Source organism: Cottoperca gobio, chromosome 6 (genome assembly GCF_900634415.1).
Source record: "Cottoperca gobio chromosome 6, fCotGob3.1, whole genome shotgun sequence".
In the NCBI taxonomy this organism is placed as follows: Eukaryota; Metazoa; Chordata; class Actinopteri; order Perciformes; family Bovichtidae; genus Cottoperca; species Cottoperca gobio.
In genome coordinates this window covers 8,428,437-8,572,615 of record NC_041360.1, presented here as the reverse complement: position 1 = coordinate 8,572,615, position 144,179 = coordinate 8,428,437, and the positions used below count along the sequence as shown (strand labels likewise).

Below are 144,179 nucleotides of genomic sequence, written 5' to 3'. Positions count from 1 at the left end.
AGATGATATTTTTTCTTGCTGGAGCAGTCGTCCAAATTACAACTTAAAACATCTGCATGTTGCGATTGTGTAAAAGGCCTTGAGCAGTGTTAAAAATACAAAACACCAGATTAAAGAAACAGGCAGGAAGAGTTTGTACCATCCTACACACACTCCTCTTTTCCAAAAACCTCTGGAGCATTTTCATATTTTAAACTAGTCGTGTTTGCACAACTTTACCTAATTCCACACATCAATCCTCATCTAATCCTTCATGTTCAGAGCAACAAGAATCATAATCAAACTCATTGTTTTGGGATTATTGGTGCTATAGGTGTAGTCGTAATGTATCACTCTACAAATATCTTATTCTGTTTGCAGCCTGTGAACACATACAGTCTCCCTGTACCTTCAAATGTCCATTTGTCTTGAATGTACTGTGATATTAATTTACTGCAGAAGATGAAATGAAGACAGGAGAATCCTTGCTAAAGAGCATTAGTTCATTTTCCACAGGTTACTTCAGAAACAAGTAATTATCTACAAAATCTCTAATGTTGGATACATGCATATCAATCATCATCTCACTGTGGCTGTTTCAGGGAAACCTTAGATATACTAGCTGTACATTAAAACGAGTGCCTCTGCATTGCAATTTATTGCTGGTTTTACGATCGCAAGTCACTAATGCCGTTATTGATTATTTCCTCAATTTTTAAATAAATAAGAACAATACAGGAGCATAAGAAACCGAGCAACATGAACGAAGAAAAATGTGACATTTTTATCTCCCTAGATTGTCTACGCTGTCTGTATGTTTGGGAAGTGCACATGTTAATTTAAATTGCTTGTGAATAACATTTACCAATTTTAAATCCAGTTAAAAGAAATTATGGGAACTATTTTTATTATTAAAAGGGATATTTTATTTAGTTAATTACCACAGTGTTTTTATTTTTGTTCGATATAAAATATGTCCATTTGAGGGAATGCCATTTGCTGAAACACTGGAGGATACAGTTAAATTCACAAATGTATTTTTGGATTTATTGGGCCATTACTTAGTGAATTCTATCATTCCCATTTCTTGTGGAAACACGTCTCACTCAAAAGTTATTATTAAGCAGTGAATGAAGATTAAAAGGAGAGGAGCACAGAGAATTTGAAGTGACATAATGTTGCCTTTAAAAACATATTTTCCTTGTGACATATTTCTTTGACAAATATTAGATATGTTCTGAGATGCAACAGAATTCAACAGTACGCTGATTAGTTTTGCACAAATGAACATCAGGAGCTGTGGTAATCCAAGCAACAAACAGTAAAAAGGGCAAAGTGACACCGTCATTCACTTTTACACAATGCAGATAAATCTTTTTTTTAAGCACTGATGTATATATTTCCCGTGCTATTTCATTACAAAATATAATTTCATTTCACAATATAAAAATAATTAAAATCATTGGTGATTACTAAAAGATTGTGTTTAAAAAAAATGCTATCTGAAGATGATTTCTGAATGAAAGTAATAGGCTTTGAATATTGCTTTTAAGCAAAAGTATGTAGGTTGTGAATGTGTGGATATTGCTTGGGTTCTGGGGTCAAAGGTCCTCCCCTATTCAAACAGTTCAAGGTCTATGGCACTTGACAACTTGTTTCTCCAAACTCTAATCTCTGTACAGTAAAGACAAAAAAAAGAGATTTGAGAAAACTGCTCCAAAGTGATGAGTAAAAAGCATGATAAAACATTTGTATAGACACAAAAGGGCAAGTGTGGTCTTCTCCAATGTAAAAACTGACAGATGTTGAAACCCCTGCAAAACAAACATCATCTCACTGCCATGAGATTGCATTGCCATGCAACAGTGTTGGTGGTAACTGTTTGGTAGAGCATGGTAACTCAGTTCCAGTGCACAAATGGGAGGTAAGTGTTCTGACTGCTGTGGGAAATAAGCTGTTTTTGAATCAGGTGGTAATGGTTGAGATGGACCTGTAGCACCTTCCAGAGGGGAGAAGCTGGAAAAGGCAGTGGGCTGGGTGTCGTTATTTCAGTTGCCCGGTTAAAGGTACGCTTTGTGTACAGAGAGTCCACTGAGGCAAGGTCACAGCCAGAGATGTAGGAGGATTGAGTGACAATCCGCTAAAGTTTCTTCTTGGTGAGACTGTCTGAGCTCCCGTAGATTGATCCTTGTTGCATATTGGGGGGAGAAAACAGAGTAGCACACTGTCAGATATGGGTACGATACATTTGAATATTTAACACCTTTAAATCAAGATAAATATGCAAATAAAATACAGACATGTAAACAAATCTCAAAATAATCATAATTGATCGTTGAAAGACATTTTGTTTGTATAGGATGTACATTCTAAAACTGAGATTTTCCATTTGTTGCTTTAAGGCACGGGTGTGAAACTCAAGGCGGATTAGTGCGCAGGATGCGGGAAGAAGATGCAGCTGACGGTGTATCACTGCATCATACACCAGGAAACTCTGTGTTGTAAAGCTCTGGAAATGGAACATGTAATAAGCACCGTAACACAGACAGTAAACTTTATAAGAGTCAACTTAAGTCTTTTATGAACATGGCGGTGCGATGACTGAGTCGAGGGAAAGTGCTGCATAGATTTTTCGAGTTGCGTGAGGAAATCTGCTAGTTTTTGGATAGCAAAGGGAAAGACACCACAGATCTCTGGGACAATGTGAGCTGGACTGTTTGTGTGACATAACGAAGCATCTCACTGTTAAACCTCCAGCTTCAGGGCTGTGTGATCACGGACATGTATGATGCAGTAAGAGCTTTCCAAGCCAAGCTGGCTGTGGGAGACTCGGATGCAGAAGGAGACTTTGGCCACTGCGTGTTTCCAAACACTGACAAACCATCGCCACCGCTGTGTTTCCGACTGCGCATTCTGCTGATAAACTGAGCGACTTTGGAGACTTTGCAGCTCAGAAATTAAAATTGAACTTCTTCATAAAATTGAACTTCTCCGCTCAGATGCTTTGCATGTTTAGAAGCACACATCTGTGTGAGCAGCTTTTCTCTGTGATGAAGATGAACAAAAACCCACACAGGAATCGTCCTGTGTTTTAGGATAAATTGTCTGAAATTGTCAAGCCTAACTAAGATTTGTTTTCGCTGTCTAACCTCAGAAGAGACCAGAATAAAACTACATCTCAATTCTTCATGTAGTGTAAGGTCGTAGTTCAAACTCAACCCAGGAATACAACCTTCCTAAGCAATGGTGAAGTGGAATTATAAACTTTTCACATAGAAAGAGCTAGATTTCCTTTTTCTGTTAGCTACTGTAAGCTTTTGCTGTGCATGTATTGCTTTTTGGATATACAGTATATGTCATGCAGCAGTTTTACAGAGCTTCTAATTGTTTGCAAATTGTTTGCAAATGTTCAGTATGGTAGAAATGTAGAGAAGAAAAGCTAAACAAAAAAGAAAGGTTGGCGGTACAGTTTGTTAACCTGGTCTCACCTCATGAAATCAATTATCCATCTGCTACCAACTCTTATGTAAAAGTATGTTTCTAACCATTTCCCACTCGTTCCTGGTTCATTGCCCAGTCATATGTGGAAAGGTGATGGTTTTGGCCCAGAAAGTAAGATGACATCAGAGGTTTTCTTTTGTAAAACGGAAATCTGACAGGTCCACCCACATTTGTCTATTAGTTCTGGTGACTGATAAAATAAAACAGGCAGTAGGTAAATAAGTGAAATGAAACATGCTCTGGCAGAACTAGCTGGCAAAGCATCACATTTTATAACTTAATCTTAGCACAATGTTGTCATAAAGCAATTAAACACCCTTTTTGCAATGTACACCGATAATTACATTAATGTGTTTCCGTTAGTAAAACTGAATTATATGTTTCGCACCATTTTAACACCCACTTACTTCTTATCAACCTTTGACCTCTTGGAATGGCGGCCCTCCCAAGTGTCTCCTAAACTTTTCAAACATCAGTGTTATACAGAGCAATATGCAAGGTGGTACATATTATGTAAAAATACATTTTCCATCTCCAACATATTCTTTACAGTCCTGACCATAAAAACATGATTGATTTATGAAGGTGGCAGCCAGCCAGCTGAAATACTCCACTTGTCTCAGTGCTCTGTTGACTTTACACTTGATTGGCCTTGGTTGCTTCAATATAATATAAATGATCTTGAGATCTATCACATACAAATAGTCAAAGATGTTGATAGGGTCGTGAGGATGACCAGATCAAAATCACATTGCTGACAGCTAAAGTATATGTCAAAAGGGAAAGACTTTAAGAGGTGAATAGGATGAAGTCAAGTGCATGTCAATATAGCATGCAGAGTATACCTCAGACTGCACTGCACATCTTGAAATGGTTGTGAAGTTCCCTGATAGTCAGCAGTGTGTCAGATGTGTCTGTGTGCAGCAGCACGTTATTTGGTACAAAACTACCCAGGATGTGACAGCCCTCTCTTTAAAATAGAGTGTTTGTGAGTACAGTGTTAAAAAATCTGTCATTTTTCTGTGTTCAAGAAAGAAAAATGAAAGTTCTGTGTACGTCCAAGTGTTATAATATGAATTGCTTGGCAACTTTTAGCCAAGATTAATAGTTTATAAGCTGCTCCAGCAATAAAAGAACACATTTAGTCAGCAGGCATCATCTCAATGTTGCTGTAAGAGCATAAACACTTTTGCAGGAATTAATGACAAACAAGGTAAATTATACAAAGACGTAAAATGAGAAAGAATTAAAGAGGACATGTCGTGGATGGTAATAATCTGTAAAATGTTGACTTCAGTTTGCAACCATTTGATGCTATTTAATGATATTAAAGCAGTTATAATCAATAATGTTATATACATATATAGTGAGGTTTTCTTTACAGCCTTTAACTTTTGGTGTGGTCTCTCCACTCTCATCAGAGTTGTTTTGGGCCGCAGCAGGCAGCTGTTTCCAGCAAACAGCAGACAGCAGACAGAAAACGTTAGCAATGGTAGCAAGAACGTTGAGCATTAAGCCGCTAAAGAGCCAGATTCTTTCATCATGAGTTCATGGATGTGTAGATGGGCATCTGTTTGATAACACGTTAGCCATAACAAATTATAAGATGTTTCCGCTTCCCCCAGGTTCCCAACAAAAAAATATTTAGAACATGTTGGGCCCTTTTCTCTACTTTCTATCCCCCTTCCTCTGGCACCCTTGCTCGGAACCACTTACATACTGAGACTTCATTTTGGTGTCGCGGCTGCTGTGATCCCGTCGTTTCTCTTTATATGTAATTTAAGATGAAATGACTGGAGGAATTAATGCAGTGGTAAAGTTGGACAAACAGTTATGGGCTTTATATTTGTGTTACATTTTGTTGACATGGAAGTATATGTTTTCCTACTTTTGAGAAGCCACATTAAATACTTCCTACCTTGTACAGATTATTAAAGAATCTTTTATTTCTCTTGGTTTACTTTGAGCAGAGAATGTGCAATTGGATTGCTCACTTACAAATAATGTCACATCACAATATGAGTTTCTGGAAGCGAATTTCCTTTCGTCTAGTTGTTTGTTGTAATAGCTGTATAGAAACATCACATTTACTTTCTCCTGTGAAAAATGCCATAATGTAACTGGTTTCAAAGCTCTCTAAATAAGTCAAATATCACTCTGAAGCTCCGCAGAATAAGAGTGTGGTAAGAACGGTATCCTTCTCAAGGGATCTGGGGGCTTCAGTTTAGAGCCACAGCTTCTTTTCCATAACTAGTCTCCAACTGATACTTTCCACCGTGGCCCTTCGTCAGCACTCATGCCAAAACGCAATCTCTTTCACATAACTAGAGTCTGTAAACCCGATAGCGCAGCATTCATAGCTTAGCAGCCTCGGAGTCTTTCAGGCACGACTTCTATTTGGTGGGGGATAGGCTTTAGGGTGAGTTATTGAGTGGATAGGTCATGTATTATGGTTACACCTGATCTGAGGACTGAGTGCCATATGCATTTTAACATTGAGCCATCAGGAAATATATCTTTAGACACTGTTGGATAAGACATGCAATGAGAGAGACACTGGACCTCCCACTGATAATCACTGTGATGAATGGCCACTGCCTTCTGACTGGGTGGCACGTCCTGTAAATGTCTGCTCCGACCAGAAGGTAAATACCACAGAAGTACCCGCCACGTGTTTGACCAAGCCCTCTGAAGGCCCTGGCATCAGTCAGACAGATGGGCAGGCCAGAGAAAGAAAGTTCCACACCCTGTGGGAGGGTTAAATACTTGAATTTCTGAGTGAAGGATGACTTTCATTGGTCTGTCAGATGTGAAGTAACACAAGAATCAAACTGTAATTTAGTAAATTTTGATGAAATGGTCTCTTCCAAATTGTAATTCATGGATCTGATTCTAACTATAGTAGAAATAGAGTTGGATTTCATTGACGTTGTCCATTATTGTATATGTCTCATTCCCGCCCTAGATTTGATAGATTTCCCGCCTCATATATCTATCATACATCGCAGAACGGCATTCTATGAAGTCAGTCTATTTTCCAGAGCTCTTCTTTTCATGATTTAGGATAGTGTCCTTTGGTCCAACGGAGAACCTTAAGGATAATTTAAAACAATTGGATTTATTAACTTTTGGCTAAGGGTGATAACTGTAAATGTCAACCAGTGAGCCATAACTCAGACTTTTCTGGATGAGCTTAGCAGTAGTGGTATGTTCAGTATTTTATAGATGAGAGAGCATTGCTATTAATCCTGGTTAATGTGTCTGCTTTCTTTTTTTTGTCGCTATCTGAAGCCCTGAAGTGGTGTTGTTCATGTCATGTTGAATCTTTAGTGAGTCAGTCTCCTTCAAACTCCACAGAATATTACCAAGGGGCATTTAGGAGTGGCAGACTACTCATCAGGTTTAAGTGGGTCACTGATTTTGCTTGGATCACAGGATGGATATGATTAAAACACTTTAATGAAGTTATGGGAATTTAATCTTTTACTTCATATTTCTAATCACAACTATTGGGCAAGTTAGTTGTCAATTACTAACTGAAAAAGTAAAACACAGCAAGCAAGTAATGAGATAAGTAAGGGATAATACGCAACAAGTTGTACGCTCGATAACTACTCGACAAACCTTCATGTTGGGTGGTTCCTAGCCACTTCAGTCACAACTTATCACACTTGACATGAGTAAACTGACTATGAACAGCTAACGTAACATTAGCTCTGGCGACTAGATGCAGCTCCAGTTCCAGAACGTTTTTGCAACAGTCTCTCTACTGAACGCAGAGGGACCAAACTGATATCAACCATCTGACAAACTACAAGAAGACAGCAAACAAGCTGACCTCCAACTGTATTCCAATTAGTACATTTCTAATTGTAATAGCTACCTTACACGACTCGTTACTGAAAAGAGTAACCAATTTACTGTAATGTGTTACTAAGTTCTGCCTTATGTTGCATTCAAATGGAACTCGTGAGCTAATGGTTACAAAAGGAGAAGTCATGTAGACGATATGCTTGCCGTTCAAGTGGTTGAGTTGTGAGAACAACATGGATGCCAAAACATCTAAAAATAAACCAATAGTAACGTTGTTGTAACGAGCAGCTTTTGAAGTTTGGGGTCATTACTTATAGCTAAAAAACACATTAGCTAATATTAACATTACTGTCTGCGTCTAGAAGCGTCTAGAAGCCACAGAGTCTCAAGCTAGCAATCAGGTAACTTAATACAGGATAAGCAAAGGCATAATTTAATTGGGAATATCAACATTTTACTCAGATATAAACAATCACAAAGAAAAACTCTATAGGACTAAAACTACTATCCATTGAAGAATGTACTTCCATGGCCTGGTCATTTCTGAAAACATCAACAAACACGTTACAACTTGTGAATCAGCTTTAAGAACATTTCCACTTCCAAGGTCGTAAATACCACAAGAAAGGGCCGTTGTTATGGTCTCTTCCCGTAAACACGGTAAACACATCCCCATTTGATGGCAGCATTAGACTTCTGCCATCTCACAGTAACATCTGGCCTTCTCCATTAATGTAATTAGAAGCAGTGTAAATATCTTTTACACCCTTGACAGCCGGATAGCTAGCTAGCTACATTGACTAAATGTCAAGGATCCTTTCTGGAGGTGCTGAAAAGTTGCTGTTGGCTTTGAAGGCCGGTGGTTGGCAGGACAAATATTTTGAGAATAAAAATGTCTACATTTATGCCATGAAAGCCTTATCCAAGTACTGCTGCAGTGAGGGATTTAGTGCTCCATGAGTGGCTTGTTTACTTCAGTTAAAGCAATTTTCAAAACATAACACTTATATGGTTTGACCTTTCAGCCTCAGGGGGTCTGGACCGTCTCAGAGTGTTATGTTCAATGCCAAAAGGGATACATGGTGAACGATATAGAGCTTGGTCAACATTCTACAGTAAATTCCGAGTCCTACTAAAGCTGAATGTTTGATGTGTTTTATGCCTGTCAAAGTGTGAAGTGTAATGGGAGCTGTCACAACTCTCTATCTCAAGCCCAAGCCACTTAGCTGCAATTCCAGTGTGCCCTGAAATAAATCTAACTATAGTGCCTTTCTCTAGCCCACATCCTGGAGCTGTTGCAGATGTTCCTATGAATAGAACGCGTGTGAAGTATCCTGGTACTTGTTATGGATTATTTGAATAGATTACCATGTAGAAATCCACACGGATTAAACAAGTTCACTTCGCTCATGTGAAAGTCAATTTAAAACGATGTTTTGTGAATCATGATTGTTAACTCATTTGTTTTACAGGGAAATAGACTCTGAGGTGTTCTGTGCACAAGTACTGAGCCATTCCCAAAACAATAACAAAGAACCCCATGACCATGATTTAGTATCAAGAGAATTGCACCCACTTTCCAATTAATGAACCTTTCAGTTGTTTGTTCTCCTTTGTTTTACAAGGTGCAATGTGAATATTATCTAATGCCATGAGCCATGTAAGCAATAGAAACAATAATTAGTAAGGGTTTTGCATTACAAATGTGTATATCACTGATATTGAATCCTCTAAAAGGTTGTAGTGCTAAACAATGTGCAAAGAATGGGTTTTGATTTAATGTAACTTCTAGTGACTCCCTGATATAAACAACTAATATTCTACACTCAAAATAATGAATGTCCAGCTATAGTCATTGCTAATAACCCAAATTAAAGCTTATGAAGGTAACATTGGATGAACCCGCAAGATTTTTTAATTATCCAACTGAAAAACTTAGCCCAGTGTTGACAACTCTTTTCCAATGAAAGTAGCTCGCAGCACTAGCTCCATAAATTGCTAAATCTAGCGAGAAAGTCGCCAAGTTGGCAACACTGACAGCCCGTCCCTTCAGGCCTCCCTCCAAAGCCACTTTCCCAAAATTATCATTATGAACATAAACATATTATATTGAAGGTAAGCAATGAATATTTTGCGCAGCCAGAAAGGTAGACAGGACTTATTGCCGTCATACGACTGCCACAGATACCAGACTTTTTCCTTCTTTTCTTTTCAGAGCATTTGTTTTATTGATTGCTGTAAGGATGTAATGAAAATTTCACCAAATATAGCAACAATTATTTAAAAAAAACATTACCCACCGTAGCTTTAACTTCCGTGCTGCATGATGAAATTGTTACATTAAATGATTGTATAACTGTATAACAGAAATCACCTGTTGTTGATTTGACGTTCATGATTTTCCATGCTTAAGTTTCACCCTCTGAAACGTGCTACATTCCTTAACTCATACTTTCATACTCGTCTAACATATCAAATGATATATTCTGAACATACTGTACATCTGATCTTGAAAACAATTGAAATGAATGCAGGGGGAGAAATATATACAGTTATGCAGAGCACATAGACACAACACCCTTCTTAGTAATCACCTAAAATGAAATCCATGATGGATGACATGTTCTTGACTTCACTTTCTGCTCCTTAAGTTTTGTTAATGGCAGAGTTGTGCTGGCCCCTCTCAAGCATATTAATCATTTGTGAGTGTTGCTAGTATAGGGACCACTTTAAATCTGGTTTTAAACAAGCTCTAGTTCTGGCAGAGGAAGTGCAAATGCTGTGAGGAAATAAACGGCGTGGATGGTGGAGGAGTCGGATTTGTCTTCAGCCAGCAGAAATCTTCTATTTGACTGGAATCTGTCAAAGATAAATCTATACACACAACTAAAAACTAAAATCTGAGCATCCACCGTGATTCCTCCCCAGCAAATCCAGATTTGCAGATGTCTCTATGGGAACATGGTGGTGAACATGTTTGTTGTACATTTCCACTAGTCCATTCTGCTCTGGACTATTTCGTACTATTGCATAACGTGATTGGTCCATTGGTCTAACTCACTTCTTTCTCTTTTTTTCCTCCAACAGCCAACATATGGTCCTATAAACACATACAGACAATGGAAAAATAAACAAAGTAGTTTGAGCTATATTTCCTCTTTTCATGCACATCTTCCACAATGCAGCGCTGATAATCGTCAATCCCCCTTGACATCCACATTCATGATATACTTATACTTATAATACTTACTTACAATAATAGTAAAAATAATCTCCTAATAAAATTTGATTATTCCACTTTTTTCTACTGTTTCTTCGGTTTAAGACCGTTTTAGTTCATCATATGCCTTATTTTTTGTCATGATTCTAACCTCCCGAAACATAACAAATACAGAAGTGGGGAATTGATTATTGGTACAAATGTTACATGAATTAACTTAATTGCCTCCATGCCGGTTAAAAGCCGTGACCGGAGGCATTATGTTTTTGGGTTGTCTGTCCATCGTATTCTCATGATCTTCAAATAGGGAATTTTTTCAAACCTTTCTTCAAACCTCTCCTTGGACTCAAATTGATTCGATTTTGAGGGTCAAAGGTCAAGGTCACTGGCCATAACTCAAGAATTTATACGCTAATTATCGCAATTTCAAACAAATGTCTATTAAGATAAAATGATGAAGTGAGGACACTTTGGACAGACGTGGATGTAAACTTCTACTTGACTGGTTGGCGAAGGCACACAACCGTGTCGCTGTAATTCTAGCTAACCATAAGGCTAAATTACCTGGATGATTTTGGATGATTTTTGTTTCTTATTTTGAAGAATAATTACAGCATAAACTGTCTCATTGACTTTTATAAGTTATTATACATTCAGATACATTATGGTGATTGAGAAAGTGGAGCCATTACTACATTAAGTGTACTGTATACTGTACAGATGATCCGAGGGCCTCAGGCGATTGCAAATTCAAAGTTGTTTTCACCTAACTGGGACAAAATAAATTACTAATCAAATGTAACTTTTAGGCTTTGAAACAAATTCTTCCATCAATCACTTTATGACCACTACGGCTTTAGCTGTAGATTACCTCATTCTCTTCACCTCAACATACACTGAACACACTGATTCAATAAATAAATTAAGAAGGCCTTTGAAAACAAATTCACTTTTGTGGCTGAACATGGAGAGTGCAGCAGGTCATTTTGGTTTCGTTCCAATCTCGCCATATGTTTCCAGTTTTGATTGTTTTGCTTTTGAAACGCAAAGACTGCTGTCAGAAAGAAGATAAGAGCCATCAAGCTGAGCAAGAAACCATGAATCAAACTTCTTCTTTTCCAGCGTACGTTGAAGTTTTGTTTGAATGTGCACGCCACATGGTCGATAAATTCTCAGGCTGTACCTGGATGAGAAGGTTTGTCTGTATTCTCAATGCAATCCCTGGTTCTGTCTGGATGGAGAGGGGTCAGTGTGATGAGGATGCAGAATAAGAGTTGTTGCACTAATACCTTGCAAACAACAACAAATAAAGACATTCCTTAACGCTTGCACAATCATTTAATGGGTAATTCTTTTTGTTTTACGGCACATAAAGTAGTGTTTGGTGATTTGTTCCAGGCCCACTATTGTTTTATAGATCTAACATGTCCTCTGTTCAGTTTCTTTTCTTAGTTGGGGATGTGTTGTGAACATGGGTCACTGTTCTAAAAGAACATAGATTGCATCATGGGAACTAATTATCCCCTGAGGATATTCCAATGTAAGGAAAGCCAGTATTCGATTAGATTCTGTATCCCAGTAAAACAAAGTATAAATATCTGCTATTGCAGTCTGTTTATTGCATAAACAAATCCTGAAGTAGTGCCAGATTAAAAACATCAATATGGAAATCATTGCAGTGGGGAAATGATGTACAGTATCCAGAATCTAAATGACCTAAATGTTTTTAAAAAAGGTTTTTGTTAGTCCATGCAGTGAAGTGTATTTGATCACTTGTGTTTGCTTGGCAGAAACAGTTACTGCAACACTAGCTCAATGTTACACAATCGATTTGATTCCTTCCTTGCCAACCATCCTTAAGGACACATAATTAAAGGTATTAAACTTCGGTTTGTGGGAACTTAGAATAAAGGGAAATGTTCAAAAAGACTTTTCACTGCTCTAATAAACGCTTCAACTCTTATTTTGGGAACATACTCTTAAAAAAACCTTTGTAAATCTTTTCTTACCAAAGCGAGATATTGTGTTGCAGCTACCAGGCATGAGTTGATCATTAAAACAAAAAGTTTTGGGGTCTTTTAAGATGTCAGTCAATGTAAGCAAACCCTCTGTCAGTTTGAAGCCAATTACTTTCAGATGGTAACAGTAAGACAGTGTGGATTTTCATGAGGTCCCCGGAGAAGGTGATGTTTTGGCTTGCTGTGAAGCTCGTGTGGGCTCACCATACATGTGACAAGCAGTTGTTGTCTTACTCGAGGTTGTCATTGCTCTCTGAGGGGATCACTTTAAATGTGAACTTACTTTGTTATGCCAGACTATGAATGTGTATGATCCCTGCTGCACACATGGAGATTAGAAAGAGCTTGTTCTTTAGAAATTCAAATGCTGTTGCATAAATCCATGAAGATAATTTGAATAGTGAGAACATCTGATCAACATGCAAATTTAATGTGTAATGTTTAATGTATTTGGTTTTTTGTTACTCAGAATGCCGAAATAAGAAGAGATTGGATGAATATCATGATGGTTGTTAGAACCTGACAGATGTTTGTCATTGTCACTGTGACATATGGCCATCACTTCATTTTGAAAAGTGTAATCAATACACTGTCTGACAAACCAAGATCTTTAGGGTGTATTTAACTTTGAGAAACGCTGTGGTTGCAGGGTGTCCTCACATCTATGTGAGGCTTTAAACACTTTGCAACCAGTGCTTTGCTTGAGATTAGATCAAAGAAAAAACACATTTCCGTAATGAAATGTGTTATTACTGAAAACATACATTACAATGAGTAATCTTTCTTGACTTATTATTAACGTACTTAGTTTACGTCACGTACCTCACGTACTCATGCTTTACAGGTAATTGTGAAAATCATGCATTTTAAGTGGATTTGTAGATGTGAGTTGCATATTTAATAATTTTATAAATAAATGTTTTGACTTATTTAACGTACTTACGTAGATTAATTTACTCAGCGTGCTAAACTTACGTGTGAAAGGTTTTTGTGAAAATAATGCATTTTAAGATTTGTTAGTTACTCCTTTTAATTGTAATGTTTAAATGTCCTGCTACAGGGATGAGGGTGGAACGCATCAGTATCAAAGCAAAGGGGAAAATATTGTTTTCTTTCAAGTTTCCGTTGTCTGTCATCTGTTTCGAAATTCAAAGCCAAAGTCCAGCGTAATAATGGATCACATGTGAACAATTTCTCTATGTTTTATGGCCAAAGTTTATGATAAAAGGACTGTTACGTGTGCACACCAAGATGAATGATGAGAGTAGTTGACATTTGTTACATCTGGGTGTGTAGTAAAATATTACTTGACTCAGGAGAAGCTCATCTGATGAATCCTCAGACAAACAGACATACGGGGTGAGAAGGTGAATCATGTCTGCTTTGCTTTTCAAATAATGTACATGAATACAGTGAATATATGCCTCACAATGGAGCTTTACTTCAAATATACCCTAGCTAAATCGTCCCAAAGGTTTTCTTGGGTTTTATTTTATTTTTTCGTTGACATTATTCTTAGATTATTATTCTTCCTGGACGCTCAACATAAAAATGGTGTGTTTGTAAGCTGTTCTGTGCCTTCAGCTAATCTTTGTACCCAAAAGGCTGTATAGGAAAAAGAGAAGAAACATACATAGAAACAACATAAACCCCCAAGGCTGTTACTTTGTAAATGTTTAGTGTGAAATTAAATGATGCCAAACACAGGAAATTGCACCATTCGAGCTAGATTAAATATATACACACTTCTACTTGTGATGTATTGCACATACAGTTAATGAGCGAGGGGGCTACTGATTATGAGTCATTGCTTTCTTTCTGCATGTGCAATCCTCTAAACTCTGATCTGTTTGTCAGACACAGAGCGCCCGGCCTCCTAGATTTTATTATTATACCAAGTATTATGTGGCTGCACAAAGCATCTTCTACTGTACAGGGTTTTGATTAAAAACATTTTGTTGTATAACCCTGATGTGTATTTATTACCTACTGCACGCTATTATGAATGTACTACAATCAGTTAAACCTATGATAAAAGTTCAAACAGATATTGTCTTATTATTGCAGTTGTTGCACTATTAAAACATAAGATATATCCTTGGTAGTTCAGACTTTAGTAATGTTTGAATTGGTCTGTCCAATTAAAAACAATCATTGTGTAAACAGTGTAACTAGCTGTAACATGCCTAAAGGTTAAGGGCCTGCCAATCCTTTGTAAATGTAGGTGTAACTTTGTTTTATTCATATATGCGTACATGGAGAAATATTTGTTTTTAAGACTTTGTGGCATTCATGCAATTTAGAGTGAGTGGGAAATATCTCACTAAACATTAGCTAAGGTAGCTAACGGCATTTAGTCAGTCATTTCTTCTAATGACATTGTCGTAACATTTTGTAATGTGTCTGTTATAATTTAACATTTTTCAAGATTACCTAATTTTCAAATAGCATTTTATAAAGAGTCAGGCCAAATGTGTCGTCCACTTTCAAAACAGACTTTTCAAAATAAGCCCACCTTTTTGAGCCTTCTTCATGAAAAAAACTTTTCTTTTCAGGGCACTCGTTGTTCTTGGGAGGATATTCTCCAAAAAAGAAGTGTTATTTCTTAAAAATCTTCAGACTTCTAAGTTTGACACACTGAGTGCTCAGAGTTGTGAGCCAGTGCTGGGATGACTCATATGTGTTGTTGGTGGTTGAAAACTTCTGTAAGTTTTTTTCATGCTGAGGTTGAAAGGGATTTATCTATATCCCGTCCAGACCTTCCTGCCAGAACGGATCGACACTGACATCCTCTTTCTATATATAATAGCACTTTAGACATGTGGTTCATCTACAACATGTCACTGTCAAGTTAAGGCTCCTCAAAACAATTGCTTTTGAAACGCAAAGCAGTTCTGCTCGTACCGCTCACTGATGCACACTGCTGGCAGCAGTTAAATGATTTTGTTGTTCTTTGCATCGCTCGCTCACATTGTTGTGTGGTCAGACTGTTAAAGGAGTGCATTTATGATGTTATGACATCAAAATAACTGGCTTTAAAGCAGACATCTATCCATCAAAAAAAGCCTGGACTGTCCTCGGTCCTGTGGATCAGCTTCACTCTCCCTTACTTTTATTTTCATTTCAGCTTGTAGATAATTGCAAAGTTTCTCATTATTTCTTTAAGAGTCCAGCCTGGACATTCCCATACAACAAAACTGCATTGTCAATAACCTTTTCAGGGAAACTTATTTTCTCCCGGATTATGTTTCTTTTTGAGGAATATCAAAGACTATCAGGACTTTCACCCAGGAGACTGGTTTGTGTACTATGAGAAAAATAAGTCACCATCGTACATACATTTACATTACGTCACGTTCTTAACTCACATTTCAATGTAATGTACTTAACTCACGCACGTAACTCATGAGGGTTACCTCTACTCTTCTTATACAATCTAAACGGGTCACATTTAGCAAGCTAACGTTGGTTTCGTTAGCTACGCAACAGTTAAACCCTTGCACTTACAGGTGGAAATTACAAATCACCCTGGAAAGCCACTACGGTCTCTGGTCGTTCCTGTAACTCCACACCCAGTGTATCGTGGTTGATGAGTGTACAGGGAGCTGTGAGAGAGGGCTGTGGGAGCACACTATAATCCACTTGTCAAACGAGTGAGTGAAGAGAGCAGGTCCTCAAATTTGCTCTGTATGGGGAGAATATGGTGCGAGTAGTTTTGAAACAGTCTTTCTGGGATGTTATTTCACTGCCGATCGTTAATTAAACTGATGTACTGGCCTTGTGCATGACATTAACAGACCCCAGACAGCAAAAGTAGCAATCTTTCTTTTTATCGTGGGAGATAAATTGTAATTAAGGAGCTCGGGACAAATTGTCTTTGCATCCAAGCAAATTAAATCAGAAACACGTGAGCCCCACATCGTAGAAGTCTTTGGGTAATTTAGCTTGTTTAGCAGAGGATGGTGCGGGGCTCCGGTAGTACTCCACCAGATGTTGTTCTTTGATTCCATGAAGTGATTATTAAAACATACTTTTCCACCAGGGTTTGGTGGCTGCTGTCAAAAATGTGTCTAATGAAACTGGGTATCTGGGTTGTGCTATTATTATTTATGTCTTGAGGTTTATGTTTTCCACAGAGAATACATGATTATCTGCACCAACAGTTCTGAGGTATTGTAGCCGAGGGAAAGGAAATTTTCATTTATGCACCTTAAGAGTTATTTAATGTTCCCAATTAACATCAATTGCAGTTCAGCAGATTGGAAATATTCATCACTAGTATTTAGTCTTTATCCTTGCATGGCGCATTTCAATTCTTTATTCCTCAAAGCCCTATAAAATGTGTTGCTGTTGAAATATTTTTATGAGGAGCTGCTATGATTTTACACTTTTGGGTGACAATTGGTTTTCACTTATCCAGTGAAATATCTCAACATATACTTGATGGATTAGCAACAAATTGACATTCATGGTTCCCAGAATAATGAATCTTGATGACTTTGGTGATCCCTGACTTTCATTCATCGCCACCATAAACTTCACATTTATAGTTTTGAGTGAAATGTCTTAGCATCTATTGGATGGATTGTTATAAAATTTGGTTCAGGCAATAATGTCTCCCTCAGGTTGTATCATAATAACTTGTGATATCTTAACTTTTCACCTACAGCCGTCATCAGTTCTAAGTTTTGAATTATTATCCATACCTACAAAAAACCTAGTATTTTCCCATCTAACTCAACTGTACTTTATTTATTGCTAATTAACTAATGTAAACACAACACACTGATCGTAGCGATTTAACAATATTCCTGCTAATCTGCTGTTTTATAAAGTACGTATAGCAGGGGTCCCCAACCACCGGGCAATCATTTGGTACCCGGCCACACAGAAAGAATATTTATTTTATTTTGTGTTGGTAATATTTATTGTAAACATTTCATTTACATTAGTTTTGAAAAATAACCACTTTAACCTAACCCTAATCCTAACTGTAACCCACAAGCTAACAACAATTATGTATTATATATATTACAATGTAATAATAATATAAATAAAGGGCATAATTACATTTACAATATATATGTAATAATTAAATTGTATGTTTTGCACTGTATTGTGTGTTTTGTTATGCCTGCCCCCCCCGGTCCGTAGAAAAATAGTCTTGCATGAAACAGGTCCGTGGTGCAAAAAGGTTGGCGACCGCTGATGTATAGGATAATTATGATGTACTGGATTTCGGACCCCAGGACTAGCTGGTGCAACTGGCATCAGATAATGGGGATCCTCTTGAATAAATAAATAATGTCAGCATGTCAGCATCAACATTGTGAGTTTGTTAGCATGGGGAGCCATGTTCCCGGCTTTATATCCTCTTTATATGACACATTAAGGAGATCTTTGAAAGGGTTTTAAGTTCTCAGCAATGTCTTTTTATCTAGGTCAAATGATAAAATTTCCCTGGGTCAGTTATGTTGAAATCACCCACATACAGCCTACTGAAGTTATAGCCTACTCATTGAAACTTACGTCTTCACTGTGGCTGGATGGATTGCTACCATTCAAACAGCAATTTAAACGCCAATCTCCCTTCGTTCTTTTGTAATTTCGACTAGATGGCCTTTACCAATCTCTTACAATGAGGACCCTGGGAACTTAGGGATGAACCCTTAGCATGCTGACATCTCAAAACACTACTGTGCCTAAGTGCAGCCTCACAGAGCCGCGAGCCTGGCTGTAGACGCTTACTAGGACTCTACAATAAAAGCGAGTAGTGAGCAGCGCGTAAACACTACCGAAGCGTTTTGTCTGCTCAATCCACATCAATTGCTGCCTCCATTCGTAACTCCATAAAGTTTATGTTAATAAGTTCACAACATATAAACAGCTGTATGTGGAGATTACTATTCACTAAGAGAAAAAAATAGACCCAGAGCATTGAAAGAAACAGACAGTGTCCTGCGGTAACATGCATCCCGCAAGCATGTCTGGGAGTCAGTGTGGATTGATACATTGATACAATGGATTTGTATCTATTCCATAAGACATCAAAACACTATTATCAGTACACAGTCGCTCACTCTTATCACGCTTTAAACCTTTTTCATGTGGATCAGCATTAAAGCCTTTAATGTTTCTTGTTTAGGTATAGTACATTCAGACCAGACTGCATTTTTGTAGCTCGTCTGATAGTCTCATGGATTTCATTGACAGGAATTTCCAGTAAATGCATCAAAGATTGCTAAGCTGCAACAAATCAACTCCACGGCTGAAACTTTAATAGCCATAATTTTTTCATGTTACAAGTAATATTTAGGTTGAACCATGATTCATCAAATTTTTTTACGACCTTTTATATCCCAATAAGGCAAAATATTCATATGGAAGAGATATATTGATGATTCATGGTAGTGAAAAAAGCCACCTGCCAGTTTTCAACGCTTTTCTTGACTACAGCCCAAATCTCAGGGAAACAGCAGACTTCACAAGTGACCCGTTACGGTTTAAAGCTGCTCTGGAGTCCACTAGATGACAGTGCTTCTGACACAAAGGAAATTCTCTTTGTCACATAATTACTTCATGAACAGTCCACGGCAGGCGCTTTGGTGTCCCCAAAGCTGATGGGAGAAAAGTTGAGCGTCCTCCTGTGTATCCATGAAGTTCATACATTATCTCATGCTCTCTGAGAAAGTCTGCTGTGTGGGAGTATGAGTAGTGAGTTATGGATATGATCCAATGCCATAGAGAGGGGATGGCTTCCACATGGCCTCTGATTTAAATTCCCTGCTCAGTATGCTGCATTGTTTGCATGTCAAATAATCCTCTTCCTCAGGATTGCGGTCTTGGCTACGAGCACGAGGTTGCTCCGAATGAACATTGGGTGTTATGTTGACTTCATCCCCTTGAGACTTGAATATTGTGAGAATGAGTTTATCACAAATATTGATAACAAAGCTGTTATTGATTTTTAGGGTGCACGGGTTCTCTGTGGATGGATGTAACAATACCATGATACTAATAGGTTCATTACTACACATGTTTCATTCTCTAGCAGCAACAAAGCCTGACAGAAAGGAACCTGCACTGTGCAGCCAACCTTTCAAACACAGCTGGATTACAGATGCATTTGTGTTTTATTTTGCACTGTTTTTCCACATATCTATTTAACCGTGTCCTGTGAGCACAACAATAATGGTGGAAAAAGTATATTTACTCAATAATGTACTTATTGCTGTGCTTAGTATCGCTCCTTTATAGTTCTACTCCACTACATTTCTACGTTTTACTTTTTGTCTTATGACATCTCACAACAAAGCCGTGTGAAGTTGGGTCTCTTGTCACATTTCAAGTGTCTGAGAGATGTCAGCCGTTCCATCAAAGATTTATGTTCTAAAGATCTTATTTAGATAACCGTTCAAAGCCCAAAGGGGTAAAATTATCCAATGTTTCCTAAATCATGGTAGAAATGCTACTACTAATTTGTGCAGCTGAACTAGTTTTTTCTTCCATTAATCATCTTATGACCCCTCAGATGTATCGTGTGGCCCTTAGTAAGGGGCTCCCCCCCTAGGTTGGGAACCACTGGACTACCTAGCTGTATACTGTATAAGGAAGTTAAAACTAGGTACACCATGACCAGCTACAACAATAACCTCACTACTTACCTTACACAGCTGAATAATGTCATACTTATATATCACTATAGTACTTTTACTAAAACAGAGCTGTAAGGCGAGTGAAATGCTTGTTAGGCCCTCAGCGTAATGGACATAGAATAGAGTGGAACAGAACTCACCAGGACCCAACCTAGTTGAACCAAACTGATTTTTAAACCGGTTTGGAGTATAACAGTAGAGTTAAGTAGCCAGGATTTTTCCAGAATTGCTCGGCGCCAGTGGGACTGTTGATTTACCCAAATTCATAAACACACACATACACAAACTCAGACATAATGGAAGGCAATCCATCATTCAGTATAACATTTACAGTAATTACAGAACCCATTGCAAAGGCTTAATTACTGGACTGACGACATTCATCTTTGTGTGTCTTTTAAATGTCAGCGTGTCTGTGAGATATAACCTTGTACCTGAAATGCATGGATAAATGAATCGGCCCAAGTGGCTTTCACCTACAACATTTCACTGGAAGAGACACGTAACGACCAGAAACAGATGCAAAATGACCACAAAGAAACAGAAATCGACTACAAAAAGACACAAATAACTACAAAAAGGGACAAAACAACCACAAAGAGACACAAAACTACCACGCATAGAATTACCAGGAAGAGACAAATAAACAACATAAAGATGTGTAACTATTACAAATAGACACAAAAAGTGGCCAAACATCACAAGCTCTGTGTCTTACTGGAGGAGCAAGACACAGAGCTCATAATCCGTCCATGCTGAAGTACTTAATCCTGATGGTTTTGTTCCAAAGGCACACCAACTCACTCCCGGATCCCATTAGCATATAATTTAAATACATTTAGTCATCGTCCCATGGGTATTATTGATCAAGAGCTCTCTAATGATAATAATAATAATAATAATAATATTGTTTACATGAAATAGAAAAGGTGCACCTGTCTATCAAATGTGTCACGTCAGCTGCTGCTTTCCTTTTATGAATGACATTAACATGCTGTCATTGTTTAATGTTGCTGTTACTCTGTTGGCCTTGCTGTTAAAATGAAATATTTCTTGGATAGAAAGTAGTTCCAATGAAGCTGTTTGGATTTCAGTTTTTTCTTCTCATTTGGATGAACTTCTGCTTTAAAATGTGGGTTACCATACATGAAGCTGTTTAACAGACAGATACACTTCTCAAAATGGACTGTTTGACTTGCATTTGACCTTTTTATATATAAAAAAAAGTTATATATAAAGGAAATTGCACTGATTCCTAAATATTTGTCACTTTGTACGTGTTAATTGTACACTTAAACCTCTTTTAAGACAGTTTCCTCAAAATGTTTTGTTGTTGAATAATACTTGTTATAATAGTTCTGTAAATAAATAGCTTGACTTCACTTGACTTTGTTTGCAAATGAATGGAGGTAACTTTTACATTCAGGTAGAAACAATACCCAGTTTCTCCAGATGCTCAGTTTCACTATGGAGACCATCAATGTTTACGATCTTAGACTAAAAGGCCAGTTGTAAGTGACTATGTAATGTTTTGTCCATCACTCAACACTGCAAACACATCATGAAGCACCTTTCCGATGCCAGCTCCATCATTTCCACATCCATTTGTTACACAGTGGGCACCATCTGTTGTTCATGTGTTAACCCAGCTCTGATTTCACAAGAGCTCCCGCCTCTGATACTTGTTTTATTTATATGACACTTCAGAGGCTTTATTTTGTGCAACAGTCCAACATTCCTGCATGTGTTCTGTCCTGGTGTACCACCAGGACCTGCACCTGTTTGCTTTTCTTGAAAATATAAAACATTGAACTGCGAAACCGTCAAAGTGAAATGTAGCTCGCTAGCAGGAGACCTTGAAACGGAGGTAAGCGAATAGCTGACCCAACAGCCAGTGTGGAACTGAGTTTACGAAGCCAAGCTTTTCTTTGAGGTGTGGAAATGCAATGCTTGGCTTTGCAGAACTTTCCACTCATAAGTCATCTCTCTGTTTGCTGCACGGCCGCCTCTCCTCTGGTTCACTGTCAGCAGGATGTGTGCATGCATGTGTGCGTTGTACTTGTATTAAATATTGTAGAATGTCCTTGTACAATGCTTGTTTGTACAATTAGAAAAAACGGAGTGATATCATGCTTGTGCGAGTGAGGTCAATGCCTGTGAGAGGAGTTTGTGTGTCAGAGTGTGAAGATGGGCTCCAGATGGCTGGACGGTGGGGATTTATGGCTGAACAGTGGCTTTGTAATGTGAGTGTGTGGGATGGGAGAGAGATCTGGGACCTCAGTGCTGCTGCTTCCACACTGCGACGACCTCGTCTCCAGGTTTCCTCTGCCCGGGACTCCTTTTGATCGCCTGTCCCTACGCTTTTCTCAGGAGCAGGAAAAGAAACACTTCTGGCAGTGATTATGAATCCAGTGAGAAATAAATCCTCCATATTCTACAGCCTCACTTCAGTTTTTTGGGTGTGAATTTTACTGCGGTGCACTTCTTCTCTGCAGGCCTAATTCATCCGTCCAAAACACGACACCTGCATTGACTCTCATTTTTCTTTTTCCTTACTCGATCCCTCCTGCAGGAGGTGCTGTTTTCCTAGCTTCAAGAACATCTCTGCTCTGTTCCCTACCGTGTGGACAAACCCCTGGTCCTTATCATCAAAAGGATTAAGCCGGAGGCTAATTGGTTTCTCACAGGCCTCGGTCCACACTTTCTGGGATGCCGCATATGGGTGGAGTGTGTTCAGGCCCGCCACTTCTAAAGGAGAGCGGCAGCATGAAGAGAAAAAAAAGAAAGAAGCCTTGATGAGATTAAGCACTTCAAGATGTTCATATGTTGGTTTAAAGCCAAGGGAGAAAGAAAAAGGGCCACTTGGGGCATTGCATTGTCACATCCTGGGGATTGTAATGGTGTGCGCCTCTCCCACCCGCTCATACTCACGCAAAGCATGCAGATATACAATGGCAGCACTGTCCTTGTGCGTCTGGCAGTAGTAAACAAACTCCATCATTGCCTCCAGTCATATAAATAAAAGAAAAAGTCAGACTATCGTAAGAGAGATGCACTTGACAACTTTTGTTGGAACCAACAAAATAATTAGTCTTTTTGGGAAGTGGAAACATTATTGCACAAATAGAGTGGAAAATGAGTCCTACTGGCTGCCAGAGGTCTTCTTCAACATCTTACACACATTAGTTACCTGCTCCAAAGGCAAAAAAGGTTTCCGTGTATTATTAGTACATGGCAGGAGCTTCACATTCATTCATGCTTTCAAAGCCACGAGTCATCACCCAAAACTAATGTGGCTGGGCTAGTTCATTTAAGGCACGCAAAGCAGCAAACTGCACACATACTGAAACAGCCTCAGGCAGGTCCTAGTGTCCTGCTTACTGAGCTGCCAAAGATTTCTAAAATAGCGTGCATTTTGTTACTGTAGAAAATGCTCCAGTAGAGAAGGGGAACCCAGTTAGAATGGCTTTTTATGTGCTTGGCTCATGTGGCGCTATTGCATGCTGAGAGTGAAAATGACCAGTGTTTAGAGCATAGAACTCAGACACACACACTCACAGACTGTGAGTTGCAAGTCCAGGACAACCACAGCTAACAGAAAGATGGAATTAGCAGTGATGAGAGGACTGGGGAGGAAAAATAAAGTCCAGGGAGAAGCACAGGTCTAAAGGAAGAATCTGCCTCCTTTTATGCGGATGTCCATGTAGTTGATTTAAGGAATAAATTCCTCAGTGGGCGCTATATTGACCAAGTTTGCAAATGCAAAATGTGTTGTTGTTCCTGCATCCAGCAGCATCATTTGACGTGGCAGTGATGTATTTGGATGCAAGGAAGAACTACAGGCTATCTCAGATTACATTTCTAGTCTCAGCCTCTGGGTTGCCGTAGCTGCACCACTGGATTTCTTCAACACAAACATCTGCACAATTCCCCTACTGTATATAGTAAGTAATGAACAAAGATGTATATAATGTTTTCATTCTTATTATCTTATTTAAATATTTTAGGATTGAGGGGCCTAGCCCAAACCATTAAAAGACAAAAAAAGCCCCAATGCAGGAGTGTCCACATACTTTTGACCATATGCTGCATGTGTGATTCAAGGAGAGTGTACACAGTAAATAATGTCTATTTTGACTTTGCGTAGAAGTTTTCATTAAAGTTTATCTATTATTCTTCCTCCCATGAAAACAATTTGTTAATCTGAACTTTGTGTAACCTGCTCTAAATGATTGCAGCAAGGACGGAAAATTGCTTGGATGATTTGTTGTATAATTATCAATGAAATATTCAAGGCTGATCCACCCACTGATCATCATCATCATCATCATCATCATCATCATCATCATCATCATCATCATCATCATAATCATCATCATTAACCTGATAATACTTCCACTCATGCAACGTCTGGAAAGCACAGCCTGCTATTAGTATTCACAGCAACAATCCCAGTGATGAATTAGTGACACCGTACCAAGCCAAGCCAATTCAAATAGAAAATCATTTACAATCTATCTTTAAAGGATTCAGTGAGAGACAAGCGCCTATCATAACGCAGGAGGATAGGAGTGGATGCCATAACTCAAACTCAGTGTTGAATTCAACTGTTTCTCATCAGTCTCCTATATGAAATATGTTCAGTAAACACTTTACATCTGTTGTTTGCATGGTTTCCAACATTAAGGACAATTGTGGCAAAGTCATAAAAGATGTCCTTTCTTTCATTCTTAAGTGAATATGTTGAGGGGAGTTGCTAAAGTCAAGCCTCCGTAGGACCAATGATACAGAAGAGATGCTGTAAACAGTTTGAAGCTCGCAACTACAACATTTATTCATCAACCAAGGGGCAACGTCTGGGTCTGAAATGTTAAGCCAATGCGTAACTGCTTTAAAAATGCATTCTTTGTCAAAGACAGCAAGGGTCGATTCCACCGGTTGCAAAAAGAAATCAGATTGTATAGAAGTCTATGAGAAAATACTAATTCTTACGTGATTTATTATATACTTTTGTAAACGTTTTCCCAATGAGCCTATGTATTTCTCAAAGAGTGGTCCAGTGGCCCGTGAGCGACCGCTAGTGGGCCGAGAGTATATTGGTAAAATGTCACATTTGAAATGAATATATTATAAGTTTAAAGTGTTTCTCAAACTGTTTAAAAATAACTAGTATAGCCTCGAGTGCAGCATAGCTACGCTACGTAGGTTAATTTTATAAATGATCTGCGCGGTCAGTTTGAGTCGAGGTCATCTGACAAGATGGATCGATGGCTGTAGACAGGGTCAGTTAAAAGAAAATTAAATCAAAGATTTGAAGTGACAGTGAAGGTGCATCGTCCTGATGCAGGTGATTTAGCAGCTACAAGTGGTTCAGCCGCAGCGACAACAAGTGGTTTTGTGTGCATTACTGAGTCTCAGGAGAGCGGTTCACCGTCCAGCCTCCACCCGGCTGAAAGCTGTGAAACTCGGCTTGAAGTACGGAAAGTCCATTAAAAAGAATTTGGACTGGAGATGAAGAGGATCCCAATCAACACTGTGTTTTGTGTTACGAGTCGTTGGTGAACGAGGCTAGGAAACCTGCCAAGCTCAAGCGACATGTTGAGAGTAAACACAAGGATTACTTTGGGAAACCTTCAGGATCTTTTGAGAGCAAACTTGATGAACTTAAGAAACACATGACGAAGGCGCCGTCACAGTTTGTATTTTGCGTATCTCTCAGTAGAAAATGATCTTGCTGTGGATAAGTTGCAGCTCTGTACGGACATAAACTCAGTAATAAATGTAGTCTACGTTTCATATGATGTGTAAAATATATCAGCATTCATCGTTTAAATCGCATATGAACGAAATGCTTGTAGAATCCGTAGTTGTATTTGTATTGTTGATTTAATGTGTGAACGAGCGATACAGAGAAGCTCACATGAAGCTCATTATTAGTCATTTGTAATACTGTATATTGTTGGAGTGGTGAGCAGGCCTATAGTTTTTGGATATTTGGGGAGTTAGGTGGTCCCTGAGTGTTTTTTTATTTTATTATTATTATTATTATTATTATTATTATTAAGTGGTCCTTGGTCTGAAAAGGTTTGAGAAACATTGGTTTATGGTATTAATGACTAGTTTAAAGTCTTCTTCACACTGCATGATGTTCGTTTAGTAAATTATTGTCTCATTTAGAGTGAAATAGACGTTAAAGCAGGGTCTACCTTGGGTGGGGCTATCCTTTTGTCTGGTTTGGGTGTTGTCGTGTTTTCATCTTAGAACTTTACCACTTCCACAGTTAAAAATGTCTTCTTTAGTGTTCAGTTGTGCCTGTGCCTTATTGTCTATAAGGGGTTGAATGTAAGATCAAAAACTTTATAATAAGAATAAAATCCACGGGACATAGCGGTGAAAAGGGTAGGTTGGGTTCTTCTGAGTGGCAGGGAAATTCCCCAATATAACCTCAGTGGGCAATTCACTTATACTGTAGGTAAAATGTCACGTTATGCACATTCAGGCTGCAAATTATTATCTTTAAAAGAGAGTTGTAGAGTAATGTGTGAACAATTTACACTTTATTGAACAGGTCAAAACATCAAATTGAACAAAAGGAACTGAAAAAAAACGGATCTCAGTACATACAAAGTTAAAATTCTTCCTTGAATCACTTCCAGATGTCAAGGACGAAAATAAACTCAAACAAACACATAGACCTGCACAAAACAATCTCCTTCAAAATTGAAATGTTGCAGAAAAACGTCCAAACATTATCAAGCCAGTGTTTATCACCAGTCAAAATATTTTTCTCGACATCCTCTACATCTGTCCCCACCCATGTGTGCCGCGCCTGGCTGCGCTGTTGAAAGGATGTGCAGATTAAAGGGCCCATTAGAGCCTCAGTGACACTGTATCCTATATCACAGGGGAGTGTGGTGGAATTTCAGAGCAAAGGGCCTGTGTAATCCCAGTTGACGATATAAACAGTTTGAAATATCACGGCACCCAAAGCGAGGACAAAAGACATCATTATGCGTGTGGAGGAATTTCACTCATGGTCATTATTTGTGATATGAGGCTGCAGAGCTGCAGTATCAGAGCACTCTCTGTCATTTCACATGGGGAGTTGGAAGCATTTTGTCTTGGTTTATTATCTCTCAGGCTCTGGCGATGAAGGAGTCTGTATACGCTTTTAAATACGCTCTCTCTTTTACAATGTTGCTGCCTGTCACTGATTCCGTCCTGATGAACAATAATGGTCAACTGCACTTATCACATCAGTATGCTGGAAGTAGACCACAGTACCGTCTAATATCTGCTCTCGGGGCACATGCAGAGCTGATTTTAATTTTTAAACATTGGGCTTCGAGGTGGACAGCTTGCCAGCTTTGGGCAGTGGGACTAATGGCAATCAGTGGCAAACAACTGCACCCAATTCTTTTCCCCTGAAAACTAGAAATTATGATGGTGGAAAATAGCCTGCCGTAACATTCAGTTAGAGCTCTGTGATACGCCAAAATAACCTTTGACTGAATGGAAAAAACTATTTTTAATTTTTTTAGCTCACATGAACTCGTCTCACAGTCTGAGAGCATGTACGTCGAGCCTGGCAAACGTTCTTATGTAGTGTATATGCAACATTTAAATCCAATTCCATTACATTTGACGGAAAATATGTAGAGGCTGCTTGTGGTATTGTGGTATTCTGAGCACTCAGCCTTTGTTTGGTATCTGTCATCTTTTCGCATCGCATTGCGTGAGCTGGCAAACATGACTGCCCATGTGCTGTTGTCCTCAGCTTGTTTTACAAAATGCAGCGTGGAACTCGAGACTTGTCAGATAAGATTTGCTTGTTTTGCGCTGAAGACGTCTTTAATGAACCCAAAAGCCCTGGTTATATCTTGTTATATCAATATCAATTTTTCAGGCTTGATCTCATTTTCAGTCTCTCATGTTGCGGAGGTCACATTTTCTCATTTATGTAAGCTGCAGAGCCCAGCACAACTCAACTGTGACTGAGATCTGTACTCAAGGTCCACGATAGCTCAGTTCTGATGGATCACACTGTCATATGTCACTTTTGAATGTGTCACTGCTTCTTCCTTTGATCTTGGAACAACAAATATTTTATGTTTGATCACGGCTCTGAGTAGTGTGTATTACATACATAATGTGCATTCATGCCAACAAGGAAAGGACAAAATTATTGCAGTATGTCACTGAATCCCAGAATTAAAGCACACATGCAACTTATTAAGTTTTTAGTAGGAAACAGCTGATTCTTTTTACATTTTCAGCTTTATCCTTCTTGTTTGTCTGATGACTGTTCTTTTACATGTTATGACATTATTACCCATGAAAAATATGTTGGTTATTTGGACTGCAGAGTGCAGTTCTAAAAGTTTGCTGTGTGTCTCCTCCATATCAATTCAGTCTGAAATCCTGGTGTGTGGCTCCACTTCAACACTGAGGCACCATGTGAATATCTGGCTCTGAACTCTACTGGAGCTGAGAGGAAAAGAAAGCAGAAGGAGAACAAAGGAAAACTTTGGAGCCACTTGCTTTTCCTTGCTCGCGTGTTGTCTTCACCACGGAAACTATTCCACTGTGTAGAAAGCATGCGTGTTGTCTCCCAAGAGAGAGCAGGAAAGTAAGTCGGAGCAACAGCAAGAGCAAGAGAGCGGGCGCAAAAATGAAAAAGCGAAGACGATAGAAAGAAAAATAGTGCGAGAAGTGTGTTGGCAAAGGCCAGAGAGGGAAGACATTTGTATGCAAGGCTTAACTTTGCCACATTAGCATTCAGTGACTAGTCACTCTCCAGTATGTGCTCACCCCACTATAAATCAAACGGCATGTTTACAGCGTAGGAGTGCACCCACGGAGGAGTTATTGCTGATGCAAGGCACACCATGAGTCCACTCTGAGTGCTTCACATATGATTTTGATTTTATGTGCGAAGCCTGCAGTCTAAGCTGGTTTTCTATGATAATGACATTCATGAGAACATCTTGATAAAATTGATTTGACTGAAAATTGGTCACCGACAAACAATAAAACCTCTTTTGCCAGGAACCTCTTACAGTCATTCATGCAATTCAATCAACTTTCTGAGAAGTCCCCTCTAATACCATCTATGGCTGCTCTTAGCTAATGTCAACTCATTCACAAGTTTAACAGGATCCTACTGATCTTCATGCAGAGATTAGGGAAGGCTCCCAGTCTGTCCCACAGTCCCTCCAGTCCACTGAATGCATTTTGACAAACCAGTGGAGAGTTATTGGTCATAGTTGGAAAGCATTATTCGAAGTACAGTAACATTAGCTGGCCTTAGGTGTGATGCTACTGAAGTGGATCCATCCATCCATCGTCTACCGCCTATCCGGGGTCGGGTCGCGGGGGTAGCAGCTCCAGTAAGGAACCCCAAACTACCCTTCTCCGGGCTACATCCGCCAGCTCCGACTGGGGAATCCTGAGGCGTTCCCAGGCCAGTGAGGAGATATATATATATTCCCAGCCTTCATGATCATAGGTGAGGGTAGGAACGAAGATCGACCAGTAGAGCAAGAGCTTCGCCTTCTGGCTCAGCTCTCTTTTCGCCACAGCGGTGCGGTAAAGCTGAAGTGGATGTCTGATCTAAATAACATTTGATACGTAAGCCTTCAATACCTGGTCACTGTAAACAATACTGACATTTTAAGTTGTTATGGCAAACGTGTTAGCAGACAGCTGCCTATTTACCCATCCACCAGACTTTAGTAATTTAGCATTCAGTAGAAGTAGTGTTTCTGTTCTAATATTCACTCTCAACCTAGATCTGTTTTTGCTCTCCACCAACTCTTACCAACTCTAAATACATGGCTCTGTAGCTGCTCCACCATGTTTACAAGTTAGACCCTAACTGTGTCTGTCTGCTGATTGGTGTAATCTCTATAATCAGATATCTGCACATGAATGCCGAATCAGTAGGTAACGGGACGGGGTTTGGATATCGGAACTGACTGTTTATAGTCCAAGTATTGACCAATCACGTTTGAGCGGGCTTTGGTTGCATGCAGGTAAACAGTCCGTGTGAAGAGCTAAAAAAAAAATTGCAATCTCGGAAACCCATTGCTATCACCTGAAGAGGATTTTGTTTTTATTAGCTTTTTTATTTACTCTGTTTATAGAGATTAGCCGTAGACGTCATCTCTCAACTACAACTAATTTCTTGCGTCTCAAGTTGCTAATCGGACTGTAAACAATATCGAGCGCACGAAAGAAGAAGTCTTGGCGTGGATATCTGAATCCCTGAAATATTGGCCATTGCCTCCAGACAATACATTGTGCTGAGCATATAATGTACAGTGGGTTTTTAGATTTTTACATTGAAGACAGCTGCCAGCTGCGATCAAAAACAACGTTGAAGGAGCCGTGAGAGTGAACCAAAACAGTGAAGTTGAGGGCCGGGAAATCAAAACAATGAGCTGAAAGACACTGTAACATTCTGTAGAGCTGTGGTAAACCCACACAACTCTTCTTCTCAGAACCTCGTGGGCATATAGAGACTATATCATTATCTTTGGTAGGCTACATTGTTATTGGTTCATTTAGTGACTTCAACATGATCAGCCAAAGTCATTGAAAACACCGGTGTGCATAACATGTGCAGGAACATAAATACGATTTTTTCTTTCTCACGGAATACATATTAATATGTCACAGTAAGAAAAGCACAGGTGTTAATGATACAATTAATTATGGTTGAATTCCTTGTAGCTGCATTAGTTTCAGGGTGTTGGTTCTGTGCATGCTGGCTCACTGACACACTGTCTTACTGGGATACACTGTTAGTGTTATTAGTAACACCTGTGCTGTTCCTGCTTCAAGTCAAAATGTCTGAGGTTAAAAAAAGGCTTCGTATAGGAAAAAATAAAAAGCAGTTATTTTTTTTTCTTGGTGATAATTTTACTAACTTGTAATTCATGACCATGTTCCCTTATTTCCTTTAGAAAATGCCGCTCCTTCAAACATCTGCCATACTGCAGCCGAGCCAAGACACTCATGACCGGCGACCATGTAATTCTGTCTAACTCTGTCTCGAGACATGACATCAAAAAATACACAATTCCTTAACATCAACAAGACCTTTATTCATAGTTAGCCCTCCTCTGGTGTGCACTTACCAGAGGAGTGGAGGCTGAGAGCCAGGAGGAGCAGGCAGAGGAGACCTGAGCTGACGTTTAAAGGCTCCCTCGACTCTGTTCTCCTCTCCAATCCTCTGCAGAACACATTAACTCCAGATCAGCTGCGCTTCTCATCAGAGGAAGGCTGAGCACCAAATGTTACACATCAAAAAAACGACTGGGATGGATGTATAAACACACACTCTCATAAACAGACTCACTGGTTTATGTGTGTGTGCAAAACATCCAGACACACACAACCTCTCTTTCTGGCACATGCTGGACTGTATCCTAGTTTTTAACACACACACACACACACACACACACACACACACACACACACACACACACACACACACACACACACACACACACACAGCTCTGGGATTCACAGCCTGCTCAGGTTGCTGGGACAGATTTAGGGAACTGCGTGTTCATTAAAATGTCTGTAAACATACTCTCATTGAACATATTTATGGGGTTTGAGAGAGATGCACTAGCTAAGGGTCTATTGGGTCTCATTAAAGTGATCATTTATATTGCAGGTTGTTACTACAGATACTACAGTTTTACAGATAATCATCAAATAAGGATGGGCCGATAGAGGATTGTATCGGGGATGGCAATAAGTTGAATTTACTTTTATAATAATTGGGAATATACACTTATATGAGTGACTTGAAGAAGCCTGTCTAGCTCGTTATCATGGTGGAGAGGTGAAAAATAGAGCCTAATTTAAAAAATACAGGAATTATCATGTAAGAAAGTAAGACTCACACGCTGTTGCTTTTAAAAATATGTATATATCGTTTATTTATGCAGGATGGGCTTATGATTTATGACTACTTTATTTAAAATAGTTTGTTTTTCAATAAAAAAGCATTTTCACTTTCAAAAAGGATGTGTCCTATCTGTGATGCAATAAATATATTGTGTATGTATATAGTATTGCGTAACATATAATGTATATTTTAGCGCTATTTTAAGAGTTTTATCGGGATAATATCTGGAATCGCAATTATTTTAGCCAAAATAATCGTGACATGAAATGTTCATATTGTTTTATGCCTGTCATCAACTACTTGCATTTTCTGTATAACATGAAATATTCCTTTATTACTTTATTTAATTATATGTTTTTAACAATCTCTGTGTTTTATTTCCCTTTTTTAATAGACCGAATCAGGGTTTCATTGATTCTTTGTAGCGGGATAGAATGGAAAGTCTACTTCCAAGAAAATCATCATATCTCGCTGCATTCAGTATCTGCAGGATATTCTGTAGCAAAAACAAAGCTTACTGCAGCAGAAGGTCATTTTGCTCTGTAGAAAGGCAGGCAGATAAACGTCCTTTGTCCAAGATGTGTCCTTCTTGTTGCTTCTAAAGGTTACATTATGACTCCACACAGCTCTGATGTGCAGTGGAGTTTGCAACCTTCCAGTGGTGAGTGTGGGATATAAGAGGCAGAGTTTAAGAATAACAGAGGTTTCAGAGATTGTCTCTGGAGTGGAGACTTTGATTCATCCGTGGAAAGACCTTGCTCCGGGTAATTTCATTATGCAGATGAGTTTGAGTGCTCCTGTGTCTGTGACTGTGTTGAAAAGGACAGGACAAGTATGGGCTGGCAGGGTTATCCATACACTTGGGGGATGCACGCCACCATCAGTTGCAGTTATCCACTTTCCTTGGTTCAACAGGAAAAAATGGCACTCTGAAAAAAAGCCACAGCATTCCTCTGACAATGCCTATGCCTGTATAGCATAAACAGATGGGAGTTCTTGGCGATGCCGAGCAATAGCTTAACTTTACTTGAAGATCTATTGTTTTTATTTATAGCAGGCTGAGGCTGTGTTGGCAATTTCATCCTGTGGAGAATTTGGTGCTTAATCGAAAGAGAATTGGAAGTTACTGAACCCTCCATTGCTAATGATAACAAAAATTAGAGTGGACATTTAATATAACAGGTTTCATACGATGTGTTGAAATGCAATGTGGAAACTGTTCATTTTTGTGGATTACTCGTTGGTTTTCTGTTCTTGCAGGCAGTTTTTTTTTTGTTCTCCTTCCTTTCTGTGTGTGTGCCATAAATACATACCATCTTCCCTCTTGCTGGCTATCAACATTGTTTTGCTGCTGTGAAATATATGCACTAATCCTTCCGAGCTTCACGTTACATGTGAATGGTTAACAGTGCAAATATAGGCTGAATTCTCTCCCTACTTATCAGTAGAAGTGGCGAGCGATGTGTGGCTAAAATAAGGTAAAGATCCAAGTCATTCATCTGTGGCTTACACACTCCGGCTTGCTTTCATTTGGGCAAATAACAAGAATCCATCTCAGAACTTATGACTTGAAAGAAAAAAAAGACAGGTTTCCCTTCCTCGCCAAAGATCAAGACTTTCCCTCTCTGCTTAGACATGTAAGAGAGACAGCAGCGTTGCCACCACTGCAGGGGGCATCGGGGTTCAAAGCCTGTGCTGATGGACTCCTAAGATGGTGGTGGTTACTTGAAGAAAAAAAATAAAGTAGTGCAGGTTCAACCTAAAGTTAAAAGCAAGCTGCAGTAGGGTGCATTGATAATACAGTTGATTCTCTGCTGAGAATTTAATTGCTTTTTAAATTGGAAAATGTTGTCCTCCACGCACCATCGCACACTGCGACGTGGTGGAGAGGATGTATGTTATCTCCATGTATATTTAGAGGGACCAGGTTCAATGTAATCTTCCTAACGTCACACAACCAGCCAGTTTGAATCTCCCAAGACCTTTCTCTTGACAACAAAAGGTCCATCAAACTTCCTGCTCCTTCCTGCCCCGTCACAGTTAATGGACCTGCCACATGGATAGAATAGCTAACTCCCTAATGAAAAAGAGACAAACTATATTAATGGAAATGCCACTGTCTGCTGTTCGATGGACACATGCTTCTTCCACCTCCACTCGATCTGTTCGTCAGCATTACGACTGTGTCATTAACTCTGAAGTGAAAAGTAATTTACTGATGATAATGCTGATTCTGCTGAGTAAGCTGCGTCGGGATGAATATTCAGAGCCTCAAACTAATAGTCTCATGTTGTTCCTGATTGCTGAGTCTCTTTTGGAGTCGAGGTTGAAAAGCAGAAGTGTGAGGGGACCCAGATCGCACATCGCATCTTGCTTGAAATTCTGCTGAATGTCAGTCCCTCAAAGACACCCACAAAGTCGATTAAGCCTCTTGGCTTCGTGCAAAGCCATACTTAAGTGAGCCTGCGTTAAGCATCGCTTTCTGTTTTACCACACTTGCGTTTCTTCTTCTTCGGTTTTTTTTTCCATGCAGAAGCGATTTGGCCCTCAGACGTGGGTCTAAACCTGTAATTATCTAACAGCTAGAGCAGTGTCCCTGTAATTCTTTCAAACCGTCCAGGATCCAAAGACATTCAGGGAGGTCTTCCTCTGTCACACACATCAGGAAAAAGTCCCCCCAGCACACACTCTTTTGTCTCCTACACCCACCCACACACACACACACACACACACACACACACACACACACACACACACACACAGACACACACACACACACAGACACACAGACACACACACACAGACACACATAGACACACACACACTCACATAGACACACACACACCCACCCACACACACACACACACACACACACACACACACAGACACACACACACACAGACACACACACACACACACACACACACACACACAGACACACACACACACACACATACACACACACACACACACACACACACACACACACACACATAGACATAGACACACACACACACACACATACACACACACACACACACACACACACACACATACACATGTTTTCACTTTGGCGAACACTTTACATGTGTGAAGCTGAGGACTTACCTTCATAATGCACAGTCACTGTGATTCCCTCACATGTTATTGCCAATACAAACAGTTAACACAAATTATATTTTAACTGCATGGACATAGAAATGGGAAGTAATGTAAACGTGATTCCTTTAATCCATAATTCTTCATTTCAATTACATTTCACTTTAATTACAAATTAGTTACAAAAGAAACCAAGTTGTATTGAAGTGTCAATTAAAATGCTAAATTGACACAAGGATCCGGAGGTCAGTGGTGTAAGAAGAAGTATTTAGATTCTGTATTTAAGTAAAAGAAGCAATAACACAATGTAAACACAATATGTTACAGTTTATAAATACAAGTAAAAATCCTGCATTTAATATCGCACAAAGTAAATGAAAGTATTATCAGAAGAATGCTGGAATTTTACTTGTTATTGAGTATTTTTTATATTGTGCTATAACTACTTTTACTGAAGCATCTTAGAATACCTTCTCCTCCACTGATACTTTATAAACTTATATAATATTTCATATGTAATGACTTAATCTGTAAAGTAATGGGCTACAACTAATGATTATTTTCATTATTAATGAATTAAATATATATATATATATATATATATATATATATATATATATATATATATATATATATATATATATATATATATATATATATATATATATATATATATATATGATATACTATCACACACGTGTTTTGCTTGAAAAATGTATTAATCGATTGCCATTGTAACTAGTAACTATAGCTGGCAAATGGTGGTGTAAAAAGTAAAATATTTATCTCATAAATCGAAGTCGAAGTATAAAGTGGCATCAAATGAAAATACTCCTTCAAAATTGTACTTAAGTGCAATAGTGGGGTAAATGTAGGCCTACTTACCACCTCTGCCAGTGGTGGTTATTACAGCAAATGCAAACAAAACATCCTTTTTGTCATGAAGAAAGTTGTATTCATTGTACTTTGAATCTGATGCGAACATGGGGTTGGATCATTCATGTTTGGATAGTTAATCAGTCCTCAGTGAATTGCAGACCAGAAACAAAAACCTTGTGCCATTTGCTCTGATCAGTCTAATTAATTCCGGAAAGTGTGTTACATCGCAGTGTCCTGCTGCTGTCCCGTGAAAGGCTACATTGAAGTCTGCGCCGACAGATGGGGTCTGTCTATTGAAACAACCCAGAATCAATATGCGGTGGGCCAGGCTACATGCTTTGTGTCTGGAGCACTTTTACCATTATTCTTTTTTTTCTCCTTTCTTTGCTGCTGGTCTCTTACTTCTTTATATTGTGCAATATCCTCAATGGAAGTGAGTCCAAGAACATTTTAACGGTCATGAAGAGTGGAGGACTCTGATTTAATATGCCGTGTATTGTTTTTGGTGATTAAAACATCATTGTTAATGCAGAAATTGATGATCAAGAAAAGCATAATAATAACCAGACATTGATGCTACTCATCATTTTCTTATTTTACTCTAGGATTGTTTTAAGTGCGTCATTGTGGAATATTATAATATTTAGACAATAATTGGATAATAATTGAAACGGTTGTTTTTATTTAAGGACAATGCATTTAGTTGTATAACAGAGATGTGAGTTTGCCCTCTACTGGTCACTGTGGGGCCAGCTATAATGTACACTCATGTTCTAAGACTGATCAGATGTTAAGCAATAGAAAGCAATGACTGGAAGCACACTGACAAAACTTTTAGTAAAACTGTTTGATGAACATGTTACATATACGTCACAATAAAAATAAAATTCCATTTATAATTTAATCAGACAACCATTGTTTTTGATCAAAGTGTCCTTAACTCTGACAGAAGTCCACTTACAAAGCTATGATTTTTTTTGCTAAAAGCAGACTATAAAGTTTTAAAGCTTTAAATAAACAACTTCCCTTTGTGCTAACCTTTTTTTTTTTCCCCCAATAAACAGATGTCAAAGCACATACTGTACTCACATTGTTTCTTTTATAGCTCCTGTTTTCTGCAGCTGTGATCACTTATGTTTAGATTATTTAAGCCAGATCAGAATTATAATAAAAGTTGTTGGATTCACTGAAAATCATGCACAACACACTGGAGGATTTTAAAACAATGCTGTTGTACTTTATATATAGCCTTGGGGTCTAAATTGTATGCATTCCAGTTAAAGAAATACATACGCAATAGCCTATACCATAATGTACTCTATGCTGTAGATGGTAGATCAGGAGAGTGACACTTCTGACTGATATAATATTACATTCATTAAGGTAGTAACCCCTTAGAGAAAGAAATAATAGTCAAATTAAATATTCATGATTATGCTTGGAGAATACAACCTGAATAACTCCTGGATGTCCCTGAAAGTCACTCTGAGGACCACCTCCACATTATGGACTACAGTTAGTGTTAGGAAGTGACCCTTTATAGCGGGTCTCAGCATCACTGTGTGATTTATCCCCATCTCCGGAGGAGGGGCAACACGCATGCGCTCGAGATCTAACCACATGCGTTTGGATCACAATTGCATCAAGTAATCAGAGACACCAATAGCAGGAGCGGAAGTGAAGCATATATATTTCAGTATAAAATAACAAGATTTGTTCCAAATCAAAGGAAAATTGTAGAGAAGCTTTACTATAGATCAACGTATATTAAATAACATTTATTGCATGTAATTCACATTATGTTTGAGGTGAGAATAGCACATATCAAGATGTGAAATATCAAAAATCAGATAATGCAGAAATGCATTATTGGCTGATTAATGGTCAGCAACGTGATATATTCATGGACAAATGGCATAATTATTTGAAAAGTATACACGCAGTCATTGAATACAATGTGTTCTAGTAATTATTATTATTTTCTTTCCTAATAAGGTTCCAGAACATTCGTGTTATACAATTTGTATACAAATAATTATATAATATAATATTATCATTTGTAATATTGACTTGGGCACTCGTAGGATATAAATGTAACGTTCATAAACCCCCTATATTTTGAAAGTTCAACCGGAAGTGGGAGATACAATATGGCTAACTTGAGCGCGGTGTCCTTCCCGACGTTCATCCAGCAGCGGCCGCTGAGCATCAGAGTGCTGATCCTCCTCTGTGTCGGGAAGGCGTGCGGTACGCTGTCACACATTCACTTCAACGCTGCTTGTGTTTTATTTCCTGCCAAACTCCCAGCCAGCAGGATAAAAAGCTCTGCAGCTCAGACCCAACATGGGTTAGAAAGAAAGCGACCTATGGATTATCCACTTTGTGCACTTCACCGAGGATGATGGGGGGAGAAACGGACTTGTTTTCGCAGAGACATCCTGACAAAGACGGGGACTGAGAGGGAATAGAAATCGCTGCTTCTCTCTGTCTCGCTTTGCAGCTTTCTGTTTTGAAAATTATTTTTCCTGTTTTGCTATTTTTATTTTTTCATTTCCCCGCGTGTGTGCGAGAGAGAGAAATGTTTGCAGAATTGCTGTGCGGCGCCGTGGCTCTGGTCCTGTATGTCAACACTCTGGGCGCCGATTTCTGCTACGATGACAGGTACTTGGGTGAATGAATGACACCCGACCCCATGTTACTAACGTCACTGTCTCCACTGTATATCCTCACCTGTACCTTTTTTATCAATTCTGGACATTGGCAAAGGAATAATGATGGGCTTCATTCATTCCGTTACCATAACTCTGATTGAGCTGTATTTCAATGCAGCAGCAACACTGGCAGTTTACTCATGTGCCAATTTATCAATAGAGTTTGGTGTTTTGAAGGGCTGTATAATTATCTAAACGTTCTTACCTATCTGTACTATCTACAGTAAGAAATCACTGTTTCATTCCTACAGACACTGGTGTGTTTTCAGAGTTTTTATGGTACAATATTTTTCACACTTCCAGTGGCATTCCTGTCATAGTCCTGCAAGCATTCTTACAGTACAGCTTTCTTGCATCACTATAGTTTTCCGTAGGATGAACAGTAGTTAGTAGGCAAGTGTGCTTGTATGCCTCAGTGCAAAGTGTTGCAGTCTCCAGAGTCTGGACTTTCTCTATAACTCTTGAGTTGTGCTGAGGAAATAATTGATCTCTGGAGGAGAAACATGTCTCTAAACCCCACAGCAGAAGTTCCTTCCCAATGTGCAGCTTGCTGAAACTTTGAGCAAAGTATTTTATTACTCATTTACTTAAAAATAGGCAGTGAGTTGTCACCCTCCACTGGAAAGCATCAGTTCGAGACGGCAACCGTGGTGCTTTAGTTCAGCGGGGTAATGCATTACTCATAGCTGGCCATTTGATATTTGATGGCTGAATGGCTGTCAGTGCCTCGGGCTCATTTATGCACCATCCATGCCTTGATGTAGGTCAGAGAAGCTGGAATCGGAGAACTTTGACTCCTTTTTCCCCCTTAAATTAAATTACTCAAACTGATTATCACAAGAGTTGGTGATTCATTTAATAGTTGACAATTAATGGATTAATCTTTGCAGAGCTAATTTATACAGGTTGATTAATAATACGTATTACAGCTGTTCTTAATAACAGAGTATTGTGCATTTCATAATCCTCTGTGTGCTTTGCCCCAGCAGTTTCTGTTAGCATAACAGGTGCAGCTTTTAAAACTCACCCAGAGGTTACAGCTTAGTGAACAAACACTACATTTACACTCTCCACAACCGCTGGTTTTTTTCCCTCTACAACTTCACTTTGTACATAGAAGACTTTGTGCTTAACACATCCCTATAGGCCTTTTCTTTTTGCTGAAAAGTAGAGTTGTGGTAGAGTTGCTGTGTCTTTGCTCTTTGTGTTATGGTCAGGAGATTCAGGCTACTCCTGTGTAAGAAAGGTGGTGTTGTGTGTCCATAAAGCTGTCAGGGAGTGGCAGCGCTGTGTGGAGGTGAGAGGCTACCTACCGCTGCTGCAGAGTCAGCTGCTGTGTGTGCTGGGAGAGAGCCTCGAGCCTCCCAAGTTTTTAATGGAAGACAGAAAGCCCAACCCTGATTGTTCTGCGAGGAGCTGTTAACATAATGTTATTTATTACCATGTGAGTTTTGGTCCAAGTTATTACAGATGAATACAGAGTTCTCCAATCCTGGTAGATTTTCTCTGATGTATTCACTCTCTGACATTTTTTTCATGGTGGGCTATCTGTCATCCAGCGTTATCTGTTTTTAACACCATGTGTTTCGTTCAAGGCTTGCAATTAGCAGCCGTCTCCTGTCCCCTTTGGGCTCCACTGGGGGAGGGAGGGAGATAGAGGAAGGGAGGATGTTATGGAGATATATATATATATATATATATATATATATATATATATATATATATATATATATATATATATATATATATATATGTATATGTGTGTGTGTGTGTGTGTGTGTGTGTGTATACATATATATATATATATCATTTTGCTGAGGGAAAAACAGCCCTGGACACACAGACTGATCTAACTTGCTGATTATGTGCTTGTGTAGAAAAAAACACTTAGTGGTGGTAAAGAAGCTGTCATTTTGGAAAATAATAAATATGTTCAGCTCATTGGGAGGATTTATTTGAACTCTGATTCTGACAGTCATTTATGTATCATTTACATAATAGTTTTCAAAAACTCAAAGGACAGCAGCATTACAGAATGTAAGGCCTTGTGCTCAAAAATCTAAGATCAATAGTCCAAAAGTAAAAGTAAACTCTGTGGCTTTCATTGAATGTTTATGATAAATAGTTGCAGAAGAATTAAATATGGATATTTTGTCACAGTGCAACATTGATTCCTCTCTGAGAGAAGACAGATTGTGCTACTTTCTTTTTGCTTCCGGCTGTGAAACCAATGCATTGACTTTACTCGACACGTGATTAAAAGTTAGGATCTAAAATTGTTCTGTGTGTATGGGTGCGTGTGAAATGGCTAGGAGCTACAGAGCTGGCATAAAAGACAACTGAGGATTTGCGATCGATTGGCTGGTAGTCTCGTATGGCAGTGGAATACGTAATGCTGCTTTTGCTCTATGTATTCTTGTCATGGTGAAGGGAGTGTTTGAGAAAAATGAAATGAAAACTCTCTCGGGCACTGTGTGTTTTCAGTCACCTACTCCTTATCACTGGTTACGCATTACTTTGAGTTAACCTTATGCATTCCATACATAGTAACCAAGGCCATCAGGAGGTCATGTTTAAAGGGGGAAAAGACAGTTTACATGTGTTATAAGAAATGTTGTCTTCTAGGCTGTAAAAAAAAAAAGAAAAGAAAAAGAAATCACATGCAATGCAGTTTTTTGACCCAGCAGTCAGTCAGTCACGGCCTCTCTCTCGATAAAAACGACAGCCTGAAAGAGTGGCCCGCCCCCCAGAGGAGCTTTTCCTCTCCCCCCCTGGACACACTCATCATTAACACATACACAGCTTTGACACCTGCACTGGAAAATGGGAATCATACATCATGTAGTTCATACCTCTGCTCCTATAATCTACAGTTAGGGCTGAGTGAAGGAATTGGAGAGCCCAGATAAATGTCAGAGGAGAAATACCGGTGCAATATTGTGTGACTTGCCCTAAGCCTAGAAACGTAACAGCAAAACCTGGTGAAGGCATTAGTGCGTTATTAACTTGATTGCGGGTGGCAAAATATATTTATGTGAATCTAAAAAAAAAGCTTCTCTGGTTCACAGGTTAACCAAGGTGAACATATGAGCAGTGGAGTTAAATAGGCAGCCGCTTTCTCAATTTAACAAATGAAATTATTTCAGCCTACCCACACACACACTGCTTTTATGGATTATTGTTCCCTGTCAGGAATGTGACGGATGTGATGAACTGCACCCACCTCATTTTTCTGTCCTGGTGTGATGCTGTTGCGGGTCACGCTGAAGGACACAGCCTCCCTGGGCATGGGGCGATGATGATTTACAACGCTCAGACAGTTGGTAAAGGCTAGCCGCTGTTCTGCTCCATGCCCCACGAAAGCTTTATTAGAGAAGTCGGGATTGGTGGGCTGAACGGAAGGCTTCACGCTGATGCAGTTTGATGTGATCTTTTAGGTTGATGACGGCAAAGAAGCCACACAGCGCTTTAGGGGGTGACTCATGTTGTTTAATGATCATACCAACCGGGTTATAAGGGGAAAAAAACTGTAGTGAAAATGTGTGTTTTGTCCCTTTTTTTGCTTCATTTCATTCTTTAGCATGTATTACAGGCAGTTTCCTCCAAGATACACAGACGAACACAAAGAAAAGTAGACTGGTTGCTCCACTTCAAGTCTTATGACAATGAGGTGTTTGCACAGTCTTCATAGAGCCTTTGTTAGGGCTCTGTGTGGTCCTTTTGAAGTCTGCTAGTCTGCCAGTCTGTGTTGGCCTACCTGGTCTGACGTGGACTTTGCCGCTGTCTGTGCTCATGGCTGCCTCCTCCTTGGCACAGTGTGTCAGTGCACTGATCTGGAACCCTACTCTCATGGCCCATACTGTAAGATGGGCTGTTTGCGGTTATGTTGAAGGCACAAGGGCTGCAACCCAGCAGTTTGAGTATCTCCGCTTTTTTTCCCCTAGTCAGGCTCTCTCTGTCTGCTCCCTGTAATTACCGTCGTGCCTGTAGAGCAGGACTCACGACATGGTTTGGTAGACGTAGCTGCTCCACTTTCTCTCTCTCTTTCTCTCTCTCTCTCTCTCTCTCTCTCTCTCTCTCTCTCTCTCTCTCTCTCTCTCTCTCTCTCTCTGTCTCTGTCTCTGTCTCTCTCTCTGTCTGCCTTGCCTTCAACAACCCCCCCAAAGCCTTATAGTCCTCCAGCTCCCATCAACCAACGACTGCCTCCAGATGGTCCCGTTTGGTAAGCAGTTTAGGGCTTTTCTAAACTGCAGTTTGGAGGGGAAGGTTTGAAGTGGATTCAAATGGAGGAAGTTGTGTGTTGCTTGTAGTTTCCAGGATGGAGACATCAAAGTGCCCAATGACTAGACCGTGTGTAATAGAGTCAGTGAAGATGGCCTCATGACAAAAGTACATGCAGCCACTTCTATGACTAGTATGAAAGCGATCGCTCATACTGAATTCTAGCATTTTTTTTAGCTAATTGTTTTTGGTTTAAGGTCCAGGAAATGTACTGTTTGGTTCACTCTCACCGCCCTTTTAGCTAGCTTTTCGGCCACAACAAGTATACATGGTGTCCCACTTAGCAGCTAAAAACTCAGATTTTACTTTGAAGAGTTGGTGGAGGCCAAAATAGAGCTAGGAAATGTTGTAATCAGATTCACTAGGCCATGGCCATAGCAGCTTAAAAGGTGATACTGTAAATAATATGTTCACAGTGGCCAATACAATTATAAAGTAATTTCAGGTTTAGATAAATGTAAAATAAAAATACAATCAAATAATGAAAATTGACCAGTGTGGTAGTGGCTATTTTCAATGTGCAATAGATCTTCTGTGAAGGGGAGGAAACGTTAATGTTCTTGCATTTCCTCCCTCAAATCACCAGGGAGTACAATTTGTTGGCAGGAGAGAAATGAGATCTGTGGGAGGCATCCTGCCCAATCTTGTTGGCCCCACACTTTCTCTGATACATTTTCTCAGATCCGGGCAAGACAGTGTTTTTGATTTCTGACCAACGTTTACAAATCATACATAATTACTGTGCGCCAACTTCAGATTGTTCACATTCCAGTCTCAGTAGCTGTTGTCAACAAACTTGTAAAAGTAAAAAGTTGTTTTTGTTCTTTTCATTCTACTTCCTTTCTCAGTTTGTCTCTCAAAGGCTGATATATCACAGAAACAATAACTAATCTCCCACCATCTAGTCATTTCACTGAAATGGATGAATCTCTTATAGAATATGCCACCATTGTGAGCAGTTCAGTGTCTAACCACAGATCGATTGGATCTCCATTTTTCCATGCTCTCATTTTCCAACAGATAGCCAATGAGGGTAGAAATGGTTATTTTCACCCCTGCCACAATTGCAAGATAAGCTATTTGATTCATTTGTTTCTAAAAATATCATTAATGAGAGGTTCTGATATGTTTTGTGAGTTGCTTTCCTTACCTGCAAAACCCTACAGAATTACTTAAAGCATCAGAGTCTTGGATAAAGTAAGTTCATATTTAGGTCAATAGGAAACAGCTGACTAGATATGATGCTCCCTTTTCTCCCCACTGTCATCAGGCCCAGAATGAGACTTCTGCATCTTGGTTATAGAGTTTCACCACTGCATTCCCTGTGGTGAGGACTGAAAGGAAAAATCTGAGATACCTGCATATTTGGAAAATTTGCAATTGCGATTAAATTTGAGAAAGTGTTTTATTGGTGTACTTCCTTACATGTAAACTGTGTGGAAGCGCACGCATTGCGGCAGACCACTGCAATTCTGTTGGACTGTGGACTTTCATTTCCCTACCTTTCCATTCTGGGTCACCAGCTTTCTCAGTGACTATCAAAATAGTTAAATTAGCTCCTCTGACTGCTGTGTGGCCCAGAGTGGGAAGGCAGCTGCCACTGTGTGATCTGTGTATTGGCGGGCGTGACCCTGCCAGGCTTAGGTGAACTTTCTCCTTCCAGCAGCTTTCTTACTGCTGTTCCAATTTAAAAGCTTGAAAAGGTTTTTTTCCACAAGAAACTGAGGAAATATAGTGGTTTGCAATACTTTCAATATAAAGCCAAAATGTCAGCAAATAAATAATTGCAGTATAGAAATGCCAAAGATATGTTTAAATAAACAATACAAAACAGGAGGAAGCCTTATTTGGATCTCATAGTAATGGAACACGGCGCATGTGCCAGGCATAACACTGTCAATAGAAAGGGAATATATTTATACAGACATTCATGATCCCTAGAGGATGGATACTAACTACTTTGACTTTCCATCTAGTGCCATCATCAGGTAAACATTTAACTTTCTCAAATTCTTTAGTTTAGGGCCAAATACCTGCAACACTAATGACATTCCCATAGCTGCTTAACATCAATATGTTCAACAAGTACAGCCTCACAGAGTTACTAACATGGCTGCAGACTCAAATCTGATTAGTGTGTGAACAGTAGCAGGTTGTAGTGCTGAGAATGGTCGCGACACTAAGCTGCAGTCCAAGTTTTTCACTTAGTCACAGTAATCCTGAATGACACTTTACACAGGGAACATGCTCCTTCAACGCCACCGGACACCCATAACCTCCAAGTCCAGATGATGTCTAGACTCTTGAGAAACTTGATACTTAGTCTTAGTCACTGAGTCTTAAATACCTGTGATGGTCTGATGCGGAATTGATCACAGAGCTACCTTTGATTATGGGAGCAAACTGCTATCTGAAACTGAATATGTATGGCAGGGCGCAGGCAGCTGAATCACTCCGGTGATTGCCTGCTTCAGCTGATTGTCATATGTGATACGCTACTGCACTAGGTCACTATTCTCTCTGTGGGATTGAAAGCTGCTCATGAGCAGTCACCAGTGGTCATCCTTTCTTGTAAACCCTCGCTGTGCTCTAGCCCGGACAAGGCACGCTGCTTCAAAGCTGCATTAATCAGGCCCTAATACTTTATAATCACCCGACTGGTATGCAGTAAAATGAGAAATGTAGCCATATGTAGATGTCGGGTTAGATTCCTGGTGGTGGATTGAGGAATTAGAGATTGTCTTCGCTGCAATGCACACAACGTTAACCTTAGTCCTACTTGGGTATTCTCAGTGCTCCTTGCCTGGCAACTTAATTAAAAGCCAACAGATTATCTCTCCTAATACGTCATGTGGATATAGCAACACACACATACAGTATACTGCACACAGACAGACAGGCACGATAATAATCGCCTTACATGGGAATGATGTTTAATACCGGACTGAATCCTCCAATAAGAAAATCCCTCACATGGTCAGTATTGCGTGGCAGACGTTCAACACAGCTACTCAATAATGTGAGAAAGGCATCAAAGCTGCCAAGGAATACACTTAAGTCAAAATGATGGATCAAATATGCTGTTTGACCAATAGAATGAGATTAGTGGGATTTATAATCAAATAACATGATCCATCTGGTGTGTTAGTTCGGTGCATTCCTGAAAACAATGTTTTGAATGTGTGTGGTGATGGGTAAATGCTGGCTATAGATTATGCTCCCATCATTTGGCACGGGTCTCAAATGATTTGACTGTGCCAGGCTAAATTGTTAATGGGTCTAGACAAGGGTTTGGATTTCGAGGGCTAATGCTGGCTGATGGCTCTTAAGCCGTGGCCACTCTCAGGCTCTTGGCCCTCTTCATATTAATGGGATTAACAGGACTGTTGAGGAGAGGGGGCACAACGTGTAAGCAGAGAACCCCAAGCCATTAGAAACAAAAACTCCCCTGTTCCCCCATATCCAACAGGGATGCTATAGTTTGAACTTTTCAGTAAGGAAGAGGAGAAGGATACCTCTCTTTACCGGGCCTCTCCATCTCGGTGGCCTTATTCTCTGACTAGGACCACTGGCTCATTTCGATAAGGTTATGACACAAGTTGGCTGGTTCGGGGGCAATGCCTTTGTCCATTGTGAGAAGAAGGGGCTGTGTGGTCCCTCTGTTCTCCCTAGACCCAATGAAGGAGGCCATTTGTCCCCCAAATAGAGGGGAATTAAGCCCTGGTTGTGTTGGTCTGTTGTTTATGAAGGACAAAGAAGCAAGACCTCAGTGTTCACTGTTTGGACAGAGCAGAAAACTGCTGCAGCTCTGCAGACCAAACCTGTCAGAACCAATTGGGTGAGCTTATTGCGGTCGTACGTGCTCTGGTTAGGGTTGTCAAGTGTTGAGACAGGAAGGAGCGCAGAGGATTCACAGTTTGTGAGCTAACAGGAGCTGCTTTGTGTTATGAATATTCCAGCTCAATTTATCAGTTTTGGGTGGCATGGATGTTTAGCTGGAAAGATGCAACAGTCAATGCACTTGGGCAAATGTGGCCTGTCAAGTTTTAGAGCTGGTTGCCTAGCTGGAAACCCGCCATCAGCTTTTGGTTGCCAAACTGAATGGTTGCCATATTTTAGTCATTTATAATTGAAGTAATTATATAATTATAATTAATTGCTTTTTAATTATAAGTCATATTTATAGCCATGAAAACGGGAAACTTAAGAATGGTTAAACATATTTTACATAACCCAAATGGACTGGTTGATGTTCTCACTGAGGGTTTGGTGTTTTTGAGAATAACCTAATTTGCTGCATTCATATTCTGAAGTATGAATTTGAAGAAGTGTTTTTTTATTTAGCTGTTCACAGCACTGGCTTGAGTTGAATGAGTGCAACAGCAGCACTCATTCACCTCAATGGAAGATTCTCAGCTGAGGACTTAGACGACAAAGCTCCCTAACCTTAACGACATAGTCATTTTAACCCAAACCATGATATTTCCCTAAACTTAACAAAGTCATTGTTGTGTCAAAACCCGACCAAACCTTTAATCACAGCGATGTCACATCATAAAATATATCGATTTTTCATGTTGTCCTGGTGATAGGGGGGTCAGATCAGAAAAGACTTATATGTGTCGTTTTAAAGGGCAGTTACACACAATATATTTTTCATGTCATTGGAGGACTTGTTGGGATGTTTTTAAAACACAGTAGCATTGGCAACCAAAGCAAATACATTTGTTCTAAATCTTGGGGCTCCTGGGACAACCTGGCTAATGCTATCCTTGATTCCAGTGGAAACAAATGACAAACTAACAGCGCTGTACAGCGGGCCATCAGTGAATACAAGACATTGTGCTAAACTTCTATCATCAGTTAGGACTTTCCCCTTTCTTCACAGGTTCAGGTTCACTCCGTGAAGGACAAAAGTGTTGGAATATCTCTGACTTGTGTTATTATTGTGGTTAAAGTGGTTTCCAAGTATGATTACAGTATATGGTGTTTCCTAAGTGTGGTAAGTGTAAAAAGCAGCACAGAAAGACCTGTGGTCTGGCCAGTTTAGCCACTGTGGGTAACCTGTCGCTCCCCTCAGGCTTGTAACACTGGGACACAAGAAAATGTGCCCCATGTGGCCTTTATTCTAGTGCTGCATTCCCAAATCACAGACTTATACACACGAGATGATAGAAAGTGAACAAGGAGGGATTGGTCAGGTGTGTGTTGTAGCTGTACATTTTTCTTTATTTGTTGAGCTTGTGAACAAGCTGACAGAGCAAACTGAAGACAGAATTCTTGTGGACCCCAACAGTCCGAGAAGTAGGATTCACTTCCTCCCTCTCTCTTCCCTCACTTCCTACCTCTGACCAGACCACAGCAATGGAGGAAGCACATCTTTTCACAAGCTGCCTCTAATTGATACTGTTGAGCCCTGAGAACCCAGTGCGTGGTTTTAGAGCTTTGCGAAATGCGTGCAAAGCACAACAGCCTGCAGTGTGCCACCCTCTGGGACACCACAGGTTATTTACAACCAGACGAGCAGTCTGGTCCAGGTCCTCGTATAGATTCATTTAAGTAAGTTTAAAAAAAACAAAACAATACCCACCGCACTTGGATGTGACCCTTGCCAAGCCTTTCATCAAACATCTACACTGAGAGAGGGCAAGAGTTGAATCAAATCCAGACCTGTAATCTCAGCCTTAGGGGGCTTTTCCCTAAATGGCTGTGTGGGTTATGAAAGAATGAAACCAGTTATATATGAAGGTTAAGTCCCTACTCTCTGTGCTGGCTTTATACTACTGTTTCTGTTGAAACATTTGCTTTTCCTAACCATATACACCTGTAGGGTTGTTTAAATAGTTGATTTTATTTCTAATTACTCATGTTAAGTAAGGGCCATATATATTTTTTTATGTTTGGATATAATGTATGTGGCATTACAAAATCCAATCAAATGCGGTGTAAATTGACTACTTCTAATATAGCTTGTCATGGCTTGGTGAGGCAGACGAGTCTGACATCTCTCCAGATGGAGAACAGCTTGTGTTATATTGTATTGCACAGACAGAGCCAACTCTCCCGTTCACTCTCTTTCCCTCTCGCACACTCGCCCTCTCTCTCTGTCATCATGAATAAAATCACACTGGTGACAGATTGATGGAATCATGATGGTTTACAGGGTTGATTTCAGTGGTTTATTTTTGGCAGAGCACTGACCCTCAGTATCTGTGGCCGCGGTGTTTTCTCCTCATCTTTGACCTTTCACATGTGTAACTTTCCCCTCTGGCTATTTTGCCAAGTGAGGTCTTCCTCTTCGGCAGGAGATGGATACACACAATTGGCCAGAGTTTATTTTCAATCCGAGGAGGAAGTTTGGGTTGGGAGAAAGTGTGCGCAACTGTTTTTCCTTTACCAGCCCCTCAGGTTTGAGGATCTGGAAAGAAGCGCTGTCAGCTGCTCTGACAGAATAATGGGACTTCTTAAAGGTTTTCATAAGAAAACATAAATGTATAATCTGAGAGAGAGATTGAGGGTGTGCACAATAAAAAAGAGCAGAGCTGGCAAGAAAGAATGACTGATGGAGCATTATGGTATTAGATGGAAGGCCTGATCCTTGATTGTTTAAGTGTGACTGTGAAGGCCCCGAGGCTGATCTGTTTCAGTCTGTGGTGAACATGTGTTGTCCTGACTTTGAACTCCGGCTGCTTTAGGGTCTTAGAACATTTACCTGATGAGATGTTAAGAGGGCTCAAAACCACACCGGATCCCCCCAAGCTGCTCTTCCAAACGCGTCCAGCCTGTACAGTAGACACTTTTCTCGCCACCACATGGTAGAATCATCTGCGGCTGTTTTAATTAGTACGCAGTTTAAGGGAAATCCATCCACGGCACGGCTGGCTCGCAAGCTTTGTTTTCATTTGTGTGAGTAACTGCCAGGGGTCCACGATGAAGACCCTAACCTTCAAACAAACTCAAACCGTCTTTTTCTACCAAAACAATTTCGACCGTAGCAAGTATTTCAGCCTCATGCTCAGGCTTAATGTTCTTTTTTCTAGATACAAGTGTCGTTATCTCGGGAAAAACAAATTACACTACAAGGAGAATGACACTTATATCAAGAAACTCTTTTGAGGCGAGTCAATTTCTGTGTGGGAAGAGTTGAACTTATCTTACCCCACTGGCAGAGTTCCATCACTTGTCTAAAGAAAAACACATTATAAGCACTAAACACTAGATTAAATGACTTGCTCTGCCTGCCTCTGCTTCTCATTTAGCCCCACTCTGATACATTTTCTAATGCAGTGCGCCCATCACTCCACTTGATTGATTGATCTGATGACTCTGCCTCATGACAGCTGTAAAGCAGGCAGGGCCTAAGGGTACCTGCCATGTGGGATTGTTCGCTCCCTCGAGACTCATCCCTGCTGTTGGGAGACAATAGACCTCGATCGGCACTGTGATTATGTCACCTCTTAAACCGTACGGCCCACAGCTCATATTCTCAGTTTCGTCATGAGCTAGCATCTACCACCGGCAGCTAATTCAGAGGTTATTGATTTTTAGCGATGGAACAATCCACCATCGTTTCCCAGTGAGCAGATGTCTGGCCCTTATTAGGTGAATAAGGATTTCATTAATTTCTTCCGGCAGCCTTTGCAGAGCCCATTCATTCATTAATTTATTAAATTCAAAGTTTAAACCCATAAAGGAAAATTAATTACTTGTCACTTGTTACATGTCACAGCAGCATACATTTGTATGTAAAATATATTCTTTGTGGGTTAAGTTTAGTATCCAGGCATTGTAGCACGAGGAAGTAAAACCCTATAAAAACTTGAGTGTTTTGTATGTGATGTATTGCATGCGGCCGACAAGTACAGTTCAGATTTATGTAGGAGATTAAGGTGTATCTTACACTCTACTGTTGGAGACCTTTGGCTGTAAATCATGTGCATGAATGATGGATATAGGCTGTCACAATGAACAGATGAGTTGGCAGGATGCACGCTGGCACGCTTGCCTGCTCAACGAGCTTTTAATTTGCGGTAACAACTTGACATCAGCAGATGAGGGGTCTTTGAAAATCAGAAAATCCGACATCTGTGGAAGAATGAAAGAGCTGTTTCTAACATATACCTGTTTTTAAGATGCGCTGGACTGGATGGAAGACATCATTAGTTGTTCTTGCCACCCTTTGGGACACCACAGGTTATTTACAACAAGTTTTTAGAAATTAAAGTTTTTTTGGGTGTTTATGGGACTGAACTTTTGTCAGGGAAATTATCTTTTGTTGTGTTCTGCCAGTATTAATAGACCCTTTCACTTATTGAAAGACAATTTACATCCATTTAACATTCATGGCTATTTTATTATTATTTACTATTTGTTTAACAACCAGCATTATGGCTTGTTCTCAGTTTGTCTACGGTTACACTTTAGTTTTTTTCCATTGTAATTGGCTTTTGTTTTCATGGGTACTTTGTGTTTTACACTAAATTACAAACTTGGCTTTCACCCTGTGCAATTACCATTTCCCATCTGAGAGTCATGATTCAGCTATATTTGATCTCCACAATCTGCTGAACACAAGGCAAGGCCTCCTGTTGTAGCTATTCAAAAATCAATATTTGAAATGGAAACAAGAATATTTTATGTGGAAATTTAAAATCATTGTCTTGACAACCATACTGCATATTGCAGAGGCCTAATAGTTTTACAATACAACGTCTGAGTGAGTATATTGGAAAAGAAACATTCATAGCTTTGTCATAATCACATAATCCTCATGAATGATCTCATTGCATTCAGACCATCAAGACCTCTGGCTTTCTTCAAGAAACCAGGTCACGTTAATTCCCAGTATCTGATTGATGTAGATAATATGTGAAATATCGCTTATTCATTCTTGGAAGCCATCAGTGTTCCAACTTTTTTTTTTTATGATATTGCATTTCCTGTGTACAACCTAACCAATTAATCTCCATTCAAATATCTTTAATCATTATGAATAGGAGAATCCTTGGCCTGAGTATGAATGGCTGTGAGCGGCACACTGAAACCTGAGCAGAGCTGAAGAGCCACAGGTCTATTGACTGCTCTTTGTTCCCTGATTTTATATGTGCATCACGGTTCCTATGTTGTCCAGAATAATCAAAAACGGATTCTAACATGCGGTTCTGCAGGTTCCTTTATCTGAACTGCACGGAAAATACTGTTATAATAATAATATTGGCAAAGGTACCTAAAACAATGTAACATTGATGATACTGCATTTTTTTCTCATCGTAACAGCTGCATCCTCAAAATAGATTCAGGATACATTAATTAAATAAAGAGAGGATTCCCCCAAAAGCTTTAATTATTTGCAGATTTGTCTGATTTAGGAGGCTTTCTGCGTAACCGTTGGTGGACTCCCAAGGGGAGACGCCCACAGTGTAAACCAGATTAAGAGTTAAAACCTTTTAGTCCCTAGTGGGTTAAACTTCTCTTAATTTAGATCCATACCTTTCTTGCTACACGCAAAAATATGCAAAAGTTAACTTGATGGTTGCTAGATGATTCTGGACTAAACTGAAAGATTTAAAAAAGAAGAAAAGAAGAACCTTGAAGGCGAGGTGAATTTGATCTGGATCAGAGAATTCTTCAAACAAAATTGATTATTGAGCTCAAAGCGCATCAAAACTGTTAAAACATTTTGAACCTATTTTGAAGTTTTTAAAATAACATTTGATCAAATAATCAACATTATTCCCTGACCCCCAGCTGGAGATAAAACCCAGTTCTTCAATGAGTGAGCGCACAATGTTTTCCCCTCACCGTAGTTACACTTTCTGACGGCTCTAAACCTTGAGGCGGACGTCACTTGCATATTCATAAACCTTGTGCCGTTGCCCTGACTTCTACCTGTACGTTCCGCTCTAAACATTTTCACATGTCTGGGGATTATGTAGTGCGGTTGTTGGCTTGTTAAAATCAAACAGGAACCCCAAGGAAATAAGGGGCAGCTGCCGGCTACATATAAATACATCACGGTGCATTGTCTGCCATAATGGACCTGGAGTTGTTCGTCTCAGCACACTAAGTAAACACTATCCATCAAAACGCTGGATGCAGTATGACAAGGCCTTAATTTTAAAATTTGGAGACAGCTGAGAGCTTTTTAACCTTGTCGATTCAACACAGCCACTATGATGCAAGTTTAGCAGTGTGTGGTGCAACCTTTGGCTGATCTATGAGTCTATCTTCCTCCTGCCAGCTTTTGCAGTAGCCAACATTAGTTTAACTGGAACACTCGCCTTGGCTTATCACAACGTGACTTCAAAAACATTTGATATGTTGAGCTGCCTTCCTCATCTTCCACCTCTATGATTTTTATGGAATACAAATACTCTTTTCTATTTCCCTCATTAGCAAATACTTCAAGTCGACCACACTTTATTAGCATGAAAATGAATTATGAAATCACACATAAAGCCTTATGGTGTTTACTGCAAAGGATTCCGAATAATGAGGTATGTCCAACAATGCAAAAAACAACATGTACGGAATTTTATATAAATCATTCATAGCTGGACCCATTCATAGCTGGACCCACTATGCACAAACATCCTGGCATATCTCCAGTTTCAGACAATTAAATGCCAGAAGTAAACACTATTTCCTCATACAGTATATGTGTGCTAGGATTGGCAGAATGCACTTAAATCCTTTTCAGCAGCATTCGTTTGGGTTATTATTAGCTCAAGTTGCTGATGTGTTTATGGCTGTTTATGGCTGTGTTTATTTGAACAGGATTTAAGGTGGTTTATTTGGGACCAGTTTCTGCAGTACACAGTAGGCACTGTCAGATAATTGTGAGATTTATGAGCTGGATAAAACACCAGCTCAGAAATATTTACTCCACAGTTTTGGTACAGCAAAATCATCTGCTACCTTTACGGAAAACCATGTAATGATTATGCCTGGTTTAGAATAAACAGAAGGTACCTGCTAATTTTCTCTAAATGCTCTCTGATTGTGAGGATTTGCAAGTATACATTATCCTGCAGTTTTTCGTTTACCCTGCTTTTCCTGTAAATAGACTGAAAGTGAACAAAAATATGTGCAATATCATGTATTATTTATAAGTAAAATTGTCCCCTGTTGTATTCTAAGCCTCCAATTTAATGTCATACCTACTTTTTGCATCCGTTGTAGTCATAAACACCTTTTTTTATATTCTGATCCTGTCTCTGGCAGTGTAAGAGTAGTTTAAAGGATAAGGCTGGCATTACTCACGGTTTCTCTGTGGCACTTAGCCCTAAGCCCATTAGTTATTAATGAATACCTAAATCTTAAACAGGTCGCAAATATATCCTTTATTTAATTTTTTAGCGATTCAGTCATTTCGTTAAACAGCTGGGCACCAGGAGTAAATAGAGAACTTGTTGAGGATTGCTTTCAGTTGAAGATTAATACACATATGTGCTGCTGTACTGAGTGTAAACGGCAGCAGAACGGTGTACATGGGATTGAAAATAAAGTAAACTACAGTGCCCACGCTGATGACGAAACAACAATACAGCTCATTGATGTGCTCTTAATATTTGGACAGAAATGGGATTCTATTGCACAGAGAAAAAGGCTATCTCTGGCTACAATATATCTTAGCTGCATATTCCTCTATGAGACTAATATGAACTGTGAAAAGTATTTTGTGAGGAGCTCCATGGGTCTGAATGAATCAAACGCAGAGCAGTATTGGCTGTCATAACATCATTTTTTGCCCCAAAACCAAGGGTCGGTAGTGGCCTTCAATAGAGCTAACCAGCAAGAGACTGGTAATTGATTTGTTAAAGCCCCCCTACTGGCCTGGTGAAATGAGATGACAAGTAGAGTCCTGAGGCGGAGTGGAGGGAGGCATGAGGGGAAAAAAGAGGTCCATGACCCACAGGAAGATCAATACTACATGATGAGGCTGTGGAAATGGTGCTGCACCTCTTTGTTCTCATTCAGGCCTTCACTTTAAACCAACCATTTTGCCACACTACACTTATGATGTTATTAGAAAAAACATTCCTCAGTGACACAGGCCATTTGTTTTTACTGACCATATGGTTGACCATTTGGTTTTCCATACTGAAGGCAGAGAATCTTTTTTTTTTTTTTTTTTTAAATGTATTGCCCATCACTGTAAGTGATATCAAGGACATAAAATGCAATGTGGGTCCCAAACAAAGGCTTCTGGTATACCATGACATGGAGTCCCACTACAAAGGAATGCATACATCACTCACTTACGCTGTGTAGTGTGTTGTTCAAATCCCACATTAGAAGCTGCAAAGATTAATAACTACAATTCTGCTCTACTGGAAAAAGATGAGCTCACATCTTTGGGACGTGGGCTTCTCCGCAGCGTACAATACTGTACCCGGTGTGTGGGACAAATGGTATCCATTCATCCACCAAATACTGGCAATTGCTCAGGGCAAGGCTTAAATAATTTGTTGGTGGAACATGAATAATACAATCGAAGGACACTTCTGCAGAGATGTTATAAGCCTGTTTCTTCCTCATGGGCTTTGGTTCCAACTAACATTTTCATTATCGATTAATCTGCTAATTATTTTTCTAAATTAATTGAATAATCATTTGGTCTATACAATGTCAGAAAATAGTATCACAGTATCTCAAAGTCCAAGGGGATGTCTTTAGATGTCATGTTTCGTCAGTCCAAACCTAAAGATAATCAGTTCAATATGATAACTATACCAGAGAAAGCAGGAAATCTCCATGTATGCAATGCTGAAAAACCCCATTTTCTACATTTTGCATGGAAAATTACTTTAAGGATTAATCTATTACCAAAATTGTTGCCGATTTAATATTTCCACTATTCTTTGCAGCTTTATTTTAAACCAGCTGTAGTGCTTCATTCATCTATTTGCATGAACAGTAAAGAATCCATGCAATGCAGTATTTGACAGCATAGCCTTCCAACTCAGCTTCTCCCTAGCCAAAACAGGGAATAGGTCAATTCTAAGTACATTTTTCAGGTCATAAAAATGCATATATGTGTATTTTTCTTTGGGGTTTAGAGAGAATTCCTCGCCCTCAGGAAAGTCGGCTGAAGGGTTGGTTGGAGGGAATAATAGCTCACTTTGCACCTCATAAAAACCTGTGAGCACACCTCGAATGCTGCTGCTGCTGAAAGCCTCTCGCTGAAGGTCCCTTGCTTGCAGGCCTGAAAGCAGACCCTCAGGATTATAGGAGTGATGAGGAGGGCAGTACAAAGCATGATATCCACCTTCACACCATTGATGTGTGTGTTTAGTCATTGTCCCTCACGATAAACCACCAAGTGTCATACAGGAATGACAAAACATCATGAATACCTTCATTGTTTTTTGTTGATCGGCCTTTTCCTGCTGGCCACAGCTTTCAGTCGACACTCCAAAGTGCTAAAGTGTGTATTTCTTTGCCAGCAGAGTCTGGCCTGAACCCTTGGCTACTGAGCCGGACTAAATGTGTGCACTGTGTGGCGTTTTAACCCAGTTTGCATGACTTGAATTTTTAATATCTGCTAAGCTCCAGGAATGCACTATGTTGCACTGACATAACAGGCATGGTAGAGAGCGGGGGTCTCCATTGCATCCACTGCAAGTGCTTTCATTATTCTACAGCGGTTCACCAACACCCATCAGTACTTTTGGGCGATGATACAGTAGGAGAGTGAGCTAGAACTGAACTTCAGTGGATTAATTATGAAAGGGATAAACTGACAGATGAGTGCTTTGTTTCGTCGTCACTCACTCCCAACATATATGTCCGCTGTATTGGCTGTAGCTGTGTGCTCGGACTCATTTGTTACACTGGCGGAAATAGTTGTCAGAGGACAATAGTTGTATTGATTATCTGAGCTCTGGTGAGCAAAACCAAGTATTGCGTCCCCTCTTATTTGGCTCTTTGTACTGAAACATAAAAGACCAGAATGAGCTCAGATTTAGGAGCTCTGTTGGCAGCATCTTGGTCTCATTGTTTTAAAATAGATTGGCTTTATTGCTGAAAGTATTAGTCAATTAATTGGTTAATTGATTGACAGAAAATGTTGAAAGCAATTTTGCTATTCAACTAAACGTAAAGTAATTTGTCAAGCAACAAGATTAGTCTATAGCCATGCAAGCAATTATGTGAAGCTTAGCAGCAGCACTTTGAGCTAAATGCTAATTTCAGCATGCTAACATGCTCACAGTGACAATGCTTATAATTATATTATTTACCAAGTTCACCTTCATCTCAGTCTAACCCGCTGACATGCTAACATTTGCAGACTAGCACTTAGCACAAAGTCCTGCTGAGGCTGATGGGAATACCTATAGTTTTGCTTGCTTGATGGCACAAGATGAAAAGTCAGGGGAATCACAGAAATCTTACAATTTAACCTCTAGGGACTTTAAATATCTGAAGCAAATGTCCAGTATTTGACACGATATTTCACTAACTACCAATGTTGATATTTGTTGGCGCTTGAGATAAAGTCAGGGGATCATGACAGTCTGTAAGATGTATCCTCTGGGAACAATGCATGCCTGTACAAAATGTAATATAAATCCATTCAGTTGTATTTCAGTCTGGACAAAAGTGACAAGAAACATTGCCATCTATAGAGCAAAACAAAACTGCTGGCGTGGCAAAGAAAAAGCTACTAAAACATTGTAATATTATTAAGATATATGTATTCTGCAGCTGAGTGGGAGAAGGACTAAGGTATGCAGTACGTTGCCAAAAATGTTTGACCTAACTATAATTCTGGATTGTATATGGCTCAATAGGTAGGAGGCTGAAATTAATCCTGACTCCCACTCTTAATTCACTGACTTCTTCTAGGTCAAACAGGCCGGTAAATCTCTCCGTTGAGAAGGCCCGTCCTCCTCTGAACTCTGTTATCAGGGATCTGTCACACTAGCAGGTTCCTATAGTTAAACCCCAATGCTTTGTTCACATCTGCATGCAGCTGTGTCTTGCTTGATCCGTCTCTGTCTCTTTCGCTCCAATACGTTTTGGCCTTCACTGTGTGTCCCTCCTTTCATCATTAAAGATTTGCAGAGCACCTGAGCTAAGTGTAGTGAGCGCAAATAGCCCATAGAGACGTCACAAGCAGGTGTTGTTCTGAAGGAATATTTGTCCCATTTATCTAACAAGGCATTATGACTACTGCATGAAGGAAAAAGCTTTGTTTACCAACAAGGTTATTTTTTTCTGAATTTCATTATTTACCCTTTTTAGTGCTTTGTTAGAATTCACCTGGTGTCTGCACATTCTTTTGCTGACCACATTTATTAAATGTTGTTGGCTTACATCATCATGTTTTATGATATTCCGTATTAAACTCTAATGCACAATAATACCATAAATATGAATTGCTTTGATGCTTTTTACCTCATGGCTCTGTGGATATCCATGTCGGTCGGTCCATCACTTTGGTCCAGACTGAAATATCTCAACAACTCTGGGATGGCTTGCTATGAAATTTGGTAAAGACATTCATTGTCCCCAGAGAATGAAGCCTAATTACTGGGGAGCCTGTAACTTCTCCTCTAGCGCCTTCATCTAGTCTACATTTTAAGATCAAATACTAGCCTAACCCATGCCAGATGGTGAACATGGTAAACATTATACCTGCTGAGCATCAGCGTGTAAGCGTTGTCATTGAGAGCATGTTAGCTGCCAACATTAGCATTTACACTGGCTATAGACTCTTTTTTTAATTAACTTCAGGACTGTAACTAATAATTATTTTATTTATTGACTCATCTGTCAACATGTAATAATACAATTGAATTACTGCATATTAGGGAAAATGCCTCTAACATTTTTACAGAGCTCAAGCTCAATTTTATTGATTTTGGAAAACTAAAGCTCTAAGCAGCTCATCGTGTACATTATGTCGCTGTTCTGGACTATCAGAAGGTGATACATCAGGTGAATGGGGATAGCAGTGTATTCATTCCCACAGTAGTATTTAATATTTCATCACTACTAATCTGCCCCTGTGAGTCAGAGAATCACCAACCAGAGCCAATGTAATTTCTCGCCACCTCACTGTTTCTTTTTATACCAGTAGCAAGAGTAACGTACCTTCTGTCAACATGTTATTTTTGAGATTATGGCTTCCTCACTCCTTCATGAGGAAATTGGGTTGACACAGTGAATTTCTTTCCATTTAAGCAGCCTTAATACTTAATGCTGTTTTGTCTGCCCCTGGGGCCCACTGAGTGCGCTTTGCACTTTTCTGGGCTGGCACAGATTCTCATTACCCGTGGAAAAACTTCCCGTGTTCATGTAAAACAGTGCAACCTGATCCGGAGACTCAAAATAGTTTGCGGGAGACTTAACATCCTCCACAATCTGGTGGAGGCGATGCTGGTTCCCAAGAAGAATCCCATAAATAGAAAATGGCCTAGAAGACGATGTAAAGAAACAGCGTGTGCTCGTTTAACACCTATAAATATCCAAGGTGATAGGAATTAGGATAATCAAAGGAGACAAAGAGACTTGTAAAGTGGTGCTACCTCAGCTATTTTTTATATGGCAATGACCTCTTTCTTGAACTGTGACTTCTGTAATTGAAGTTAAATTGTGTGGGGTAAGGCACGATGTATGGAGGTAGAAAAAATGAGATATTTAGAAGTAATGTCTTTGTTTTACAGATTTAAAACTGTGAACATGTCTTAGAATATACCTTTAGTGAAGAAAAGTGTTTGACAGCAGCAAATCAGATATGTGCCCACAAAGTCGTACATTAAGACGGTGTTGGAAACCAGTAAACGCTGACAGCATATACTCCAATCAGAACAATAGGATTGCGAAATGTTTACAAGACGTCATCTGACATTATCAGCTGAAGGAAGTTATTTCTTACTGCCCGGTGAGATAATCTATTCTCACCAACAACCGGCGCCACCCGAAGAGAAAATCAAATCCCCACCCGCTGGATAATGGGCTTTTGAGTCCTTTACGACTGGTGATAGTGATTGTGTCTGCGTTCATTGGAAAGCAGTTCAAATTCAGCAATGTGTGTTTGTTTGAGCATATTGGGGCTGCGTGTGCGAGCTCGTGTGAGTAAACGCTTGTGTGTGCGCCTTTTTTATGAGCTCGTCTGAGTGATTTCCCAGTGAGAGTGCATTTTACAGCCGGATTCTTCCAGGATGAGTCTGACTGTTTGATAGAACAGCCCCATAGCGGCCTCCCAGTCTCTAGTCTAATGAGCATCAAGTCTAACAGGTGGTCCATCAGAGCACTTAGAAAAAGAGGAATTATGCTGTATGTAAGTTTCTTTTTTCTATACCAGTAGTGCTACTTTTTTCTCCATCCAGAAAGGATATTGAATCATAAACACTATATTTCTTGGACCAGCGATTGGCAGCCTGAGATGCTCTGTGGTTTGTGGTGTAAATTATCAAACAATTTCAGAAAAACCTGGAAGGTAGTCACAGTTTATTGACTGATTTAAGGTTGCTGACGTTTGATACACTGTCTGAATTGTACTGTGAACGAGCTGCTTTCTTTCTTGATCCCACTATGAAGGGGTAATAAAACGGGCACAATTTATACAGCTGGAATGAAAAAAGCTGTAAAAGTGTTAATTGTTCCCAGTTGTACTTCCAGGTTATGTAATGTACACAACGTGAGTTTATTGCATGTTTTGTAAGAATCATTCGTATGGTATGTAATGAACTATTCAGAAACCCAGTAGTCTATAAGCCTAGCATGTACTTTATTGGCAGCTTTCCAATGTTTTCCTTTAAATGCCAAATTACTTACATGCAGAAGGCTGTTTTTACAGGATTCTCACTTGCAAATGTAATGCACTACAACCAGACTATGTTCCCTTATAATAACAAAACTATATTTGTTAAATTCTTAACTGTGGTTACACAGTAATTTTATTTCCCAACGTGGCAATGTTGGTCGGTCGGTCGGTCCATCACTTTGGTCGAGACTGAAATATCTCAACTTTTTGTTGGACTGCAAAGACATCTTCTACAGACGTTTACGGTCCCCAGAGGATGAATCCTAATGACTTTGGTAATCCCTTGACTTTTTTCTTGCACCAGTAGAAGGTTCATATTTGTAGTTGATGTGAATAAAAGGTGCGATCATCAGGTCAACATTTTAATTTGATCGATACACAAAATACTAAAGTAACGACATTCCCATCGACCTCAGCTGTTCTTTGTCTTTAGTGCTATTTAGCAAATGTTAGCATGCTGACACACTAAACTAAGAAGGTGAACATGGTAAGCATTATACCTGCTAAATATCATCACATTAGCATTGCTTTGTGAGCATGCTGATGTTGACACTTAGCTCAAAGCACCACTGTGCCTAAGTACAGCCTCACAAAGCGTGCATTTAGTTGCACCTCAAGTCTTCCATGAGCATTTACTGATCTAACATTCACAGACAGAATAAATAGGATAAATTAAAAGAAAAAAACAAGACAGTCCATTACATGTCCATGACTAAAAGGCGTAAAGTTCTATGAATCACAGGGTAAACATCTTATTAAACATTTTTTTTTTGAGAAATATATTTAGAATTTACACATCTTGAAAGGAGACGAGAAACATGAAAAGAGGCTGTGGCCTTCTCCAAGCTGTAGTTGCTTTGGTAATGTCTGAGTTGTGACTAATAATTTTAGTCTTCATGAGTCTTCACAGTTTACCGATTTTTCTGCGTTATGTGGTACTGCTCTTCTTTTTCTTTTTCTTATCTCAAATTAAACTCCATGACACTAATAATTAATTGGGTTTAGTTAGGTTAATTACTTAAATCATACTTTTATCTAATCATAATAAGATCTATATTTATGCTAATAACTCAGCCAGAAGACAAATGCAGTTGTTAGAAAAAAATAAGATGCCATCTGCCATTAAAAATAATTTTATCTTTTGCTCTTCTGTATCTTTTTGAGCTGCTTACAACTTTTCGGTGTCCTCTATTTATGAATTTATCATTTTTAGCTGTGTTGTAATCCCTCCACTGGATGACCAATATACAGCATGTCGGAAACAAAGCAGTATTGTTTCGCATGAGCAGCAAATGTCTTTTGAATTGGCGTGAGCTCATTAAAGTATGGTGTGTTAGAATGCATGGGCTCAGGGTCGGGGGGGCGGGTTACGTGCCCCCCCCCCCCCCCTTCTCCTGCATTGCTGCTGCAGCTGACTTTTAATGGAATCTGATTTAAAAAGCTAGTGTGAATAATTCCCGTGGGGTTGTGGTTTGTAGGTCATTGTGCCATTATGGTTTGTTCCTGGTCTGTCTGAGGGAAAATGCATGCGTGTATGTGTGTGTGTCTGTGTGTGTGTGTGTGTTGGTGGGGGAGGGGGAGCAAGGCATGGAGGCTTTGCCTGCTTGTCTGGTTGAAGCATCGTAGCTTCTCTCTCCGTGCTGCTGTAGGTGGACACAGAGTGAACCCATCCACCCCCTCAGGCTTGACCCACAAATCCCTTCCTCTGGGCAACAAAGGGATTATGGGAGAAATAGACCAATCGACTTTGGTGAATTTACTTATGTAAAGTGTTTGCCACACAAGCTCTGGCATCAACAAGATCTTACAAAGCAAAAACAAGTCAAATATATGTATATATATTTTTTTTTAATCCACCAAAGCTGCACTTTGTAGTTTATGCTTTCTGTGGGGAGCGTTGCATTTCCAATCTTTTGTTTTCTTTATTTGGGATACTTGAGAAGGAACACTGGGCTTGTAAGGGGCCACCTGCAATAACAAATTACTCCCCAGTGTGTAGGAAACATCCAAAAGCAGCACTCTGGGTGATTGTTTTTGTGTTGATTTATTAATCTTCTGCATATGCCTGAGGGTTGAGCATGAAATATAGCTGGAGGTGTTGCAAGATAAAAAATACACCTTGTGTGATGGGCTTCCCAGCCAGTTCTATTCAGTAGCACATACCAAGAATGACAGTTTGTTACATGGACGACTGCTTGGAGAGCAACTTTCACCTTTTAGAATGGTATTCCTGGCCAGCTCAACTCAAACATCTTTTGATCTCTTCTTTCGTTTTTATATCTGGAAGTCTTGTCTTTATCTGCCGGGGAGGTGGGAGTGGAGTGACGGGGAGTGGAGAAAAGTGAATAAGGATGAACTTATCACCTTGACTTCGGGTGGATGGTTTCACCATAGTTGGCTCTGCTTCTCTTGTTTAAATGTTCCTGTCTTGATGGTGTGATGCAGTGTATCCCAGGCTAATTCAAACAGTCTAGGGAGAAATAAGCCGAGGGATTTTCTGCAGTAAACGTTAGTGCGCTGGAGTGGCTTGAAACAGATAGAGTAAAAGCTTCTTGGCGGTAATCATGATATTATTTCTCCTCAGACATCCCTAGGTGTTTGGAAATTAGCCTACATGTTTGCACGTACTGTACAAATGATTGTTTCCCCTCCACATTTGGCCTGATGATGAAAGATTGTGTGATATTCTTGTCGAGAGATATTTATCTTAGAGGGAAGAGCTTTGATTGTGCACCACAGGAAGAACATGTGGGTAGTCTTTGTGTTGCACAGTGCTGGATTGTGTTTGACTCATTTCCAGACTAGATCCCAGATGCTGGACCTGGGTGGTCACACCCATAGCGATGTTGCACAATGCTTGTTTGCTGCCTCTCGTTAACCAAATATTGTTTCTGTTTCTTCCTGGTTCTACAAAAATCAGTCCCACACATCAGAGGTGTTTAACTAGTTGACCACACACTTTAGCAGACAAAGCCACTAAACAGTCATTGTTATATTTCCTTTCCAGATGTTCTAATGATGGTCTCATCAACTCTCCCCACCTCTGTTTTCACAGTGTGTTCACAATGTGAGCCAGATGGGTTGTTCTCTTCTGAGGGTGGAGCTGGTCCAACAGTATGGATTTGGGAACAGTTTTATCATACTGGCCCGGATATAAGAATTTTTTTTTATCATAAGACATCTTCGCTTTTCCAACGCTTATTCTTGTAAATAGGCTTTTTGACAATAAGAAACTCTTTATCAGACTAGTCCTCTCGGGAAAGTTTCCATGAGATAATGTTAGACTCTCGTAGAACAGGAACTTGAATTACCTCCTTTAAAGCAGAATCCTACATCTTTATGTGTAGGTTTGTCCTTGCAACTTCAGTCTATAAATCAAATTAAATTAAACATTTTTTATCTAGACCAATATCACAAATTACAAATTCGCCTCAGGGGTCTATAATTACCTCTAATTAGGATATACTGAAAAGCTCTAATCCGGTACCATTACTTGAAAATAAACAAATACATTTTTACCTCCGCCAAAGAGGTTATGTTTTCAGTTTGGTTTGTTTGTTTGTCAGCAGGATTATGGAAAAACTACTTTTTTCTAAACTTGCTGGATAGGTGTACCATGGGCCAAGGAAGAACCCATTACATGTTGGAGTGAATCCGAAACACAGGGCAGATACACACATTTATTTTCACTAATAGAAACAGCCTTGGTGAAGGTTTGTGCTCTCTAGTTTTGTATGTTTTTTCAGAAAACTAATCAGAATCTTGTCCATTTCCTACTTGACAGGTAAACTAATTAGTTCTAAATATTACATGGAAATGAGGACAGAAATGCAAATCTATTGGCTGTGAATGGCCATGAAAGGATCAGACATATTTTCTCAGCCTGCAGGCTTGAGTTTCTCTGCTCTGTAAAATAAATGGCCCTCTGGTGACTTGTTGATCTTGTTACTCACAGTGTGAATGCACGGTTAGACTGACTTGTTCATTTTATCCCTCAAATGCTGCCATGAGAGCAGCCTGGAGAAAAAGAAAATGTTGCATTTCCAACTGCGTAATATTAACTAACTAACTATTTCACAACAGAGACATATCACTTTGGGAGCAAAAAGCATCCTCTGTGTTGCAGTATATTTAACCTTATCTGAGCTGATTTCAAACATGGCCTGCTGCATAGAAACGGGAGCACTGCTAAGCCTCTCGAGCACATCCAGGCCACTCCCAGACATCCATCACAGACTGTTACAAGCTGCTGAGTGCTGTTTGAAAAGTGCGTGTTTATGTGCCATACGTGCTTGGCGCTGATGGATATGTAGTGACAGTTGTGAGATATGGCCTGCTGGACATCCAAGACAGGGACTGCAGTGTCTGATGAGCAACATCACCAGCGCGCTGCTCTCTGAACCCCATTCTAATCTGCTGTCAGCAGCAGATAATGCAGCTCTAAAGCCTCTTGTGTAAGAGACCTGATCACCTCAGGAGGGGGACATGGAATGACGTAAGTGTCCTCCCATTCATCCTTCCTGGTCTCTGAGCACTCGGAAGGTCAGCGGAGCAGAGCCACTGACCCTAATTCCTTAAGGAAAGGTTTCCTGAGAAGCCGCCTGCACCCTGCCCCCTTTTGGCAGCTGACCTGGAAACAGCGCAGATTGCAGCTGACGCAAATGGAGGCTGCGTGTGTGTGTACAGGCTCTGACGAGGCACCGAGGGGCCTGAACTGGCTCCCTGGCTTTTTTGATCAGTAGAAGGACACGGCTCCATCTGTTTCCTGCTCCCGAGGGCTGCTGCGATCGCAGTTGGATCGGATGAAGACACATGAATTAACGGAAGGATGAGTCACAGCTTTTTTCTCATGTTATGACAAGTCCTGCTTGAGCATGTGCGGCTAGAAATATTGACATGTTTGTTAAATGACTGAGGGTGGTTGTTTGTCAGGCGTCATAGTGAAGCACAAACAGTAGAAGGTTCCGCTCACAACATTTTGCACAAACTGTTTACTAATTCTACATCGCCACGTTCACTCGGCAGGGTTCCATTGTTTGCTCCGTCAATAAACAAGCCAACTCAAAATGTAGGACATAAATACGTGTTGTGCTCTCCTCAGGAAGCCAGTGTCTCCCCTTCATCCACCTCCACACTCAAACCCATCCATCTCCTTTCTCTCGCTCTGCCCTCTTGTCTGTATTCCTCAAGCACCTGTCAGCTCCATTGTCCTTCTCTGAAGAAGAGTAAACCCATCCAGGCATGCTCCTGCGACCTTTTTCAATGGTTCTCTCCCAAAGGGGCGGGTGCCTTTTGTTCCTGGAGCCTTTCTTACCAGGTATTGGGGCAATCAGCAAGGGGGCATCCGTCGTCCCATTTAGGGAGGCGTAGTGTTCGCTGCTTGCAGGGTGTGATAATGGACCACACATGGTCATGCTCCAGCGGCTCACCAAGACCTGGGGCCTCGGTGCATGGGCACAGGCTTCCTCTCCCTCCAACCAGGCCCATAAAGCGCTCTTTTGCTCAGCCTTTTGTCAGGGCCCTTTCACTTAGCCAGAGCTCAGCCGGGCCCTTTGTCCTCCTATCTGGGGGCCCGGTGCCTCAGCGTCCACTCCCTCAGCTTTGTTCACTCCATCTACAATATGCTACCAACAAGTATTCCAGAAATGCAATGAATGCTCGTCTTTCTGTCAGTGTAAATGTGCCTAAGTAAAGAAGGAGAAAAGGGTTTTTTGATTTCATGTTGCTCAGGAGGTTGTTGCTGACAATTTGGGCAGTATATTGAGCTGAGCTGATGATGTGGAGAAATTCATTGAAGCAGTAAAATAAATCCCTGCGTTCCTTTCCCATACTGTTAAGGAAAATTAAATGAGCTTCTTGCTTTAAGGAGTAAATTAATTAACATTTTTTCCGAAAGAAGGATCATTGTTTACGTGGTTACTCTAAATGAAGTGCAATTGTTGTCAGTGAATTAAAACCTCATGCATGCTTTAATGGCACGATAACTCAGCAACACAGGGCAGACCTCAGTCCCAGGAGTCCCCGGCGGTTGAGTAACCTCCATCACAGACCACATGAATCCTAGAAAAGCCTTTTTTTGATCAAACCTGTAGACATATTTATCATACTTGACTGAATTAAAGCCAAAAAACAGGCGTCATACGTCTGGATACTACACTAAAAACTTAATATATGTCCCTCTGTCTCCACGTCCACTAACATGTCTGACTTTGCGTCAATAAATCTTTATATCCGAGGCTTATTAAGTTTCCTTTTTATCTGTAGAGTGGAGCTTTTTGATGTTTGACACACATGTCAGGGAGGTTTCTTTCTTCTTTCTTTCATTATACTGGAAGGCCTCGCTAATTTAGAAAACTTCTGTCAAGGCCTGTAGCGATGGTACCACCCTGACACTTTATTAACATGAAGCATGTAGGATGGTAATGATGTAAATTTAATGAAATCCCCATCGTTCTTTGACTAGGATTTCATTGTAACCATTTTAAACTATAAAAGGGATGTAATTTTATGTAGCTCATGAAATCATTCAGCAGTTTGCGCTGGTTTACCATATGCATGGCATTGATTTGTTGGTGCTGTTAATGCCGGTCCACTCAAGTAATAAGTCGTCCGCACCACATGGTCCTTTGTTGTTTTGCCGCTAACCAGGAATACAGTATGGGGAAACATCAAAGGGAGCAGCTACCTCTTGGGTAACCTTACCAGAGGCCTTGAAAGAAATCCAGTTTTTTTCCCTGTTTCACTCATTCAGGTCACCAAGCTGCCTGTAGTATTCCACACAGTTTACACAAAGTCCAAGTAAGTTTTTGAGCTATTAGTGGGTTGAAAAGTTTCCATCTACAGAGTTGGGTTAGATTCTTTTCATTATATCTATCTGAGCCATGTAAAATTTTCAACTGTCTTTACTGAGCTACATTTTATTGCCACTAACGCTCTGTAACATCAGATCTCAGTCATGCCAAACTTTTATAACCCCTCATCAAAAAAATAATACGAGCTTCAAAACCTCTGAGGCCGGTGTGCTGCCCATACTTCCACATTTGTAGAAGGATTTTTTTAAACAATGTTTTTCTACTCCCAATGCAGGCATGATTTGAAATGTCGGCGTATTCTCATTTCATCAACACCTGGGACTGTTTCTCGATTTCAACAGAAACAACTCTCCCTGTGGAGTCACATGACCCTGATCATTCACCCGGGCAGTTAGGAACAAGAAAACAAGCAGCTGTCTGTTTAACAATCACTGCCCTAAGGACAGAGAAACTATAGATTGCTGCTGTGTGATACCTGCTCTCAGAAGAGGAGAGTCGACCAAACACATCGATTACCGCCCACTTTATCCAATTAATTCTCTTCACGTCATCCCACAGTAATTTAAAGCTAATGACCTCGTTGTGTACAGTATATCTGAATTTTTTTATTTAATATTCTATTTTCTGTTGTATTTAATGTACAATTTGGTATTTTTTAAGCCCAAGATTGGGTGTGTCAAACAAATGGTTTTAGAAAATCCAATAGTGCTGCTGTTGCATTGTATGTTGTGTCTTAGTTTGGAATTCAATTTGGCTTGACAATGGGAAGTGAAGAAAATTGCCTCTGAATGTTATTGGCTCAGAGACAGAGATTAGCTGGGGAAAGTCTTTTGTGGTGCAGTGACATGAGTGACAATACAATAGAGAGAAGACAAGACACAGAAGGAAACATTACTGTTAATAGAAGAGGCTTTCAATTTTTACCCATTTCAGAGCACAAAGACTTATTATTAGATGCATTTGTGTTGCATTTGTACCAGTAAAATGTCTGATTCGAATGCTTTTTTCAGATTGGTGTTGTAATAGTTACTTTCCTTTGTGATTAGTTGATTTGGTTGAAAAGTTGAATAGTCTGTACATTCTGCATATGTGACAGCTACATTGTAAATTTTTGCATTTGTCTGAAATGGATGGCAATTGCAAGCCTTAAAAGAGGAGATCAGTGTGAATAAAGCGAGCACTTAAAAAGTTCTTCAGTGATGATTTTACGTAGGCGGTGCGGTTTGTGTGATTTGGTAGCCATAACATTTCATTTGCTCCTTTGCAAAAATGCAAATTGACACCATGTGGAAGACAATGCATTTAAAAACACGTCATAGGCTATTTGGGTTCTTCTTGGACATGTTTAAAGGTTTATGAGACAGTGTCTCACGCAATGTCAAGTGGTGCTGAATATATTTAGGATCATTTTTCATTTATAGCAGGCTGGACCTAATATAAAGTGTTGCTTTCCTCGTTGTTTCTCTTCTTTTTTTTATTTATCTGTTGAGCGTTCACCTCTTTCAGTTTCACAGTTAAACACTGTTTACCAAGTGGTAGCCTACATGATCTTTAATCTCATTTTTAGTGTAAACCCCCTAAAGCCTAGTTTTCCGTTTCCAATTTAAAATGGAATAAATACCAGATTAGCAATGCACCTTGGCTTGATTTTCCCCTGTTTACCAGTTCACATTGGCCCTGACTATCTGAGATCAAGCAAAAGGTAATGAGGCGGCAACGTCAGCTATCAATGTCACAGAAAGACCTCGCTGATCCCCGAAAGAGCACCCATCCCCCCCCCCCCCCCCCCTCCCCGTTCTCCACTTTAGCACTGACAGCATCCGTGGTTGTCGATGTGGGCTCTCAATTTCTAAGTGAGCAGGCTACATGTGTCTTCAATTAGGGCCTGAAATTGGTGTCCGAATGGGAGAGTAAGGCAGTGTGAGAACACTGGCCTGTTGTGATAATGAGATCACTCAGAGCTGCATCCTTGAACGCTGCCATTCATTAATGTAATGATTCTTTGTGTATGTGCGTGTGCACCAATTCACCAAGTAAGCTTTGTAAGTAATGCTGTGTTGTGGTTGCTGCCTTGTGGTGAGTAGAGAGAGGCCACAATAATTAAAGGTTTATATAAAGCTAATGACGGTATGAGTCAGCAAAGAGCAAAGTAATCAATTGCTCTCCTACTCCTGGTCTCCATCTGCCTACTTTCTCTGAGGCTGTTAGTGCCTTTAGCTGATTGGTTCTATTATATTTGTTTGCGTTTGATTGATTGTACAGGGCTTCTAGAAAATAGCCACTAATCGCAATGCCTGCAGGAACACGAGCTCCCGGAGTCCTCCTGCACTCGGACAGCATCTTCATATTTTAACAGAAGAGCCTCATAGCTGTGAGGAGAACTGGGACGAGACACAGCTGTTTCAAATGCTGCAGATATAAGATGGGCACTAAAGATGTCTTCTCCTTTCTGCTCCACTGGCCTTCTCAAAGGCTCTTCCTGCACTTAAGCCCCCATGCAATAAACATCAGTGAGCGGAGGCCTCTGCGTTGATGTGCTATGATTCAGGCTCATCCTCCAGGGCTGCTGTGCCTCGTAAAGCCCCTCCATTCAAAAAAGGTTTGGGAACAAGGATGGCGAAATGCTGGACAGGTGATCCGTTCACTCATTTGTTGAGCTCTGGCTTGCACACAATTTTTCCATCTCACTCTGCTGGTGCTGGTCTCACTGATCCCGTCCATCGGTCAACATCCCCCGTGCCCAAATCAGAATGCTTAAATGGTCCAGTGGCAGGTCAGGCCGGATGGGTCTTGCACGCTACACGGCCAGGGAAGAGTTACCTCCCCTGCATTGATCTCCTGCTGCATGTGGAGGAGAAGCACTCTAAACAGGAGAGGAGGAACAAATCAAACACATTTATTACCACATGGCCGAAAAGGTCAGAGCATAACAAAAGCCCTCCTGTTGTGAGGAGGAGTGCTGTGGAGTGGCCCCCTCCGAACAGAGCCTGGGTGACTGCCGCAGCATTAGACATGGGTCAGGCAGAGGCGAGACATGGAGGTCAAACTAGTTTGAGAACAAAGACTTTGTTCTTGATTCTTGTTGGGCTGTGACGTTTATTTAATAACAAACCTGTTTTGCACTTTGAGTGAATAAAACAGCCTAACGAGACACTGAGAAATTACATCTTTCAATTTAGTGACCGTTGTGTGACCATTATAAGAAGTGCGACAAATTATAGACGGTCAAGTTAATTAGAAAGTTAAAGTTCATAAGAAATAGTGTTACGTTATAGTGATATAGCGTTCTCGAGTGACTAGTTTTTCTGTTCGGCAGATACTAATTTAATAGCAGTTTTGGCTTTTATGCTAGGAATTATCAAATGGGGATTGTGCAGCTTGTTCTGTTTGTTATTTGTCCTCAGATACTGTGTTTGTTGGCTGCACTAGCATGGCTCTCGAGATGGCAATGTCCGTCAGTGGTCCCAGAGGTCCCGACTGAAATATCTCAAAATATATTGGATGAATTGTTCTGAGAGCATACAGGTGCTTTTGTGGAAGTACAGGCTTCCGATTGAATTTCTCTTAACTCTTATGAACACCATCTGGTGGAAAGTTCTTACTTCTGACTACCAAGGCAGCCTGTTGAGAACAGAAGTAGTGACACATACAAAGCAACAGTTTCTGTTTGGACAGAAGAAAAGAGAAGAGTTAGTGCCTGAGAAAGAAAGGGGTGTGAGCGTGTGTGAGAGAGAGAGAGGCCTACAGGGGTGACCCAGCAGCCCTGCACATGCATGCTGACAGATTTATTGGATACAATAATCAGAGTGTATATCACCCTGCTGTGCTCTGCACATGCAGCTCCTGTAATTGGCTCTTACACCTGGAATGGACTATAAACATCAGACATTTTGACTTTACACTTTGACATTCAGGTGATTTGCTTCTGGTTTGGACAGGGAACAACATGCTTTTCTAAATGTTTACTTTAACATTGTTTTGGATTCTTTAGCCCTACAAAGTGTTGGTAAGTGTCTAGTTGGTCAGAAAGTAATAGAGACAGACTTCCAGACAGCTACATCAAACAGGACAGTGGCCCTAAGGCCTCTGCTGGACATCGGAGGTTTGAGCAGGACTCATACGTGCCCCTGGCAACTTCACACCATACGGATTCAATGCCGGGCTGCCAGAATTCCTGCTCTGCCAGCCTGGTTGGCTGGATAGAAGTGTGGCTCACTGGTTGGTTGGTTTGCTGGCCGGCTGGTTAGCTCTGGGGGATCAGCATTCAGGTTGTGCCCTACTGTGCCCATCGGGTAGTGTACAAAGGGCTGATCAGGGATGCTAGACAGCAGGCACGGGCATTCACCGAGCTGAAACACATCACAGTGCTGGACGAGACTGCTCCGCTCCAGACTCAGTGTCTCAGTGTCCCAGTGTTTGCTTGTCTACTGTGCCATGAAATGGAGTGAGTGTGTATGATTGTGCCAGTGGAGCAATGCAAATACCCTCCCTGAAGGGAAGACTTATTCCACTTAGTTAGGGAATGCTGCTGGATGAATTAGACACAGTGTTGCATGTTGCACTCTGAAAAACACTTTGATCCTTTCAGTGAACATTTAGTGAGATCCCTTTTGTGTGTGTTTTATATGCAAGCTTTGCAATATGCTATAGAATGTCACAGAAACACACTTTGAGCAAAGCATCAGGCAATGGATCCTCCTATTTGTACATCCATCAATCACATTCTCATACAACCAAACTGCATTCTCAATATTTTCGAGGGAAACGTATTTTCTCCCGGATTACGGTCGCAGTTATAACACTTGGCTACAGAGTGGATTAAGCCCTAGTCCAACCCTAATTAATTACCTTTATCCTGGTTGTCCATCGCCACTATTTCATCCATCTTTATTCTCCTGCCTTTCATCAATTACAATGATGGAGGAGAGTCATCAGGTGTCCACAGTCAGGGATCAGAGTGTAACACCCTTCACTTCATTTGCACTCAGGAATGGTGGGAAAAGACAGGATAGCTTTTTTTTTCTTGTACTGTAAATTTATATAATATTGGTTAGTTTGATGGGGAAAAAAGGCGTAAAAATACATTATTTTCAGGTCAATATATTAAAATGTAATAGCATGAGCTATTTCCTCTGCTTAAACAACACAGGCATAATAAAAAATATGTCTTGTGTAAAATATATTCTCTTCAACGCTTCCCTGAGGTTGTTTTCTTTTATTAAGAGCTTTTATTATGGACTTACTAATCACATATGTCAAAAGGAAGAAGCAGCCATTCATTCTTGACAATAGGGATTTTATGGCGGCCTCCATGGCGGTGTGTTGGCTACAGTGAGCTACCCCACAACCACTTTCTCTGTTTGTCCTCTCAAGCATTCCTCATCTTTCATTCTCTGCGCCGCCCTCTTGTTCATGCTAAAATATCAAAACATTCACTGACACTGTGATACTGAAGTTATTAATTACATTTTAGCCTGAAGATACAGAAATGGAGAGTTCTGAAAGGAAGTCAAAACAAATGTGGACTTTTTCCTTCATGTTGAATGCGGCCCAGGTGCTTCTTTTCCCCTCGCTGGCTGAGCTAGTCTTAAAATGCTGTTAATGCTTCATTACATTTTATCTTGTTTGTCGTCCATTGCTGGTGGCTGGAGGGTCTCATCCATATCCCTGTTTTTTAGGAAGCTATTTGTAATAATGCCCCAACATAGTGATATTCCACCCTCTCATTTGACAAATTATTGCCCCCCCATCTTTGGGCATTTCATCTCCCTCACCCTCTGCATTATTAATTGATGTATTTAAATTAGCTTATTGAGAGTTGAATTGTTTTTTGGATGCCACTGAATACATTAATCACAGCAGCCTATAGGCACAACATAGGACATTATTTTTCTTTCTTTTCATTAAAGGATTTGAGAGCGTAAATATTTTTTTTTAAATTGCCTACTAAAATGAGTTATAATGATTTATTTGATTAGTTGTACAACATTTTAGTAAAACATTAATATGTTCTCTTGACGGTAGAAAAATACTTTTTTTTCCTATATTAGGTACCATGAGTGCAGTGGAGGTATGCCATTAATGACCTGCTAGTATGCCCATGGGAAGAAACATTAGACAAAAGAGGTTGCCGGAAACAGAGCGGGCTACCCCGGTGTCTCTGTGGGCAGTCTAAATATACCACTGTGCCTCTTTCAGATATTGTAGCCGGGTGATGACATATAGTTGGCAGACCTTCGATCACTTTCCCCAAACTCCCACCAGAGTTGATTTTCTTTTCATCTACTGTCACAAATGGAAATCTTTATATGCTTGCTCTGTATTTTAAAGGGCAGGCTTTCTCTTCAGTGTTTCAATATCCAAAAAAGTTAGTCTGTACTTTTGTCACCGACTGAACTTATTGAATGTCCTTCAGTTTACTCCAACATTTTAGCAAAGCAAAATGTCTCTCACTTCCAAATAACTCATATTCTTTCCCCCTGTGTGAATTGTGGATATATGCCCCCCAATAGTTTGCCTATTTGTATGTACTTTACCTTCAGGCTTTGGAGGATTTTAAACGGTTTCATTCCAGTCATATGGCTCCATTTCACTCTCAGCTTCATCTCAAATGCATTGAGTAGTTGTAAAGGGAAAATCCTGATGACATGTTCTTGGTTTTCAATCTCCTCTCTATTATCCAGTCTCATCTCCTGCGTGTGCACCCACTGCATATCTGCGCCGAAAAGCCAATCCATCTTCAATTTCAGATAACCTCTTTCCGTGTCTCTTGTAGTCATTGCATTTTTCTCCACCCTCCTGGTGCATTTACATTATAAGTGAAACTGTTCCAGGGGTAAAAAGGTTAGCTCTCACATGATTATTTCTCAGATAAAGAGATAGCAGGACCATTTTTCATGGAAATGCTTTTGAACTCTGCAAAAAGGGTTCGGTGTACACCCACAAAGGAAATGGTTTTACTCTGGGTTTTATACAGTAATAACATGGTCTTCAACTCCTTCATTAGAAGTTAATTTATGCAAATGCTAAATCATATACATTTGATCCTGAACAAAGAATAACCTACACACGTGAAAGCTTTTTGAGAGACCGAGAACAATCACGGCATCATAGAAGAAATAACCTATTTACGGTGTCCTGTCTTCGCTTTCTGAAGTGGTGTAAAAGTGAAAGTGATCTTTTTTGTGAAGCTGGGAGAGCAGTTAGTGTGGCCTTTTGATATGAACAACAGACATTGTGTTGCATTTGTTTCCTCTGTTCAGTCTTTGTTTTTGATGATGTCATATGTAAAAATGTTCAGTTGGGGAAGCGCAGTTAACATTTCTAGGGTCTCTGGCCTCACCACAATTATTCCAATTAGCGGTAAACAAGCCTTTACTTATATAACTCCAAACACGGCTAACATTTTAGTTCCTGACTTCACCCTCTGTCCCTGTTCACATTGTGACAAGCAAACCCATTGTGACAGATTGAGACGGATTGAGAATAGTCTTGTTGTGGAGGAATAGAGGCTGACAGCAAGAGGTAGATGATTGAGACAGAGTAATGGGGAGGTAGAAAATATTTTTCAGGGGCTCCCGATGTTAGTGGCCACACGATCACCTTGTTCCTCTGCGAGTAAGGCATACAGGCACGGGAGGAATGTGCTCCCGGCTGGAAAAGGTTTGCAGTGCGCATAGAGGTCCTCTGTGCCTCCAGCTGTACTGAGAAATGGGACTGGCCGGCCGCAGAAACTCAATCTACCTCACCAGCTGGACTGGTGGAAGAGTAGGGTTTGATGAAGATGACCAAGACCTGCAGTGGATTAGTGATATGCCATAGTGGGGAGACTGCCCAAGACTAGTTGGACTATAATGCAAATGTGTGCAAATGTGAAAATGCAAATCTTTCCTCCATTCTCTGCTTGTCAACCACAGTGCGTTAGGTGCTCACCTGCCTCTGTGACATATGAGCAAGAGACCATCTGAGAGGTGAACCTCATGCTCGGCGACTCAGGAAGCCAAGGCTGTAAATGCAGCAGGCTTCAGAAGGAGTGGCACAGGCTTTAGTCGATGCTTTGCTGGCAGAAAGAAATCTGGTGTGGCATTGAGGCAATATATAATGTATCTGGCCTCACTGTGCAGTGGAAAAAGAGCGCACTTGTCTCCAAAACGGCTTTGAGATGTAATTTAACCATAATGCCTTTTATGTAAGCATCTCGCGGCAGAATGAAGATCTCACTTGACAAATGGGACAGAGAAAATAAACTGGCATATCTGAGTCATAAAGTGGAGAGTTGGGCTATTGACTCTTAAACCGGCTGGTGGAGGGCTGGAGCCTCTGTCGGAGAAGCTAGTGAAACCCAATCATCTGTGCGCCGACATCCAAGGAATTTCTATTATATCCCAGCTGATTATTTCTTCCAACATCCTGAGGCCAGGTAGTATTTATTTACCTTGGATCCGTCATAAGAAGGGCTATTTCTGCTCACCTTTCTCACCTTTTCTGGTATTGAGAGGTTTCAATTGCCAGGGTACATTTTGGCTTTGTTAATGCATATGGCATACATTTTGGAAAGGGTGTGAGGTTCTCTTTTCGCCAATTTTGTCAGCTCCTATAAAAAGTCTATAATACACTTTCTAGCCAAAATACAGACACTCAGACCCTTAAGGACAACAATGTTCCCATTGAAACCACAATGTTTGATCCAACGGCCATTACAGCATAAAATCATGCATTATATCAGGCTTTCAATGAGCCCTGGCTTTAAAAAAATGTGTAGCTTTTACTATTTTCCACCGCTTCGACCCATTTGTTGTTTTCCTGCTTTCTTGCACAAAAGTATAAAAATACATCAAAATCAATGTTGTTGCTAAACATTGACATATTCAAGACTGTGGCAAAAGAAAACCTAGCATTTAGTATGCAGGTTAACATTCTGAAACTTAATGGATATTTGGTGGTTGTGAGCAGGAATGATGTTTAAAAATTGTGATTCAGTGAAAGTGTAAAATAATATTAATATATAGGCTAGTATTTTTATGGCAATTTTATCAACATCACAGTGACTTTCTTAAAAGGTAAGAGGTAAAAGGATTAAAAGCTTCAGAACAGCTGAGTGAGCAGTGCATTACTCTTGAGTCAACAGCTTTCTTGGTTCATTTATGTCATACACAGATAAAATAATTATTTCCTTCTTGTCTTGTGTTGACCCTCCCTCCCACCTATTCTCCACCCGTCTCTCTTTGAACTGATTGAGTGTTAATTGTGACTTCCTTAAGGACACATTACAACCTGCTGCACTTGGCTTGTTATCACGTGTCATGTTCATATCGCCTATTTACAACACCTCTGTTCTGCTATTGCCAACCACCTTGTCTCTGCGGATGCTAATTCTGTTGCCTTCCAATCCTCATCAGTGCCACCATCTGCAGTTAATAGCAGCAGAGGCCTGTCGCTCTGTCTGACACCTCAGAACGTGGCACAAATGATAGGAAAAACATTTCACTTTTATGGCCTCCTGTAGGGAGTAACGTGCTTTCCCTTTTCCCCCTCCCTTGACCCCTGCTGGCCATCCCCTCTCATCCACTGACACGCACAGCTTGTAGCTGATGTAGCAGCATTAGGTTAGGTCACGTGGGTTCATCCCTGACAGAGGGGAGGTGAAACGGGCCCCTTTTTTGGAAAGCCGGCCAAGACAGGTTGAAAAGTACAAATTTGTTGTTTCGAAATGTCCTTAAACATGGACATATCTCTCCGTTTTGCACCACTGCTACTTCGTCCGCAGACGAGCTCCGAGCTGCCATGTCGATTGTCACCACAGCTCTCCAAGCTGCATTTTGCCAACATGGCGTTCCCCTTCTGCGCACCCGTAATTGTTTGGGGTTAAGGGTGTGGTGCTCTTGCTTAATTCCCGAGTCGACAGCTGTAAGAGCTGTGGCTGTGGTGGCAGAGCTGCCCAGAGCTGGAAGCTCGCCCTCTCAATTTTCTGTTTGTGAATGCCACATGAACACAGTCTCGGTTAAAGCTGTAAGCAAATGTTTCATTTCACAGCAACTTCTATTTTGTGCTTAGTCCGCACTGCTAAAAAATAGCTGTAGATCCTCCTCAGAGAATGTGCAGTGGACTAACAGTAGAAATACTGTATACCATAAACACTATGTTCCAACTTAACTCTTTTATGGAATGGCAGGGCGGTAAAGTGGTCAGGCAGTAAAGCAGTGCGACATTAATTGATGTTCAGTTCAGTATCAAATATTGATTTGATCTTTCCATCTACAGTATATACATTGTGTCTTTTGTAGTCCTTGTCTAACTTTTTTGTTCTTTTTACAGCCGTGCAATCAAGACCAATCAGGACCTGCTTCCAGAGACCCCCTGGACAAATATCTTCTACGATGACTTCTGGGGCACCTTACTCACACACAGTGGCAGCCATAAGTCTTACCGGCCTCTTTGCACCCTCTCCTTCCGCTTCAACCATGCTGTGGGTGGGCTGGATCCCTGGGGTTACCACCTGGTTAACGTGGCCCTCCACGGGGCCGTGACGGGCCTTTTTACCTCCCTGGCTCGCCTGCTGCTTGGAGGAGGCCTGTGGAGCTTGCTGGCCGGCCTGCTCTTCGCCTCTCACCCCATCCACACCGAGGCGGTGGCGGGTGTTGTGGGCCGGGCTGATGAAGGTGCCGCCGTGTTCTTCTTGCTGTCCCTGCTGTGCTACATGCGCCACTGCCAGCTGCGGGGCCACGCTGGGCCCTGGCGGCTCGTGGCCTGGTTCCTGGGCAGCCTGGGTTGCGCTGCATGCAGCATGCTGTGGAAGGAGCTCGGAGTCACCGTCCTGGCTGTGTCGGCACTATACGACGTCTGCGTGTTCCACAAGCTCAAATTGCGACAGGTCATCATGCTCCTCTACAAGGTAAGCAGTTTGTTCTCGCTCTGTGGTGCTGCTTTTGTTTTTACATGTATCTGATTTCCTTCACCCGCGAGAATCTGGTAATCAGCATTGAAAAGTTAATATATAGGTGTGTGTGAGTTCGCTCTATGTGTGCATTTTGTTTGCTTTTAATCACAATATCTTTAGAATAGTACTTGCGAGTGCATGCACATCTGTGTCATTTCAGGTCACATTATTGTGTTTCCCATTAAATGCAAAGAAACACATGTTGGGAATGGAAAGCAAACAGCATCAGTGTCTGTGTAGAAGGCAGGAACACTACTGCTGTTTTATAGCCATACCCATTAGCTCATATATTGATGGGTAATTTGAGAGGAACGTAATTGATCATTATGGTGATAAAGAAGCATTATAGTAATTGGTTGGAGGGAGTTTATTGCTGAAAATTGCCGAAACAATCTTAACCTGTTCAGCCTCAGGACTGAACTCATTTGCAAACCCCCAACAAACCGGCCTGTTACACATTGTAGGTCCTGACTTGTAGGTCCTGACAGCCTGTGGCTCCACCTACAACAGTCACATACATTGTTTCCTTCTCGAAGAATCATCTAAATTAAGATCCAGCAAGTTTAACCAATAATAAGTCAATTAAATCAAACTCAGTGTGAGAATGAGTAGCTAATTGCTCATCGAGCCATTAGCAATAATCATTTTGAAACAGATGATGTCTTTAAAAACATAATGATGAAAAATAAGCCACATTTTTCACTTTAGCATTGGAACAAGTTTGTGTGTGTGTGTGTGTGTGTGTGTGTGTGTGTGTGTGTGTGTGTGTGTGTGTGTGTGTGTGTGTGTGTGTGTGTGTGTGTGCCTACATTTGCTTAACATTGCACACAACAAGAGAAAGAGAAGAACATGAAAACATTTTTCAAAAGAAATAGCTGAGATATCAAAAAGTGATGGCCATTTTATAGTTCCTTGTCGCATTTTGAAGCATTCAGCTATTAAGTTGGCCTTTTTCCCCCAACAGCTCCTGTCAGAAGTATTTACTGTTTGCTGTCTAGTCAATGTGACATCCACAACTCTCTACCCATCATAACAAATTCAACAAGACGTCGGCACAAACGTGACAAAAGGGCTCCAGAGCAGCCAATGAGAGGGCGGCTATCTGGCATGCCCCATCAAAGAACAACACTTAAAGATAGGTTGCGTGGCAAGAAGGGATAGGGGTCAGCAAGAAAAGAGGCAGTGGAGATGTTATATAGAACAGGCACTGAGAGAGAAACAAAGAGAAATGGTTTAATTTAAGAGCAAACCAAGTCTGGTCCCTTCATTGCTCAGCATAGTGTGGAAATGAAGAGTGAGGGCCTCTGCTGCCGTCTTCTCCATGCTGTCCTCTCAAGATTGAAGCTTCATCTGACTCCCTGTGCCCTCTGGAGTCAGGCCCATCCATTGCCGCAGGCAGACAGGCCTTCTAATGGCTTGTCAGGCATGGCTAGACTAGAGAGGAAACAGGGCCAAAAGGACCAAGGGAGATGATGCCTCATAGCTGACAGTTTTTCAACTTTTTGACTGAAAATCCACCAAGCCTACTGATCCAATTGTCTTTGGGAAAAAATACGGACTGGCAGATATTTACACTTCTGGCGTGGAGCAAGCCCTACAGAGTTATTTCATGGCTTGCCATCGTGGTTAACTAACTTGGCAAGCATCTATCTATATATATATATGTGTGTGTGTGTATGTATATATATATATATATATATATATATATATATATATATATATATATATATATATGTATGTATATGTGTGTGTATATATATATATATATATATATATATATATATATATATATATATATATATATATATATATATATATATATATATATATATATATATATATATATATATATATACATGTATTTTTTGTTTAAGTAAAAAAAGGGAGGTAACGAGAAACATCATAAAAGCAAGACTAACACGTTTTTAAGATGTTTCTTGAAGTAATTAATAGTTGCATGTTGCATATCTAATGTTTATGGGCCGGTTGCTTCTCCATATTTCTTTGTCTTCACTGTTGGTAGACTACATGAATGCTGTAGTGTTCAAAGACCCTTATAAGGCAGTGGCTGGGTGTATAGAGGGAGAGACAGTCCACTCAGTATGATTGTGCTAAAATATCCAGGGCCTTGTGTACTAATTATAACTATTTTAAAATTGACAGGGAACCAGTGTGAAGCTGTTAAAATTAACATTTTGTTTGGCTCTGTGAAGCACTTTTGGCTACATGATTGTATAAAGGGTGCTATATAAACAAAGTTGAGTTGAACAAAATGAAAATATAAAAGGTCCTTATTCGTAACAGTGCGCACTGCAGCCATCCAGTCTTTATATTGCACACCTAAATCTCGAAGAAAAAATATATCAATATAATGTTTTAAGTCAAAATTCCACACAGACTGGTGTAATTACAATTTAAACACCAGATAAAGTCTGAAAAGAGACATTTTTGCACAGGACAGCAGGATACTTTCCATTTATGAAACAAATAAGAAACTGCGTGGGTTTCTCAGGCGCTTTTAGAAACACTATGCAAAACAACAGACTGTTTTTCATTCTGTTGAGTGAACACTAACAGGCAACTTTGAGCCGACAACTTTGAGCGTGTCATTTAGTCGCACCACAGACAACATGAAAGGAAGCACAGACAGAAGGCTGTCATCATCACGTCAAGTGTGTGAGTTTGTTGTCTGCCACTAATGTAATGTTGCTCTGTATGAATGAGTAGTGTGATCCGATATGTTCTCCTCATTGATAACAGTCCACTACGGCGGCGTGCACATTTGTCTACCTTTGAGGCGGTCACTTTGACTGATGATAAGCAAAGGGAGTTATTCCTCGGGGCGAGTTGAGCCTTCAGTTATCTCCCTCAAGTTAGGGATTCAGATCTATCGGGTGCTGAAAACTTGGTCACCCAAGCTGAGGTGTACGAATGGGAGAGCAGCATTGTAAGATTTTGTGATAAGAGGGAAGTGCATAAAAGCATGAAAAAGGAGCTTTCATCATGTCCCAGGTATTTATTTGTTTGAGTACATAAAACCCATTCTTCAGTCGCACTAAATAGGTCCCGGCTTGTTGCGTGACTGACGGGCCACAGTGGGCCGGCGCTGCGTTTTATCACCGAGCTATCCACTCGGCTGCAGTCATTTGACATTTAACGTTGGAAATGGTGAAATGGGCCCGCTTATCTGATCGTGGCGCACAGTCAATTACATTAGAGTTTTTATATCTGCTGCAAATCTCCCATTGTGTCATTACGGCTCCTGTGTGTGTGGTTTGAAGGTTGTAGGCAGGCGAGACTAGGAGCTTCACTGTAATTCCATGTAGGTTCATAACTCATTCCATAAAGACTTTAACTGTAGACTCTCTGCATACAAATCAGAGGTAGGAGGTAATGCATGGATATTATCATGATTTATTTGGTTATATGTTGCATAACAGATTTTGGAACAGGAGAAGCATGTGCTACAATTAATCATACGTAAAAATAAACCGAGAAAATAATCGCTTTTCTTTAAAGCTAAATCAAAGAAATAATTGTGTAAAAAGAGACATCTTGCATTAAAACATGCTGTATTTAAATTAGGTCGGAATATATTGTCAATTTTAATAGACTATAATTTGTTTGTGCATGTCTCTTCTTGCAGGCTTTTGTCTGTGTGGTGTCAGCTTCAGAGCTTACATTGATCCAATTCTCCCATTCATCACATTTAATTGTCCCTGAGCAATACAAAATCCTAAAACGGATTAGACAAACGCATGCCAACTTTATATTCACCAATATATTCTGTGAATATTAAACATTATGCAGTACATTCAGCGTAAAAAATAAAGCTAATACAAGTTTGGCACTACTTCTGCTCGTGTTCATGTCAGCGATGCAGGAACTTCTCTAGCTGAAAGAATTAAAGAGAAAAGAGAGGCGGCAAGATGGAAACAATAGTGCTTAGACGGTAATTGAATAAGCACACGTTGGATAAATGTTGACGCTGGAGTCTGGCATCCAAACTCTGGGGAAAGCTTTTATTAGGAGATCTAGTGTAACCTTTGCATCCTCAGAAAACCTTTTCTCAGAACAACATAGTACTTTGGTGGTGCTCGATGTGCGACATATACATACAAAACACTTCTTTCTTACAGAATCTGCCCGCAATAACTTGCAATTTAACTTGTTATGACACATAATCTCATATATACATTTCAACAAGCATTACCCCCCCCCCCTCCTTTTCCTCCCTGCAGTCATTAGTCTGTATGTTTAGTGTTGAACTCAAAAGCACTTACAGCGTTGATAACCAATGCCAGTGTAAGTGTACAACTTACAGTGTGCTTTAATTACTTCTTTCCAAGACGTGCTGTCTTCAAAAGTGGAAAAACAACCATGTCATTAAATTGTTTACTCAAGCTGACCTTTACAGTGGTGATATTCTCCAGTTGCTTTTGTGCTTGATTAAAGCATTTATGGCAACATGTATCAAGCTACTTCCTGGCAATGAGTTTACGGCATTCAAAAGTAACATAGTTGGCGATCGCGAGTGTGTGCAGTGTAACCGCAATTTATGTGGAAAAAACGTGCTTTTTACGAGCCCGTTTCCTGTTCGCCATTAGTTAATAGGCTCGTTTTCAATAAGAGATACTGAAACCCAATTGGAGCTCCTAATTCAGTTTAGGAAGGAATGTTTTTTAATGTGATCTCACGGTGTTTATTCTATAGCATGATGCAGTAAATTGTCTGTCGTGAGGACCGAGGTGTTCTTTCTTTGTTAGTCGACCAATAAAATAAGTGTTTGGACTGTTGAAGACAGTGAAACTGGCCTGAACTCTACTGATGGGGAAAAACAAGACCTGTTTGGCCCTATAATTCAATGTAAACATCTTCCCTTCCATTTCACTCCTTTTCTTATGATGTGAGGCTTTGTTTAGCCATTAGGATCCATTCTTCTTTTGTTTGACAGCCCTGCCTACATAATGCTACACTCCCTTTCCACATTTTTAACCACAGAGAGAAAGTGTTAGTGAGCTCTTTTCACACTGGAGAGACAAATCTGTTAACATACTGCTACAGTATGAGGCACAGTCCCCGAGGGGCTGACACTCCTTACATGACGAGAACAACCCTTTGAAAACACAATACAGTCATCTGATGCTTTGAAAGTGTAATCTGGATAAAGAGGAGTTATCTTGGTGATGTCATGTCAATGGTCAGATATGTCTTCCGAGAAACTTGAGACGTTCCTCTGCGAAGGCTTTTGTTCACATCCGACGACGAAGACACTGGAAAATGATTTCCAAATCTGGGACGAGACCCAGCTGGCCCTTATTAAAGTTCAAGCTTACACACTTTATCTTTTCACACCTCCCATTTTCTGTTCACACTTCAGCTATCAGTGCAAGGTCACTGCTTACGGCGCGTGTGTGTTTTGTGTCTGGAGGGCGGGGGAGCTGACAGAGTTTACCTGAGCTGAGAGCTCACGTGTCGGGGAGTTGGTGAGGCAGGCGAAGGCAGATGTGAGATGGAAGGTCCCTCCAAACATGCGTATGTGTGCAGTGCATGTTTACATGCCGAGGTCTGTGTGTGTGTGTGTGTGTGAGCTATAGACCCTGCATACGAAATATGACATCCATACATACCCTGGCTGTGTATTAAATGAGGTAACAGCCAATACATTCTTACCTGGGGCTCCACAGATGCTCCTCCATGCTCTAATAGCTCCTGTCACCGTGTGATGGATTGAGCCTGGTGGGCTCAGCTAGTGCCCCCTGCCCTCACACACCTGCCTCTCATATGGGGATACACACCGCCGCCTCTGGTCTGCATATGGAGATGGGCCGGGGGAGGCATGCATAATGGAAACACATCTATAGAAAAACAAAAAGGTCATACAAGTAGATGTTTAGGTTGTAGAACTTTCAGGAATAATTTGACATTTTGGGAAATATTAGGCTTTAGATGTTAAATGACGAAGATTGACACCGCTCATGTCTGCATGGTTAAAGAACAGTTCACCCTAAAAATCAAAAATGCATATTTTTCTCTTACCTTCTCTTGAATATAATACAACTAGATGGCGCTTGGCTTGTGAGGCGGAAAGCGCCCCCAAAAATATACATTTGAAAATCTAAACAGCAATGTCTCTTTCCAGAAATCACACATCCACAGACCTTGTGTTGAGCAGTTTCATGTAGAAACAATTGTCTTTCTGCCCAACTACACCTGCCAACCATACAGGCTCTTACAGGTACAGCTAAAAGGAAAAATATGTACTTTTGATTTTGGGGGGAACTGTGCCTTTTTAATATGAAGCTACAGCCAGCAAGCGGTACCTTGAACAGATCCAGGCTAGCTGTTAGTCTCCAGTCTTTCTGGTAAAATAAGATACCCACGTCCTGCTCTAGCTTCACATTAAAGCCGACAGACTTGAGAGTGCTCTCAATCTTCTCATCCTACTCTTGGCAAGAAACAGAATATGCATGTTTCTCCACTATTCCTTTTGAACATTTTTTTTTTCATGTCTCATAGCGAAGAATAACACATCGTAGCAGGTTAATAGTGAAGACATTCCAAACACAGCAGATTGGACAGGTCTTTCGACCCCTGCATGTCTTCGCTGTGGGGTAAATCGAGGCAAGTGCAACCACAGTGATGGAAAGTGACTTGAGCTGGGTTTGCTTCAGCCTACCCTTCATCAGGCATAAGTGAGCCTGACAGGCAGGGTGCCAGCGACAGCCAGCACAGTGACCCTGACTTTGCACGCTGTGAGATGAAGAAGATGGAAGCGTCGAGAAAGAATGAAAAATCCCTGAAACAAAGCCTTGTGTCAAAACGAACGTGAAAAACAGCATGAGGTTTGAAATATTTCACATTTGTCCCTTGCTTCGCTTCTTGTTTAAAAAGGATTGCATACCCCGTTCTTTATATCGCCAGCATGTCTGAGAATCGATAGTGGCATGTTATGTAAGATCTCAGTCCTGGGAAGGAATGTCCCACAGCACCAGCGTCCTGCAGCATCGGGTTGTCTTAATGGAGACGTGTATAGATTTGCTGGTTTGTCTGTTTTCCCAGAATCATTAAGCTTTCACAAGGGGTAATTTATTCAGCCACATGTATTACAGGAAATGACAAACTCACGGTGGAGGAAAAGCACCTCATTTTCATTACTGAGACATGATTTAAGTCCTGAACCACATTGGACATACTTTTCCAGCACATTCTAAGGTCAATTGATATTTTGCATTTAAAGATCTGCAAACTATAGTTTAGAACTTCAACACAAGTACAATATTGTTTGGGCTTTTGTTTCAGTTGCTGACCATAGTTCCTATTATGGCTCCTTTTTTATCGTATGAGCAAATAAACTGGCATGTAAAAATCAGTCAGCCAGAACTGCAATACTTGAGACTTCCAGCTACTGTACCAGGAATTTTCTTTTTTCCAGTGAACACCTTTGATAGGCCTCATGTGGACATGTTGTGTAATTCCAGGATAAATCTACATTTTATTCTCTTCTTTCTTCTTCATGTTGTTTTGTTACCCTAAATAAACTGAAAAGAGCATGTCATTCAAAACAATACTGTAAAATGTTTTGTGAGTTCTTTGTATGTAAAGCAAGTTTACAGTACTCTTGAGAATTGTTAGTTGTTTGTATACTTAGTACAGTAAATGCGACTTTTGGGAATCCTAATCAAAACAAGCCTAATCAGATATCCAATAAACTGTAAACCGCTGCCAAAATCTTTCCGATGGAAAAGAGAAATTAAATCGTTCAGATGTTCAGATTTGGCAAACTGCCACTTTCAACAAACAAAGGAAACACATGTAGGGCTATCTGCAAATTCCCTACTGCATCATCTCATTGCGTCCTGCAATATTCACAAAGGCTCCCAAAGGTATTTCTATTACCTGAATACATTGAGTCCCTGCAGAAATTCCACTTGTGCAGAGGTCCAATCATCACCGTGGGCGCTCCCGGCACAGTGCGAGAACTGAAGAAAGACACAGGGCATGTGCGAAAGAGACGCAGCGAACATGTTGAAGACGAGGGGCGAGACAGTAATGGATGAGGCGGCCAAGGGCCAGAGAGAGGGAGAGAAAGAGAGTCTGCTGTAGACTCTTTCTGTGTGATGCTCCTCTGTCAGATGGCCTGTCGCTCCCCGTGAACCATCCGCCAAGGGATGCTCTATTTTAGGACACACAGACTGGGGATGGACCCTTATACCAAGCTGGTGCTATGGCCGTTTATTATGAGATATCAATAAGTCATAGAGTTTCCTCTCTGAGCATGTGAAATCTGCTATGGCACTCGTCCACCATTTTTATTTATTTATTTGTTCCGTAATGGTTTCCAACATTCATTCTTTATGTGTTGAGGTCTGCCACCCTTACTTTCAGTGCTGTAAAACTTAAAGGACATCAGTATCACAGCACATACAGTATATGTGGTCTCAAAGAAAACACACATGTTCAGGACAATGTTTAAGAATTTATAAATAAGTCGCCAACCATTTTTAGATTGGATTGATGATTTCCCAAATGTTTGCTGGCAGGGGGTGGCGGGCATTCTCTGACACCAGCTTCTCCCTTGAGGGAATTTGCTGCTTTTCTCTATCTTGTGTGACGTTAAACTGAAGAGCCTCGGGGTTTGGACTGGTGGGAGGACAGGGCAGGAGGATCGGGGAAGTTGCCTTGGGCTTTGGGAAACTGTGACGAGCATTTTTTTGCTGCTTTGTGGCACGTGTATTTATATACAGTATCTGTCATGCATATATGTGTGCAAATATATACCTGCTTGACCACACTGACCCTATTAACCTTAACCCAACATTATTAATCATGAGATTAGTCGACTATTAGTTGAATTATTTACAGTAGATCTCCTTCTTTTACTTACATTTCTTTTTTTTGCTTCTCACACATTTGGTTTTCCTTCTCTGCTTCTCCTCTTGACACCTATTCATGTCATGCATTGGAGTGTTGTAATGTTGCGTTATTGTTGTGTCACATGTTTATGAAATGCAGAACAAATAGTATAACTGTAGGCAGAATGTATTGAATGTGGATTTTGAGATTTAAGATGTTCTGGAGGATATGGAGTCATTTTGACTTGTAAAGTTGTCCCATGAAGATTGTAATTGTATCTCAGTGCAGACATTGTTACATATCAATTCAAAATGAGTCTGGATATGACACTTGTATGAGTACCTGGTGTAGGGAGGGACAGTGTTTGCTGCCCATTTCATCAGCCATATCCGGGCATGATTTTATGATCAAGAATGTGACTCTTCTGTGAGATGAACAAAAGGAAGACATTGTGAATAATAAATCTGTGAACGGATTGGTTCGTGTATTGTCCCTAACTATTCCAAAATGATCTTCCACTTGAGTGCTGCTCTTCAGCTATTTTCCCATCATTTCTGCTACTACGGTACGTTCTAATTGTTTTCTAATTCTTTCTTGTTTAGCTGCTGAGTTGCAGTTTTTGTCCTCAAACATTCATTCAACCGTGTGGACTCAATGGACTCTGGCCTACACCCAATTCTAATTTCTCCACTATGACACATTGGAATGATTATCGCAGCGGGAAAGCGAAGCCACACGGGACAATCAACTGGTTGTAAACAGGGATGCAAATTGTGGAAAGAGTCCTCCTTCACAATAGGATTTATAAAAAGAAAATCCAGCATTATTGAGACTCGCATTGATTAAATCCTGTCATTATTTGTAATCAAGGCTTCATTTTGTGACCAACATCAGGTTAACTCAACTCAAAACCTTCATCTTCAAAACACATAATATAAGTAGGCTGTTGTTATATTATTCATAGAAATGTACAAGGCAGTTTGTTTTACCTCCAGCATGATATCATCCTCAGGATTAATAATTAACTAATATCCTGGCTGTGAAAACCCTTCGCCATCGTGTCACAGAAGGATTGAGTGTGGCACCAAAAGGAGACACACAGGTGCTTGAATTCTACACTGGCACATCTTTGCTCGATCCTCAGATTTGTTGGTAATCTCGAATTGAGTTTTCATGCCCTTGTGGTGCTCCTTTCTTTTTCTTCCGTTTTTGTCTTACTCCCTATGGATTGCTCTTTATCTATCTCTCTCTCTCTCTTTCTCTCTCTCTCTCTCTCTCTCTCTCTCTCTCTCTCTCTCTCTCTCTCTCTCTCTCTCTCTCTCTCTCTCTCTCTCTACTTTGGATTTACCGTCTTTGCTGAAAACTACAAATTAAAGTAATTTCATGGTCCTTCAGTGACTTTTATGATTCTGTGATGATTGTATGGGTTTGATCTATGGTTCCATTCATTCTTCTTTGAATCAAGCACTGTCCTTTTGGTTTTCTGAGTTCATTCTACCTGGTTGATATTCTGTGAAAGCTCCATGTTTTAAATTGGATTTTGGAAAATAAACGGCACTGTCTGTATTCTCCTTTTCTTTTTAATCAAGAAAGTTCTTTTTCTGAACCATAGACTATCAAATACGTGGACGTCTCCCATTAGTTTGTGGTCTTCGGCCTCGAGTTTGGCATTTTGGCCGTGGCAATCTTGCTTTTTTGGAACCAGTAGTGACACAAGAGGGTGGAGCAAAGTACAACCAAATTATGAACAAGACATTCTTATGCGACCAAAAGGTTCAAATTAACTTTCATGAACTGAAAACACACTGAGAGGTCTGAGGCAAAATCATGGACAACACCCAAACCGGACGACACTGTGGTAGCGACGTGTCAATCACAAGGTAGCCACGCCCTAAAGCATACGCTGCTTTATCGTCTCTTTTATTCTAAATAGCACATTGTTTACAAAATGAACACCATGATTTATTGAAACGTAATTCATGTTTGAACACAACAGTTGATTATTTACACATCCAACAGTTACAAAGCAAAAATATCATTAATTTAGAGTCATCTGGTTTTTAGCTGCTAAATGCTTCATTCAGTCACCAGATAATAACTAACTGTCAGTCGGGTTTTGGAAAATGTTCCCTGAAAAACTCTGCATAGCACTGTGAGTATGGTGAACCAAAACAGTAAAGTTGCTCAGTCTAACAACTAAACAATGAGCTGCAACTCTATACAGCTCCATTAATCTGAGGGCAACCACAGATTCAGGTGAGAATTCTCTAGAGGTGCGTGATTAAGAGTGACCTCTTTCACATTGTCACGTTGTTTTCGCATTGTCATAGTCTTGGAGTTAAAAGGTGGAACGTTATCATTTGACCATGAACCTTGACTGCTTTATGGTTGAATCTTGTGTCTGCTGTTCGTCATCATCCCACACCACAAGTCATCTTTTTACATTTCCTTAGCTCCCTTCGTGCCTAGCCAGTATAAACAGCAACAAATGGTATGCTGTCACTGAGACGTGTTGGTCAACCGTAACGTGACTCACCAGAGAGCTATTTTCAAAAAGTGGTTCAGAGAACATTTTCGACAACCAGCATCTGACATTTCTCTGACAGTATATCTGCTTAGTTTTGGACCCCAGCCCTGGCTTTGTGCGTTTCATTCATGCATGTTCTGTAGGAGCTTACCACCTCTCTAAACCCTGCAATACAATGGCTCTGATCTCCCAGAATGCATAGTAATGACTGGGAATCTATGCATGGACAGGACTAATCTAGTTATGGAGACAACTCAGTAACAGTACATATTTCAGGCACTTCCTTCCAGGCAACATTTTATCCCCCTGCGTAGAGCTTGAATCAGCATCTTGTCACAGCGAATTTGCAGTAGTGGTCACACAGTCTAGTTGGCCCTCGCAGTATAAATAAATATGGGAAACGAAAGACCAGAAATAAGGAACTCGGTTTATTTTTCAAACCATTACTGTGATTTTACTCAATAAATATCTCCTATGAAATGTTAAGGGGTTTTGAGTTGACTTTAGTTTTCCATTGCCATTATGTCCTTATTGTTTGGTCCTCCTGACACCTTCACCTTTTCTCGATTTCAGTTTGTACTGAAGATGAAGTTGAGTTTCATTTTCTGGGATTACTTTGATGAATGGCGTTGCATGACCTTGATGTGGCAGTGTGACCTTGATGTGGCAGTGTGACCCGGAAAATGCACTTTGCAATATAGCAGTGAACAAAATGGCATGGGCATTCTTCTCATCGCTTTGAGTCAACGGGTGGAGTTGGCATATGCGTTTTTACTTCAAGAGGGCAAACTCTTGTGGAAAATATGGTGAGAAGTTTTGTTGCTTTTCCATACTTTTTATCAACTCAAGTTTCAGTAACCACTAGGAACTTGGCAAAGTGGAGGATTTTCCATTGATTAGCTGTTTATGTTCCTTACCTCATGCCCCCTTCATCCTACTCCCGCCTACCTATAACACGCTTCTCCATTTAAACTCAAAGTTCAGATTTCATCCCCTCCAGAGACACCCTCTGGTTAACAGAATGAGATATGTTTTTCCTATGCCGTTATAAATCTATAGATGTCTGATTGCCACTGATGACAAAATAAATGTACTCTGATTATAGCACTGGGATAGGGAGACCCTTCCTGACCCCTAAACAAGAATCATCTGGCTTCAACATGAAAATAAGAAATGTTGTAGCATGATTGGAACATCTAAATTAAGTATATTTAAAGTGAGACAGGGTGAGACGAGCTGGAATGTTGAGTGAAGGGTTCTAAAGAAATAGATCCTGTGTTGGTTCAATGATTATGGTTCATAAAAGCTGATCAAGAGAGCATGAGCTAGCGTGATTTTACGTCTGCTTGGTCGGAAATGTTCTTATTCGGATTTGCTTTTGTCACACAGGTTAAAAATAATAATAATCACAGTAGACATTTGGAGATGGGCAGTAATATTTGAACTACTTTCCATTCAGCTCCACATAATGTTGTGTTGCCCTTCTTTGTCTCTTTCCCACTTTCTCTTGCCTTCTTTAGGGTCTCACACATATCTCCCTCACCGCTGTTTTTATCTTTAACGTTTCACAGTCAATAAAATTCTTTTTTTTATCGCCAACTGATTCCTGCTCATCCCTGGCCTTTTTCGAGGGCTTTGCTCTGTCTGACGCAGATCCTCTCCCTCTTCCATCTTTGTACTCTCTCTATCCGCCAGCCGGACCAGCTGACGCTGTGGGTTTTCTGATGGGTTCACACGGGTTAAAAGCTTTGATCATGAGCAGTGCAATGCAGGTCTTCCATGGGGTTTGACTCCATGACCTTTCGCACCATGTGGCCCACAATCCAGCAGTTGTCCTCTTGCCTTTAAGTAAACTATATACCATACCTACACACAGTCATTTATACATAGAGGGTTATCTGCCCTATAGCCATGACAGCACTGATGTAGCGTATCTGAGCTGCGTGACAAATTGAGGATTGTGAATTTATTGCATGGGATTTCTCATGAGTCAAGGTCTGATTACTTGTTACCTCTCTTCATAGAGCAGATTGTGGAAAATAGAGATAAAAAGACACATTTGTAGGGTGTTTACTGAGACAAGTGAGTGCACCTGTTACCTCTCAGCTTTAAACTCAGTGTCATTTATTTAGATAGATAGTTACACATTTCGGGAAATACACATATTCACTTTCTGTGTTAGTGTTGGATGACAAGATTGATATTACTCTCATATCTGTATGATAAATAAGAAGCTAGCTAGTTAGCTAGACAAACAAACAGATTAGTGCATTTCCAGTCTGTAAATTGAGCCAAAATTGTTCAATGTTTCCCTATTTATTTCTGTTATTGTTGCATAAACGGATGTGAAATTGGCCAAAACAAAATGCAAAAGCTTACACATTCTGTGTGTGAGAGAAAATTGTCAGGTATCCGCTTAATCACATTTTGAAAACATCAGCCAGCTGTTGGTAATCCATAACATGTTGTTAGGAAGTGCAATAGTTGGGCTCTTATCTTGTCTTGCCTGCGAACAATCAGGTTTTTTTACAACCAAAGGTATTTTGCTGTCTCAGAGGAGGGGATCACAACAGCTGAAGCTGATAAGAAGGAGAAAAGAAAGGTGGGTGATTTGTGGATCATCAACCACATGTTTGATTACTTTGCTCAGCGGTCAAGGAACAAGGACACCGCATACATCCATCCATCAAACCTGCAGAAGGATTTATGCAGACTCTTTCAGGGGATCTGGTGTTCTTACCGAATTTGAGCTTTCTGTAGGTTTGTGTGTCTCTGTAGACTTTGAAGGTGGTTATAGTCTCTGATTGGTACCCTGAGCTCATTTTCACTTTCATTACAAGTCTATCAATGTGAAACCGGATCTTGATGAAAGGCCCTCTGCAGACAATTGATCTCAGTAATGATGAAGAGGAGGGTAGGTCGGACATGCCACTTCTTCTTTCACAGGATTTTCTCAGAGGTGCTCGCTGGAGTGTGAACCAGTCAGTGTCGCAGTTTGATGGGCTAGTTAGATGTGTCGTGTGATGGATTGTTCTTAAAATGCTCTTGAAAAATGGTCTGCTGTGCATCAGCCAATTATGCATAAAAGCCTATGTGTACCCAGAGAATAGAGTACTTTCTCTGAACTAATTAATTAAATTTCTTTCTACTTTATTTTGCCCACAAAACTTCTTTCACAACACCCTAGCGGATGTTAAAAAAACGTTTTAGATCAAGTTTTCTTTTCAGTCAATTCAACCTAATCAAAGTGTAGAGGGGAAAAAAGATGGGCACAGGCTCAAATAGGGATTCAGTAATTGGCCTGTTTTGCATTTTTTCTCCAAGGATATTTAATTCACATGCCTGGCTTATAAAAGCTAAATTGTTTCAATTCTGAACTGATTGTGCCTGTAACACAAAAGGGAAGAAAAAAACATTGCCTTCTTCCCTCCTACGGGGTTATACTAAACCACTTATTTCAAACTAAACTGGATTATAGACAAAAGACACAAAGCTAGAATGCCTTGGTTTTCCTGCATAATAGAGCTATAGCACCCGGGCAGCCGTTGCCCGGCAGGTAATTAAACTTATGCTTTTGAATAGTAGACATTTTTAAGCGCAGGCATATTAGGGAGGATGCACGTGTTTGTTTATGCAATAGATAATAGAGTTGGGGTTCATGTTGCCTCTCAGTAATGTGTCCTCCAGATCATCTTTCGAGCACTTCCTGTTTGCATGCTGCCTGTATACTTCCTTGCTTTCACATTTATTTTCCTTGGAAAGTCAGAGCAGTTGGAAAAATAGGCCAAGAGGAGGAGCAGCGGGGTTACAAATGTGAGCTGAGGTGCAAACAAAGGGTTGTTTTATGTTCTCAATACTGGCCAAAGACTTTATTCTGCATAGAAAAAGGGAAATCTCAATGTGCAAGTGCAGCACAAGAATGTAAATGAGGCACCACCTCCTCCGTCCTCTGCCTAGACATATGGATGTGGTTAAGGTGGTGGTGTTTGAGGGTTTGCTGCGTCTGGGAAGAGTCAGGATTACATATCTGTTTGTCACTGGGCCAGGTGTGAGTATGTATGGGAGCGGTGCCAGGTTGTCGTCAGCACTTTCAGAGGTGGATGCAGAAAAACATGAAGCGCACCTTGTTGCCCTACGCACAGTGGACGCTTCACAGCAGGAACAAAACTGCTTTGCAGAATCAAAGGTACTGCACAAATCAACCATAAGCAGCAAATAAATTAGCTCTGAGGAGATTTGGGTGCTGGCGCAGTGCCTCATGCATTTCACACCCAATTTTGGATGACCCTGTTCGCTCTAAAAATAGAGCTTTCCTCTCAGTCTCTCCTGTAGAGTGCTCTCTTAGTTAACTTTGAGGCAGTGTCTCGTAAGCCCGCGCTTGGGCCAGAGCGGCGACTTGAGAGCTTGGAGAAGAGCCTCGTAAATCCAAGCTGGATCTCCCTGAAGCAGTGATTGAGATGTATTTACACTGCTCAACAAGCCTCTCTGGCAAAGTCTGCACAAAAAACAGCCCCTGGGCCTCTCAGACCACTTCAGCCCACTTCATCTCTTTGAAGAGTTTCTGCTCACCTGCTTGGATAGAAACCTGGCCACAGGACCTCTGTTTCTCCACTCCAGTGATTTTAGGGATTGACTCAAAGTGCACATTGAAACCTGGTGTGTGAGATTTGAAGAGGATAATCTGCATCCATCCATCCATCCCAAGAGTTCATATGAAGTTCAGATGACAGATATTCAGCATGGGCTGTAGGCTACTTTGTAAGGTCATGGCACTGGTTTTCTTTGGGAGTCACTTTAGTGTAATTAAAGTCTATTTCAGTTTTTTACAATATTTGATGAACATGTTTATGTGTACACACATGCCCAAACAATTAGCAGTTTGTTTGGAACTTTTTATTGTTTTGTAAATGTACATGCAATATATTATTTTAGACCTCATATGATATGAACGATATCTTGTGATAAATAAAACAAATCAAAATGATAGTATTTTGTAAAATATTGAAGAGGTTTGATATTTTGTTAAATACGCTTATTGCAGAGAGTTAGATACGAAGATTGATATCACTCTTGTGTCTGTACAATTAATATGAAGTTACAACTAGCCACCGGTTAGCTTAGATTAGCACAAAGTTAGCTTAGCTCTGTCCAAAGGTAACAAATTCCTCTTACCAACACTTCTAAAGCTCACAAAATCACACATTATATCTTGTCTGTTTACTTTGAGCAAAACACAAAGTATGCAAAATGCCGTTGAGGTTTTGAAAGGGCCTCTGACTTTCGTGTGCTAATTCTTTAAGAAAAATTAGGCTAGCCAGCTGCTAGCTGTATCTTTGTCATGCAGTCAACAGTACAGAAACTTTCAGCATAAATGGGAACAAGTGTTGAAGTGTTTGTGTTTGTTTTAAGCACGTCTCAGTGGTTATTCCAACATAGATGCTGCATTCTTGTGTGTCACTGAGGGCTAATTAAAATGAATGACATAGGCATGTATTATTCTTTGTTCAACAGGAAATGGGCTTATTTATTATTATTTTTCCTAGACCATTCAACCATAAGGTTTTGCTTCACGAGCCATGTGCTCATTCGAACTGGCGAGTTTCAGTTTCTCACATTGAATTTTCACATGAAAACATTTTTTTTTTTGGAACTTTCATGTTATCAGTATCTGTATATACCTACAGATGTGAGTAATTTTCTTTTTTTATTTGTATTGGTATTGGGATCATTACAATTGTTTAGCATATACTCCACTGTTTTGGATTCAGTTGCCTAGTTGTGGTCTTTAGTTTTTATGTCCAGCATCCACTGGCATGGTGGGTTTCTATCTAAATTAGATTCATAATGGCTAACTGGTAGAAATGGCTGACCCATTAGGTTCCTCCCTGCACAGCACTTTGATTGTATACTCTTGATTTACTGTTATTAAATGCTATCCAATAATATTTATCAGAGTTCTAGCTTGATATATATTCTTACCATACAAATTACTACTTTACTATATGCTGTCTTCCCCTAGAATTCAAGTTTCAAGTTTTATTTGTCAAATATAGGTTAACAAAGCCATCTCACGGTGCACCGGGATTCATGCAGAGCTGACCGTAACACACTGACAGTGGCTCAAATTAATGAGTAATGGTGATGTGGATTGAAACGATGACCTTTTGTTGCCTAGCGACCAAATAACTTCTTCAGCAGCGGCTTATCATCATGAAATACTGCGCTGCGGGTTGTTGTCAGGTCTCCACCGAAGGTCTTGACAGAACTGACCTTATACAAATAGTTATGTGAAATATTTTCAAAAACTACTATGAATATTGTTTACTAATATTCAGCTCCACGTGTTGTACTTTAGCCACACAAGTGCACCAGTCTCATTTCCTGTTGCCTGTGTTGAGCTGCAGCTCGTTGTATTAGCGGTGATCCTTAGCAGACAACAAAGCAGTCAAATGTCCCCAGAGGTTACTGAAGCCTCTATTCACATATACAATCTGTAAAGGACAATGGGCAGGGGAGACAATCAATAGAAAGATTATGATCACAAAGGAGACACGTTCGTGCCCTTTGGTATGTGGATATGGAGAAAGATCACGTTCAGTGGAATATAAGTAACGTGAAGTTAGGCCTTTGTTACCTTGGGTGTAAGTGTAAATAATGAAAAAGGAATTAAACCAACACAAATCTAGGACTATAATGCCCTGACAATTTAGATTCAGACATTGCTGCATAGTGCTTGTATTAAAATTTTTGTTGCGTTCTGTGAAATATTTCTTGTTTTAATGTGTTTTTGAGGCACTATACAAGTTAGTACTGCAGGACATGTGTGGACATTGCTCTGCATGCTTAGGCTGCTGTATGGAAAAAAAAGCTCTACATTTTTCTAAGTTGGATTTCCAACATGAGGACAATAAGAGAGGTCAGTTAGTCTTAACACTGGAAAATGCTTGTGGGGAAATATGTCCAGTTTTCTTTCAATGCTTTGCCGGCAAAGTATTAAACAACCAAACACACTATAAATATTTCATGAGCGTTTCTACATAGCATTTGAAAAAGTGTTTAATATCTGTAAGTGTCTGTAATATGATGAATGGTTTCAAATAGTGGTGTTTGTTTTGATATGTCTATAGAGGCCACAGAAGAAAAATGTGTGCATGAATGGAAAGTTTTGATGTAAGGTCACCTTCATCTATAAACAATTGATGAATTGACTCAGTGTGAATATTCTGGCTTTAATAAAAGCTGGTGTGCTGTCTTTTCTTCTTAGTTGGCTAGAAAAGTAGTTTAAAGAGTCGATAACAAAATAGAAAAAGATGGCACTGAACTCATTTGTTCTTGCTTCATAGGCATCCTTAAAGGTCACAGCAGCCAGAACCAAAAAATGTAAAAACATTAAAGCTACTGTTTAATAAACACTATCTTATTTGTCCTTCAACACTATTTTTGTTCCAAATGGCTTTATGCAGCCGTACTGTTGTCACTATGTAGTTTACATTTTATTCTTGAGAGTTAAAATGATGTAAGGATGTAAGATCGGGCATTCCTTTGATAAATCAGAGCCCCGGTCAGAGTTAATATAAAGGTCCATGGGTATTAAATATTAGCCAGCTACCTAGTTACCAGCCAGAAAACTAGCTTTGGCTTGATGTTCTCATATGTGCAGTATATTTTCTCCAACAGTCGCTCTTTTCCTTTCCAGTGGATTGAGGGTTTGATCACTGTTTCTGTGTTTTCTTTGTCCTTCAGAGAAAGAACGTCCACCTGCTGCTGAATGTGTTTTTGCTGGCAGCCTGGGGAGCCGTCCTGTTGGCCTGCCGCTTCTACTGGATGGGTAACAAACCTCCCAACTTCTCCAACTCCGACAACCCGGCAGCCGACTCACCCTCGCTCCTCACCAGGACTGCTAACCTTTTCCTACCTGCCTGCCATCAACTTTTGGCTTCTCCTTTGCCCTGACACGCTCAGCTTTGATTGGTCAATGGACGCCCTGCCTTTGATCAGGAGTCTTGCCGATTGGAGGAACTTTCACACGGCAGTCTTCTACCTTGGATTGCTCTTGCTGGCTTGGTTCAGCCTGTGGACGCACCAGACGGCTAAAGGCAAGGAGACCAATGGCAAAGCGCATCATTACACTAATGGCAGAAATGGGAACAGTAATGGACACAGTTATCAATATAACAATCATGAACATATGAACAATTCCCACACGGACACTCATATTAATAGTGCACAGAATGGTACCAAAAAGCACTATGAGAGCAGGACTCCACTGCCCACCACTGAAAACGTTGTGGTGTTCTCTCTAGGCCTGTTGGCTATCCCTTTCCTCCCTGCCACAAACTTGTTTTTCTATGTGGGGTTTGTGATAGCAGAGAGAGTACTGTACATCCCCAGCATGGGCTTTTGTTTGCTGGTAGCAGTGGGGATGAGGTCTCTGTACGTCCGTCTGCGACGCAGGTCCTCCAGGGCGATGTTGGTGTACTGCAGCGCTGCCGTGGTCCTTCTTTTCGGTGTTAAAACTGTTTTGAGGAACAGGGACTGGAAGAATGAGGAGATGCTCTACAAGTCAGGGATTTATGTCAATCCTGCTAAAGGTAAGGCCCTTTCATTCAAATCAGCATGCACACAGGTGCAACCGCTCTAACATGTGCACATTTTTATACACTTTTGTACAAATTCCCACATGAAAACTTCTTTCCAACCATCATATTTCCTTGTCTGAATAGTAGACAAAGTCTTAGGTTTTGAATTTGATATTGTGTGCATGTCTCTCTATTGCCGCGCTGAATTATTCAAAGTCAAGCTGCTTCAAAATGTCTTCTGTTCGTCACTCAGCCTTACCACAGCCTTCTCGGTGCCTAACAAGTAAAATGGGCTAAATGTATTCTTAACAAACACTTGCTTTTCCATTTGTTACAAGGAATACAACAGAGTCGTCCCTCTTTATCACACGTCTTCTCATACCCAGCATGCAATCTTTTTAATGACACCAGATGCCCTGTCTCACTTGGAAGGGCACCATCACCCGTCCCTGATTGGCACCTGTAAACTGCAGATAAATATTCAATAGCCTTCACATTCAAGGTCATCAGACATAGATTTCTATCCAAAGTTGTGAGAGCTGCTGAGGAGAGAAGCAGGGCAGGGTACTCGCAAGAGGGACACGTTGTGTTAGCTAATTTCCCTTTCAAATTCTGAACGGAGCTGAGGCGTGACAGCTGTTTGTTTTGGCAGGCCGTCAGCCGAACAGAGCAGCAGTAATGTCCCCGACTCACATTCATTACTGCTAACATGAGATTTGAACAGAACCCAAGCTCAAACACAGACGCACTCATTGGATTGTTTGACCTGTGAAAATTCAGGACGCGTGAAGCAACTCTTTCCTATTAAAGATACTTCATAAATTCTGCAAGCACAGTTGAATGAAGGACGCTCGGGTTGTTTTTCCTGACTGCTTCTGTTTATACTGAATATTCTTCTGGGACTACATAGATGTTATGATTTTCAACAACTAAATACTGTAAATACATTGCTTAAAGGCACGCTGCATATTTTAGCACTTTAAACGATGCAAACAAAAGCAGTAAGAGCTTGGATTTTGTCTTCCTATTCAATATGTGTTGTGCCGATGCACGAAGAAACAATATAACACAACACTATAGATAACATTCATTCTGTGAATCATTATTGCATGTCAAGTTCGTGCAGATTATAAAATAACCTTAAAAAACAGATCAATGATGATATTATGTTACATAGCAATCGCCATTGGCTACTATTTTCACATCCAATTAATTAAATTTAATTGGATGTGAAAATCCAATTTTCGACTCTTACAACCTGTGCACAAAATGTATAAAACCTCTTAGCAACCTTATTCCATTATGTCAGTTGCTGCCATTCAAACACTAATTCCATTAGCTGTGCAATAGCACGGTGGTGGTCTTCCTTTCATACATGCACCTGTCATCGAAATGACTGGTGCTTTTGGCACAAACCTCCCCTGGTGCGTCATCTCTCATAATGTCTTTCTCTTTAGAGGTTAAAAACCCTGAAACCCTTGTGTGTATGGGGCTGAGAGTAACAAAAGAAAAGTATTACTTGCCACAGAAATGCCCTCTGTTGCTGCTTTAATCTAAAAGCTTTTACAGATTCTGAAAAAGTTATGAAAGAAGTTTGGCTGTGACACAAATGTTCTTTTTTATTCTGTTTGATTAACTTTTCTTTTGGAACCTGTCAGCATGGGGCAACCTTGGAAATGTCCTAAAGAGCCAGGGTGAGATGGAGGAGGCTGAACAGGCGTACAGAAATGCCCTCTATTACCGCAGCAATATGGCCGACATGCTGTATAATCTGTGAGTTTGTATTTCATCGTACTTTCGTGCCGAGCTTTCTATTTTCTAGGGCTGTACTGAATAGTTTGAAGCTTCATTCATAACGTTGACTTTCAAATTCTAAATAAACATTTGAATGTTGTGCAGCATCTTTCTTTGTTTTACAAAAGATTAGGTTGCACTAATATTATAAGTATTATACTATTTGTAGAATTAAATTCCAGTGGTGGCTGCATAGGATCCAAACATTAGCAAGTCCAAAAGTCAAAATTGAAAGAATTATAGATGTAATCATTTCAAAAATCATTAATAAATGGTCAATTGATAGGTAATAATACTTTTTTTAAGTAGTTATTGTACTGTTTATGTAATGTTTACGAATTATTAGTAATGCTATAATTTGTTATTTTAACAATTTATTGTTGCACACCTTAGAACATTTTAGATACTATATTAAGTGTGTGCTAATGATTACCAAATTATTTGTAAACCTTTTTAAGAAATGTTTTGGAAAAACATAACATAGGAAGATGGACCAGATATGTGATATAACTATTACCTAAAATAAAATATCTCTCAATTTACCACTTTTTAATTATGTTTTTTTATAAAGTGTTACCTATTGTTTGTTCTCCCAGTTGCCGCACACGAAGGGAGGCACACACTTGTATAAACGTGACGGTCCAGATACAATCTAACAACAGCATTTTCAACAACAGACATTCAAAGTTTCATTTGATTTTCTTTGAAGTGCTTCTCCACTAATAGCAGTTTCAATTAGTGTGTGTGTGTGTGTGTGTGTGTGTGTGTGTGTGTGTGTGTGTGTGTGTGTGTGTGCGTGTGCGTGTGCGTGCACGTGCGTGTGTGTGTGTGTGAACAAATGGACGAGTTCTACGAGTTTTACACGCGTGTGTCCATTGATAAGAGCTGTTCTCTCAGAGAAAGTGCCGCCTTGTCTTGTTTTCCCCAGAGGGCCGTCTGTCTGACAGGGTTATTAATGGTGCTGTTTTAGCCTGAGGGGGAAACACAAAACATCCACAGCCGACACTCAAAGTGTGCTCAAATGTCTGTGGTTTGGTAAGATCTAAATCTTCCTCTTCACTTTTATCAGCTGCTTCTGGTCTTGTCTAATCCTCACAGAGGCTTTTTAACTTTAGGTGGAGACACTCAGGGTGAATATGGTAAACACTTTTAACTAATAGTTACCAGCTTGAAACTTCCTGAGTTGATTCTTTACATTAAGGCCATTTCTTTCTGTATTACTATTTTTAAATATACAAATGAGGCATTATGTTAAATATGTGCTAATTTGCAGAACAGAAATCTGAATATTGGATAAAGCCAGGTTCAACTGTCTTGGCTCATTTTGTTGACATATGAGGGTCAAAGGTTTTTTACAGAGGGAATTCATTTTGTAAATGTCTTTCTATTATTACATAAATCAGAAAATACTTTCAACAGTCAAAAATTTGTGTTTAGGTATTAAACCATACAAATATAAATCAGGCTATAAATGGTATATGACAAAACCCCTTTGTAGAAATGTTCAGAATATAGGTAGTTATGGAAGTGTAATGAAAGCTTGAATAAATGCTTTCTGGCTCAAAGTGTGACAAAAAACTCATTTGGAGAAAGACCTTTAAAGACATGTATTGTAAAACACCATACATTTGAAAGATAGTACAGGTGAATAGGGTACAACATTTGAACAAATAGACATCCTCATGAAACATCCCCAGTTGATTACAAATGTTAAGACTTCCTTTTTTTATTACAAGTATGCAAATGAGACATTATGTAGTCCTAACTTTTGGTGAATTTAGAAGAAATCCACAGACGCAAATAGACAAAGTTTAGTAACATAAACACCTGAATGTGTGTTTTGGATGTTTTCTTTCCTGTAGTCTGAAAGAAGACATGTTATGAAGGTAAAATAGCCCAAAATCTCCAAATTGAATAGTGCATGAAAAACAATGTTTTTGCCTGAAGAGTCTCACATCTCCTCTTTAGAACTCTAAACTTCCTGTTACATCTTTCTTTTGTTTCTTTCAGCGGTTTGCTGCTACAGGAGAGCAACAAGTTCTCTGAGGCGCTCCACTACTACAAGCTAGCCATAGGGAGCCGGCCAACTCTGGCTTGTAAGTACAGCTCTTCTTTTTTTTTTTTTTTGACAATCTCCAGCTCCTGTGGTTGTGGCTATGCTGTGTCCAGGCAACAGTGAACACAGGCTGTGGTTATGTGAAGGGAGAGGGAAAAGGTGGGAAAGGGCAGTGGGTATACAAACGGTTATAACAATCAGCGCAGCTGCCGGACTGGCCTTCAAAGTCATGATATCATTTATTATGAATTCATGCCGTGACTCTCATTCCATTTTATCCTTCCCACTACATCTACTTTATTCTCTCAGTTTTCAGCTGGTCTCTCCCTCTTCTTTGCTCATCACTCTTCCTCTCCTGCCCGTGAGAATCCACCAAATAAATTCCTTGCTTCTTATGGAATTTTCCACTCACTGTCATCTTTCAAATTAGCTCCCCATTGTTTTGGGCATCAGTCAATGAAGGATAAACGGAGAATCTTAAACGTCTCTTCCTTTCTTGCCCCGGATTAATTATCGACCTAATCAAGATCACGGTGAGACTAGAAAATGTCCTTTCAGCGTGCAATTATCCAATCTGTTATAACCGATAACAAGGTTAATTAATTACCTCAAGCAGCAGACATGTTGAAGGCAGAATTATAATGTGACACTTAAAAGCGTTTTTCAAGGTTGAACCATTACTCACCTACTCGCCTAATTGGGAGCTTAACACTGCAAACAGTAGCATTTGTTTTAATTTAATATGCAGAGCTATGCTGATTTGTGATAAAGTGCTATTGATTTCGGTCGCATTTTTCGCATACAGAAAATCAGTTAAGAAGGTGGAATTGGAAAAACTTGCAGTTGTCTATCTTTAGTTTTTCTTATCTGTTTGGCTTTCAGTGCAGATCCATGCAATGGAAAAAAAAAATACTATTTGTGTTACCATCTATTGCAACACCTTGAAGCACAGATAAGACGAGCAGGTGTAATGATGTGGAATAACAACATGTGAGCTTAAGGATAGAAGAGGAAGAAGATCGCTTGTTTGATTGGGGGTAAAAACGCTGTTTGGTTCTAATCCACCCCTTTAACTTGATTATACGTCAACAGCCTGCCAAAGAGCCTTCCAGATTGATCTGCTGTAACAAGTTAATTTATTCAAACAGCCAGACTTGATAGGGAGTTGTTTAGAGAAGCAAGTCCACAGAGACTAATTACTCTCCAACTGCATATTGATTATTAGATGTTGTCTTTGACTGCTCAAGGAAAAGTTTAGCAAGCATTCAAAGTATCTCACAGGATGTATGTAAAGGTCAAACTTACAGCAAAGCATTAATACGATCAACAGGGGTTTATTGTTCCACCTCAAAACTGTAATACATATAGAAATCTTGCACCATTGATCTCTGAGGCTTCCAGTCAGTGAGAGACACTTACGTAAAGACATTTAAGGATGATGGTTGTAGAGTTAGATTTGGTGAAAAATGCTTTTCTCTTTTAGGGATCTCTTAACAACAGTGATGTTGATAGGTACACGTTATAATGATGTGTTCAAAAGTAATCTTGTAAAATGCCCAAAGGAAAGTAAAGATGGTGAAGCATCGGACTCCAAATGTAAAAGAAAACTTGAATAGTTCTGAAGTGGAGGTACTGCTGCAGAAAGCAAACCAGCTGCGTCTTTAGTGGTGTCAACATAGAAGCGTTGGAGTGTTAGTGTTCTGCTTATTTATTTTAATAATGCTTTGTAAAATAATGAATATCATTACTATAACATATTATAAATGCTAAAATATTATTAGAATTGATATATCATATATTACACACCTGTAGAATTGAGGAAAATGCAATAACTAATTATTTATGCACAAACACGTCAGCCCTCGAATGTGCTCTTGAGTGTTCGTACATTCTGTTCTCACCTAAGAACAAGTCCCAAAAAGGAAAGAAATTGGTAAATGTCAGAATCTTTGTTAAAGCTGCGTAAGTGAGTTTTAAGAAAAACATTTCTTCTTAAGAACCGTTGCTGAATGAAGCCCAATGATTCCAAGCAGCAAGGATTCTACTTAACTAATTCACCAGCCCTTAATAAACACATACATAAACAAATCTTCATTAAATCCACAATACAAACAAACTGATGCAAGCTGAACTTAAGTGCTCAGCCAGAACTAACACTGCTCTCCATGTTTTGTTTTCCCAACAGCGGCCTACTTGAACACAGGCATCATCCTGATGAATCAGGGTCGCCTAGATGAGTCCAAGCGCACCTTCCTGACCTGCGCTGACATCCCAGATGAGAACCTGAAGGACCCCCACGCCCACAAGAGCTCAGTCACCAGCTGCTTGTACAATCTGGGCAAGCTGCACCATGAGCAGGGACACCAGGAGGTAACGACCCAAAATTATATTTCACATTTTTGCATTGAAAATCCTTAGAAATACATGTATATACAAAATATTGCAGCGTGCTGGGAACTATATTGGCGTGCTTAGGACTTAGACAGCAAATGCTGAGTTACACTCATTTTTATAACTTACATATTTATTTGAAGTAAGTAGAAATATAGTGGCATTGTGTTATTTGACTGTGAAGGACCCATTGCTCAGCACAATATACAATAAAGGAGTTCAAAGGGTGTTCCTTTAGGTGCAGCACATGCTGGAAAATGTAAAACCATAGTGAATTGAGATAAGATGCAGGCTGTTGCCCAGGAGCTTTTGGGGTGCTGAGAAAATGCTCAGTTTTATATGGACATGTTCCACAATTGCTTGTGTCATAGGGGACTCAGTGTTTTGTGCAGACAATCCTCGGGCTGTTTCTTACAAATGTGCTCTCTTTGATGCCCCTAAAGGCCTACAGTGCTAGCTAAAGTAAACGCTTTTCCAATGCTGCACATTTGTATTGTACATAAGCACTGATGCTGCTGTTTCAATCAGGATTGAAGCAACGGTACTGCAGATTTAATAAGAACTTTTATAAATGTTGGCATGCTGGAGAAAGAGAGCACTTCCTCCCGACCTCTAACCGCAACATTTGCTTCAGCAATAAAGTAGTTCCAGCTCATTCTACCGTTTAAATTGCGAGGGACTCTGAGGTGAATCGCTAGGACCTACACTCTATACATACCAGAGTCAATATGTGACACCGCTCTAGTCGTCTTAACAGCCGTGACACTGAGGATAGACCCTTTCTGCTCCACTGTGTATGAACCAGCGACCCCCAATTCCACGCTGTGTATTCACAGTGACTGGGCCCCGGCTGCAGGGGAGGAATGACTAGTTACCACAGCGCCAGTTTCTCTGGCGGGGCCTCTGCGCTCTCTAATGCAAACATCCCCCCACCTTCTTTTTTATTTTGTTTGTTTCATTCACAGGAGGCCCTCACAGTGTTTAAAGAAGCAATACAGAAAATGCCAAGACAATTTGCACCACAGAGCCTCTACAACATGATGGGTAAGAGCTGCTTTTGTTTCCAGACCACATGCATAAAAGTTGTTGTTTTTAAGTCATGGAAAAATAACAGACAGTGAATATAAGAGTCAAAGGGTTATGTTTGGAGGTTTTTTCGAGAAAATGGTTTTATGCAATATTCGTTATCTTCGCTCAGAAGGTAATGTTTCAGGCTCGGTTTGTCAGCAGGGTTGCTTAGTGGAAGGGTGTAGCATGGACCAAGGAAGAACCCATTACGGGTCGGTACACAAATTATGTTTCACTTTCATTAACATTGCAAGATAGGACATTCGTGCTGCTTTCATTTGGTGTCGGAAAAATCGTAAACAATTTGTGGGAAAATTCCCCTCGAGTCGGAACAACAAATCTAGAAAAGCTACGACGTGTGGTTTAAATGCTTCTTTGTAGCGTCCATGTTGTTTCCACATTACAACTTAAAGCTCATCAACACACCAAAATCGGAAAAACGACTTCCCAACTCAGGAAATGTGACCATCTGATGAGCATGTGAATGCACCATCGGCCTTGGCAGAGGTCTGCGCTCTCCCATTGCTGTTCTGGTATTTATTCCATTGTTGTGTGTTTACTAATTGCAAGAAAAACCCATTAGCTGTTTGACACTTGCAACTTCGAATGTGGGATAGCCCAGGGCGCACTAACACCCACTGTGGAGCAGGGATATCCCAGACTTTTATGAATTTGCCCCAAAAACGCATATATATATAAGTATTAGTTGTGTTTATAATAATAATAATAGTGTTTTTAATTGTCTGTTTTTTTCCATGAATGATTAAATATTTTCATATGCAGAAAAGAATAAATCAAGCATTTGTCTTCCCGCTAGTGCAGAATTCAGAAGACGTTGACCTTAGGGTTCACATTTCCAGTTGTGAATGTTAAACCCGGAGCTTATCGTAAGCCCTTGCTTATTAGATATGAAGATGAAAACTAGGTTAAGCTTTCTGCAGCCTTGTGTTTAGGTTAAGCCAGGGTTAAGATATGCAGCAAAAAGTTTTAAAGGAGTGTTAGAATAAAGTAGATTGTCAAAGAAATTATAAAATCAGTGATAGACATCAAGCAAACATATCCCAGTTTGAAACAGCGTTTGGAGACAGTAGTAAACTTTACAATATCATGTTGAACAGAGTTAATTTGCTTTCCACTACAAGCCAGTTTGTTAGATTACAGCTGGAGAACAGCTGCTTTCAGGCTCATTATAGCTGCTTTTTTTCTCTCTGTCTCCCTCCTGCTTTCTTTCTCACTCTCACACATACATAGCTACACACACACACACACACACACACACACATACACACACACACACAGACACGAAACCTAGGACGTCTGTAATTCAGACTTGGTAGTGCCACCGGTTCGTTTATGTGTTGGCAAAATGCAATTTGACAGAGCTACCAAGATTATGTCAAAATGTTGATGAAAGCTCCAGTCACTGTTAAGCAGCAGCACTTTGTCTGTAATGGAGGCACTGAGCCAGATATCTGTGATTTCTGCAGCTTAGCGTTGTTTCCTCGCTGAACTGATTTGCACATTTGGCACACCTGCCCTTATATATCTCCAATTTCCGTTCGCTGCGCTGCTCACATGCTGTTTGTCAGACGCAAAGGAGCAGCAGCTTTCATCAGAGGCAGACCTGGGTGGTAATCTGCACCCTGCTGGTCTCGCTCCAGCACTCTCTGGTGGGCCGAGGAATGTTCCACTCCGAGGAGCTGCTTTTCAGCTCCTTGGATTCGATGTCACTTCTAATTGCACGTTGACGTTTGCGCTAATCTCATACAGACGTCTGCTGCAAGTATTTTAGCCGTGTTTAAACACCTCAACTAATGAAGCGGTCATATCAAAACAACCCTGTACATAAAAGGTTTTTTTTTAAATAGCTCAGTGCCACGGGGGAGGTGGTACATCTCAGATCCAGATAATCCTGTCCGTTAAACACTTTGACAATTTTATTAAACTGAAGTTATTCAGTAGTATATAAATCGCAGTTTGGAATAAGGAATGAAAATGAGGATAGGAATCCTTAAAATACAAAAAGAAATACATAGATATATGTGTTTTCTTTTTAAATAAAGGGATTTCAGAGCAAGTGGAGACAAGTGCAGGGACACATAGACAGCCAACAGAGATAATACAGTATGATAAAAAAAACTGAAGAATAAAACATGGGTTCAAACTGATGGGGATGTAGTAGGGAAAAAAGGGAGTCCAGAAAAAATATATTTGTATGGTGTGTGTGTGTGATCGGCATAATGTGTGTTTTCCTTTTATGTGTAAAGGAAAGAAATAAATGAAGAGGGAAAAATAGTATGCAATTAAAAAACAAATAAGTAATTAAATCATATATCATTTATCATTTATAAGTGTGTGTGTTAGGGTTTTTTTTCCCCCAAAGTTATAGTTACTTTCATATTTTGTGACTGTATGGAGATCAAATTTGCAAAATCTTCTAATCCATTAGCTGTTGACAAGGACATTTGGGATTATATAGATACAATGTTATGGATTTCCAACTTTGAAATCTGAAACATAAGGCTGTGCTGATGGATATCATCTTGAAAATATATTCCTATGTATTGCTTTACATCTCAGAGGGAGGCAGTTCTTAAGCCTGGAGCTTTCCTTTTGTTCACAATAAGAGGAAGTCAAGTCTTAAATGTGATGTATGTTACATGCCTGTGTTAAGAGGTATTTGCTGTAAAAGGAGAAAGTGTGTTTTCGAATCATTAAAGGTTTTGACAAGGAGTTGCGTTTAGGCATGTGACACCTGTTGTTTATCACAGTTTCCTATCAGGGAAGTGATTAGTCCTAATCCTCTCAGAATTAAAGTGTCAGTCCGCTCTAGCCTAAACAACCTGTCCACTCAAGTTCTTGTGAAATCTTAACAACTGGGATACATTCAGTTTATTTCTCCTAATATGCAATAATGTTGATTTTAACTGTGTTGTGTCCAATTACCAGCCGATGTTGTTTAAATTCTTGCAATAATACACATGTTATAGGACGGCTATGAAAGAGAGCGTATTGTTTTTTCAGGTGTGAGCAGGCAGAGGGTCAGATCTTGCGGTGGGGGAGGTATCTGATGATGTCAGGGAGAGTGAGGGAGTGTGTTATAAACTCAGTAATATTCTAGTTTTTTACATCACACTGAACTCTGCTTGTTTCAGTTTTTTAAGAAGTACATTCACTGATTGTGTATCACAGGTTTGCGGTTGTAAAAAAAACCATAGAAAGTAAATCATTGTAAAAAAAACCCATAGAAAGTAAATCATTAATTGTTTCTGCAGCATCAGTGTCGCACTCTAAAACGGTAACATCTGAATTCTCTTCGCTCAGTGTGGGGTGTGAGGCCTGTATCCTGCCACTCTGGACTGAGGTCTGGTCTCACTGCTGCTCTGTCAGGGAAACTCTCATCTGAACAATGGAAAGATATGTGATGTCTTAACCTCTGACAGCTTGACCCCTGACTCAACTCTCACACTGCCCTCACAGGAGAGGCCTACATCAGACTGAACAAGCTGACTGACGCTGAACACTGGTACAGAGAGTCCCTGCGAGCCAAGCCAGACCACATTCCTGCACACCTTACCTACGGCAAACTCCTGGCTATGACGGTAAGACTTTGATTGTTGTGCTATCCAAGCTTGTCCTGCCTTTAACCTACCTTTTGTGTTCGGGCCAAATTTGACCTGTTTCAAGTTTGTATTTATTGGAACAAGGCTTCACAACAGCTATACACATGTTTCAGTATTTAATTGCATTTGTACGGTCTCTAAAAAACAGTGTGTGGTATTCTGGATCAAATCTGAAGGTAAATGTGTTCTTGGACCACAGAAAAAAAAAAAAGCAATTGTAGATTGTGTGGTTATGAATGGATAACAAGTTAGGAATGAGATAAAACACTATGTTGGGTTAAAATAATTGTTTTTGGAGTGTTTTGTGACAACAACAAAAAAAGGTCAAATTTGACCTGCCAACTCAAAAGGTACACGCCCCTTTCTAACACAATATGAGGGTTAAGGAGAGACTAAGTTACACAAGTTATAAGTTGACTATTTCTGCCGTTCGACAGTGTCGTCTGACTTGTTACCCTGGACCAATTATCATTCTCTACCTGTACTCTCAGCTCTTTTCCATTTCTTTTTTAATACACTCTCTTTCACCTCCACTGTTTTTTCATCAGTTCTCTCCAGCTCTTTACTGGTGGTCGTAATGTCTTCCTGAAATCTCTACAGTTAATCAATAGAGTGTGGGTGAGCGAGAGGGAAAAGATTGGAAAAGAGTAAGCATGAGAGAACAACGCCAGAAGCTTGTCACGTTGTGTATCTCAAGATGCTCCTGTCTGACACAGGAATAGAACTTCCTGATTACAAACCTAGTCCTGGCTGCCCCTTTTTTGGTCCGTGTAACTAGGTCTTACAAACTAGCTCAAAAAGCTGCATTCGCAACTTTAAGCTAAGAGCAAAACAGATTTCAGGCCTTAGCCATGTTTGCAACATTGCTCTTCAGGATAGAGAATTGAAATCACTGAACACTTTAAAGAAAGAAATTGACGTCTGCCCTGCATTTTTCCAGGACAGAGATAACATCCTCTCAGGGTCACACAGCTGACCTGGGTTTCAACAACCAAAGAAAATGGCATTTGTGTGGAAAGGTCTCACGGGCAGAAGCAGTTTCCAGTGTCACCGGGTTTCAAATATAAAGCTACTGCCAGCATCTGGTTAGCACTTAGCACTTGAAAAAGCTAACTTGGCTCTGTCTGAAAAAAAAAATCCACCAACAAGCATCTCTAAAGCTCTCAACAATTGACACGTTGTAGCTCATTTGTTTAATGTGTACAAAACCCAAAGTGTAAAAATGACAGACTATTTCTTGGCCAGACTCAGTAACATCTGGCACATGGCTTGTTCACTTGTTTGCTGAGAGTCAGTTGAGAAGATTAATACCGCCCCCAAGTCTGTAGGGTAAATGTGAAGCTGGAGCCAGGACACACTTAGCTTAGCATTAAGACTGGATTAAAGGGATAACAGCTCTGTCTAAAGCTTACAAACATCTCACTGATTAACACAATATATACAGTGTATATATATATAATATAGATATATATATATATATATATATATATATATATATATATATATATATATATATAAAAAAAATATGTGTACACTAGACATATATATATATATCTATATATATATATATATATATATATAGATAGATATATATATAGATATATAGATATATATATAGATATATATGTATGTATATATATATATGTAATGATTTTATATATACAGTATATATCTATATATAAATATGTGTACACTAGACATTACAAACATTACATTATATATAGATATAGATATATATATATATATATATATATATATAGATATAGATATAGATATAGATATATATATATATCTATATATCTATAGATATATAGATATATATATACCGTTTGTAATGATTTAATATATACACTAAATCCATACAAAGGTGGCTGGTGCTGTTAGACAAATTTTGCTGCCTTTGGACAGCTGTTTCCTCTATTTTCCAGTATTTGTGCTAATATAGGTTATTATGTTGGTGGTGGTAGCTTCATATTTACCGTACAGACATTAGAGTGGTTTAAATCATTTCATCTAACTCTAAGTTTGACAATGAAATGTCAAACTATTAATTTAATCTGATAATCGTGTTAATTCTTCCTCATGGTTGTCAAATATTTGGGCTCAATAATGCCATTACATAGGGTATCCTCTGTGGAGTAGTCTTACGGTTGTACATCATTTCGTGTTTAAATCAAATTGAGCTACTGCACCATACTAGATTGATTTTCCTACCCGTAGTCAGACTGATGATCATCTTAAAGAATGGTTCAGCTGACACCACAGATATAAGTCGCTTGTTAAGATGACATGAATTCCTCTCTGTGAGCGAGGAGGATCGACGGGAACAACACAATTCTTTAGAGGAGAGTGTTAAGACTTGGTGAAGTGGGCTCAGGGAAGAATTCAGTGGGCCGTGAAGAGAAAATCATTTTATATAAGAAAGTGTTATTGATTTTGGAGTAAAGTAGAGCTCAAACCTGCAGGGATAAATTTCTGTAGATATGTGACCATGATGGATGGTAAAGGATGCCATCAGAGGAGGGAACTCTTTATCCCTGAGAAAAATATTGAAATGTGTCTCAATGTTTCTACCGATGAATTTGAAGTAAGGGCAACCATCAGACTTGAAATTAGCATATGAGACCATATAAACGTATTAGAATAGTTTTTACTTGCGTAATAAATCAATTGAGAAATAGGGTCATTTTCTCATAGATTTCTATACAATCAGATTTCTTTTTCCAACCAGTGGAGTCGCCCCCCTGATTGGCTGTTGCAAAGAATGCAGGTTTAAGGCACTACCGATTTGGCTTCACTTTTCAGACCCAGAGGTTGCTGCTTGGGCACGGTGTAATGTATTTTTTTCCTGTTTGGCTGTTTATTGCTTCTGGGCCCGATGACAACAGCATTTAACTGTGATCAAAACCAGTCCAGGAAGTTAACCAGCCCACCAGCCCCCTGCTTCTTTCATCCCCTACCTCCGCGCTCCCTATGGCACCACTGCGAGTGATGAAGACGCTTCAGATACTGTCAGGGGTTTTTAGGTTCAGATCCCTGCGGGGGAGGTGGAGAGATAATGCTTGGCAGCAGGGTCAGAGAAGGGTGAGAGGAGGACGCTGGAGCTAGCTGAGCTTGTAGCTGAGGCGCAGAGAGTTGCTGTGATTTGTGGATTTTGTGAGGACAAAATAAGGGAGGAAGGGAGAGTTAATAACCCGATCAGTATCGTGTCCCCCTACTGCGCTGACCCCTCCACACCTCCGCTGACAACTACGGGAGATCGGTATGTGATTTGGGCTCACTGTAGCCTACACATCGCAGGTCAGAGATGGACACGGCCGCCCTGATGCTTGCAATATTAGATTCAGTCATCTACTTGTCATTTCCTCAGCTAATATGATACAGGCTTCATTCATAATCACCTCGGCATCAACAGAGCTAGAGCTACATCTGCAGTTTATCTGATGGTATCAGGAGATTTGAGGTGTGAGGCACGCACCAATAAGCTCAGCATGTGTGTGACAAAAGGGAGGATATTGTATCCACACAATGAGCCGACTAGAATGAGAAGTGGATATATTTAATGGAAAGTGTGGTTTGAAGGGTGGTTGGCATTTTGTTATTGACTTCCCATATTATTTTTGTCTTTTCAGCCCCCCTCCCAAAGCTAGTAGCCCTAAAGTGCTTTCAAATCAACAAAAAGGGAGTGTTGTCATGTCAGGAAATGTGGAAAGTGAGTGACAGCAAGCAGACTGTGGCTTTCATTGATTTGTATTGAATAGAGTGCCCTCCATTAGCACTCATGTCACATACAGTAGTTATTATTGTTTTTTGCCAGTTTATAATAGTTTTACTTTAGGAAGAGAAATCCTGTTTTGCAAAGAAATAACTAAACATGCATTTCCATTCTGACAGTTGAGTGAGAACAATCTAGTTTACCTTCATGATCCCTCAGCCCAGAACAGGTTTATCTTACTAATCCACATGCCAACACGGTAAACTAAGATGCATTGTGAACATGATAAATGTTTTACCTGCATGTTAGCATTGTCATTGTGAGCATGTTAACGTGCTGACTTTAGCTTTTAGCACCACTGTAGACTCTTTAAAAACCCAACCCAACTGATGGGCTAAACTTAGGACCCTGACCCAAGAACCTGAACCTATATTTTTGCTTTAATTCATCTTTTCATTACTGACAGGTAGTCTGCCAGGCAACACATGTGCAACACATTGGCTATATATTTTTTTCCGAGGAAGAAAAAGAATTGGCACAGTCAGAGAGAGGAAGAGAGACATTTCAGATAAATTACATTTGACAATAAATAAGCCTGATCGTGATAAAGGTTGGGTAGCACAAACCTTTCATGAAAGAAGAAATGTTGAAGAAAGAGTCACATGATAATTACTTTCACCTTGCACCTGAGCAGTGTTGGTCATGTTGGGCAAGTGGTGGATTAGTTAACTCACATTGAGTTGGAAGCACTGCCACTATTGACTTGACATTTACAAGCACATTGAGCATCGGTGCTCGTTGGGTTTCATGATATTAATACAGGTGAGCCAAATGCGTTATAATTCTGAATTTTTAAGATGAAAGAGAATGCAGTTGACTGTTTGAAGGGGTTCAACATTAAAGTAATATAACAAGTAGCTTAACAAATTGCCTCTCTAGGGATTAATAAGAACTGTAATAACATTGCAGTAATGAAGAATGGAGCAACTTCTTACTTCTTTAAGGTCCAAACCCTAACTGGCACATATCTTACTCTGGGCATGGTACATTATCTATTTATGTACTTAGACGTGTCATAATATAAATCCTCCATCCACTCACAACTGCATCTCATTTCAATGTGTGAAAACTTAATTCTGAGGTTTAACAAACATATGTAGTCCTCTGTTATTATAATACCAGCTGGCCTTCAAACATACACATTCCTACATCTGTGAATATGAGTATAATAATACACAGAGAGGATGCTTTTCAGACCTGAACAGTGATCGCTACTTGGACACCATCGACTCCATTCAACATATACTTAGCACTGGCTTATTTTTCCGCAACATCAAGGGAAACTCCACTCAGATATTTACATTAGAAAATTATGTATTTATTGAATCTACAGCTCACTGAAAATATGTACGCTTGACTAAGTATATGTCATTAGTGCTACACTGTACTGATTGGATTTGAGCCCATTCTTCTATTTGACTAAACTGAGGCAATTTTCCGTAGTTCATATACATTATTTCTTTCTGGTATATGCAATCTTTATTTGATCCTCCTTCATCTTTTAAAAAAAATACTTTTAATATTCCAGTATTTAACATTAATATACATTTACTTCCATATGGCGCTGTTCATACTTATAACATTCCTACAATGTTTATGTATTTTAGAGAAGTGAAGAAAGAAATAATAATAATATTAGAAAAGTAGAGACAATCAAAAAATGAAGAAATAGAGAAAATAATAATAAGGAAAATATAAAGAAGGAAAAACTGGAGAGCAATAATAAATAAAGAAATACAAATAAAGTAGGCTAGTATGCATGCATATACATACTGTATATAAGTATACTGTATATATACACATGCATACATACATGGATATATACACACATACACATCTGTACACACCTATACAAGAAAAAAATGGACTCCTTCAATATATGTTAACAGTGAACCTCATATTCAATTCATTTTTTCCACCTTTTCAAATATTCTTGTTCTTGGTTTGTGATGCTATAGGTTATGTTTTCCATTCCTAAAATGCTGTTTACATTTAATTTCCAGTTGATAAATGAAGGTGAAGTAGGTTTTAGCTTATTATATGTTTCAAAGTTGCCATTCTAAGTATCCTCTGTAGGTATCTGTATATTTTGTATATTAGTTCAGATTGTGGTATCCTCTTTAATCTTTTCTGACAATTTAGTATTTTACCGCAAGCCTTGGCACAGCTCCAATTCAACAATGCATGTTTTATTCATGCAAAGGCAAATATTTTAGTGAAACGCACACTATTAGCTGCATTGTTAATGCTAAAACATCAGCCTTTATAGATGACTGCACTTTGTTAATTGTTGATCAGATGGCATCTGGTGCCCAATTGGGAGCAGGGATGTGTCAAAGTCCCAGCTGGCACGACTATTGGCCAGCTGCGCTGCTCAGTTTGAGCTGTGATTGGTTACGTGTCACAGTCTAAAGGAGCTGAGGGAGCTCTGGAGGTCCACAGGGCTTCAGTGATGCTTTTCCTCGTTGGGCTATGCTCACCCTCCCAGTATGGATTCTTTCATCTCTATAAAGGCTGGGACAACACACAGATAAAAAAAAACCTGTATGTGTGTGTGTGTGTGCCATGCTCCTCTGTGAACCTGTGTGAACTGAAAGATCCCTATAGATGTATGACCGCCCTCACCGTTTCACCCTCTCGCTCCATTTCCAGACGCTGCTCTCTGTCTTGTTTCCTAGCAGCCAGGCCACACACACACCGGCAAGCTGTGGTTATGCTCTGGAAGTGTTATTTGCACAGATAAAAGTGTGTAATGAACAAGCCTTTGCCCCTGCCTGGTGCGCTGTGCCAAGCATGACAGTGTGTACTCTGACAGGATGACACATGAGCTTAAAAGAATAACACTTGCGGTCCATGTGTTTCGTGTCTATTTATTAAGATTTATTGTTAAAGTGGGTCTGCGGTTTGGAGAGGAACATTAGGTATACACAAAGGTATTTTTGGCTGTTGAGCTGAGTGCGGTATTTTTATAATGAGTAGTTTTGAGGAGCAGTTGAAACAATAATGACACTGTTTAATCCGTCTCTCTCAGGGGCAGAAAACAGAAGCGGAGAGGTACTTCCTGAAGGCCATCCAACTCGATCCCGCAAAAGGCAACTGCTACATGCATTATGGTAAGCATAGATATCTTTTTTCAACTTTGATTTGACATATCCTGCCATTATTCTTACATTCTCAAATATTATATGTGTCAATTTAACACGTACATGCTGCACTTGTGTGCACAAAGGCAGGAACTTCCACACCTTGGCTTGTTGTTGTTCGGACAACGCTGTTGACTGACACCTCTGCCCCTCATCAGCCTCTGTGTCAGTCTGTTCGTGTTTAGTGAAAAATCACAACAATATAAGATTATTTCCTCAGATTGTTCTCTTTGATTTGATGGAAATGTGGATCGTGACAATTGCGGCGTCTCTCTTGTCCTCCATGTTTTCGATGTGACTCACACATGGCAGCGGTACCTCTCAGATTTAATTACTTCCATTGTGAGGTTGAGTTTGAATAAGCTGAAAAGTTAATTGCCTCCTTTATTTTAAAAGCCTTTAAAACCTAGTCTGTCTGAAACGGCAGTTTATGATGAAGTGATGTATCAGCTCGCCATCATTGCACCAGCTTGTGGGTGACATTTAAAGTGATCAATACACCAGGTTCATGGTGGATTTTTGCATTTTCTTGAATCACTGTGTGGTGTCTAAGTTGTCACCTTTAAAGGTGAAGAACTTTGCTTAAAGTGAGATGAACTGTATTGATCCTGTGTCATTGCAGAGGCAAATAACAGGATATAGATAGACATGCAATTGATAAATGATTAAAGGTGGAGCACTCACATTATTATTCTATAAGTTTACAGATTCATATGCTAACAAAAGAAAGAAAGAAAAAACCACAAAAAGTTTATATGTATAGAGCTGGGCGATAAATCAATTTTATTAAAAAATCTGAATTTATGGTTGTGGATGATGTTTAAAAATGAAAATCAATTTCACTTTAACTTTGGTAATTACAGTGCGGAACCACGACTGCTTCCATGAGCTGGTTTTTGATAACAATGAATAAACATTATACAAAATCCATGCCCAAAACCTAATTTAAACATACACGTACCCCCCCCACACACACACACACGCACAAACACACACACACCCCGAGGGGGCAAATACAAGTAAGAAGTTGTCTGTATACACTGCTTTATTAGATGTATAAAAATATAGCAGGACACTGGCAATTATTACTGCAGAGGCTGTCTTTCCTTTTAATTCACATAGATGTGCATCATCATAAACCCTCCATAACTGCAGAGGTGTTTGTAACCTGGAGCTATTTTACACTCAGTCTCACTTTACATCTGTGTCTCACCTCAAGCCTGTACTCACGGCTTCAGTTTCATGCACGGTTATTAAGGAAAATATGCTCAGGTTCACATAGTGGTTTAGCATCCTGGTAAAGTAGTGGGGCTAAGCAAAGTCAACAGGGTATTAATTCCTCTCTAAACCTGGCCCTTAGCCAAGGGGTCCACCCTCGGTTCACGGCCTTGTCAGGCTTCAACGATCCCATCTCATTCTGCAGGGAAGGTCGACTCCAAAACGCGGCCGCACCCGTAATAAGAGGCAAACCTTCTGCGAGAAACATTTTCATCCTAAAGAAACAGATCTATCAAGGTCGGCTAGTCTGAACAAATGGGTCTGAGAGATGGCCAAAGAGTGATGGTATGTTGCGCTCATATCTAGTGTTTCAGCATATTATTTCAGGGGCAGACCAGGCTGTCCCTCTACCAGGGCCAAAAGCAACACTGGCAGACTGTGTATCCCACTGTGCCTCTGTGGGGATCCCTCAGCGTTTTAACAGCACTGCTGTTTTCTTCTGCCCTGCCAGGTCAGTTTTTGTTGGAAGAGTCGCGGCTTGCTGGAAGCGGCGGAGATGGCAGAGGAAGCCGCACGCCTGGACAGCGGGGAGTTTGATGTGGTCTTCAGTGCAGCCCACATGCTCAGGTGAGTGTTTGATTGGAATGACTCTGTTTCTCAGGATTTCCATAGCCCCAGCACATGCACAAAGACACTGTAAGTATTTCATTCTATGTAGATGGGATGGGTGGGCCACAGTTTTCCACGGCTGAGTAGAAAGGAGTCTGTGTATAAGAGAGGGAGGTCTACTGTCTGCACGGTTTATCCAGGGGCTTACACTACCCCTCAGCCAATGTGATTTATTTGGCTGTACTTTGTAATCCTCTTTTCTCGCTGCACTGCCAGCCTGAAAGCTGCTGGTTTTGTCTTTGCGTGCTGTGCAGCTATGTATCTTCATATGCTCTCTCTATACTCCTCTCTCCCTCTGCCTGTCCTGGCTCATACTTGAAAGTTTGCTTCCAAATCAGTGCAAGGTTCAGTTGATGAGCCTAAGCGGTAAATCTTTAGCAGCCCACAAGCTGTTGTGTTTCTGAACACAAGCCATGAGTGGAAATTTGTAAATACAGCCATGTGCCAATTTACAGTATGCTGCCCCACTGACTGAATAAACCTACAGAATTATACAGTATGACCCAGTGTAAAGATTTCCTTCTTTAAACACATCAAGGGTAACGCTTCTAACTCTCGTTCTTGACGAGAGTTATGTCAGAAATCCGATACTACTCTCATGAAGCTACAGCCAGCAGCTGGTTAGCTTATGCCGCATTTCCACTGCGTGGTACGGCACAGCTCTACAATTATCATCTCACTCTATTTTGGTTTTTCATAATCAAAGTTGTCAAAAGTTGGCAATGGTACCTGGCACCACCTCGGTCGAGGTTTCAACTGAGCTGGGCCGATAACTGATTGGTCAGAGAGGATCATCACTAGCGCAACACGGTGTCCCGATCCAATCCGCCAAAAGCCACAGTCTATAGCGACCGCAGTTTTATTATTCAATCGCAAAACTACGCCATACATAGTTTCGCGTTGAAGATGATGTTTCAACAGTTTCACGCAGCAATCAGCTGAGAATCTGGTTTCCACTGATGGGGTACTATCTGCAGTGAAAAACGAAATAGAAAAAAGGACATGGTACCAAAAGTGAGTTGAGCCGAGGCAAACCATGCAGTGGAAATTAGGCTTTAGCTCGCTCAAAGACCGGAAGCAGGGAGAAACAGCTTGCTTGCCTCTATATAAACGTTGCAAAAATGTGCCTACCCACATGTCCAGTGCTCACCAATAGGTTTATAGGTTAATAACTTGTTGGTTAAAGCCATATAAAAACCTAAATGTAAAAACGACATGTTGAGGTGGAGACTCCAGGGGGTTACTGCGCCCAGCCAAGAAACAGCTCAGAATATGCAGCTTTTATGTCGTTCTGACAGAAATTACGAGCAACCCAGTCAGAAAAACAGTTCATGTCAACCTCCTAGTTAGGAGTTTCTGACTGTGACAATGTTGTCAGCAAACCTAGGGCAAATTGGCTGCAAAGACACCACGGCAGTAACATCTAAATAAAATCCAATATGACACTGATACAATCTATTCAGCTGGGGAGCTAGACACTGCTTCAAACAGATTTGACTTTTTACTAAACTGCTTCAAAGTCATAAAACAGAAAATACATCGTCTTTAGGCTACATAAATGATGGAATAATGTGAATATTGCATGAACACCAAACATGAATAAGGATTTTCTTGTTCTTCTCATTCCTCTAATATCGCATGACGGCAGCCCCTGCCTGTACAACCAACTGTCAATTTTGGTACGGTACGGAACAAATGAGACATAACATGTTAATTAGTGAGATGTAAAGCTGCTGTGGGTGGATGTTGTATCTTTAGACAGAGCCAGGTAGCTATCTCCATTCTTTATGCTAAGATAAACTAACACCCACTAGCTGTAGCTTCACATTTAGCATACAGTCACAAGAGTGGTACATTATCAGTCTTCACATGTACAGTAACTCTTGGCAAGAGTTACCTAAAATGTCTATTCTTACAGAACCATTAACCCATGTCTTGAATCACCAGATTTTGCTGTTGCTTCAGAGTACAGCGCTACTACATAGCTCTATGTAAGATTCTTACCCAGCTGTTTTATGCATAGCCCCCCCCCCCCCTCCCCAATATGATCACGCAGGATCTTCACCACCAGCAGCTCTCATTATTGAGAGCCTCTTCCAGGGTCTAGACCCCTGGCAGCTAAAAAGAGCTTCAAGCAGTGCTCAGGCTGAACTTTTCTCCGCCTGCTTGGCATGGGGTCTTACTCCTCCACAGTTCATGTTCTTTATATGTTTGTCTTGGACGCAGACGTGGAAAGGCCCTCGGTTGGTGGGGACACAAGTGAATCTACACGGGTGAAGGGAAGAGATTAAAAGGAGGGCCAGACACTCTCAGACGTGCAAATGTCTTTTATTGCCCTCCTGAGCCCTTGGTTTTTTTAAACCATTTTGTTTCCCAACTGATCATTTCCTTCTGCCTCCTTTGAACAATTCTTATGTTATGTATTTTTTGCAAACTAACTTTTAATGTGTCAAATCTCAGTGAAAGCCAAAAATTACACTGTCTCATCATATAGTACGGTAGTGTTAAATCTGTATATTCAGACATTCAGAGGAAAGCGAATCCTTAAAAGACACACTCAAGCACTCATAGTTTACCTCATTGATTCCCTTTCGAACCATGTCTCTTAACTAATAATATAATCCACCATACCTATAGATTACTAGCATGTCATGATGTTGGGTAGGCCCATTTGTGTATATTTGGCTGTTCAATATTCCAAAAATCATATAAATTAAAATGGATAACCTTATAATGGTAATAAAAATAATAAATTGGTAGCAAGTTACATTATATATACTGCACATACAGTACTACCCTTAGGGAAGATGTCTGTTCAGTGTAGCATTAAAAAAAAAAAATGTAATTCAGTGCTCGAGACAGATGGGACGTCTGCGGTTTATGCACAGATATCTGGCTGTTGTTAAAAATGCAATTTGTTCATTCAGTCATTAGTATCCAACAATGTCACGCTTGTGAGCAGTACTGTCAGTGCTGTGATTTGTGCCTGTCTGGTGTTAATACACCATCCAGACAACAAGATGTCAGGGTAAAGAGATCAGTGGTTGAGTTGCTGACTTGAAATATGTTAGTATTTTTTTCCTCCAGTGATTTTTTTTCTTCATTCCTACTCCATTTTCCCATCCTTCTCTTTACTCCTGTGCTCTTGTAGCCTCACACTGACTCTTCCTCGGGTTTAAACCCAGCCAGTGGTTTACATACTTGGCCTCCGTTGTCTTCTGCCCTCTCAGAACCCGCAGTCAGACAGCCCTAGGAGGTCTAACTGCCCCTTTGGTCATGGTGTGGCAGTTCTCCAGTTCTCCTCTGATAATGTTTATAAATGTGATAATGATATTATATAATTTGATTTGTGCTTTTTTCCCCTCAAGATTATGCTTTCTAAATAGTATGCTGGCAAGCAAGCATATGGTTGTGGTTGGACGGGAAACCCACATTTATAATCTCGGGACAAATTCAGCAACTCGAGTCGGTGTCTGGATCGCCTTTGGAATGTAAAATGCTTTTTTGGAACAGAGCTGGAAGAATACAGTTGTACTAAAATAAATAAACAGCAGCGGCATGTTCTTCTTGTATTTCTGAAGTATGCAACATGATAACATGTAGGATAACTTCTTCGAAATCAAAGTTACACAAAATACACTGTGCATGGTATCATGGTAGTATGACTCTAGGGATGGCATTGTTGGTTAGTCCACCACTTCGGTCACAAATTGAAATATCTCAACAACTATCTGAAAGATTACTTTGAAAGTTTGCGCAGACATTCATAGGATGTTCAGAGGTTCCCAGAGGATGGATCCTACTGATTTTGGGGATCCCCTGACATAAAAGCCACCGTGAGGTTGATATATGTGGTTTCAAGTGAAATGTCTCAACCAAAATACTTGACCAAATAATGAAACTCCCATCAGTCTAAGCTGTGCAATGTATTTAGCCCTAATTAGCTAATATTAGCATGCTAACACACTGAGCTAAGATTTTGAGTATGATAAACATTGTACCTGCTTAACATCAGCATGTAAGCATGTTGCTGTTCCAGACAACTCGGAGGTCTGAATTTTCCCAATTGGAGTTTCCACCTTCTGACCTCCAAGCGTTTCAGGTGTATGACACCAAACGTAAACAAAAACTATGGCTGACTATGACAAATTAATTTGTTGGCAAGTGTACACACAAATGAACTCTCAGCAATGCGGCGTCAACTTTTGTTTTGCCATTTCTTTTACGTTTTCCTGATAAACCTTTGTGCAGAGAAGATAACATTTACAGATTGTTTACCATAACCAGCTACCGAATTGCATTGGCAACCTATTTTGACATCAATCTACATTTCAGAACAGGTTTTACAATATGATCGTGTGTAATATTTTACTTAAATACAGCAAATATACTCTGTTGCCTTTTAGTTAATGGTTTACCATTTACAATGTGCTTCCATTGTTGTGTGACGTCAGACAGCTGCTTATTCATGAGTTTTCAAGTAGGAACTCCGAGTTTTTCCAGAGTAGGAGGTCCGAAGTTTCCTGGTACTGAGTTGTCTGGAACGCAGCATTGGTCTCACAGAGCTGTTAGCATGGCTATGGACTGCAGATAACTGATCTCTTGGATTGGCACTTAACTAGTGTTCAAATATCAAATGTCTTTTGTTGGTGGTAATTAGTTTTAAATGTCCGTTTCTTGACTTGACTTAAAACTTGTCACTATTTCTGTGAATGTGATATTTCACCCGAGACCCAAGAAATAATTGTTCTATATGTAACTGCATTGCAACAAACATTAATTGCCTCCTAATTGATCAGTGAAGAATAAAAAAGTAAGTAGAAGTATGAGGAAAAAGAAGTTAGAACACATAAGACAGTTTTAACCAAACATTACTACTTTATGTTTAGTTAGGCCACAAGTCTGGTAATCCTAAAAGTAAAATCTCTGCCTTTTATCTGGAGCCATATGGATGATGATCCCTTAATAGACCCCGACAGCCAAAATGAAACTGTGGTTCCAACAGCCTTGCTTTCTTTGATCATTACGACTTAAGGGGCTCCACAGCTCAGACTCTGTCCTTGACTTTGTCAAAGTTAAATTGTTTGCAATTGTTACCATCAGTGAAAAACATGCAGCTGTGGACCATAAAGGTGCTTTCTGAGATAGCAGAGTATTAATAACAGGAAAGGCCTAGTTGTGACAGAGGAGCCACACGTTTGTGTATAACAGTAGGCAGAGCAGGAGGCTATGAAAGAAGATGCATATTATAATATGGGACATCCTGTCTTGACTGCAGGTTTTATGTCCTCAGGAACAAAATATTTCTGGTTCCAGGGAGTCATGCTGATAAGCCATCTGTCTCAAAAATCATTTTTGTCGCAGTGTGGCATATGCAGCATATTATGTTGCATCTGCGCCATCTACTCTTCTGTCCTGGTTGTTATGATAATATGATTAAATTAGTTTGTGTTTCTACGCTGTTTGCATTCCTTCAGTGTCTCAGTATCCATCCCATATGTCAAATCACAATCTCCCCCACCAGCTGTAAACAGAAATGTAAAGGGAATATTAATGATCAGCCTTGGCTTGATGGTTTCTTCAAGTTCCCAATAAGCCAAATGTCCTGATCTTAAGGTTCAATTAAAGCAGAAAGTGCTTGCTGTACTCTGGTCAGCACAGATGTTAACAAGTGAAAGAAGCTATCGAACGAGAAACCTACAGGCGATTGGATCGGCTTTTCTTATCCCTCATGCTCTTCCCTCCTGTTATTTTCTCAGTGACCCCTGAGTGCCAGTAAACACGCTGGGGTTCAAGGCCTCATCCGAAGCCAGGAGCAATAAAGATGAGTAATGACTGCTTCTCTCTGTTTTCCTTTTGCAGACAAGCCAGTCTAAACGAGGCAGCCGAGAAGTATTACGGACAAGCGGCGAGCCTGAGACCCAATGTGAGTACAACAACAACTAGCTAATCATCCAGATTACTAGTTACCTTGATTGACAGTGTGCAATCACAGTCTGGGTAGCTTTCCAATATCATGACTGCCCGGTCTGCCTTGTCACAACGGCTTTCATTGTCAGTGGGTCTCAGAAAAATGAGAGCTTGGTTTTTACTAAGTTCAGAGGTTTGTTTGCGTAGCATCCATCACCGGCTTCAAAGGACGAGCCAGGGTAAGTAGATTGAAAAGAATAATGATAACAACACTCAGTCAGGGGATTTTGACATCTTGAAAATGAATGGGGTCCAGTCTTTGAGAGCTTTGGCACAAGGGGTCGAGTTGTTTAAGTGAGGGCCTCCGAGGGAGCAAAATATGTTTTCCATGTGCTCACCCTGTTTGTTCCTGTGTCTTGATTAGAAGTAATCAGTTCAGGATTAATGATCAAAATATATCTGGACACTGTTATATAGACAATAAAGTTTGATTGTGCGAGCACACAAGCCCCAGTATCATATATACAAACACTGACAAACAAAATGTTGAGTATAACAAAAGGATACAATTTGAGATTTCCACTGAAACCATGAAATTGAGCTTTGTTTTTCTCTGTTCTGATGTGGCGTTCAACTTTTTCCAAAGAATTGTATATTTTTCACATCTAATTAAACCCAGATGTAAGACAAATATTTGTTCTCATTGCTTCAGTTCAAAGCATACATAAATAATGTAAGACAACCATAGAGGTTAAGGTGAATTGTGGCAGTGGTTCCGCTAATTCTCTTTTATAAGCAGCACAAACTCCTGCTGTGCTGTGAGGAAGCTCTCACATCCAAACTCTTAGCAGGTGAAGAAAGGTTTGGAAATCTTAAAAGATTTTTGTTGAAAATGTGGAACTCATCTAGAGAAAGAGCCTAATCAAGCCTGTTTCTCGGAGGATATACGGTATATGCTTTGTCCAACAACATAAGATATTGGTTGGTTATGGTTTTTCATACATTCATTTTCTTTACCTGCCTATCCCTTCAAGGGTCATAGCATGCAATGAGTGAGAGGCAGGGTAAACTTAGGTCACCAGTCTGGGCTAACACAGACGACAGTGGGAGTAAAAACGTACTGAGGATCTTTGTGTTCCTTACAGTTCTATTTCAGGGCAAGATCCATGTAATTATACATGACTGCTTCTTGGCATCTGTAATCGTACAAACACGCATGATGCCCACATCCAAACACAGAGGCACTTTCTTTGCCCCTACTTGGTCCATTTTGCTTGGATGCCTTTTGCCATTTGTATTGCTTACAGCTGAGGCACAATTATAATTTAGCATCTTCATCCATCTTTCTTACTATTATCTTTTGTTCTTTCCGATGCGACTTGACTTAAGCCATGTCCCCCTGTCCATCTTCATTTGTCGTTTCATGCTTTACTGCGGCTTGACTCTTCACTCTCCAAAGGCACTGGTGTTTTATATTAAGCACATATGTTTGCTCGCTCTGAGTGAGAGAGGACAATTCCCTCCATTCAAAGGATTTAGTCCCTTAGTCCTACAATTCCCCCTATCGAGACGAGCTAAATCTCAGAGGATGCTTGGTTTGCTTTGGTCGATCTCTGCACCCTATGACATCTTTCCTTTTCCCATTTCATGCACATATTCTTAACCCAAATGCCAATCTAAAGTCATTACGGTCAGGTCATTCCCCGACCTAGTCTCCCTTTTTACTCTCACAGCCTTTACAGCATATGTTGCTTTATGGTCTAGGCTAATATGCTCCACATCTGGCTGGGCCTCTGCTGCTACATGCCAGTTTTGGAAAGGGTAGTCTGGCAGAGAGGTTGCAGAGCTGCAGGAAATTAGGAAAAAATGAAAGCTTTGGACAAGAGAACGTTTTGCAGAGTGTTGCAAGTGTTGCAAGGGTGAAGAAGAATGCAGGAGTAGGGTTATAAATCACACAAGTCTTAGCTGTATGAAGTAGGGGGAGAAAGGCTTTGGTGAGGAAAGCTGGGAGCCTATAGAGGAGAGTGAAAGAAGGAAACTAAACTCAGGAATTGATAAGCCTGCATGGACGGAGAAGAAAATATCTTTTGAGCTAACCTGAGAAGTAAACCAGGAATCAGTTAATTTTCAGAAGTCCATTTTAGAATGATGGTTACACATCTTCACCAACCTCTCATCCATCTAAAACCTACTCTTTTCTGTACAAAAAACATATTAAAGCCTTGCTCGTTATCTGCTTTTCTAATGTCAATCCCTTTTATTATGTGCACATTCACTATGTTGCCATGGGCACAAAAGAATGATACTAGAAGCTTGAATCGTCACTGAAACATTCCTGCGTACGTTTTCCAGCCATCAAATCCACACATGTGATTAGATGTACAGTTGTTGTTTCTCCCCACGGCAAGCGGGTAATGAGTTGATCTTTGTCATTCTTTCATTCACTGACATTTATTCACGTTACCATGTTACCATGCTACCATGTTAGTCTTGATATCTTGTGAACTGACTGATATCTTACAGACTGAGGCCAATGGCCTAATTTCCACTTGGAGTGGCAGGCTGACTTTTTGTTCAGTTTGATTCATTCCCTAAAAGACTCTCCTCTTACTGCCCAGGTGCCAAAATCCAGTTGGGAGAAGAGCTCTGAGTTGATGAGAATGTTAAAATACTCATCTTAAGTTAGATTCGCTCATAGCATGTAAGCTTTACAAGCATTAGCGAGTGATTTTCAGACTTCTTTTGCCCCTGCTTTTTTGGACTTTTTTGAACAAGTCCTTTCTTCTTGGTGGTGATTGTTTGGGCCACATGCAGCGTGTGAAGATGCCTGCAGACAGGTCAGGTCTGAAAAAATGTCCCTCAACTCACATTTTGGGTAAAATAAATAAATAAATTCAATAGATAATTATTAAAAAAAAGACTAAAATAATCAGAGATAATGCCGTAAAAGACATTGCTCTTAAATATATAAATTAAACATTGGTTTCAAGGGTTCATTCTTGACATTTGAAATGGTAGTTTGCCTTTTTTGTCCAACTGTTTTGTTTTGTTATAATGTATACTGTATATATAAAAATCAATCAAGACAATTATAGGCTGTGGAAATATTTTGGAATACTAAAAGTATTATGTAATCATCATTTATTCTGGTGAAGAATGATCATAATGGCCCACCACTTGTGAAACCAAACCTACGGCCTTGTTTGAGGCTAAGTGGTAATGGCAATTCACTTGATCCTCACCAGCTCCACAAAATAGCATTAACACTGATTTGCAAATATACACCTACTTTTCACCTCCATGTTGTGGATACAGTCTTTGTGTGTGGCCTCTTCACTGTCACTTTCAACTATGTCCATATGTATAAACAGTTATGTATTTTGGCTAGCATTATTCTCAGTAGTTAAAATCCCCTAACTTGCAAATTGATCCCACAGCGTTATTTCGTGGTTTGACCTTCAAATGGTAGGTCAAACAGAAGGTAATTTATTGCGCAAACACCCTCTGAATTAACCCAACCATTAAAGTCAAGAACTCTGGCTGCTCCTGTGAACATTAATTGTAACATAGAGAGACATTTTTGTTTTACTATTGGGATTAATGTAATTACACAATATAAAGCAAGTATAGGGAATTGGTATCTAGTTAATTTAATACTCCATATTTGCAGTTAGTAAGCAACAGTAGAAGTGTTGGTCATGCCTGTACTTTGGCCAAGGCATGTGTAGCATGTTTTATGCGTGGAGGATAATGTGGCTCCTCTCTAAGGGACAATAGGGTTATTCCAGAGTCTCTTTGATTTATTCACCAATTTAATTCTCCCTATGAGAAAAGCAACGCTATTGGACATATTGTTCCCATTGAAATTCTCATGCTTGCAGCATCACTCATCCCAGCTTGACACTGGAAAAACAGAGAGATGTTTTGAGAGTTTTGTGAGACAAGAGTGGAGTGGAGGGACAGTTCACACAACCTACAATGTGGATAAAGCAAGATAAATGGCCATACAATCTCAGACTGTGTCTGTTAACCTCTCTGAAAGGTATTCTCAATACATAGTTAACTAAACCAAGGATATGCAGAATATGAACTCCAACCTCTCTATGATATACAGTATGTACTGTAAGGGTTCTAAAAGTGTTTAGGTTTAAATGTTCATCTGTGGTTGTTGGTCCTAAGGAACATGTTTCGATTTTCATTCTAGAGTCTGTAGTTAGTGTATGTATCATATTTTTAATTGTATTGAAAAAAACATGACCTGAATATTATCTGAATCTTTATTTTTAAGCTTTACAGTTACATGAAGGCTTTTTACCTGCTTTCACAAGCTTTTTTAAAACTGCATTTTTGAGTAAAATATCTTAACAACTATTGAATGGATTGCCAGATATTTTGTACAGATATATATGATATTCCCCAGAGGATGAATCTTACCAGCTTTGGTTATCCCCAGACTTTTCATCTAACGGCACCATGAGGTTGACATCGTATTTTTAGTGAAATATCTCGACAACCAAATGGGATTGCCATGAAGTTTGGTACAGATGTCCATGTTCCCCAGAGGATAAAGTTGAATAGCTATGGGGATCCCCAGACTTTTCTTGTACTGCCACTAAAGGTCAAGATGTCCACATATTCCGTCAAATATCACAACATCTATGGATTGGCACAACATTTTATAAAGACACTCACGGTTCCCAGAGGATGTATCCTAATGACTTTGAAGATCCCTTGGCTTGTTCTCTAGCGCCAACCTGAGGTTAACATTTGTGCTTCAGAGTGAACTGTCTTGACAACTATTAAATGGAGTGCCATGAAATCAGGTACACACGTTCAAGTTCCCCTCAGGATGAATTGTAATAACTTAGGTGATCCCTTCCTTTTTCTACCTGGTACCGTCAACAGGTCAAAATGTGTTTGTTTTTTATCCAACTTTCATTTACAACGGAATACCTGCACAACTAACGGCATTCCCATCAGCCTCAGCTGAACTCTGTGCTAATGTGCAAATGTCTGGAACATTAGCTGACACGCTAAACTAATATAATAAACCATTACCTGCTAACCATCGACATGTTCACATTGTGATGTTAGCATTTAGCTCAAAGCATCCCCTCACAGAGCCACTAGCACGGCTTTAGCCTCTAGTCTTGTTAGTAATCCGTACTGTTTTTCTGCAGCACTGCTGTTGTGGATGGTTCACATTTCCACGCTTTTCTTATAACATTCCACACATTTCTCATAACATTTAAAGAAAAGCACTTTTCTCTCATGCCAGAGTGTTTCTCTTGTGATTCACAAGTCTAGTTAGTAGCTCATGAGAAAGAAATGAAGGCTTGTGGTACAGCACTCAGTAAATGTCAAGATGCCATAATCATGTGCCATTCCATGTGTCAAAGATGTATGGGGTGATAATTATATAAGAAGGTCACAAACACTGCAGTAAAAGCACATGATTATTTTAACATTCCTTGTTTCCTAAGAATAGCAATTACAGAAATTACAATAGTCTCACGCAGTAAAACAGTAGCTTCGCAACAGAATTAGACATCTTTTCCACACTTCTAACTAAAATGGAGATCAGATGTGGCCCCTCCCTTGGCCTGGATACTTCACAGTCTTACTGTGATTGCACCCTGGACACTTTTCCTGTACTTATGTCCTCATGACTCACCCGCCCGTCGCACTGCCCCTTGGCACCAGCGGTAATTTACAGTATATTCATCTAAGCCCACTTCAAAGTGGTGGTTGCTCCCTCTGACATCTGTGGCCACAGACAAGACACAGGGACACGCAAGGCTGCATGGTTACCAAACTCCAAACACTGCGCGACAGAGATCTGACAAACAGGAACAAATAACGTGTTTGGGTCTGCTCTATAGATTCACGAGATGACCAAGTGTTCTTTTACACGGATTTAAAAGAACAAAATAACTGTTTATTCTATCAATATATGAAGTCATCCACTGTGAGTTGTGATAAGATTTAAAGTGTTTAGGGCTCTACATTTCAGAAATAACATCTGTTGAACATTTGTCTGTTTGGAGTCCATTGCCCAGAAAACTATTTATTAGATTACAAAACATTTCTGGTCAAATTCAATTCCCTGTTAAACTATATGCACCTATAATGTGTGAATAGTTAGACTTAATTTGCATTATTCAACTTATGTGCTCATGGTCTCTGATGTTGTAAAATGTTTCATAAGATAAGATTAACAATGCTCTAAACAGACCATTAGTGGTGATTAAATAACAGTCAGCACACTCTTGTATGTCGCAGCAGCTGACTCACTGGGTTTATTGTAACTGCACCTACGTCTCAATAACAGGGTATGAGTCCTGCGTTGCTATTGTTGAACAGAAATGAAAAGTGTATCTTTGGAACAAAGCTTTAAGCTACCCTGAGGTGTACTAATGAAACTGATCCTACAGTGACTAATACTCCTTTTTGGTTTCAGTATCCTGCCGCCTTGATGAACCTGGGGGCGATCCTCCACCTCAACGGGAAGCTGCAACAAGCTGAAGCCAATTACCTCCGAGCACTTCAACTGAAACCGGATGACACCATCACCCAGTCCAACTTGCGTAAGCTGTGGAACATAATGGAGAAACAGGGCCTGAGGACCTTGAGCCCCTGAGCTCCCCCTGCCCGCCTACCTGCCATCTGTACGGCAGGCCTGGGGGAAAGGACGACCTACACGCTCCTTATTCGATCTTCTCATCCAGGAAAGATGGAAGAGACTCAGGGAGGATGTTTGCTCAGAGAGGCCATGACTGTGCCGCCCAGCCCTCCTAATAACTCCTGAGCTCTGCATACACCTCAGGCCAGCAGCTTTCCTCACAAGCATTGCTCACAGTTTGGCAGGCGCTACGTGGTATTTGGACTCTTTAGAACTTTCTTCTAAATTAGTGCTCTCACAGGAACCACGTGTTTATTTGTTTTTCTTATTTTTCTTTTATACCCAGAGCACTTGAACTTGAAGTAAAATCATAGGTGCATCCTTCAACATTTGTGATGAATTAGGTTTAATTTTTTTTAAATAAGCAATTGTAGTTCAAAGGGGTGAAAATGTGTCCTGGAGCAGTGTGAGATAAGATATAAAAGAGAGAAAATAATGTCAGCGCACTGCACTGAGGGCATTTTCCATCTCAATTTAATAAAGTTGTTGTTTTGATCTGATGGTCTATCTTGATAATGAATAAAAACAAAAATGAAGAATTGCATACCATCCAAAATCAACAAGTTAAGTTAACATCACTAAAAACTAAATGTTCATCTTCAATGGGTTACTTTTCATCATGAAGACATGATATTAGCACCATCACGGCAAACCATTTGTAGCAGATGTCTTGCGATTTGGTGAAAACTTGAAAAAGGGAATTTGGTTTGTTAGCCATTACAGCACAACATTAGCCTCTAAAAGCTCCACAAACTGCAGTCTTTGTCAAATACAGTACTGTATGTTTTGGCAGGAAAACTCAAAAGCAAAGGAAATGGGACTCCTTTCACATTGTAATGCCTTATAATAAAAGGTGTGAATTTTCCTCTAGCCGTGTACCGTAGCATACAGGTGGAACATTTTACTACTACTGCCTCTTGTTCTGCACTGGCAATTGATGCCAAGTCACCAGTAAGAACAACAGTACGAAGCTAAGAATGGAAATGACAAAGAGGCAGGTACCGTAGTTTTGGGTGCACGTCTCCCCACACGCCTGAAGCTCTTTCAAACTGAGTGTGTGGAGCTGAAACCGATGAAAGTGTTCTTCTAACCAAATAGAAAAGCTATGCCGATGCACACCTTCTCATCACAGAACAATGCACAGACATAGCATGTCTGACGAAAATGTTTTAACGCCTATGTTTTTGTTGGAATAAAACAAATGTCTTTGTGTTTGTTTAAATGAATCCTAATATATACCTACATTGTGTACAGTATACAGAACGTTTTGCAGCAAAAAAAAAGTGGAAGCTCAGATACTGGGCAAGTTTGGTTTGTTACATGAAGTATTTCTCATATTGTCAATCTCAGTCTTAAGGTCTCATGTTGTATATATTCTGTGTAATTAACATCTATTTGTTTGTTTGTTGTCAGCACTCAGTAAGTGAAACGGCACCTTGCGGAAAGTGAGAATATGTACAGTATTAGTGATCATTTTGTTTGTTATTGTCCACAAACCTCTTGAACTATCTGTGTCCTTAGTTTATACATTGTAAGTTATTGCTTTGTGTTACCTTAGCAACAGAACCAGCTGGCACTGTGTTTTTACATGTAAAATGAAGGAAGTCAGCGGATGTGATGTACACGTTTGTGGTCATTACTGGGGAAAATCTCCAAATGGGGTTGGATGGCTCATTATTGATAAATACAGAGTAACACCTACGATGGAGGATAAAATGTTTAATGTATATGTCACTCGTTACAGTCACAATGGTGTCAACACTGTTCTGTTTTTGACTGTGATGGTCACTAGTGATATGTTCAGTAAGATAATCACAGTTCACATTCATTCCTGCCCCCACACCTCACACATCCCCTAATCAAAGAGCTCGCTAAGTTCTCCTGCGTATATAAAATGTTGATGAACAAACACTGCTTGAGGGAAGATGTAAAAAAAAAAAAAAAAAAGAAAGTTTCACTCTGTGTCTCTGCTCAGGGATCTCAAGTGGTGGGTTATTGCAGAAACTTGTTCACAGAGCGTTTACTAAATTAAAGATTTATTTTTGAAAGTTGTCGTATTTGTATAAATTATGGAGATTTCTAGCCTTTTTCCTCCTTTTTGTAATATAAAGATGAACAATGTGCCAGAATAGACTTTTTTTCTTCCCAATGTTGCTTTTTTTTCCACAATAAATTTATGGTGTTCTGCTTTTATTTTTTGTTCCTGTGCAGCTGTTTTTTTAAGTAGATGTGGGGTTACATTTCAGATGAATTTATGGACTTCATATGGATTTTTAATATTTGTCGCCGTTAAAAACACACATTCCCTTCACTCTGTGTAGCAACGTCTACAGTCCTAAGTCAGATTTCCTTTATATTCACGTGGGATAGTAGACTTAATGGGGTGGTCTTGCATGCTGTGGAACAAGTTTTACGGGGCATTTAAAGTTCCCCCCTGCAAATTTGCTAAAATGTGTCATAAAATCAACTCAAATGGATCTCCTCCTCTTTGATCTTTGAACAACAATGAAGAAATGTAAATAATCCCATATGGAAAGGGTAGCACTGTGTCTACATATGGCTGGTGTGTTTCGATTACAACCGCCCCCACAATTCAGACCCCGCTGACAACCAAAAAGTCGTTGCCTGAGAGCGGAGCAGTCTGCCTTCTGATCTTTCTCACATGTGTACATGGAAGGTCTGCTCCCATGATCGGAGCTCACCATGGTGCCCGGCTCTCCTTATTGCACTGGAATGCACAGAGGCTGCCTGCGCTGTCTCGTCCAGTTTGAATCTTCATCTCATAACACAGGTGTGCCTCACTTATCTTGACAAATAATGAAATAGAGAAGCTTGCTGGTTTGTTGAGTTGTGGAGTCACGCAACAAACGCAATGTGCTTGAATTTCTTGCTGTAGGCTTCAGGAAACATTTGTGTTTCTTTCCATATGATGTTAAGCTGACTGTTGTATGATTTTGCACATGGTAGTTGCAGCAGTAGCAGGGGGTACGCTTTTAGTTTTTGCAAGTCATTTTACACACCCAGTCCTAAAGGATCTTCATAGTAAAGTCGGTCGGCCCACTCCCTTGGTCCACACTGAAACATCTCAGAACTTATTGGAAAAATAACCGCACAACTTTGTGCAGACATTTGTTACCTCCAGAGGATGCATCTTAAAGACTTTGGTGATGCCCTGACTTTTCCTCCAGGGCCACCATCATTTTGTCAGTTGTTATTTGTACTGCAAATAATAAATCAAGTTATGACACCATCGTTATAAGGAGCAGAAAGCCTGTAAATGAAAGAATCTGAAGAATCATAAATTGATGTGAAGCGACAGCATCATACTCAAAGGAGTATAGTGATATAGTGATTTAGTGATACTGATTCAGAAGTGATCTATTTCATTATGCAAGGGACATTTCTTTGAAATCAGACATGTCAGAAAAGTGTTGAGTTTGTAAAGTAAATTGAGACGCAACAAATACTTTCTGCCCCTGGAGAAATTCACATCTACCAATTGATATATCAAAATATTCACATTTCTCTCATGGCATTTAATAAACCTGTCCAGCACCTCTCGCATCAAGAAGAGTTCAAGCTGGGAGAAAGGATTTTGTCTTTTCATGTTCTGATCTGACAAATCTTCCCGCTGTTATCAAGCAAATATATTGTGGTATGTGCTGATGAACTATCAGCACTTTGATCTGAAGTGCCTGAGCCGGGCGCTCACAGCATCCAGCCAGCTTCTGTAGAGTGGGCGGCTGTGCGTGATGCTGAGAAGTCCTCCCCTCTGGACCCAATATCCACTGTTATTACTTGATAAAAGAAGCATTAAGATGAGATTCTGCTTCATATTATTGAAGTGTGGGAAGGAAATTGTCTTTCTTTGGTATTATGTTGCTATGCTATATATCTACTGTAGCCCAGTGTTACAGAGGATATGTCTTTTTTTATTATTACAGGTAATTTAGCAGACCCTCTTATCCAAAGTGATTTACAGTGAAACTAACTACAGGGACAGTCTCCATGGAGCAACTCAGGGTTAAGTACCTTGCTCAGGGGCACAATGGTGGCAGCCCTGGTGTTGAACTCACAACCTTCCGGTGTACTAATTGGAAGGCGTACCACTAGGCCATCACCACCACTTTTAAATACAAAGTGCTCATTAGAGCAAGGCAAAGTTTACAGGAGGGATTGTTCAGCATTTTCTTGTAATTTCTCAGTATAGTACAGTACAGTATAGTGGAGGTAAATACACTGTGATGGATTTTGTAAGTCACACATCATTTTGGTGTAAAAGAAATATGTTGATAAATGTGGGTCAGCCGCTCACACCACTTATAAATCATCACATTACATCACAAATAAGATGTAATGTGAAGTAATTTCTATGTGTGTAATCATTTTCTTGACAGATTTATTTGGAAGAAATTCCATGCTGGCCCCAAAACTCAGTGAGTAAGTCGGCTAATTAGGTTAGCGTGGCTAAGAATCATGGCAATGATGGTCTGTTGATTGGTGCACAACGTTGGTCCACACTGAAATATAATATAATAACTATTTTATGGATTCCCGTAACATATAGTACAGATATCTATTGTTCCAAGAGGAAGAATCATAATGATTTTGGTGATTACTTGACTTTCCCTCTACTGCCATGGTCTACTGCCATGGTCACATCAAAATTGTAATTTGTCCAATATGACCAAATATTCAGCCTCAGTTGTACTTTGGGGTTTAGTGCTAATAACCTAATGTTAGCATGCTAACATGCTCAACTTAGATGATGAAAATGGTAAACATTGTACCTGCTTAGCATTAGCATTGCTTTGTCATTGTGAGCATGTTAGCATGCTGAAGTAAGCATTTAGCTTGAAGCACCATTGTGCCTATATACTGTACAGAGGAGCGTGCATGGCTGTAGACTTTTAGTCTTTTGTCATTTAGTAATTTGTGAATGTGCCTCATTTCACATCGCCTGAGAGCACAGAGTGATCAACACAATCAAGATCACAGAATATGACCAATGATGGGACAGTGTGTTCCCTTAGGTGCAGTTCAACGTTTCGGTTAAATGAAAAGTTATATTGATTTCCTCACTCCGTTTGCCACAACAAATCATACTGCAGTAATATGTGGCAAAACATGAAATCAAAATTCTCCTCACATACTTTGGGAAATTTTGTTTTATTCGTATATGCATATATTATGCATATATGCATTTAGGAGTTATAATAAAAGCTTAACACAGTCCAAACACCTTTCCATGAATGCTGGCCACATTAAGTTTAGTCCAGTAAAATGACATTAATCAAAATGACACTGTCAAATTGTTTGCTATCAGGACTACTTAACCCTGTAGATATGCAGTGTAATAACGACTGGAATGAGTTTTTGATATTATCATTGAAATTAGTGTGTGTGTGTGTGTGTGTGTGTGTGTGTGTGTGTGTGTGTGTGTGTGTGTGTGTGTGTGTGTGTGTGTGTGTGTGTGTGCATGCGTGTGTGTGTGTGTGTTAAGAGAGAGAGAGAGAGCTCTGGCACACCACAGGAAATGAACACATTGGTTACCTGTCATCTATGCCATAAATCTTCTCTTCAACACCACAGCACTCTATATTTGGTTTTAGCCTGCACACCAGCCTCCTGACAAGAGCACATAGAGTAATATGTGTTTGGTCTTGAAAAGTTTGAAAGTGAAGTTGCTGATGCATGTGATTCCCAGAACTCAAATTCAGAGTTTCAGCCAATGCTCACCCAAATGTCAGTAAAGACATGTAGGAATCCTCCAAAACCCATTATGGGCTCTGACAAAATATTTGGTTCTATTTCCCTGTTTGGACTTTATTCCCACATCCAGCTACCACAGTCATGTGTGTGTAATCTTGTATGGGCGGTCATGTGTGCTTGTGCAGGTGTACAATGTTAGCAGGAAAAAGGAGCCAGAGACACAACCCAGATCCCCATCTTCCCAAAATGGTCACCCCTGAGGATTTACAGAGCACTATTAACAGCCAAACCCTTGAGACCTTCTGAACACACCGTTTTGTGTGTTTATTTGGCAGCTGGGACCGACAAATATCAGGAAATGGCTCCATTTCTTTTCCTTACGTCTACACTGACAGAATGTACTTTGTCTTCCTTCTGCCCTCACTGATGTAGAGAAGCCGTACTTCTCCTCAGCTGCACCACTGTGATGTATTTGTACAATTACGTATATGCACGGGTGTGCCATATGTGGGTGTGGTAGCCAGAGCGAACGCAGGTGCGGCCTGTGCGTATCTCAGCGTCAGGATTGATTAGTTCCAGAGACAAGATGTGAAGATCAAGCAGCATACTGTCAAAACAACAGGCTCGTCTCCAGACAGCTGGATTTCCATTTAGACCATCACATGGACTGCATGGGGGGAAGGAGTCTATAGGACACTATTTATAGGTGAGTTGTGTGCAATCAAGTGTGGGCTCAGGGCTCTTTTAAGTAGAAGATCAACGTTGTGCAATAGAATGATAGAGAAGAATTATTCATTTGACCTACAGAGAAGTGATTCCAGGTGATTTAACATGCGCTGACAGCCATAACGGAGGTCCTCAAATGTATGAGCAACAACGCGGGTGAACAGATTGCATATCTAAATGTACAACTGGGTTTCATCAAAAGACTTTAACATACATTCTGTCTGAGCACACAATAAGGGCTCACTAGATGATTCACAGCACAGGAAATGAGAATAAATATTTTTGCTACACAAAATGATATAGATGTTTTGGACTGTTGGACTCGACTTTCAATTTCCAATTAATCAGACCTCTAGAAAGTTGATTTATTAGTTGAGATTTATTTTGATTTTAACATTCTAATTGCTTTATTCTGATATAATGGTAGATACTATCCATGATATTAGCTTTTTAGCTATAGTCAGCGTAATCACCAGTTTAAATGTTTAGGTTTGTGAGCAACGCGTCTACTCAATAAGATAGATTCAGTTATGAAGAGGGTTAAAAAAAAAAAAGCCTTGGTTACTGTGCTAAGCAGTCACTTTCATTTAATAACTTTATTAAATTTGCTCTGGAAGCACACTCTAAATCACACATCACAGTTTGCTGTCAGCTAGTCTTAACCATCACATTTCATTGCAGTGATTTTGGGGCTATTTATGGTCTTCACACTCACATCCAATCTGCATGCAGATGTGTACTTACTGTAGCTGCTGCCAGAGGCTCCTCACTGCAGCCTCCACCTGCTTTAGCTCTGCTATGCTTTGTATGCACCTTGTTTTACTTCTACTTAATACCCGCTGGTGGATTATTTGCTTGTTATTTATCATGTGTTGTGTTTTCACATTGTTCTGCCGTGTTGCAGCAGCAGGGAGTCTTCCCATGAGGCGAAGTCTACCGCCAAGCCCGACTGTATTGTCATCTCTATTTGCCATGTGACGTAAGTGTTTCTGACAGAACTGAATCAACTCACACCCACGTCACAACAATCTTTTCAGTCATCGGTCTTGTTGTCAGGCTGCTCTCTCAACACGAAATGAGATAAATACAAAGCCTGAAATGGTAATGTGATCCAAACAGAAGGGGTGAGGGAAATATGTCAGCACAATGGGATTACATGAAGACATGGCTGGAAAAAGACAATTATTTGGCCTGGAAATACTACAGTGTAAACTAATGGTCCAGACATATTGTATAATTCAGACTGTGATAGAGGAACATCAGTGTCACATCAGTGTCCACAAATCTCATCTGGTTTGCAATTTTATAAAATTATGAGCCTTTTTTTTTTTTGGATACAACACATTTCTATCCGAACCTCCATTATGGCACCAGTTGCCAGGAGATTAATGACGCAGCTGCAGAGCCTCTACATCTGGGCAGGTTTCCCATCTGTCCGGTGCTATGGCCATGTTGATGGAGTACAGACACCCCCACTACTCTAAAACACCGACTGCACTGCTCTGCATAGAGGACGAATAATTGAAATCAGTAAAGAGCATAGACCGTATAAAAACATGGACGTAGTCTCAGTGACATCACCCATAGGTTTCTGAAGACCCACCAGTCACTCTGTAATTATGCATAACTTTAAGCTTTAATATAATTTAAACAGGTGAGTTATATAAAAGTACAGTTGTCATGAAGCCTTAGAGACCAAAACCGTTTTTGTAAAAGACTGTAAAAAAGTTTATTTCTGCTGTAAAGTTGAGTATTTTAACATGGGGATCTATGGACATCTGACATACTTCTGCAACAAGCCTCAAGTGGCCGTTCACTGAACTGCAGTAGCACTTCAGCGTTGGCTTTAGTTTTTAGACCCGGAGGTTGGCACTTGCAGAAAATGTTTCTTTATCACATCCTATCTGCATCATATGTTGCATTCAACCTTGTGTCTAGTCTTGTGATGGACTTGAGAGTACATTGACTAATTAAAGGTGGTAGAGCAACACAATCCTACAGCAGAAGCAGAAAATTACAGCATAAGAAAATAAGAATGCGTTTTGGGAAATTCTCTGAAACTAGAGAGGGTATTATTGGAGTTTGACTTCATTAGAACATGTTAATGAGTTAATGATTTCTCTTAAAATCCCTTTACACACAGTAGCTGTTGAAGTCTACCTTATTGTTACAGGAGCAGAAAATGGTTTGTCTCGATACACCGAACAGCAAATTAAATAGAAAACACAAAGTGTATTTGTAATTACTATTTACAATGAGATTACAATTGACAGTTTATCTCCAGGAGCCTCTGTAATTTCTTAAACACAGCTGAGTTTGACATTTTTATGACATTGTTTTTCTGGTTGCATATTTTACCTCAGGCAAAAGACAAGTCTGTAATATCCATATACAGTGTCCTCTACAGACTCACATGACCTGAGTAGGTGATTTTATATGTTGCAACTTTTGACTCGATTTCTACTCAACAATCCATCAATAAATTGTGTCGTTTTAGCTTTTGAAAGTGACTATGTAAATGTATTGTAAAGCGCTTTGAGTGATTGGAAAAGTTTGGAAAAGCACTATATAAAAGCAGTCCATTTACCATGTGTGAGCAAGTGACAATGTGTTCAAATTTAGACTGCATTTTCTTCAAATTAATATATACATATATATTTTAGCCCAGAACAAGGTGTTGCAACCCTCCTGGGAACCACAACAAAATTGTGCCTTTCACGTTTGGGTTGGGCTCTTAAACATGTTATAAATTGTTAGCAGACACCTGTAGCTGTTCAGGGATCAAACTATTTTCAATTAGTCTGTGAGTAATGGAAGGTCAAGTGTCTCAACCGACCCCGCTCTCCCCTACTAATCTCAGTCCATAAGTGTGTAAGGCTTTTTAAAAAACATTACACTTCACTGTGTTAAGTAGATCTATATACTGAGAGCTCTTGTCAGTTTATTTCTTTGCAACCAGGCCAGTTTACACTGAACATCAGCGCACTGCAGCATATCTCTTCACATAGTATTGCTGTGAAAGCTGTATAGAGCCTAAATATGTGGTTTGACCAAGAACTGACACACCTTACGTTATCCTTCACCACAGATTGTGATGCCTCGTGAATGCACACAGATTGATTCAAACAGATGCATTTTAAGAGTTCAGTTTCTCAGCCTTCACTTTTGACTAAGCTCATTATCTTGCAAAAGGGATCTCTTGCTATTTTTTTGCACGAGTGCCATCATTCAGCTCTTTCTTGGCCAGACCCCCCCGGCAGCAGAGTTGTCCAGCTTGCTATTTATCCTTAGCGCTGCGGGAATGGCTGATTAAGTTCCTTAGAGACCCATTAGAGCAGGCAACCTGTCCCACTCAGCCACTGCCACCATCCATCATGCAAATCTAGAACACGAACACCACGCTCAGGTCTACATCAGTCTGCTTTATTATACCCTCATGTCAAAAACCAGTAAAAAGTCTGCTGCTAACAACTCTGGACATTTCCTTTAAAAAACTCCCATACTAACAGAAATGGGACACCAGTGGGTGAGCAAGGAAGGAGCAACAGGTCTCGTATCAGTAGGGTTTGGTTAGCTAGGTTTGACACCCCCCCTGCCCCCCCTTGGTCTTGCTCCATATCTCTTCTCCCTACGGTAGCTGACCCAGGTAGCTGGGTCTTGGACAGACAGAAGGCTGCTGTGTGTTATTCTACCCTCGACTCTGGTGAAGGAGGTAATTTGCAAATAGGCTTCAGGACGCTCAGCACCAGGGTTCAAGCCTTGAGGCCCCCTGACAGGTCCGATATGAATTCCAATGGAAAATCTCTCAAAGCTGTGGTTTGGACATCTACCAGTGGGCCTGACTGAGCTCCAGAAGAATCCTGGGGGCTGTTTATTCTGATAAAGACAGCTATAACCCCCTTTTTGATACGTTTTCAAATGTGAAATTAGAGTATACGCTGAGAACACTAATCCTTCCTTTGACATCAAGGGGTTATTTAGGCATCGGAAGAAATGCTACGCAGCTATGCTATTTATTGCTTTTAAAGCTGAAATCAATCTCTCGTGCATTCGTTTTTACCATCAACATTTTTTCTTTTGGACTCAGCTCATATGACAGACTCTTGATAATGCCTTTGGTTCTGGCCCCTCTGAAGTACGAGCATGAACAAACCATTTAATGCTAAAAGATTCTTGCTGATGAAGTAAAATAGCGGCCCGAGTTTTCGTTCGTTGCAGTGATGAAGTGTTTGTTTGGCTGAAACACATTTGGTGCTGTTAAAATAATTAACAGACACGACCACATTGTGATTCATTGTTTGCCAAGACTGTGTTTTTCATCTGTTTAAGCAACCTAGATGCAGCCTCACACATATGTGTGCAGTCTCTCCACTCACACGCAAATGTGTCTTCTGTCAAATATCCCCTTTTTTCCTCTTAAGGCAAAGTTGCAAATCAGCTCTTTTTCAAACAATGCCGATAACCCTATTACATGCCTGATTGTAATTGATGCCTTTGATTGTGTCGAGCTCTGCCATCCACAACCATGCAACTAGCTCGAGGCCACAGACCTCCGTCATGCGTGGAGAAATCCCAAAAAACAGCACGCACAACTGCTTCTGTTGTGCATCAAACCAGACAGTGGAGAAAACGAACAAAGTCTCCATTGAGACCAACAGCAAAACTACTGATGCTGTTCATTTGCAGAAAAGTGTAAGACTGATGAGGAGAAGCCTTGTAAACACCCTTCCAGGTTTGACAAATGTATGCAGTGTAGTAGATGTGTGCAAACAGTTTTATCAGAACCGTCTGAAATGGATCATAGTCATTGTGATGTCACCCATTGGTTTGAGCATAGTTTGCTTTTTGGCCGTCGTCATCTTGTGTTTTTGGAACCAGATGTGACACGAGAGGGTGGAGCTAAGTAGAACCGAATGCGGAATGAGAAAGTTTAGGCGATCAAAATGTTTCAATGAACTTTTATGAACTGAAAACACACTGTTCAACACACTAGCAATAAACACACTAAATCATACCCTGCTTTATCCCCCTTTTCACTCTAAATGGGACCATAATTGACAAAATACACATTAGGCTGTATTGAATAAGACTTGAAACCAGGGATTGAGAACATAAACTCACTTTTCAGACCCAGAGTATGCTGCTTGGTGATTCCTTTAAATTAAAAAAGTAGCTTACCTCATATCAGATCCAAGAAGAGTATGTTTACGGATCGGTTTGTTTGTTTGTTTGTCTGTCAACAAGATTAAGATAAAAACTTTTTCATGAAGCCTGATGGAACCCATTACATTTTGGAGCGATCTGAATCACGGGTGGATACATAAATGATGTTCCACTTTCGTTTCGAGATCGGGCATTTGTAATGCATTCATGTGGTGTCGGAATAATGGGAAAATTCACGTGAACGCCCCCTCAATTCGGTACAACAACTCATAACAGTGTGTTGTTTAAACGCTCTGAGCTATAACATACAACACATCTTTGTTCACGAACACACTGAAGTCGGAAAGACTTCCCAAGTCTGGAAATTGGACCATCTGAGTCAACAACCCAGCTGGTTTGAACAGTTTTCTTAAAAATTGAAGCATTCACTTTTGTGCGCATTTGAGTTAGTTTTTCATTTTTGTGAATCCTTTGTTATTGTGTTGTGAGAAGAACTAGTTTGATTACAGTTGTCTGCTATTTCTGTGTCCAACACAAGTGCTGAGGCTTAGTTATGTACAGTAATTAGCCATGAAATGACATCGGAAGGAGTCTCTTTCTCTCTACTCTTTCCAGTTATCTAAAATGAACCGACGGAGTTCATTGAGTTAAAAGTGAAAACATGGTAAGGGTGCTGTATTTGTATTCAGCATCGGCCATGTAACACACTGTATGTGCGCTTAACATATGCTGGCTTTTTTTTTCAGTTGTATTTTTATAAAAAACATTTCAGCTTTTTCAACAGACTGGATGCAAAAACTCCAGATTGTTTTTGTTTTCTAATGTCACATTAGTAGTTTGGATATGGGAGTGTTTCAATCACAAGTTTTGTCAGTGAAGAACGATAATTGTGAGGGATGAGTGTGTAACCATTGGAAGTTATTTCTTTAGCGCCATGTTTCCGTTGGGACACAAGAAAAGCTTTGGGTAACCGCCACAGTTTAGTTTAATAGTTAGAATGTACTGAAGTAAAAACGAAATCCGATTTATACTGATCACTCGTTAAATGTTAAATATTGTGCTAAATACACATGCTATTAAGTCTCTGCTGATTGGCTGTTTGTCTAAGCAGATGTGACTGTGTGAGCAAGAAATGTTCAGGAAATTAATTAGAGGGATTTAGATTAATTCAACCTCCCCAGGGGCATGTAAAGCCAAATCATTACTGGTCACACATTGCAGTGGATTTCCCCTCGATTTGCAAAATAAACAGAGAAATTGCCTGGTTCTTGTTAGGTCACGCAAGAGGTCAGATATTACTTGTGTTAAACCTCCTTTATTACCTCATCCACGGAGGTTATGTTTTGGGTTTGGTTGGTTGGTTTGTTTGTCAGCAGGATTACTGAAAAACTACTTTTTCACTAATGAAAACCGTCTTGGCGGAGGTCTGCACTCTACGAATGCCCTTCTAGTTGCCTTCTGTTTTGGGTTGTGAAGATAACATTTGAAATGCATTACTCACTTTGTTTTCATCTCTCCACAGTTTGTAGAATAATTTCTGTTTTCTGTTTTGAACAACTCAACAGGAACTTAAAAATATGACTGAATGCTACTTTAATATGAGTCTTACATGAGCAATTGCTTCAGACATCAGGGCAGCTGGGCTAAATTGAAGACTTAATGTTTTATGATTCACAATAAATAA

At 40.0% G+C, this 144,179-nt stretch overlaps 1 protein-coding gene across 1 annotated transcript; it reads left to right on the top strand.

Annotated features, from left to right (window-relative positions):
• The first annotated feature begins 38,307 nt into the window (after nucleotides 1–38,307).
• Nucleotides 38,308–132,902, top strand: tmtc2b (transmembrane O-mannosyltransferase targeting cadherins 2b). Its single transcript, XM_029434285.1, is given in 14 exon segments — nucleotides 38,308–38,748; nucleotides 77,982–78,558; nucleotides 97,730–97,885; nucleotides 97,887–98,577; nucleotides 100,224–100,338; nucleotides 102,370–102,455; nucleotides 104,601–104,785; nucleotides 105,772–105,850; nucleotides 109,355–109,476; nucleotides 116,304–116,385; nucleotides 118,145–118,170; nucleotides 118,172–118,260; nucleotides 124,165–124,228; nucleotides 130,673–132,902. Coding segments are annotated over 14 exon segments (2,535 nt in total). The 5' UTR covers nucleotides 38,308–38,665; the 3' UTR covers nucleotides 130,853–132,902.
• The last annotated feature ends 11,277 nt before the right edge of the window (nucleotides 132,903–144,179 follow it).